Here is a 142,369-nt window from a genome sequence, read left to right on the forward strand (position 1 = left end):
AAAACCTAGCCTGGTCTTCAGAGACATGTGTCCACCTCTCTGTCTGTGGTGTTCCTACCCCACCCCGGAATTTGGTAATCTGAGCCAAGAGAGGGTAGGAGGATTCTGCACTGTGGATTTCCAGGGGAGAGTTCCATTCACTTTGATCCTGTGTCCCCTCAGGTATCACAGTTGGGCTGTAACTCATAAGGGACCAGACACTCTCTATACATCACAGTCTGCTCTTTGTGGATTAGACTAAGCCAGTGATAAAATGATCTCTGGTCCAGAAAGGTTAGAAGCTACAGAAAGAAAAGGAAAAGGGAGGGAGGGAGGGAGGGAGGGAGAGAGGGAGGGAGGGAGGGAGGGAGGGAGGGAGGGAGGGAGGGAGAGAGGGAGGGAAAGAGGGAGGGAGAGAGGGAGGGAGGGAAGGAGGAGGCAAACCTTACTCTGCTCCCAATTCACCAACTGGATTCAGAAACAAACTGCAGAGAGACTCCATCTGTTGTGGGCTTCAACTTGGAGCCACTCTCACTCAAGTGTGGACTGTTACTATTGCTAGGCTTCTCTTCTCCTTCTTTACTGATCTCTCTCTCTCTCTCTCTCTCTCTCTCTCTCTGTGTGTGTGTGTGTGTGTGTGTGTTGTGTCTGTCTGTAGCACAAATAATAAAAACCCAGAGTCAGAAATTTGGGTTCAACCCGAAAACCAGAAAAGCAAAGCAAACAAGACACTAGCAAGTCTTACCTCTACCAAGGCTGGGCCACTGCAAAACAAAGCAGACTAAGTCCCTCTCTCCTCCCATTTTATATTCCCTCTAGCAATGGGATTAAAGGCATGACTCCCTATTATAGAGATTAAAAGTGTGAGCTATTACCACCTGAATTTGTTTTTTTTTTTTTTTTTTTGATTTTCGAGACAGGGTTTCTCCGTAGCTTTTGGTTCCTGTCCTGGAACTAGCTTTTCTAGACCAGGCTGGCCTTGAACTCGCAGAGATCCACCTGCCTCTGCCTCCCGAGTGCTGGGATTAAAGGCATGTGCCACCACCACCCGGCTACCACCTGGATTTGTTTCTGTATCAATCTTGTGTAGCCCGGGGTAGCCTTGAACTCACAGAGAGCCATCTGCCTCTGTTACCCCAATTAAAGTGTGTGTCACTATTGCCTGACCTCTAGTGGCTTTAGCTTTGCCTCTGGTCTTCAGGAAAGACTTATTTATCAAAATACAAATAATATACCACTATATCTGTCTTTCTGTCTCCCTTCTATCTCTACTCCTCTCTCTACCTCCCTTTCCCACTCCCTCTTTTTTTCCTTCCCCCCCTCTTTCTCGCTCTCTTTTTTCTCCTGCCCCCTTCGCATTCCCATCTCTCTCTCCTTTTTTGTCTTTGTCTCCTCCCTCTCTCCCCCTCCTTTCTTGTCCTCTCTGCCTCTTTCCCTTTTCTCCCCTTCTCCTTCCTCCTGCTCTTTATCGTCTTCCCCCCTCTATTCCTCTTTCCTCTTCTCTTCTCTTTCTCTGTTCTCTTTTTGGTGTGACTCTCCTGTTTTTTTTTCTCTTCTTACTCCCTCCTTATCCCTTTCCCCTCCCTGTGTACATCTTTTTGCCTCCCCTCCTCCTTTACCCCTTGTCAGCTTCCACGTTCCCATCTCTCCAGTATTTCTTCTTAGTTTCCTGTCTCTTCCTCCATTCCATCAGGTATTTAAATTGTACCAAATGTAATCAGCCAAGTACACACTTGACCTGTATTACTGTGAGAAGTACAATCTCCCTCTGATAAGGGAATCGTGCTTCTTTCTATCGGTCATGGCATCTTAAAAATACACTTACACTGAACTGAATGTAAATCGATTTTTTTAAAGGAGCACAAAGCAAGAGCCCACCAGAGATGAAAGGCCTCACTTCCTGCCAGTGGTGCATAGGACCGCTTCCATTTTTTCTGCAGGAACAAGAGAAACCAGTATCTCAGCAGAAGTGACTTCAAAGCATGCCCGGTAGACAGATCTGACAAATGTCTTTCAATAGCCTTTGCTGAACTCGGCATCGCTGCCTGGAAACCAAGCACCAGGTGAAGAAGAGTTGGTTAGGAAAACAGAATGACTGTTCAGAAATCAGGGGCGGTAATTCGCAGACCAGGGCTTGCTTTCACTCCCAAATCCAAAGGCAACCTGTGAACAAACTGCCCAGGGATTGTTTTTCCATCCAAGAACAAGCTTTGATTCAGGACTCCTGTGACTCCCTCCAATACTGCCCATTTTTTCCATAAAGGAATATGAGCAAGGCTCCTGTCGTCAGTTTGCTGGGGGCATTTCCCAGGCCCTGCACAGAGCTGGACAGATCCAAGTGTCCTCTCCTTCATTCCCCTGCCCTCTGAACCTTTATGTGAGTGAACGTACATCAAGCAACGGGGCCCTAGAAAGAAAATCATGACAAAGTCAGGAGATGGAGCACGCCCAATCTGATCAGAAACCTAAGGAAGCGAGACTCAGCCAAGTCTGTATCTAAAAAACGTCAGGACTAGGGAAATGACTCATTGGTGGAGTGTGTGCTTAGCACGTTCCCCACCCTGGTCTTGATCCTCAGCCCCACCCAAACAATATAAATAAATAAACAAATAAGTAATAGTTCATTAGAGAGCATAAGGTAGGAAAGACCTGCTGAACACAGAACACCTTTAAGCTTTAATCCTAGAACTAAGGAAGCAGAGGCAGAGGGATCTCTGTGAGTCTGAGGCCAGTCTGGTCTACACATTGAGTTTCCAGCCAGCTACAGTTACAGTTATCCATTAGGAGTCCTACAGAAATCCTCAGGACGTGGGTTTGTTTTTTTTTCTAATAAACACTGGGGCTTGAAGCTGGGGTCTTATGGATGCTAGGCACCAGACTGTAACACCAGCCCATTTTTTGTAGAGGGGGCACTTAAAAAAAATTTTTTTTGACACAGAGTGCTCATGCTGGCCTTGAATCCAGGCCTGCCTTAAACTTGAGATCCACCTGCCTCTGTCTCTCCAGGGGCTAGGATCACTGCCTCACATCACCAGGTCTGGCTAGGAGATGGGGATTTTGTTACGAAACTGTTAAAGAGCTATGGGGTGAAGAGAGTCATGAGCTGTTGGGGGGCTTCATTCTGTTTTGTCTTTACATTTATTTACTTATTTATTTCTCGGGGGTTGTATGGTGTGCATGTGAGGTCAAAGGACAACTTGCAGGAGCCTGTTCTCTCCTTCCTCCACGCGGGTCCTGGGGAGCAGATCCTGGTTATCGAGTTTGGCAGCAGGTGTTTGTCCACAGAGTCACACTGGACATGCTAGACCCATGTGGGTTTTGCTGTTTGTTTGTTTGTTTGTTTGTTTGTTTGTTTGTTTGTTTGGGACACTTGTGATCACTGTTGTCAGGGGTGGGGGGGTGTGAGATTAGAATCTCACAGGAGTGGAAGCTAGGAGACTAGTTAGTTGGGCAGCAACTGCAGCCTAGGTGAGAAGAGCTGGAGGTTCTGGTTAGGCCACCGATCTTGAGGGTAGAGAGGGGACAGCCAACTACGGGTATATTTCTAAAGCAACAAGATGTACTAAGTTCATAAGATCAAAACTGGTCAAGGATGACATCAGGGATTTGGGCCTGAGCCTCTGGTGAAGCTGGCGGTGCCAGTTACAGACTAAGGAGGACTTGGAGGGGAGGCCAGTACTTACTTGGTAGAGAAAAGGCTGGAAAACCTGACATTACAGACATTAAAATAAAAATGTGTGAGGAAGGGGCTGGAGAGATGGCTTGGAGGTTAAAAGCATTGACTGTTCTTCCAAAGGTCCAGAGTTCAATTCCCAGCAACCACATGGTGGCTCACAACCATCTAGAGTGAGATCTGGTGCCCCTTCTGGCCTGCAGGCATGCATGCAGGCAGAACACTGTATACATAATAAATAAAGTCTTTTTAAAAAATGTGTGAGAAAGGTAGGAAGAAGGCAGAAGATGCACTAGAGTGGCTCAATGGGAGGTGGGAACCAGTGGAAGGTGGGAACCAGTGTGGTGGGGGTGAGAACCAGTGGAAGGTGGGAACCAGTGAGGGTGGGAACTAGTGGGGGGGGGTGAGAACCAGTGGAAGGTGAGAACCAGTGGGGGTGGGAACTAGTAGGAGATGGGAACCAGTGTGGGGGGTGAGAACCAGTGGGAGGTGGGAATCAGTGGGAGGTGGGAACCAGTGGGGAGTGGGAACTAACTGGAGGTGGGAACCAGTGGGAGGTAGGAACAAAAGGACCATTCAGTCAAGCAGGCTGGGAGAGACTCAAAAAAGAGCCAGTCCAATAACAATAAGACAACATAAGGGTATCAAGGGGATTCGTATTGGAAAGGAAGAAGTTAAGCTTTCGTTATTTGCAGATGATATGATAGTATACATAAGCGACCCCAAAAACTCTACCAAAGAACTCCTACAGCTGATAAACACCTTTAGTAATGTGGCAGGATACAAGATCAACTCCAAAAAATCAGTTGCCCTCCTATACACTGATGATAAGGATGCAGAGAGGGAAATCAGAGAAGCATTACCTTTCACGATAGCCACAAATAGCATAAAATATCTTGGGGTAATTCTGACCAAGGAAGTGAAAGATCTATTTGACAAGAACTTTAAGTCTTTGAAGAAAGAAATTGAAGAGGACACCAGAAAATGGAAGGATCTCCCTTGCTCTTGGATTGGGAGGATCAACATAGTAAAAATGGCAATTCTACCAAAAGCAATCTATAGATTCAATGCAACCCCCATCAAAATCCCATCAAAATTCTTCACAGATCTGGAGAAGACAATAATCAACTTTATATGGAAAAACAAAAAACCCAGGATAGCCAAAACAATCTTATACAATAAAGGATCATCTGGAGGCATTACCATCCCTGACTTCAAACTCTATTACAGAGCTACAGTATTGAAAACAGCTTGGTATTGGCATAAAAACAGAGAAGTCAACCAATGGAATCGAAAAGAAGACCTGTACTTTAACCCACAAACCTATGAACACCTGATTTTCGATAAAGGACCTAAAAGTATACAATGGAAAAAAGAGAGCATCTTCAACAAATTGTGCTGGCAAAACTGGATGTCAATCTGTAGAAGGATGAAAATAGATCCATATCTATCACCATGCACAAAACTCAAGTCCAAATGGATTAAAGACCTCAATATCAGTCCAAACACACTGAACCTGATAGAAGAGAAAGTGGGAAGTACTCTACAACACATGGGCACAGGAGAACACTTCCTACGTATAACCCCAGCAGCACAGATATTAAGGGCATCATTGAATAAATGGGACCTCCTGAAACTGAGAAGCTTCTGTAAAGCAAAGGACACTGTCACTAAGACAAAAAGGGAACCCACTGACTGGGAGAAGATCTTCACCAACCCCGCAACTGACAAAGGTCTGATCTCCAAAATATATAAAGAACTCAAGAAACTAGACCATAAAAGGCTAATCAACCCAATTATAAAATGGGGCACTGAGATGAACAGAGAATTCTCAACAGAAGAAGTTCAAATGGCCAAAAGACACTTAAGGTCATGCTCAACTTCCTTAGCGATCAGGGAAATGCAAATCAAGACAACTTTAAGATACCATCTTACACCTGTCAGAATGGCTAAAATCAAAAACACCAATGATAGCCTTTGCTGGAGAGGTTGTGGAGAAAGGGGTACACTCATCCATTGCTGGTGGGAATGCAAACTTGTGCAACCACTTTGGAAAGCAGTGTGGCGGTTTCTCAGGAAATTCGGGATCAACCTACCTCTGGACCCAGCAATACCACTCTTGGGAATATACCCAAGAGATGCCTTATCATACAACAAAAGTATATGCTCAACTATGTTCATAGCAGCATTGTTTGTAATAGCCAGAACCTGGAAACAACCGAGATGCCCTTCAATGGAAGAATGGATGAAGAAAGTATGGAATATATACATATTAGAGTACTACTCAGCAGTAAAAAACAATGACTTCTTGAATTTTGCATGCAAATGGACACAAATAGAAAACACTATCCTGAGTGAGGTAAGCCAGACCCAAAAAGAGGAACATGGGATGTACTCACTCATATTTGGATTCTAGCCATAAATAAAGGACATTGAGCATATAATTCGTGATTCTAGAGAAGCTAAATAAGAAGGTGAACCCAAAGAAAAACATATAGGCATCCTCCTGAATATTAAACTTCATCAGGCGATGAAAGGAGACAGAGACAGAGACCCACATTGGAGCACCGGACTGAAATCTCAAGGTCCAAATCAGGAGCAGAAGGAGAGAGAGCACGAGCAAGAAAACTCAGGACCGCGAGGGGTGCACCCACACACTGAGACAATGGGGATGTTCTATCGGGAACTCACCAAGGCCAGCTGGCCTGGGTCTGAAAAAGCATGGGATAAAACCGGACTTGCTGAACATAGCGGACAATGAGGACTACTGAGAACTCAAGAACAATGGCAATGGGTTTTTGATCCTACTGCACGTACTGGCTTTGTGGGAGCCTAGGCAGTTTGGATGCTCACCTTACTAGACCTGGATGGAGGTGGGTGGTCCTTGGACTTCCCACAGGGCAGGGAACCCTGATTGCTCTTTGGGCTGACGAGGGAGGGGGACTTGATTGGGGGAGGGGGAGGGAAATGGGAGGTGGTGGTGGGGAGGAGGCAGAAATCTTTAATAAATAAATAAATAAATAAATTTTAAAAAAAAGAAAAATAAAATTAAAAAAAAAAAAGAGCCAGTCCCTGTGATTAAGGAAAACACACATGGTACCCCTCAATATCCATGAGGGATGGCTCTGGGCACCGTCATGGACACCCAGGTCCTTGAATGTGTAAGTTCCTTACATAAAATGTCATAGAAAAAAATAATAAAAGTTTTAAGTTAAAAATGTTTAAGCAGATAGAGAGATGACTCAACGGGTAAACTGTTTTCTGTACACGCATGAGGGCCTAAGCTCAGATTCCCAGGACTGTGTAAAGGCAGACACATGCCTGTAACCCCAGTACTGAGAGGGAAGAGACAAGGAGATCCGGGAACTTACCCTTTTGGCTAGAGTTAGTTGGCCAGTGAGGGCCCAGTGAAAGACCCTGCCTCAAGAAATAGTCGGGCTAGATCGAGGAAGACTTCCATCAAACTGTGAGCCTCCACATGCATAAGCACAGGTGAGCACACCCCATCACTTGCATGTGTATATGCACACATGCACAAATAATAAATAAAATGATAAAAGGCATAGTGATAGCATATATATATGTATATATATATGTGTGTGTATGTATATATATACATATATATATGTGTGTGTATATATATATACACACACACATACACACACACACACAAGTCCTCCTGTGTGCTTTCAAAATCTTTCAGATCACTTGCTGGTACAACATAAGATACATTGTATTGTTTAGGTCATAAACAAGTCTGTACATAATCAATGTAGATGCAATGTTTTTCAGATATTTTTAGGTACACTTGGTTCAGTCATCTACTGCAGAAGCTGAGGATAGAGGCTGAGTATACCTTAGATCTGAGAATGCACAGCTGAATTTGAACCAGTTATAACACAAAGCTGCCATACAGCTCTGCCAGCCAAATGCCACTGCGTCCATTTTAACAGATAGCGCCAGGGACACACACCTATGAGTGTTGGGAGAACGATTAGATTGTAGGTGTTTGAGGCCCCATTTTCATCAAAACACCACACCCAGGCCATGGAGGGTGTGAGTTTACAGTACGATCAAGTAGGAAATATGGACCTGCAGCCCTCAGAAGAGCTTGATCCAGCTCAAAGCAAAACTCAGTACTTCTCTCTAGTCGAGTTTACTCCTAATGTCATCAGTCTTGGGATCATAACTACATGAGGTGGGGTCACTCATCCTCAATAAGCCGAGTTAAAAAGCCAAATTAAAAGTAGAAAGCGGAAAAGAAGGTTTATTTAATGTGGCCACATTGGGAGGAAGGACAAAGAGATCCAGCAAAGCCCTGCAGGTCAGTCTGAGGGGTTCAGAAGTAAGACCAGGGTTTAAACAGAGACCTAAGGGTAGCGCATCTCAGCAGTGTCAAGGTGTGGTCCTGCCCACCACTGACCCATCAGCATCTGGGTTTTAGTCTCATTCTATAAAGTGCCTGCCAAATTCTTAGAAATGTATAGAATCCCTTTCAGGGAGACAGACTCCCCCGCTCTGACTAGTTATGGTGTCCTTTGCTTCTCAGGGCATGAGATTCCTGGGGAAGTTCCCGTTTATTTGTGGGTCCATTGTTTCAATTGAGGGACACATTTCTCTTTAGAATATCTTTGTTCCTGGCAGGTCACAATACACTATCACTTGGTCGATTTTGCCGCCTACATAGAGAAACAAGTTTGGAGAACCAGTTTCACAAGCCAGGAACACCAAGGAGCAGGCAATTAGTTGCCTTCCACTCCTCTGTGCTTGAGGATCCACTGGCTGCCTCCTCCCTCAGATCCTGCCAAGACTCCTGACCTCTGGCCCACCCCCACCCCCCACCACTCATAATCCTCCTTGCCTACCATCCCCCTTCACCTTCAGCAATCTCCTTAACTGCTTTCCCTCCTCAGAGTTTTAGTCACCCATGAGGAACAGCAGTTTGGAGACATTAATATGACCAAATTCATGTCATTTTTAGTACGGCATGTCGTTGCACATGCTGTATTTTATTAGCATTTGTGATTCTCTGTGCTGATATATAACTTAAACTCAATCATAGGTGTGTGTATAGAGAGGGAGAGCATAGTGTACATAGATAGGGTTTGGAACTATTTCTGGTGTCAGGCATACACTGAGGGACTTCGGGCTTGTCCACTAAGGATAAGGGGAGCCACTGTAATATCAAGAACAAGTGGCCAGATATAGTGGCACAGGCCTAAATTATCAACACTTGAAAGACAAGCAGAACGCCAGGGATAGAGAGCAAGTTCTAGGCTAACCTGGGCTAAGAGGGAATCGGTGAGTCAAAAATTAAAAAAAAAAAAAAACTAAAAAAAAGAGTTATCTTCTACCCATATATCTCTGTGTTGTCTTATAAGTACAGTGAAGTTTAGCTACTTTTGAAACGCTTCTTTTGTAGTTTACTGTGTTTCATTTTTTTTTCAGCACTTTATTATGAAAATGTGCAAACCCAGGACAAAGTTGGAAGGCACTGTGCAGGGAGCCACTCTCCACCCCCCACCTCTAGTTTATAGGGACAGCTCACTCCACCTTGCTTGTCACACAACTACCCATACAGTCCTCCCTCTGCCACCACCAATCCGTGCTTTCTTTAAGCCACTGTGCAATTTGCCCTAAGCACTCCAGTGTGCGTCTCATCAACCCCAGTCCAGTGTCTGCTCAAAGAGTTTATTTTTGGTGACATAGTTTGCAAACAGAGAAATCAGCAACTCTGAGGCATGCAGATACTAATGTATTAACAAATACACACACACACACACACACACACAGAGAGAGAGAGAGAGAGAGAGAGAGAGAGAGAGAGAGAGAGAGAGATAACAACCCCTCCCTCATGACCTCTCCCAGTCAGTCCTCACTCATCCCGGAGGAACTGCTGAGGGGGTGCGGGATGCGGCTTCAGCAGCAAAGTCTTTGTCTCATAAACAGCCTCCCTTCCCTGTTCCCCTCCTTCCCAGCATGGCTCCCTATTGAGGATGCTAGGCACTTCCTTTCCTCTTGTTTCTGTCAGCACGCAGTATGACTGTTCTGACAGCAACAGTTAGTTAATAAAGAAAAGTGCTATTCATTAGCAAACTTCCTCTTAGTGCTAAGGGTCAGAGAGACAGTTCAGCTGGGAAAAGCGCCTGCTCCACAAACCTGACACCCGAGTTTGATTCCCAGAACTCCTGGAGGGAGGTGGGGACCAACTCCTGAGATTTGTCCTCTGACCTCCACCTGTGTGCTGTGGCATTCTCAAACCTGCATGTAATAACAAATATGTGAATTGAAAAATAATTCTGTTAAGAATTCTCTTATCATCTAAAACTAGCAGGAGGCTGGCAAGACAGCTCAGCGGTAAAAGCGCTTACCTCCAAGCCTGAGGACCAGAGTTCAATCCCAGGAACCACATGGTAAAAGCAGAAAACTGAAACCCACAAGTTATCCTCTGACCTCCATGTATGCATGTACACATGCCCACACCTGCATGCATGCACACACACACATGCATGTACACACACCCACATGCATGTACATACACATGCATGTACACACGCCCATACCCGTATGCATGCACATACACACACATGCATGTACACACACATGCATACATGCATGTACAGACAAGCAAGTGCAAATAAAATATATTAAAATATAAAGCTAACACAGCCATCAACTGAGAATAAAACATCTGAAAGCTAAAAAAAAAAAAATCTGAAAGCTGCCGCACAACAACCGTGATATAGGACATGAGGGCAGGCCTAGGCCACGGTTGCCTGTTAATATGATGCCTTAGTTTACTCCGTATTTTGCTCTGGTCATTTAATATGTAACCAAGCCTTATATTTTTTTTGTCAGAAAAAGTATTTTTTCTAGGTAATTGTTTCCATGAGTGTCAAGGAGTCACTTTGAATTCATCTACGCTCTAAAAAGATGAAAAGCATGGCAGGTGTTTATCAGAATGGTTCCTGAACCTGAGGCTCATTCCTGTCAATGCTAATAAGCACCAGCTCTGTGCTAAGTGGGAAAGCAATAGGAAGAAAAAAAATAGATGCAGATATTGTCCTCATGGGGTTTGCAGTCTGGTAAGCTACACAAACACCAAGCAACTGATTGTGTCATTGCCGGTGTGATCAATACTACCAAAGCCAAAAGCAGATGCTGAGGGTATGGCTGGATTGCTCCAGGAGACTAAGTGCAAACAGGGGTGGGAGTTAAGTAGGCAAAGGGAAAGGAACCATGCAGAGCCCATGTGTGCAGGAAAGAGAGCTGCATGGTAGCAGGCCTGTGTTACCACAGGGCTGTGAGCACACGAAGCCGTGTGAAGTGGTGGGGAAAGGAGGGCAGAGGGCAGCAGGCTCGGGCAGCAGGCTCAGCCTGCCATCTCCAGCTTTGCAGGGCATTGCAGATTGCTCAAACCCTTGGTCCTTGACTTTGGAGTTTCCCAGGTGAGGATTAGCTGAGGTTGTCTGATCTGCTCACTCTGATGATGCCCAGAGCAGTGCCCTGCATCAATCTGAAGGAGGAGCAAAGGGAAGGAGGAAGAAAGGATGAAAGAGGTAGAGAAGGAAGGAGGGGTGGTTTGTTGTAGAAGTTTTGAGATTTGTGTCTTGTAGAGATTACTGGTTGCAATGTGGGTGAGAGCAAGCTCAGAACATGGGTCTTCTTTGGCTTGACTATGCTCACAGGTACTACATGGGGCGGGCGGCTTAAACAACAGACAGTTATTGTCATGGTTACTGGAAGCTGTGAGTTCTCAATGCCATCAGGGCTGCCGACTAGAGAGTGCTTTCTCTGGGCACTCTCAGGAGGAGAGAAAGATGTGTAGATTTTTGTATTGAATCCTCTCTCCGTAAAACACTAATCCTATAGATTAGGGTCCCGATCTAGCGACCTCACTTAACTATTTCCTTAAAAGCCCTGTCTGCATATAGCCAGCATATGGATTTGGGGGAACTCAACACAGTCCACAATAAGAGAGAAACCAGCCTGGAGGTCACTGGGGTCTAGGAGGGCACATAAGCAGCTTTTTGGGGGTGTAGCAGTGAAGATGGGGTGACGCTGCAGAAAGGTCTACCAGAATCACAGGTGGGCTGCTTGAGGAAGGAGGAGGGAGCGACTGATAGTTTTCTACAGTTAACATGCTGGACGGTAGCTCCCCGAAGATATGTCCACCCTCAACCCTAGAAGTCTGTGCACATGACCTTATTTGAAGAACGAAAAGAAAAAGAAAAGAATCATTGAAAATATGATCAACTTGATAATTAGAAATTAGATCAGTCTGGATTCTCCAGGTGGGCCTTGAGTCCCATGATTGGTCTACCTAGAAGACAGAGAGGAGGGGGACAGCAAGGTGACTGGTGAGTAAAGGTGCTTGCTGCCAAGCCTGATGTGACCTGAGTTTAATCCCTGAGCGTGGCATGGTGGAAGGGGAGAGCTGACTCCAGCAAGCACACCTTAGCACACACACATACACTTTAAAAGGATGAAGGCAGAGAGAAGGTGCCTACACAGAGAAGACTAGGCGAAGACAGAGTCTACAAGACAGCTGGCCAGAAGGAGCCTCCAAAACCTGGAAAGAACAAGAAGATGTTTCCCCTAAGTGCTTTCTGGGGAATGTGGCCCCGCTGACACCTTCAGTTTGGACTTCCAGACTCCAGAACTGTGAGATAATCCTTTCTCTGCTTTCATGGTAATTTGCTAAGGCACCCTTATACCACTAACAAAAAGAGCAACTGTGTACATGATCGTGATGGTGTCATCCGTGAAGAGAGGGACACCGGAGAAGCTCAGGTCTCCTGGGAGTAGTTTAGATTTACAAAGGCAGAATCTGAGGTGGCGTTAAGATACCCAAAGCTACCTCGGTCTTGCATAAAGACTCAGCAGTCGACAGTTGTTCTCATCTTTGTTTGCTTCGGGAATCGCGCTTTACAATCTCTTCTGATTTTCCTGGAATCTCGGGGTAGCAAATGGGTTTAAGCTCTGCCAATAGCACAGCAAAAGTTAGCTCGTTCCTCGCGGCGCCTCAGCTTGAAAGTTAAAGGTTCTGGTACAAAATTCTATTTGTATTTCTTCACCTAGGGCTGACTCCCAAGTTCATATCCACCCTGGAAATCTACATCACACCTCTCCAGGGAGATTCAAGGGAAGGCATATCCTCCGCTCGCAGGACTCGGTTCCCAGCGAAAGTCCGCCATCTTGTGGACACTCATGGTTCCAACAGCCTAATCTTTAAACTCCAAAGTCAAGATGAGTTTTTATCTCCTGCCTACCCCGATCCTTTATCTTATTAGTGCAAAAGGACAAGACCGTGGGTGGAAAATTCTTCTGGTCTTCAAAACATCTAAGAGGTGATCAAAGTAGTGTCAATAAGGTCCTAAGGAATCCCTCTTTCAGCCCTTGGATAAATGAGACCACACCTTACAGAAGACCCCTTAAGCCTTCCTAGGTCATGGAGGGAGGGAAAACAGTATTTCCTGGAAATCTTTACTGCGTATCTCAAAACCCTGAAGGACAGCAAAGACAGAGACCGCGCTGTTGTTTCCCGGCCACCCGTATACAGAAGGGCATCCCACATCAGGACAGTATTTCTCAACCTCTGAGTTCTGACCCCTTTCACAGGGGTGGCCTAAGGCCATCAGAAAACACAGGTATTTACATTATGGTTCATAATAGTAGCAAAATTACAGTTATGAAGTAGCAATGAAAATAATTTTATGGTTGGGGGTCAACACAACATGAGGAACAGGATAAAAGGGTCACAGCATTAGGAAGGTTGAGAAGCACTGCTCCAGAGAAATCCCTTATTTCAGGAGGTCATCTGTTGGGTCCAGTTGGTTGTGAAACTGTGGAATTCCAAAAATGTGAGTCTATTTCCACTTGTCTGAAGGTCAGAGAATTTGAGGTTGCTAAGAATTGTTGCCAACAACCAGGGCTACACGTCCTGACCTAGGATGTGGTTACTTGGTGCTTTTGACATTAAGATGGCCCATACACGTAGATCCATTCCAATCTGACAGATGACAGGATAGTCAAGCATATTTCTGCTACTTCTTTTGTAACAGGAGGTTTGACCCAGCGAATGGCTACCCTCAGGATATTTGATCTAGGGTGGGTTCACTGCCTAAACAACAGAATGCTGATGACTTGATGTCTCAAAGTATTGAGGCAGCTAAGTGTTCCAATTGTCCTTTGTGTCATGTTAAAGAAGTCTTTTGTTGCCTTATTCCTGCCCCCCCCTCCACTTATATTGGGGTATAAAAGCATATGGCAAGTTAAAATGCAGGCAGGCAATTTCAGTATTCACTGGAACTCCGTCCTGATACTATCCTATGTTTCTGTTTTATTATTTTACTCAGATCTCCGTACTCTTTACTAACATATCTGATCCCTGTGCCCCTACCCTGGTAAGTGGTATTTTTGTCTAAGCTGGTCTCCGACACGGAACCCTGGTCTAAAGAATGAAGGAGAAGGGAAAACCCTTCTGAGTAGTTTAAAGAAATTTAGTCAAAAGGAAAGGCGGACAGTCAAACCCTAAGTGCAGGATCTGAGGTGACAAAGACTCTTTAGAATAAAAACTGATGAGGCATGTGTGGGTGTGTAAATGAACCCAGAGAAGGACTGTCAGAAGGGAAGCTTACACAACAGAGTAGGCTGAAGCAGGTGAGCAGAGAGCTGTGAATACTGTCCTACCTTTCTCTCTAAGAAGTGGATGAGCAAATGAGTGTTGGAAATGTTGGTTTTGCTGGTGGGAGGGAAATGTAAATGTGTATAATATGGAAATATCTTTTATGGTAAGAGAGCTTGCATGAAGGTGAAAGAGGCTAGCTGCTGAACAGCTGTGTCTGTCACTCACTTCAGAAATTGTCACAGCCCTTTTCTGGCTCTGAAAGTACAGGAGCTTTGGAAAGGAGCACATACATATGAATCCAAAAGGCCAGGCATGGTGGTGCAGGCCTTTAATCCCAAGCACTGGAGGCTGGCAGATCTCTGAGTTCAAGGCCAGTCTGTCTATCATAGTAAATTCCAGGTCAGTCAGGGGTATGTAGTGAGGCCTTGATTCAAACAAAACAAACAAAAAAACCAAAAATCAAAAAAGGAAAGGAATGCAAAAGAAAGAAAGAAAGAAAGAAAGAAAGAAAGAAAGAAAGAAAGAAAGAAAGAAAGAAAGGAAACTTAACTGGTTAACTGGAATATTGTCTGTCTCTCTCTCTGTCTCTCTTTCTCTCTCTGTCTCTCTCACACACACACACTTCTTTTCCTTTTTTTCTATTCTTCACTTCCATTTCTGGCTTGTGCTTATTTTTTTTTCTCTTTTGCTTTTTTTTTTTTTTTAGTATAAGAAAGCACAGCCTTAGCTTAGGGGACAAGGCTTTGGAACTACATCTCTCTACAAGAGTTCAAATCCGATTTCCTTCTATCTCTCCACCAACTGGGCGACCTTAGCAAGGTCCAGCAAGTCACCTGGACACTGTAGGAGTCACTTTCCAACAGTAAAATGGGGACAGCGTCAACCCTGCCTCCAGGGCACCCCAAGGAAGACAGCACAGCAAGGCCGATGCCACACTTCTCCGCTAGGGGGCACCAAGAGACCGTCCTAGGACTAGGGAGTGCGGAGGGGCCCGTCCGCCATCTGAGTCCTGCCCCTCTAGCCCCGCCCCCGCCATCTGAGTCCTGCCCCACTAGCCCCGCCCCTCCATCTGAGTCCTGCCCTCTAGCCCCGCCCCGCCATCTGAGTCCTGCCCCGCTAGCCCCGCCCCGCCATCTGAGTCCTACCCTGCTAGCCCCACCTCTCCATCTGAGTCCAGCCCCTCTAGCTCTGCCCCACCTCGCCATCTAAGTCCTACCCTGCTAGTCCCACCTCGCCATCTGAGTTCGGCCTCTTTAGCCCCGCCCCCGCCATTCGAGTCCTGCCCCTCTAGCCCGTCCCCGCCTTTTGAGTTCAGCCCTCGCTGCGCCCAGCCTCCGCCCTCTGCACCCCGCCCTTCCTTCTGGGTCCTGCCCCACTAACCGTGCTCCTGCCTCTGGCCGCGCCTGCTCCTCCCGCTTCCAGGCAATGGCGCCCACAGGGGCTCCCTGGGCTCCCGGCTTGTGGCGGGCCTGCAACTTGCTCATGTCAGCCTTCTTCGCCCTGGCCGCCGTGGTGCAGGTCAGACAGGCTGAGGAGGGCGGGCAGGGGCAGCGGCACCGCGGAGACGCCCGGGCAGCCAGTTCGCAGGGTGAAGCAGAACGGGGGTTTCCCTTTCCCGAAACTGCTGAACCCTCTCTACCAGAACACGGATAAGTTCGTGTGATTAAGCAATACACTGAGAGCCTGACCTGGCGGCTGATTTCTCAGAAAGGGACCCAGCACTGCCACTCGGGTACCTTTCCGAATCTTCAGTTCCCGTGAGATTGAATGGGTTTCTGTGCCTGTGCAGACCCCTAGAGTAGTCGGCAGGTGTTCAGTACCCTGAGCTCACTGCAGCGCCTGGCTCTTCGCAACGAATACTAAATATGAGGTCAGACCAGACATAGGGCGCTTCGGGTCTAATGTCAGCTAACATCTTGATGTTTTGACATTCTAGGTGAATGATCCAGATGCAGAGTTCTGGGTGGTGAGTATGAGCTACTATGTTCCTCCATTTGACACAACTGTGCCTCTGATCCCAGCGCCATTTGCCTGAAACCTGAAAAGTCAACATTTGTGAGCTTATTTTCCAAATTTTTCTCCTTGAAGGGGAAAATCACTGTGATAATTAAACTTGCTCCGGGTGGGGTAAATTCTGAACTTTCTGGAGACATGGAAGTCTTTCCAGCAACTCTCATCCCCTTGACAATCACGTCACCAGTCATGACAATACAACGTCACGATGAATCTCCAGAAGACTGCAGCAAACAGCCACCTGTGCCACCATACCACTCCTCAAAACCCCTTTCCTTCCCCAGCCCAGTCCTCCTGCTGAGCCAGCCATTTCTGTTCTCAGCAGAACTACTCAAGCAGCTTTGCACAAAGTGCATCATCTTTAACATCACTGCCTTGAGATGCCATCCGAGGTAAAAGTAAAAAGGAATTCATCCAAACCCACTCCAGAGATAGTTATGTGCCCGGTGCCTGAGCGTTCCACCTCACCTGTGTATGGATAATGGCAAACAGGCCACACATTCTGACCATCCTCCCTCACTTCCACTCAGCCCTCCCTCACTTCCTCTGACAGCCTTCGAACTCTTGTGCCTGCCTCCTGTCGCCTGTTCCTAGGTCACCTGCATGTCACTGTCTGCTTCTAAACATTTGTTATTTCTCAAGCTAAGTTGGAGAGCCTCTATTTGGTCTTTAGGCTCATTGTAGCATGGCCCCGCCACATTTCCAGTATGGCCTTTGAAGTCCAGAAACGATGGCTATTGCACGCTGGAAGACATCACCTAACATTATTTCTGGACATGAGCCACTTCTAGCTGCCAAAGAAGTTGAAAACATAGTTTTGTAGTAGACAAGAATTAGAAATGAGTCCAGGGTACTCTACGATGCCATTGAATTAAGTTCTGTTAAGTGAGTACTATGATACCTTTAGTTTCTCCATTGTAAAATATCAACAAAGGTCTGGCAAGATGGCTCAGTGAGTAGAGGCACTCGCCCCAAAGCCTGAGAAACTGATTTTGGTCCTGGTCACCCACATAAAAGTAGAATGAGAGGACTAATCCCACAAAGTTGTCCTCTGACCACAACACATACATTGTACACACATAGATACATACAGATACACACTCATTTACTTGTAAAACAATAAACTAATTACATTTATTAAATCCCAACAGTAACAGAAAAGAACATTATAAGTGGATTGTACTGGGTTTATATCTTTGCTGAGCATTGTTTGAGCTTGTATATTAGAAGCAGTTCTTTTCATTCTCTCTGCCCCCAGTTTTTTCATCTTCTTCCATTATAGATAGGGAAAAGCATTTTAATGCCATAAGAGACTTACTTAAAGGATAAATTTGTTCATATAAGACACTGTAATAAGGCTGTGTAATTTGTTAAGACAGATATGCAGGCACTTGGATGCACATTTTAAAAATCTATGCCAAACATTTCTCATAGAGCACAATTGAATATTGTATGGTGTGTGCTTGCCTATCGTCTTCTGTCTCTAATTCTCTCTATTCCTGTCTGTCTCACTCCTGGGAGCAGAGTCATAGTTTTTTATGCAGACTGACCCAAGTGTCCTCAGAAGAGCAGCAGTGGCCCCTCCAGGGACTTGTCAGAAAGGCAGAATGCTGAAACTTCCTGGAGACCTCCCCAGTCAGCACCTGCATTTAAACAAGACCCCAGGTGGTTCCTTCATGCTAAAGCCTGGCAAGTGGAGGGCTGCCCGTAAAGAGCGTGACTGCCCATCTGTCAGGGACAATCTGACTTGCAGCTGCCAACTGGCTGATATTCCAGTCGTGAGCTGGGATGGAGAAGGAAAGATGAATCCAAATGCTCGCTGGGGTCAAGGTGAAAACTGGTCACTTAAGACAGATGACTCTGATAACTTCCGAAAAGACTGCTCTTTGGAACTGAAGGTTCCTGCTCTAAACAGTGCAAGCAGCCACCTCATTTGAAAGTCTCCAGGTTTTATGAAACACACGCACACTCATGCATGCAACCAGAGTCTGTTATGATGAGGCTTGGGAATGGGACTTCTTTAGGGCCGATCTTCCAACTCCCTTTCCAAAAAGAAGAGCCTGGTCTCAGTACTGGGCACATCAGACCCACACATATTTGGATGCTTTCCTGTGACTTTACTTGCAGAGGTGGAATACCGAATCACGTGGTCTGTGAGGTCCAGCCCAGCAGGGCCATCTGATCATTTGTGACTGTTCCCACTCTGTTTTGCAGAGAATGCTCTTTTATGCAGGTGGGGAAGGTCATTCTGGGTGTGGAAGTTGCTTGGGAGAGACTGGGAGGCCAACAGTGACTAAACACTCTTCTCAGACCTACATCTTGGGGAAGAAAAGTGTTTCTTGGAAGAGCCAACCAAGGGAGGTAAAAAAATCACAGCCTGATGTGGTGATGAGGTCATAATAGCAGGCGTTATCACATCCCCGGTGACGACTAAAACAGGAAAATTGCACAGCTTGGTGACCACTGATCACACATTTATTTGCTAGATCTTCCGAATGTGCTACATGTTGGGCACACTCCCGTTTCAGTGCTGAGGATGAGGACACTCTACGACTGGGCTACACCCCCGGTTTGGGCACACTTCCTAACCCTCCCGTTTCCTTTTTGCTGACAGGTGGTGTATCTGATCCCTGCATTGCTTACCCTGCTTGTTGGGTTTGATCCTCTTGTCACAGGTATGAACAGTGGATTCTCCACGGAGGCTCAGCAAATCAGAGTTCTTAGAATGGTGAGAATCTACCTGGCCCACTCCCAAGAGAAAACCGGGATTCCAGGCATTTCCTCTCCCTTCTCATAAGGAGGAGCTCCTCTTTAGCTAGACCCTCCTAGGGAGACTTCCCAAGGTCTTGGCGTACTAGCCGTTCTCAACTGTGACTTGAGACCTCTTGGGCTGATTGTTGTGTATGAGATTTAGCTCATAAGGGAGATGGGTTTGGTCACTGCACTGACTTCCTAAGCCTCTGGCTAGTGTCCAGTGAACATCAATCGTAGTGGTGATCTTATCTTCTCAGACTCCAGCAATCATTGCCTCTTAGGTGTTTTTTTATCTTCTACTCCAGATCAACTCCTTTACTTTGCACATTCTTAGAACACCACCACTCCTGATAACTACTTTCTTATTTGGAATTTATTCAAAATCTATGTCTACAAACTGCCATTTGTGTATGGAAAGAGCTTGTCATGTCTGTAACACACCTCTGCCTTTTTCACTAGTATATGTTGCTCCTTCCAATCGGCCGACGCATGGTACTTACAGCAACATACGGAATGCTTTTATGTGTACCCCAGGAGGGGCAAGCTCCTTACAAGCAAGAGCATGCTTTATGCCTCCTTGTGTAAGCTTACATGTTTTATTCCACTAAGCTAAGCAACAGAGAGTGATGAGGCCAGGTGCTGGTGATGGGCAAGTGGTGTGGGAAGGGTGGCTCTCCCAAGAAAATTAGTAAATTCTCATAAAGCAAGTAAAAGCCTGCTTCTGGATTCAACCTGATTAACAGCTGCAGGATGTGTACTTGTAGGTAATTTCATCTGGAAGAGCGTGTCTGTGATACACATGCTGTTCTGCGTGCTGTGGGCCAGCGGCTTGGCATACCACTTCTTGCGCCATGCACAGCAGAGCATCCTAAACGAGGAAGAAGGCAGGTGAGCAGTGACTTTTGCTCTTTGCAGGGGTGGGGCAGACCTGAGTAATCCTTTACAACAGCAACTTGCCTGTGCACAATGATGGTTTCACTCCCCCAAAAATGTACCTGGAGGAGCAGGGACATTAATAGCCATTATAGGATAAAGAAAATGTGGAAATGGTGGAGCCAGGATTCAAACCCAGCATTGTCTCTTGAACTCCTCTATCGCAGCTCTCACAGCCATTACCAATTCCACATTACTGCCGGGCGGGCAGACCTTGACACACACCCTTTACCCCATAACTAGTAAGGGCACAGTGCAAGTGCAATAATGTTCCAGTCTGATGAGCTGGTGACATCCTGAATCACTCGTAGGTCAGAGTCTAATGTGCAAGTGCAATCAGCCACCTCAGAAGTCAGAAGTCTGAGTCAACCTCTGCCAGCCTTGTTTGGTGTATTGCATATCCATCCCCTTGGTCAGAACCACTTATTCTGACCTTCCTTTGCTTGGCTCCCAGTCTTACTAAGAGACCTTCACTCACTTTCTTCCCACTGCTGGTGTCTGCTGGCACCGTGCTCCAGAGCCTTGTATGTTAGGTGTCTCTGACAAGGTGTGGTTTGCTCTGGACCCTAGCCTATGTAAACTGGAGAGGTGGCCAGGCTGGGTCTGCAGATGGGGATTTATACTAAGTGGATTGTCATCTCCAGTGTGAAGCCTGGGAATCAGGGTAGACTCAAAGTGGGGCCTCCAGTGGCAGTGACAATATGCTTATTCAGCCAATGCAAGAGGCACACCCACCTGACACACAACTCCATGAACACAGTCCCCTCAAGTTAGTCTGATTAACACTACAAGCCCTTATTCTCCCTGCAATCTTCCCCAGCTAGTTCAATCTGCTTAGAATTTGTATTGGTTTGAGTCCCTGCAAAGCACTGGCATCTTTAAAAGCTCAAAACTAATGACAAATGACCCCCAGGCTGTTTTCAGGGCTGTACCACTCCTAGTGACATGCAGCAGGGGGAGTGGCAGTCACTTCATAATGTAAAACATGGTGTTTTTCAGAGAGCTGTCTGGCCTGGTGATCATCACAGCCTGGATGGCACTTTGTCACAGTTCAGCAAAGTAAGTTCAACCCATCAGTTAAAAATCAAGGGCTCAGGGACGGGAGAGACAGCTCAGGGGTTAAGATCACTGGCTGCTTTTACAGAAGACCTGTGTTCAATTTCCAGCACCCACAGCATAAGCTCATACCTGGCTATCTGTTAGCCCAGTCCCAGGGGATCAGATGCCATCTTCGGGCCTCCACAATAAGGTTGCCAGTTAAAAAAAAAATTCACAATTACTTTGTGAGACATTAGCATACTTCTCCTATCCATTAGTACAAACAAACAAAGGCAGTGTAGATACAGGTTTTACTTACACAGTAAGAAACTAGACCTCATGAACACTCTAGGACTCATAATTATGGATGAAAAAATCTGGGGCTGGAGGAAGATGGCTTGGTTGTTGTTAAAGTACTTTGTTGAGGATCAGCCTCGACAAAAATACCTCTCGCCAGGGTAAGGCGTGGATTTAGAAATATAGTAAAGAATATGAAGGTGCGAATTAAAATACTGAAAATATTGGAAAAAACAAAATGGAGAAACATATTGGATAGTAGCGGGAAGGAATTTTGACTGGTCCTCAACAAATAGCAGCCCAACATGGTGCCAACCAATCAGCCGACAGCACTTGCAGTGAAAGTCTAAGGACCTAAGTTCAGATTCCCAGCACCCATGTAAAACCAAGTAGATCTGTGCACACATGTAACCCCAGTGCTTAAGAGACTGGAGACTGATGGGTCCTAGAGGCTTGCTGGCCAGCCAGCCTAGCCAATCTGTGAGCTCTAAGTTCTGTAAGATGCTCTGCCTCCAAAAAAGGTGGACTGTGAGGCTGGCGCGATGCCTCAGTAGCTAGGAGCACCTGTTGCTCTTGGAGTAGCCCTGCGTTCAGTTCCCAGCACCCACATGATGTCTCACAACAGTCCCATAGCTCCAGTCCTGGGGGATCCAATACCCTTTGGCCTCCAGGGGCACCAGGTAGGTACACATGTGATGCTCTTACATACATGTAGGCAAATACTTATACACACAAAGTAAAAAATAAATCTTAGAACAGCTGTAGACAGTGAGTGATAAGACAGTGTCAACCTCTGGCACACACACACACACACGCACGCACACACACGCTCACATGCACATGGCTGGCAGAATCCACTTCCTTTTCACATGCACATTATTTCAAAACCACTATAGGCTCAGCCATAAATTACCCCCTACATAGTTCAAAGAACTTATATCCTACAAAGTATATTCTCTGAGCATAGTGTAATTGACATAGAAACCATTAACAATATAATTAGGCAATTGCTGTACATTTGGAAATTAGGATATTTGCTTCCAAATATGTGGGCAAAAAAGAAAGCACAGTAGAAATCAGAAACACCTGGAACTGAAAGGGTAATTCTAACATTTATGAAATGCAGTTTAGAACCACTCTCAGACGTAAGTTCTGGACTTAAGAACATATTTGATATGAAGGGGTGAAGAGCCTGGGATAAATGAGCTAGGCTTTAAGGTTAGAGGAACATCGAATTAAACGCCCCCTGAAACAAGAAATAAGCATTAAAGCAAAAACGAATTAAATGAAAAACTAACACACAAAGATAAGAAAACCAATAAGGCCAAATAAGGACTCTCTAAAATCATCACCTGAATAAGCCCTAGCAAGACCTAAAATAAATACATATTTATTTTACATATACATACAAGAGCAGGATCCTGAGGAGGCATGGATAAAAGAAACGTTAGGGGTAAATGAGAACACACAACACAGCTAATGAATCAAGTCCTCAAATAGCATTGCATACAACTGTGCATTGTACTTAAAATCCTAGATGAAGTCAACAAATCCACGAAAACATTCAGTTGACTTAAAGAGGTTATCAACAATATTGTAAGGCATTTAAGGGCATTCCTATCCTAGACTTGATTTATAAAATGTATTCATTTATCGTTCAGGTACTGGAGACTGAATATAGGGCTTGTGCATGCTAAGGCAATTGTTCAACCAGTGAGCTATATCCCGACTTCTTTATTTTTTATGTTGAGGCAAGGTCTCAGTTGCCCAGTCTGGCCTTGAACTCACTTATCAGGCTGGTCTTATATTTCCAATCCTCCTGCCTCAGTCTCCTGAGTAGCTGAGATCACAGAACGGCATCACCAGGACTGTGGCTATCCACTGGGGCATGGCCAACCTACCAGGGACCACACCCTTAAAGAAAGCTGACTCTTCCTCCCAGAACAACCGTAAATTCCCTAGTTTGTTGTGGGGGTAGGGGACCATGAGCCCCTACTCACTCAGCTGGATCCTCCTTATGTCTTGGAAGTTTACTTCATCACTTTTCAGTCTTTTTGTTAAGTAGGACTTTTTATTTATTTTTTTAAAATTTTCCCTACAACACAACTCTAGACCTGGCTGGCACAGCTGACGAAGACTGACATACAGGAGGGACAGTGCTGACCATTAGCAAATGCCTCCTAAGCAGGAGGGAGGGGCCACTTTCCAACGCATGTGGTGAGGGCAGAACCTCTACAACAAAATTACCAAAAACATTTTAAAAATAGAATTATAGTAATTTCACTCATAAGCACAGAGGGCAAAATCTTTATTTTTAAAGATCGTATTGTTATGAGAAAAAAAAGAACTGCAAAAATCACTTCCAGGTGGATTATCGGTCTAATTTAAAATTACAAAACAACAAAATTTCTAGAGAAAGCAATAGTGTCTTCAAGACCCTGGAAAAGTTGGGCAGGGTGCTAGCTACATCTTACACTAATACTCCGGGAGCAAGGCAGGAAGATTGCTATGAGTTCAAGGCCAGCCTGAGCTACATAACAAATATAAGGCTAGCAAGGGCTCTACAGTAAGACCCTGCCTCAAGCAAGCAAAAAGTCTCAGGGAGGGAAAGATTTCTTACAAGGGGATGAAAATAAAAAGGGAAAGACTCATTTCAATAAAGGGAAACTAATAAGATGTAATGTTTTACCAATTCAAACTTCATGCATATTTCCAAGGCAATTTGTTATCTTGGACTTTATAATACTTTTTGTTTCTATAGGAATCCAGCTGGTGGAAGAATGCACTTGGCTATTGCTCTTGCAATCGCGCTTTTCCCACTCATTTCATGGGTCTACGTATACAGAAACAAGGAGATGCGGTCCTCTTGGCCAGCGCACTGCAAGACAGTCCTCTAGATGAATTCAATAGCATTTAAATTAGTATTTTCAATATTTTATATACATTAGGTATAAATAAGCCAGGAAATAGGACAGTTTCCCGGTTTATTTCAAGAAATCTGAGTGAATACTAGAGATGATTCAAAGTCTTGAGAATTTAACAGGACCGCCTGCAACGTGAAGACTGGACAGATAAGAAGTGGGCCCTGATTCTCCAGAGGCCTCTTTGCGCACAGCAGTGGAACAGGCACTGAGCAGAAATTTGAGCTTGAATTCAGCCTTTGTGCTATGTGACTGGGGCAAAACCAGGAATGTCCTGGTGGATAGATATTTCCTCGTGTGTAAAGTAGGATGTCAGAGCTCCTTAGTTACTGCAACCGAACAGATGTGAAGGCACCCCGAGAAGATAGAGTGTGCAGATTACAAAGCACTGTCTGTGATTACAGAGAGAGGGGGCAGAGGTTGGGAAATATGTGGACACAGCAGTCAATTCAGGAAAAAACTGTAATCCCGACTCAGTGACATGAACTACAGAAAACTCTAGGACATGTGAGTCAAATGATAGGCTTGTCCTGCAATGAAAGTAGAAAACCATAGAAATTAAAGTATAGAAAAGATGAATTTGGAATATAGAAAAGATGGATAGGGAATGGTAATCCTAATTTCTTATTCTCAGTGAAAAATAAGATGGAAATCTACATTCTTTTAACGGGTATTGGTGTGACCGCACTGAGAGCACTGTAGGGCGACAGCACCCAGAGCGGTCACACGTTACTGAGCACTTGGCTTGTGGGCAGGGTGACCAAAGAAGTAAATTCATAACTTTGTACTTTTAGAGGCAGGTACTCAATTGCCAGAAAAAGTTGTGTGCTTAGAATGACGTGCGTATGTGCCATGCACGAAGTATTTGAAACAGTTTAATCAGGAGACTGTGCTCCAGTACAAAACAATAATAAAGTTTAGAGATATAAACACAAATTGTATTTTATACTGATTATATGATGAAAAATAATTTTGAGATAAATTAAGCTAAATAAAATATATTGTATTTACTTCTTATTTATTTTAAATATTTATTATGTATACAACATTCTGCCTCCATGAATGCTGACACACCAGAAGAGGGCGCCAGATCTCATTACAGATGGTTGTGACCCACCATGTGGTTGCTGGGAATTGAACTCACGACCCGTGGAAGAATTTCTTAACCACTGAGCCATCTCTCCAGCCCTGTATTTACTTTTTAAAGTGTGACTGCCTGAGTAGGTTAGATTATTTAATTAGCCTAGTTTATCTAGGCTGGACTGAAATTCCATAACCAGATGAGTGGTTTGGATGAGAAAGGCCCCCATATGCCTGGATGGCCCCCAGGTGGCATCCCTATTTGGGTAGGCTAGAACGTGTGGCATGGCTGGAGGAAGAAGTCACTGGGGATGAGATGTGAGGTTTCGAAAGACTCAGGCCATTCCCAGCATCTACGCCTCCTACTTTTGGTCTGTACTTGTCTTTGGTCCTTACCCATGGAATAGTTTTGATTTATTTTTAGGCAGGTCATTGTAGTTAAGGCTAGCCAACATGGAGGCTAAACTTCCTCTTCCTTGAGTATTTATGGTTTTATTTCAGTATAAATAAGATGTGTATGGGAAACATCAGTCCATTTTCTGTGCTGTGCATCCTGCTTTGGGCTTGGGTGGCCTTGCTGGCCTGTTACACTGCTCTCTCCATGAGGGTTTTTGCAGTTCTTGGAGGTAAGACCGAATGATCTCAGCACAGGGAGACTTGCTGTTTATCAGGGGCACTTCCAGACCGGGACTTCCAAAAACCACTGGGCAGTGCTGTTTTCTTGTCCTTCCCATAACCAATAGTGGGCATCAAACTTTGGCCTGGAATCTTCTCTGTACCTCGATATTTCTGGATTTCTGCTAGTTATACTTAGTTTTGACCTATCATCGGTCTGAATGGCACAGGAAGAACTTTCTGGCTTCAGAAATGATACTGAGATGGCAGCCACTGGTACACGCAGTGCTTTGAAGGGGTAAAGACTACACTCTATTTTTCTACTGCGTTTAAGAATCGACAGCAGATTTAACATTCCAGTTCTCAGAATGTTTCCCCAGAGCCCCACAGTCTTCTCCCTTTTCCTATGCTTGCCCATCACAGTTTGCTCTCTAGACACACCCACAGCTCAGGAACTAAAGAGTTCCACCTAGGCCTTAGCTCTCTACCCCTCACTCACTCATCTTCCCCACCCATCCAAACCATTTTTCTTTCCTTTTCCCCCCCATGTCATCCCTAATCTCTTTAAATTAAATTCAAGTTTCTCTTCCACATTTTTCGTCCTTTTATATGTGGTGGGCAATTTCTCAATTTGTACTTGTGTTTGTATGTCTCTTTGCATCCTGGTGACATCAGTGTACACAGAACACACGAGTCATGCTGTGGCCGGCTGGGTAGAGTCAAGATTCCTGTGGCCTTACGCTCTGAGATGAACTTTGCACATGAGATCAAGAATCCTGACACGGAGCCGGGTGGTGGTGGCACACACCTTTAATCTTAGCACTCAGGAGGCAAAGACAGGCAGATCTCTGTGAGTTGGAGGCCAGCCTGGTCTACAAGAGCTAGTTCCAGGACAGGCTCCAAAGCTACAGAGAAACCCTGTCTCAAAAAAAAAAAAAAAAAAAAAAACCACAACAAAACAACAACAACAAAAAACCCAACAAAAAGAAAGAAAAAAGAAAAAAAGAATCCTGACATGGACAGGTGCTTAGACTACCCAGAGGGTCAAGCAATGCCCAAGTGCACCTGGAGAGGCTGGAAGAGGTAAGAAATGTGACTCTGCCCAGAGCTTCCCACTGAAATGTGGCTATAACAACAAACACTTTGTTTGCAGCCTGATGAAATGGTTCAGAATCCTGACCTTTAGAATAACCTGAGAACAAATGCACGTGGTGGCTCACCACCTATGCCAAGAATTCCCTGGAGCAGCCACAGAAAATGGACCTGTTCTGGTAAGCACTTCACGGTCCTTACATTGACCTGTTTTCTGGTAAGCACTTCACGGTCCTTACATTGACTAGTATTTCTATTTTTCAGCCTTGAATCAAACTCTACTCATCAATGGTCGGTTTGCTGTCAAGACTTTCTGCAGATAAGCTTTGAAACAAGCAAAAGTACAGTTAAATGGGCTCCATCTGTCTAGAGAAGAAGTAAAAAATAAACCATTTTATATAGTGTGGTCCCACAGAGTACTGGGTATTTCAAACAGAGCAGGCTAGCCAGCACTCAGCACTTGGTCCTGGTGTTACTTAGCACTTCCCTGAAGGCTCTTCTGAGATGGAAGCACCATGTTTTCACCTGAAATAACTTCTCAGTTTTTCTTCACAGAATAGGAATGTCATCTTTATCTAAGTATAGGTGCTCTGAACCAAAACGGTCCACACAGCGGGGAAGCAAGGCAGACTTGCCTGGGCTTTCATATATGAAGCTCTAGAGTTAACACAAGTGCACACACTCCTTGCACAAAAAAGAACAAATTCAAATTAGGCTGTATACAGTCCCTTATCAGACTATATACATATATATGCCCATGAGTCTCCTTCCTGGTTTACTTTATGTCTAGCTGTTGGGGCTTGGATATATTATCTAGAAACACTTCTGAATTTCATCTTCACTCACACATACTGAAAGCCACAAATCCACTTTGTACACAAACAGAATACTTAAGAAAGAAACTGAGAATCTAGCTTTGTTTGTTTGCTTGTTTTCAAGACAGGGTTTCTCTGTGTTAATAGCCCTGGCTATCCTGGAACTCACTCTGTAGACCAGGCTGGCCTCAAACTCAGAGATCTTCCTGCCTCTGCCTCCCAAGTGCTGGGATTAAAGGTATGTGTCACCACCCCCAGTGAGAATTTAACTTTTTATGCAACGAAGTAAATACAAAACAGCAGCATTCTCTTTCTACAAAGACAGACAAGATAATAGACTACAAACACACAGCCTGCTCCCTTCTGTAGTTCATAACTCTGTCTGGAACTCTGCCTCTCCCTTTCAGTAGCATTTTGTCAGGGTAGACGTGAACTGTGCCGAAGGCCTGGCTATCTGGAGCTGTTTCAATAACTCCTTCAAGGTTGACGTGGTGCACACCAAAAGGATCCTCAGAGTAACCACCGTCATGTGTGTGACCAGCAAGGAAACACACCACACACTTGTGAGACCATATGATTGACAGGGCATCCATGTAGTTCCAAGCCAGGCACACGCTATCAGAGGCCTCTGGATAAATGGGAAGATGGCCTGTTAAAGAAAAATTAGAAGCCAATTAAATCAAGAAAAAAAGACTGAAAGCTACTATTCAGGAAAACCAAACCTAAGTATGATCCTTCTTCACCCACATGAAGACCAAGGTGGCAATGTGCTCTATAATTTCAGCACTTAGGAAGCTGCAGGAGGAGGATCATGAGTTCAAAGCCAGACTGAGCTACAAAGCGGGCAACCTATAGCCACATCTCCGGCACACAGAACAGACAGATGGGTAGCTGGTTCAGATATAAGGTGGAAGACATTTGTATAAAAAACGATGTCCGAAGCCCACAGAATCCCCAGGCCATCCTGTGCTGGGCATCTGTAAAGACAGCCAGATTTTGTGCTGGAATCCAATCTCACTGATATCAGTAAATAGGAATGTTACATATAAAGAATGATGTAGCTTAAAACAAAAACAAAACAAACAAACAAACAAAAACCAAACCAAACCAAACAAAAATGGTTAGGAGCTGCCCAGGGGTTGTGACATAAAAACATCACTGAACAAAACAGTGCAGGGGACTTTAAAGAACCTATGGGGATCAAGGCTGCCAGGTCCAATTTGCTGCTGAGAAAACTGATTAACATCCGGAATATTACTATTCTTTCATGGATAACTTCCCAGTTTCTAAAATGCCACTGTAACCAAAGAAACAATTTACATACTTACTCACGATCACCACCTTTTCCTCGTTCAGGTCAGAGAATGTAAGAACTTCATTCAACCAGTTCAGCTGTTCTTGGCTGAATCCTCCATTAAACTGGACATACTGGGGCTCAGAAAGTCCTGAATGAATTCAGCAAATTAGACCTATCACATGTCATTTCCTCCCTCATTTGGACATTCAAGTTTGAGTAACATAAAGAACATGTTCTTCTGATCACCATCTTCAGAATGTAGAGCAATACATAAAGACAGCGATGTGCGTTCTAGTCTTGGCCTCCGCTGCTTACTTCACTGCCTTTCCACAACTCTGAAAATACAACCCTTTCTCTCTGTGTCTACTGGGCCTACTACACAGTCTTGTACTTGTCCCCTTCACCCCAGTGGATCCCGTGCTTCTTAATAATGTCAAAGTCTTATGCAACCCAGTGCCCCTGCACTTGTGTCTCCCTGTGCCTGCCAGTTTCTACCAGTTTCCTGCCCAACTCTTTCCCAGTGTAAATCCCGTCATCTAGACAACAGTTTGAATACCTTCTGCTCACTTATCTACAACAGCATCCCTAGTTCTCTGCTGTAACAAACTGTTTTCTCAGCATAGTTACCACTGGGGAGACAACCTTGCTTTTGTTTCATTTACTGCTACAGTTTGGATCTGAAATGTTCAATATGGCTCCTGTGTTGAAGACTTGGTCACCAACTGTGGTGCTATTAGGAGGTGGTAGCATCTTTTAGAGGCAGTAGCTAGTGAGGGAAGTGAAGTCACGAGGGAGACTATGAGCTCAGGCCCTCTTTTCCCACTTTGCTTCCTGGCTATGAGTAAGCAGCTTGCTCTAGTTTGTATTCCCTGTCCTAACATGCTGCTTCAGCACAGCCCATATGCAACCATGTCAAGAGACTATGGACTAACCCCCGCCCCAAACCTATAAGCCAAGACAAACCTTTCCTCCTTGTAAGTTGATTATTTTAGGTATACATTTATTTTCTGTCTTACCTACCTACTGCTATGGTTCTCTATCTATCTATCTATCTATCTATCTATCTATCTATCTATCTATCTATCTTAGTCCAGAATGGGCACTCAAATATCTGCTCAATGTCTGAGGTTTGTGTTACTTATAATCAATTTATGTGACATCAAGCTTGTAAGAATCCTGACCCTGAACAATGGCGACAATAAACTTTTACCTTAATCATCCATCTTCCTGCTGAATAAAAGGTAGCTGAAGAATTTAAAGACAATGTATTAGATTCTCAGTTCAAAGCAATAATTCACCTTGGGGACTATTTAACTCCACATTTGGGTTGTGTTCCCTCAGCATCTTCATACACTGCTCATATTTTGGAGAAGACTGATCTATGCCCAGGACACTCAGGTCATAAGCATCAAGTAAAATGAACCGGAATTTAGGGAATGGTACGAAGTGATAAGCATAATAGTTCTCTGATGGCATGGTCTCAGGATGCTGCACAATTCGGTCTTCTAGAAACTTGCTGTTAAGTTTAGAGTTCGTTAAGAAGTCTCTACTGAAGTTATAGAATTCATGGTTTCCCCATGTGTGGTGAACTGGGGCTTTAAGTAATTTGAATGTGTTCATGACAACTTCTAGAGACTTTTCCGATACTTTATACTGTGCGTTGTAGCCATCGATGATGTCTCCGAGCTGCAGGACACAGCACGGCATGCTGCTTTCTTTATTCCAGTCTTCAATGGCACCCTCTAAGTGAACAAGACTGTGTCTGTAGTACCTCCGCCTGCTTCTTTGATAATTGAATCCATCTTCTAAATCAGCATATTGAATATCTGCTATAACTCCAAAGGAAAAAAGTGGCTCTGAACCATCGGACAGGGCATCAGGGTCCAGCTTCTCAGCCATTACCTCCAAGCAGGCTTCTAAGTAAGCTATCAAGAGGGAGAAGATATTCAAGTTAAAATACTGCAGCTTTCCAATGGACAGAAGAAAACGACAAAACAGGTTAACTGACTAGACAGCAAGATAGACAAGTGTGCAGGCTCTAGAGGCCAAAGTCTTAGCTCTAAAATGCTTCAGTTCTCATCTGTAAAAAGACGATAACCTCTGTTGCTCAGAAGACTAACAACTTACAAAAGGGCACTATCATATTGACCATCAGGAATTCCAACTACAACAGCCAAATTCAAATCTGGAACCATTTCTCACCTCCCACCCATTTAAAATACGATGACACACCCTCTCCCAAGTCAAACAATTCCCTGGAACCCAGCCGTGGCACTGTCCCATGACACGCACACTCATCCCCTCCATTTCCAGAGCAGACCTCCACTCTGGGACACTCGAGCAGGCCGAGTCTTTTCTCTTTGTTGATGAGCAGCCTGAGAATCAGTCTCTTCCTTTTCTGTGTCTGGAGTATAAGGAAAGACAGTGATATGAAAAGAGAAGGAGGTGGTTTAAAAAGGAATGTCCCCAGAGGCTTGGGAATTTGGTGTACCGCCCCCAGTTGGAGGCGTTACGGGGAGGTGCAGCCTTGTTGGCATAAGTAAGCCACCGAGGATGGGCTTTCAGAGTTTAAAGTTAAATCTCTGGTTCACGCTGCCTTTGAATATGTAATCTTTCATTGTTCTGCTGTGCCACCATGCCTGCTGCCTGCTACAACATGCTCATGGGGTGGAGGAAGGAGGTGTTGGAGATAGGGTCTCTATGTAGCCCTGGCTACCCTGGAACTCCTTGTGCAGATCAGGCTAGCCTAAAACTCATACAGATTCATCTGCCTCTACTTTCAGAGTACTAGCACTAAAGGCTGTGCTACCTTGCCCGGATAAAAAAGATTTTTATCCCTCTAAACTATAAGCCAAAATAAACTCTTCCTTAGGTTATTATTTGACCACTTTTTAAAAAGTCACAACAGAAAAGTAACTAGTACCAAGAAGAATAATTTTGAGTTTAAAAAAGCCAGGGTAGGTGCACCCCTCGCGGTCCTGAGTTCCTTGCTCGTGCTCACTCTCCTTCTGCTCTTCCTTTGGATCGTGAGACTTCAATCCAGTGCTCCAATGTTGGTCTCTGTCTCTGTCTTCTTTTGTCGCCTGATGAAGGTTAATATTCAGGAGGATGCTTATATGTTTTTCTTTGGGTTCACCTTCTTATTTAGCTTCTCTAGAATCACGAATTATAGTCTCAATGTCCTTTATTTATGGCTAGAAACCAAATATGAGTGAGTACATCCCATGTTCCTCTTTTTGGGTCTGGCTTACCTCACTCAGGATAGTGTTTTCTATTTCCGTCCATTTGCACCCACACACTGAGGCAAAGGGGATGTTCTATCGGGAACTCACCAAGGCCAGCTGGCAGGGGTCTGATAAAGCATGGGACAAAACCGGTCTCGCTGAACATAACGGACAATGAGGACTACTGAGAACTGAAGAACAATGGCAATGGGTTCTTGATCCTATTGCACGTAATGGCTTTGTGGGAGCCCAGGTAGTTTAGATGCTCACCTTAATAGACCTGGATGGAGGTGGGTGGTCCTTGGACCTCCCACAGGGCAGAGAAACCTGCTTGCTCTTTGGGCTGAGGAGGGAGGAAGACTTGATTGGGGGAGGGGGAGGGAATGGGAGGTGGTGGCGGGGAAGAGGCAGAAATCTTTAATAATTAAATAAATTAATTAATAATAAAAAAAAAGCCAGGGTAGGGGCTGGAGAGATAGATACCCAGTGGTTTAGAGAGCTTCCTGCAGGTACCAGAATTGCAAGGACCCATGTCAGAAAGCTCACACAACCTGTAACTCCAGTCACAAGGGAGCTGATATCCTCTTCTGGTCGCTCAAATATATGTGCGTGTAAATATATAGAAAGAAATAAGTAAAAATACAAACACTACGAAATCAGTGTAAGCACTCGTCCTTTCCATGAGCAGCAGGCCCCACTTCAACAGCTGAGTTCTAATTTGAACCAGTTTTCCTAATCTTAGCATCAACCCCCATCCCTGAATGAGAACAGGAAACAAATCTTTTCATTCCACACATAGTCTCCATTTAAACTTGGGAAAAGAATCTCATTAGGTTATTTATAAGCAGAATATGTAACTCTAAAAGAACCAAGAATACTAAGGATTATGACAAACATAGAAGGTCAAGGTGCTAAGTTATCAACTGTTCTTACTATAAAAGATAAACCACTGCAGTTCTATCTGAACTGATTAAGACCTTCTAAAAACTCTCTGACTAAAACCCTTCTGAATCCTGGTCGCTAGCCACCTGTTCCACCTAGTTCTGGAGTTCCTATCTAATCCCAGTTAAGTGTACTCCTACCAGAGGCTCCTGCTCCATTCTCAGCGCAGGGGCCAGACGCAGCCAGGAGGAGCACGAGGGGCTCTCCTACTCTGAGACTGCTGGCACTGGATGGCTCATTGGGTAAAGGTACTGCTAAATGCCAAGGCTAATGAGCGTCTCTGCTCTATCTGTGACCCCTTAAGGGAAAGCTGAGAGTCCAGGTGGAAGGGCCAGGCTACATTCATGGACAGACGGTTAGGATCACAGTGAGTAAGGGTGGGCAAAGAGAACCACGCATGGAGAGAAATTATTCGGCTAGTTCTGGGCTGTGCTTCATGATTCAGGGAAATAGATGCAAGAGGGCTTGTGGAGAGAGACCAGAAATTCAAATCCATCTCCAGTGGGGAAATGGAGAATAAGGAACAAATTGAACTTTTCACAATCTCCATCTACACAAAACACCCACACAACACTCAAAGAAAAGTATTTCACAATGTTAGTGCCAATAAGATAAAGTGTGAGGCAGGACATGCTTGTGACTGAAAAGGCTGGAAGGGGAGAGGGCAGCCGACCACAGTCCTGACGGAGACCAGACCTTAGTTTCACTTCACTAGAGTGGGACAGAGCTGAGCAAGCAGGTCTCATGAAACCATAACTTATGGGTGACCATCAGCAAGCCCTCCCACAAGCCCTTGTGCTGGCTCAGCAGGCCCCCAAAGCCCTTGTGCTGGCTCAGCAGGCCCCCAAAGCCCTTGTGCTGGCTCAGGAGATGCTCCCAGACTTCTGCACGCTAGCGATAGATTTCCCAACTCTGCTGCATCATACTGATTCATCCTGAAACTCCTTTCTGCAGCTGAGAACCCTAGCCTCACCCAAGCACAGGTTTCTAAAGAGAGTAATTGAGACGGCTAGAGGTAGCAGCAGGAAGGCTTCCTGCTCCTGCTCCATTGGGGCTGCCGCCTTTCCTGGTAGCTGCAAAGGGACAGTCCATAATGTAAGTGTCGCTTCAAGAGCACCCCACGATAAGATCTCTTGTATCTGCAAAGCATGCGAAGACATGAAAGCTCTTTTCAGACAAGAGAGAAAAATGCTTACCTTCTTAAAAACAAAGCTAAGCCCCATTTTAAAGATCTATCAGTAACTGAAACCTTACTTTGTGTCTCAATTTGCATCACCGTTTTTCTTTTGGGTGCTGCTGGTATAATACATAATCAATAACTACAACTTTACATTATTGCCCTTTTATCTAAGTAATCATCTTAACCATTAAAATCTTTCTTAGGGGCTGGAGAGATGGCTCAGTAGCTGAGTTTGTTTGCTGGTCATTCCTGGGAAACAGTTCAGATCCCGGCAACCATACTGAGTGACTCACAGCTTGCTGCAACTCTATCTCCAAGGGATCCAAAGTCCTCTTCTGGTATTTGAGGGCACCACACAGATAGGCACATTCACATAAAATAAGTCTTTAAAAAAATTAAGAATCCATAGATAGAAGCAATGGCTCAAAAATTAAAGAGTGAAGACTGTCCTTGCAGAGGATATGAGTTCAGTTCCCAGCACCCATGACAGGTGGCTCACAACCACCTGGAGCTCCAACTCTGGCCTCTTTGGGCACCCACACTCATATGCACACACACATTTTCAAAACTTTTCTAGCATTGTTCTTTGTATTTTCCCATACTCTCAGTAGATAATCAGGTGTATACTTCTGCCAATTCTTAACCCAAAAGTGATGAGGACAGTCACGCTGATGGCCCCTGGTAGTCTGTCAATAGCACAAGGAGAACCTGCGCCACCATTAAAGTGCTGGGTATATATACCAACAACCAGGACATGTATCTCAATCCTCCAAGATTTATACACCACAATTAAATCACTGTAGGGGTTTGTGGCAAGTTTTAATGATTCATTAGCATCACAGGTCTCAGGTACCACATGGTTAAAGGCCTGGTTACTTCAGTGCTAATCTTAGGACCAGGTGTAACAATCTTTATTGTTTCCGCGGTTAGGTGTGGTGAGTAATGGCATCCTCTCATTGACATCCCCGTGGAATGATTATCTTGCATGCTCAGATTCCCTCTCATACTATACAGATGAGACAGCTTGAGACAGCTGATGGCTGGATAGGCAGGGTATATATCCCTGTCCAGCAAATAAGTTATACAACCAACACCAACTACAACTACCATTAACTCTTAAAATTAAGGGATCAAAGTCTCAGAGGGGAAGTGAGGTAGGACACATGGAAAGGGATTGGGTTGGAGTCCCTTGTCAGTTGAGAGTCAGGATTTTCCCACTATTAGTAGTGTTTGCTGTGAAGGTCGCCTACAAAGGAACAATATTCCCTTTATATAGAAATTTCAAATGTTAAGACAGCAATGAACTATGCTTAAGGCCTAAGCACATATCGCCTTGGAGTATGGTCCTGCTCCTTTCCCAGACACAAAGCTACAGTGTCTGGAAACTTTACAAACAAGACTATAAACTTTATTTGCACTAAACACGTCTCACGGCCTTTGTATAATTCTATGTAGTGCACCCCTAGAGCCAGTCTATAATCTCATTTCCCAGGAAAAGAAAAAATATGTTCGACAGTCTTTTGAGATATACCTTCAGAAGCCATCCAAATCATACACACACACACACACACACACACACACACACACACACTTATATGTTATAAAGACAAGTGTGACTCTCCTAAGAGGCCCGCATCCATGCTTTTGGCTGTGTACTCTCCTCCTAACCATCTTTCTATTAACCGCTGTTCTTTAAATTTGAAAAACCTCTCCATAAACTTCAACAATGATTTCTTAACTAAAAAAAAAATCTACTAGCTTTGAGCATAAATTTCAGAAGATTCCAGATCAACTCAACTAGAGAAGAAACAAATCCCATTAAACTACAACAGTAATTGCGCGTTGGAGAGCAGCACAATAGGTCAGACGGTCCAAACATTGAGATAAACAGGATCACGTTAATGCAACAACAACCAAAGCAATGATGGGATCTCACTGGGGTTGAAAAAAAAAAAAAAGCTTTTATTAAAGGGTAGGGGCTGTTGTTTTACAAACCCCAAGCAACCACGGAGGCAGGGTGGGAAGGGAGGGGCAAAGGTTGCTGACACTGAGACAGAAAGAAGAGCCGGTAACTGCCCAGACCAGGCACAGCAAATAATAACAAGCAAATGAGCGGAACACGAGTTAAAATTTTTCAAGAAACGAAAAATAAGTATGTAGCTGTAGCCAACTAACTAAGCAGTCCCAAATGAGGAAACCTTCAACAAACTTTAAAATCGGGGGTGGGGGGAAGTGGGAGTGGCGAGACCTTTACGAGAAACGACGAAACTGAAACGATCCGGTGGATAAATGAAGGATGTGGTATGTATGACGCAGCACACACTTTTGCAGTGCCTTGCTCTCAGGCGACTTGTACGGTAGTTACAAGTGCGGGCACTTTGGTCTTAAGCCTTCTCATCACCCTAGGCACCCAAAGTCTTATTAGTATTTTTTTTCCCCTAAGTCATGGATTACTTCAAATGCCATGAGACGACTTCTAATTGTGGGGTCCGAGACTTTGCTGTTCTACTTGGCCCGTTTTTTACTGAGCAAGAGGAGGGGGTCCCCAGTCTCTTACAGCTGGGAGGAGCGAACCCCGCTAGGAGACCCGGGGCCACCTTGTCCCATCGTCCTGTCCAAGGATGTTTGGTTGTTCCAGCAGCCGCCAGGCTCAGTTCAGGACCCAGAAGCACTCCCGCCCAGGGTACGCCGCCTACAGCCCGCACCACCCGTTCCCTGCCAGAGAAGTACCTACCGCTGGCAGCTGTGCAACCATGGACTCCTTGACAACCCGCGGGTAAACTGCATCACCACCGAGCCAAGAGGAAAGAGCGGCCTCACCCGGCTTCCTGCGGAAGCGGAAGCTCTTGAGGAAATAGAGGGGCGGCCCAAAGGAGGCGTGGTCTCCTAAACTCATGGCGGCGCTGGTGCGGGCTTGCTGTATGGGGATGCGACCGCAGTGTCGCCAGCTCTGGCGTCTCTTCCCTCACGGCCATGGGCTTGGGGGTCCAGTGGGGAGTCCGTGGCCCCGAGAGGCGCGCTGCTGCCTGGGGATCCGGGCTTTCAGCGCCGCGCCGCCACCACCGGGGGCCAAAGGGCCAGAGCCCAAGGGCGGCCAAGCCGGGTCGCGCCGCATGAAGCCCGGGGTGAGTGTTTACGTGGAGCCTTCCGGACTCACCGCTCTCTGCAGCCCGGTATCTCTGCATCCGGCTGGGTCACAACCTCAGAACTCCCTGGCGTGCCCTGAAAGGGCCATGGAGTCACTTTGCTTCCTGGTCCGCCGGTAGTCCTAGCCTTGGCAGAACTGGTTGCTAGTCAGCCCGTAGTCCCTGCCTCGACAGAATTTGAGAAATTTACTCACCCTCCGCGCCGTCACAACCCGGGATTTTGCTCCAGAAAAAAAAAATCAGTTCTAGGTTTTAAGGATCTCAACTTTATCATGATTCAAAATTCAGAGCACTTTTATAATCTCACCGAATTGAATTCCCCTTCAATGCTTCATTGTGTAAGTTGAAATTGAAGCAAAAATGTGGGCATCTGTTGCGTTTGGGTATTCCTCCTCTTCCTTTTTTCCTCCCTTCCTCTCCTGTTCCTTCCTTTTTATCTTCCTCTCGTTCTAGTTGTGTCTCAAATTCAGAGCCTCTGCCTTACTTGCTCGTACTAGTAAGAAATGTGGACTTGGGGAGCGGGGCAAATCTTAGGCAAAGGTAGCAAACATTTTAGGTTTTAAAGCGTACAGTAGCAGCTTGAGCCAGTAGTAATCAGTTACCGGCTTTGCGCTATTTGTTGAGACCAGGTCTCTCATATCTCAGGTTGGCCTAGAACTTGATATTTCGCCAAGAATGCCTTTGAGCTTGATCCTCCTGCATTCCCCTCCCAGCGTGCTAAGATTACAGGTGTGCATCACCACACCCGGTTTTATGCAGTGCCTCGCATGGAACCCAGGGCTTTGGTACTTGCCAAACAAGCACTCACTCCACCAGTTAATTGAGCTCCATCTTCCACCCTTACTTTGTTTTTAAATTGTCTTGGGTAACTAACTTTGCCCTGGAAATGAGTGCTTTTTAGTAGATATAACTGTATTCACAGAAATTTTCAGGATGTATCCCAAAGTAGCCTAACACATTCAACGTGTGTGATAATGGTTTGTGTGTATATATGTGCTATAAAAACTTTGTGATAGGTAAAACATGGTTAAAGGTTTGCATCTTACTCATTTATTTGGTTGAACTCTCTGCCCCAGTAGCCCGTTTCTTGGAAGTCTTTAGCGTTGACTTTTGCCATTGGAGGATCTTTATTGGCTGGAATGAAGTACTTCAAGAAAGAAAAGATAGAACGTAAGTAGTCATTCTTTTGGAGCATTTTTTTGTTGTTGTTTTTGAACTTTTTATTTTGTTTATTTATACCTGTGTGTATGTGAGTTCAGGTGCAAGCATGCCATGGCAGAAGCCAGAAGACAGCTTTTGGGAGTTGGTTCTAGTGTATTTTTTTTTTTCTTTCCAAGATAAGGTTTCTCTGTGTAACAGCCCTAGCTGTCCTGGAACTAGTTCTGTAGACCAGGCTGACCTCAAACTCAGAGATCTGCTTGTCTCTGCCTCCTGAGTGCCGGGATTAAAGGCGTGCATCACCACTGCCTGGCTAGTGTCTTCTTTACTTCATGGTGGGTTCCTGAAGTCAGGTTTTTATATCAAACACTTTTATCTACTGAGCTGTTGCCCTGCCCTGTTTTTTAATTTTTTTAATTTAAAAATGATTTTAGATTTACTAATTTAGAATGTTGTGAAGATGGCAAAGAAAAGTCTCCATATACTTTTCATCCAACCCCTCTCCCATTGTTGACATTTTATATGGTCATGGACAGCTAAGAAATTAAAATTGATATAATTAACTGGACTGCAGCATTTAATTAGTTTTGCATATTTTTCCATCGTTGTCTTTAACTTTTCAAGGATGGAATCCAAAATGACGCTGCTTTGTCGTTGAAAAGACAGCTGTAAATAGGTTGGATGTGGGCAGTTGGAAGTCCCGAGGGTACAAAGATGACTGAGATGCTAGCGGTTGGAATGCAGTTGACAAGGAGACAGACACAGAAACTAAAGCTTTCACTGGATGGCGTTCTTCCAGGCTGGAGGGCAGGGCAGGGTATGTGAGGGCCTTTGACACTGGGATCTGAGAAGACGTCCTAGAGGTCAGGCATGGAGAGTAGGTACTGCAGACCAGTTAGGGCGGCAGCAGTGGACAGGAACAGGCTGCCTGTGATGGAGGGAAAGCCGGGAACTACTAGGAAATGCCATCTCGAAATGTTGACAGGATTAAAAGAAAACAAACTTTATATTTTACTGGATATTCTAAGACTTTAAGATTTGGTTTAAAAATTTGGATAAATATTGTTTAAATGAGTTATTTAGAGTTTCTTGATGCTTGTTAATAAAGAGAAATGTTAGACTACGGGAGTGAGAATGCACAGGCATTAGAATTTTAGCAGTTGGCCTGTGAACATACATCACCGTGGGAATTTTCCTGGTTTCCCTATTTGACTTTGGGAAAACCCAGCCTGAAAGTGGCAGGCAGCCCCATTTCCTGGTTTGGGGCCCTGTACTTTGTAAGAATAGAGAAAGCTAGCTAAACTAGCATGCACAGTTTCTGTCTCCTCTAGAACGTGGGTGGGTTATGACTAGTTGCTGCGCGGGCCTCCCACTCGGACTTCCCCACACGTGGGTTATTATCAGGAATTGTTAGATAAACCCTTTCTCATCCGAGTTTCTTTTGTTTTGTATTTTTGTTTTTGAGTCAGGGTCCCACTGTGTAGCCCTGACTATTCTGGAACTCGCTCTTATAGACGAGGATGGCCTCCATCTCACAGAGACCCTGTGCCTCTGAGTGCTGTGATTAAAGGCGGGCACCACCACCTCCCAGCTCTGAGTTTGTTTTTGACAGACTATTTTATCACAGTATCAGAAATGAAACCGGAAACAAGAGCTTGCTGTTCACACAGGATCCTGTTTTCAGTCATCCTTGGGTTTTCCTTCTGCCACCGGCTCTCCTTGAACTTTATTTGTTTCAGCTTATTTCAGCATTTCTCAACAAAAATAGCTTTTTCTTTTCGTTGGAGAATTCCTATATATGGAAACTGTCAAGTTATACCAGTACCTCTGATTGTCTTAATACTACAGAGATCATTCCAGTTTTTTCCCGCCCATTGTTCCGGCTTTCCATTAGTAACACTTATTCCTGTTTATTTGCTTTGTTATTTAATTTTCTATATAAAACTAAGGTCCCATAAACATTCCCTTTCCGTTGAGGCTGCCTCTAGCACACCCAGCCCTCACCCCCACACTGAACAGCTTAGTGCTGGGTTGTTCTAGAACACTTTTTAACCACTCATTCCAGTGCTTACCATGTGTTACAGCATTTACTTTTCTTATTTTATGCTTGTTTTTCGGACAGTATTTTTGTTAGTGTCTTGAAAGCTAATATATTTATTTTCTACCTCCCAGTCCACCCACATACTGTTACTAGTATTATGCTAACTCTGTCAGATGCTTCAGTGACTCTGGTTACAGTGACTTGTTTGGTGTATCTCTTTAAGAGCTGGAGAAGCAGCGGCATCGCAGCATTGGAAAGCCTTTACTAGGGGGACCATTTTCCCTCATAACTCATGATGGCGAGCCCAAGACTGACAAGGACTACCTGGGCCAGTGGGTATTGATTTATTTTGGCTTCACTCATTGCCCTGATATCTGTCCAGAAGAACTAGAAAAAATGATTCAAGTTGTAGATGAAATAGGTAAGAGCACAGCCCTAACTCACTATTGAACGGTACTGTTTCTCACCTTCTGTAGTGTGTCAGACAGGGTGTTGTAACTATTTGGTCTGTAAGAACATAAAGTTTCCATGTTCAGCTAGATGCTGTGATTCCAGGACCCTACTCTACCTAAGGAGGCTTGTTTGGGTGCCAAGTGTTAGGTCACTTCAATATGTCTTTGTGCCTCTCTCTCCTTTTACTGAAGCATTCTCATTGTGCTTCCCCAGTGACATTGATAGTTATTAGATTAGGAAATCAGGAGTGGCAGGTTATGTTTTATTTGTGTCAATTAAAAGCAATTAGAAGGAAGCATACCTCTTTAAATTGTTTGGTGTATTCGGTCTTTATTGATAACCTCGTCCCTGAGCTACTGTAGGAAAAACTGCAGGGATTGGATTACATTAGGAAGTGAGATAGCCAAGACGTAATCTGGGGTAGCAGCAGTTATGTGTCAGTAGAGGTGTTTGGTGGAACGGCTGGCTGGCTCCATCACAGACAGAAACTCCTCCTCCTCCACTCCAGATAGTCTAATCTGTCCCGTGCTCCCCTGACATTTTACTGCTGCACCACTGTCTCTAGTGTTGCTGGGTCTCTCTCTCTCTCTCTCTCTCTCTCTCTCTCTCTCTCTCTCTCTGTCTTTTCCCTAATGGTGACTATTGGACTAATTGAAACTTTCTTTCAGACAGTATTCCGTCCCTGCCGAATTTAACTCCACTTTTCATCACCATTGACCCAGAAAGGGACACAAAAGAAGCCATCTCAACTTATGTGAAAGGTGTGTTTTGCTGATCATTTACACAAACTTATTTAACAGTTTGCAGTAGCAAACCATCTAAATAGACAGGTAGTGTTAGCAACCATTTTGCAGTGCTACATAGGGATAGCCTGTCTCAAAAGTCTCCAAAAACAACAAAAAAGGTTTGCATACAGTTTGTTTTGATCATGTTCCCCACTCAACTACTCCCAGGTTTTCCCACCCATCCAACAGGTGAAAAAACAAGAAGACAAAGAGTGCTCATACAATGAGACAAAAGCTCACAAAAAGAGCATGGAGTCCATTTTGTGTTGGGCACCAACTAGTCCTGAGCATGGGGCCTGTCCTGGAGCAGTTGATATTCCCATTAACACCTCACTGGAGAAACCTGAGTTTCCTTTTCCCAACCATCATCAGTTGCAGGTAGCTTCTTGACTTGGGCTAGAACTTGTGTCCACTTTCCCTTCTCAGCTCACATTTTGTCCAGTTTGAGCATGTGCAGGACTTGTGCAGGCTGTCACGGTCTCTGAGTTCATATGTGCATCAGGCCTGTTTCCTTGGAGTCCTCCATCCCTTCTGCCTCCTACAGTCTTTCCACCTCTTCCATGTGGATTCTGAGCCTTGAGGGGAGTGGGTTTGATGAAGACATCCCGTTTCAGACTGAGTCCTCCCCAGCTGTCTCCTATTGCTGTGAAGACACCATGACCACAGCAACTCTTATAAAGGAAAACGCTTAATTGGGTGGCTTACATTTTCAGAGATATAGTCCATTGTCATCATGATGTGACAGGACAACATGCAGACAGGTGGGGTGCTGCAGCAGGAGCTGAGGGTCACAGGCAGCAGGAGACACTGGGTGGTATCATGAATGTATGTGAGACCTCAAAGCCCACCTCCATAGTGACATACTTTCTCCAATAAGATCATACTGCTCCATCAAGGCCACACCTAATAGTGCCACTCTCTTGGGGACCAAAATCTTTCAGACCACTGCACAAGCCTCTCACACCCACTGAGCCATCTTACCAGCCTCTTGAACTAAGTATCTTTCCATCTGATGCAGTGAAAAGCCTGAAGTACTTCAGGAATCCTCACTTACATGTGTTTGTAACTAAATTAATTTAAAACATAATCTAAGTAACTAGAATATGTTTCCTCTAGATCTTTTTTGTAGTCACTGAAGATCCAACATCTATCATGGGAGAATTTTCATTTCTTCTCTGGGTCTGTTTTTCTTTAAATCATACAGAAATGTTTGGTGACTGAGGAACAAAGTGGCACCAAAGCTGCTTTACAGTATTTTTATTCATTAGGGTTTTTATTTATGTATCTTTATTTTAAATAAAGATGGTTATATTTCTTGTCTTTCATTTTCACTGTCTTTCTTATTTTTATATCTAGAATTTTCTCCCAAATTGGTTGGTTTGACTGGCACAAAAGAAGAGATTGATGGAGTGGCCAGAGCATACAGGGTCTATTACAGCCCTGGCCCTAAGGATGAAGACGAGGACTACATAGTAAGTAAATGCTCAGCTTTCAGCTCCTCACCTGGCCTCAAGTCCCAAGTTCTCACACACTTTACATGCTGACTGGCTTCTGAGATAAAGGAAAACCTGAAGGGCGGAAGAGATGGCTCAGTGATTAAGAGCACTTCCAAAGAGCCTGCTTCAGTTCCCAGTACCGACATTGTGGCTCGTAGTTGACTGTCAGTCCAGTTCCAAGGGATCCAATGTCTGGACTCCACAGGCACTAGGCACACACATGCTTACACATACATACATGTAGGCAAACACTCAAATACATAAAACAAAAATCACTTTTAAAAATGAAGCAGAGGCTACCGTAAATTATTTGAAAATCTAGTAGCACATGTTTTTGAAAGGTGGGTGTTTATTGCTTAATTTATATTCATTCCATAGCTTGTCTGACTTCCCTAGTTACATACAATTATAAAAGCAAATACTCGGGCACCATGTTGGATTCAGAAGAGCGTCACTGGCATCAGTGCTCTTCAGTTTTAGTTCGGCATCTGCGTTGGTTCGCCCTGGGTCCTTGATGAAGTGGAAGACAAGTGCTCCTTTTTAGAAGCAGTGTAATCCTCAAGGAGTCTTTTATTACATTGAAAAGCAAGAGGAAAAATAAAGTCTTCAAATAACAGACTATCTACAAATTTTAATGTCTCCAACAGTTTAGTTCAGCTTGGGGTTCAATAATGAGAGATGGGACATCTGCCCAGTTTACCTTTGTGGTTCTTTAAGGACCTGTTTCCTTGTTATCAGTGTTGTCTGGGAAGTCCTGAGCGACTGAGCCCATTTCCGATTGGTTGTTTCATGGTGTGCAAAGGACTGACTCTTCTTGTCTATTAGGTTCTTGTTTCTCAGCGCATTCAGAGTCGACATGGTGCTATAGTATTGTTACTGATTTTTTCCCCACTTGTCTCTGGGTTTTCTGTAATGTTAGTTGAGTAAAGTGATTAATTATAAATTTCATTTTATGTGTAAAACTGATAGGGAGGCTGACCCTGAGTCACTGATTTACCAGTATCCTGAGGCTGTCCCTACAGCAATATGCATAGTGTCTCCACAATAGTTTGTGCCTTTTCTCGCGTGAATGTGTGTGTGAGAGAGTGTGTGTACATGCTGACTATGATGCTGATAAACAAGCTTCCAGAGTCTGCCAGTCTCTGCTCCCCTGTACTGCACATGCAGATGTCTGTGGCCATAGCTGACTTTTACTCTTGCTCTTCTTGCTGGCACACGCGGCCATCCCTCAGCCCCTCTCTGGCCCTTTTGAGCCTGTACCATCTTTCACGGTAAGCGCTGGCACACGCAGCCATCCTTCAGCCCCTCTCTGGCCCTTATGAGCCTGTACCATCTTTTGTGCCCATATAGCCTATGGCCAAAATAAAACAGACTTTTGACCACAATGCCTTAGTTAAGCCCAACATGCCACCATATTTTTCAAGCCTGAGGCCTTATAGCATTGAGGAAACTTGGGATTCGTGGGGGAAAAGGACAAGAAAAAAAGTGAGTTTTTCCTGAAGCCCTACGTTTGCAGAAAGCGTAGTCAGGCTCCTCTGCGGCTTTGTCTTGTTGCCCCTGCAGTGTGAGGAATGGAAAAGTGTGCAAGTGTCAAAAGCGGAAGCTCCACAGGGGTGAAGGACTTGTCAGACTTTACCCTTTCACACAGTTAGAGTGACTGGTTTGGTTCACATGAGAGGGCTAATCTTCCAGCCATAAACAAATTTTGTTAATTTAGACCTGAAGTTAAAAAACTTCACTTAAACACAATGGCTGGTTTTATTTGTAGCATTTGAGTTCAACCAGACCTGGTGAGTTTGAGGTCAGTCTGATCTACATAGCAAGTTTCAGGCCAACTAGGGCTACATAAGTGAGACCCTGTCTCAAAAATAAAAGCAAGTGAAACATTCCATTTAAATGGCAAGTATTTCACTGAAGCCAAAGCTGTTCTTAACTGCAGGAATGGGGTTAGGCAGCTAGCCTGTGTGGTCCCACAATGCTGTCAACTACCCCTTCACAATTTTCTGATTTTTTTCCCCTTGATTGCATAGTCTACCTCCATCGGGTGCCCTTTACATAGTAAAAATTACCATTCCTTGTTAACTGTGGGTCTGCAGCAGTGCACCGCCTGGACCCAGTAAGTTCATCACAAACAAGCACATTTTAGGCCTTGAAATTTGTACTTGTGATTCAGGTAATCTGAAGTATAGTTGTTATTTTTGTCTTAAAGGATAAAGTACACATACATAGATTTTATGGAGACTTCCTTGACCTTCTAGGATGTATCCTAGACTGCATACTGGCCTGCTGGTCTGACAGAGCTCAGGGACTTTATTGCTGTGCATTTATTTGCTGAATCAGCCAACAGGGGGAGCTGGAGACACTTCCAAGGTTCTTAGAGTTTTTCTTTAGTGTGACTCCGTGTCTTAAGGCTGTAGATAGATGGAAATATGTTAGGGTTTAAGGACCAGTTGGGGCAGTGCTTAAAGATTATCCTTGGTGTAACAGGATGATATTTTCATGATTTCCGACAGTGGGGAGAGAAGTAGAATCTGTAGACAGTGGATATAAATTGAGCATGCCAAATAGGATTCACCACAAAGCCAAATTTGCACAATACTATATGCGTAATTATTATAGACGTAATGCCACATTTTTGTATATAAATGTTAGAAATAGTTCAGGACGAGTACAAATGGCTTTTTAAATTTAAGCTAAGACAAATTCATAAGAAAAAAGTGGGATTGTTTAGTGGTACATCTTTTTAAAATCCTGTTTGGCTGTGATTGGGAAGTTTGAACACCTGTTGTTAGAGTTGTTGGAGTGAGTTCCAAATAAGAGGTGTTTCCGTGCACTGTAGATAGGATGCATCTGGTGGGCCCTCTTCAGGGCAGTACGGGAGGGTGTAAAAGCTGCTTTCACCAACGTGGGTGCTACTTGGAAATTAGCTCACAGGTGAATCTTACAGCATTGTTGGGAAAGACCAAGGACTGAAACCCAAGTCAACTATTTTTGAAGAGTTACTTTATCTGTCCTGATGTAGAAGAGTGGTTTCTGTGTTACCTGACAGGAGGCTGTCATGAAGTGTCAGCTGTGTGGCAGTGGTAGATGGTGCTGGGTATGGACATAGCAAATGGAGAGAATTTCTCTGCGAATATAGCAGTGACTAGTGACAGCGGTTCCCTGCTGGAAGAGCCAGAGGACATGGGGAATCCAGAATGGAAGACTAGTGTGCATGCACTACTCTTTTAGGCGATAAAAATGTATATTAAAAGATACAACTTGCCGCCCCTGCAGTTGAATTGGAAATAGTGGCAGCATAATGATAAGAAAATGGTGTAGACTTTGAAACTGGACAGGTGCTAGGTCTTAAGGTTAAATTTGGCACCTAGTAGTTTCTGTAACTTCCCCTCTCTAGCCTGTGCTACTTTATAGAGGATAAGCATCCTGATAGCTGTTGAAATGACAGCGAGGGGTGGGGCGGTAGCTCAGGGGGTAACAGTGCCTGTTGTGTAAGCACGGGATGAAATCACAGCCCCAGAAGCCACATTAAAAACCAGGCATGGTCATGCCCTCCTGAAACTCCAGCATTATTGGGGCGGTAACATTGTAGTGGCTCGATGCTATAGGTTTAGTGAGAGCCCTTGTTCCAAGCGAATGAGACTGAGAATGACAAAGGAAGCCACCCAACATGGCCCCCCTGGCCTCTGCATCTTTGTGGGTGTACATACTGACCCCACATGTACATAAGTACCACACACACACTGAGGAGGTAAGGATAGGAAATTGCTGGGTTTGTATTTCTGTACTACAGACTGCTAAAAGAAGTCCAACATGCTGAATTCTGTTCTTTAAGGAGAAAAGTGCATAGAGAAAAAGGAAAGTGTATGTGGAGTGTGTGTGTGTGTGTATGAACTTTTCTAAAATTAATTCTCTAAAAAAGGAAACAGTGAAGGAAAGAGGAGTGTAAGCTTCAGAGAAAGGCTTGAGGGGACAGCCAGAGTTTTAGTACTGAATCCTCTGTCGGGCCTTGCCTGGCTCCTACTGTAAATTCTCCACATGAAGTCACCAGCTGTCTCGGCTCTTGATGGCATTCTTTCCTGATGGCAGACAAGTGGCTCTTTCCATTTGCTATCTCCTTATGAATGTGTGTGTATAAAAAAGTAATAGCCTCGTGGCCAGATAATGTGGGTTGGGGTATATTCTGGGGAGTTTCCATTTGGTATGTGTGATGGCATTCCTATCTTTTCCTGTCTTGCCAAACAAGCCTGCAACAAATTCCAAGGACTTAGGATGCCATATCTACTCTTAAAATATTGTGGAAATGAATAGTAAAAGGAATGACTAGTCTCAACTTGAATTGGAACTGAGGCATTCGAAGAGCATAGTCAGGAGAATTGATGATGGATTGAAGAGGCTCCTAGAGCAGCATTTGTGGCCAGTGGGGTTTCCAAGCAGTCTGCTTCAGCTGCAAGCTCAGAATAGCAAATGCAGATTTCCCAGGGAAGAAAAACATCTTCCAGTTTTTGTTTGAATCACCAATATCTTGACTAAATCACTATTAGGATTTGCAAATTACATGCTTCAGCTAGTGGTTGATTTTCTGGCTTCTCATAAACCATGGCAAGTGGAGATTAGGCAGTAATGAGAGCCAGTTTTTCTTAAACATGAGGTTGGACACCCAGACTGTTCTGAACTACTCAGAGTAGTTCTGAGCCCTGCTCTGGCTTCCATGAATGAATGGAGAATGGGTTAGATGAGATACCCTCAGAAGTGGAAGGTGTTTCAAAACAGCATCGCTGTTTTACCACATAGGGTATTTATGAAGGCTGATAGAAGGTGAATTCTCCCAGAGAATGTTCGGGTGAGTATATGAAAAATTGTACCAAAATATTCCTAAGCTGACTCACAGCAGTGGCCATTGCTTATTTCTGGGACGTGAGGTTTCAGGTAGTCCCTGGCTGTGAGTGTGCTGCAGTCAGCACAGGCCCATTCGGTAGACAGTGCTTCTCTGAGCAGATGCTACAGTGATTAGTTAAGCACCGATGTTAATGTCTCTTACCCTGCAGCCTCTTTCTCTTCAGTAACATGTCTCTTCCCCCTCCTCTTTACAGGTTGATCATACAATAATAATGTATTTGGTGGGACCAGATGGAGAGTTTCTTGATTACTTTGGCCAAAACAAGAAGGCGGCAGAAATAGCTGGTTCAATTGCTGCACACATGAGGTCACACAAGAAGAGGTAGCTAGAGTGGTGTCACCAGACACAGGACTGCCTTGTTGAAGACTTGGTCTCCCAGAGGAGCCTCTACAACATGGCTTTCATATCCTGAGATCATCTTTCTACTTAAGATGTTACCCTTGGGCTCACCAACTGAAGTCTGCCCCTTAGCTACCATAAGTCCAAAGGGCCGTGGTAAGCAGAACAGGCCTCCCAGGGCCGTAGGAATGGCCCTTGCAGCAGCACTGATACCCCGACAGCATCTGGGACCTCGCTTGGACAAATTGTGGGGCCAGATTGTACAGCAGCGTATAATTTTCACAGTGCTCTTGGTTTTTCAACTTGTGTGCTCAATGGTTGATAGTCAAGATACTTTCAAGTCATCTTTATACTTGAGTGTTGAGTTCAGTCTTCCTTGGAGAGGAGTGTAACTGTCAGGTTTGCATTTCATTCCCTCAGCAACTGCTGCCTGGACGACTGAAGGAGAAAACTTCTGTGTGGACATAACTGTTGGCTCAATTCTTGCTTTTGTTATTTTTTGAAAAGCTAAATGATTTGGCTGGTTTTCAGTGATAGACCAAATGGAAATGAGGATATTAATTATGACTGGTCTGGTTTTTTTTTTTCATATACCAGATTATACAGCATATAAAATAAAGATGTAATCAGTTTAGCAGCTTGGAAAAGTGTCACTTGGCTTCTGTGGAGAGTGGGTGCCTAGTGCACCCATGTTCGGGGCAGAGGGTGCAGGCTTAAATGGGTGGGTAGGTTGGTGCTTGTTAAATGCAGGCTCCCAGACTTGGAGCTCACCTCTTGTCTGGGTGACATACAGACACCTGGGTTTCCTGGGGACAGACGACTGACAGGCTAATGATACGAGTCCACACCTGGACCAGGTGCCTCATGGAGAAACAGCATAACCAGGGGTTGTCAGCAGCTATTCCAGAAAATGCTGTTGACCTGGGCATGGTGTCAAACACCTTTAGTCCCAGCACTCAGAGCTGAGGCAGAGGCAGGTGGTTCTCTATGAGTTTGAGGCCAGCCAGGATACCCAGTGAAACTTTGTGTCCAGAAAAAAGAAGAAAGACCATGCTAGTTGAGTAATGGTGCATCTTGACTTTGTTTCTGAATTAAACTGCCCTAATACCTGGGTTTGGCTCGCACATTTTCAACTTGAGCCTTTCCAGTAAATCCAAAAATGCTACAAATAAGCCTTGTTGGAAAGCATTCTTTCCATACACCTGTCAGCTTTTATATGCACATGATGCGGGCTTATCTCCTGCTTAACGTCTCAGTACATACATTAAGCCTAATGTGAGTACTTACATCACTGTGAAAGAACACCTTGTATCTATTACAGGCCAAATCATGTCATTCACAATTCATGTGTCCACATCCTAGAATCAGTCACTTCAGAATGTGACTGTATTTGGAGATTAAGTCTTTAAGGAGGTCATTTAGTTAAAATGAGGCTGTTAGGTTAGGTCCTCCCTAAAGTAATATTGGTGTCCTAAAAACGTAGGAGATGAGGACCCAGGAGAACAGGTGGAAACTGGTGTCCATCCACTAACCACAGAAAGAGGTGTGTAGAAAAAACTAACTTCTGACATCTCCATAGACTGCTGATCTCCAGAACCTTAAGAAAACAGATGTCTCCTGTTTAAACCACTTCGTGATAGGCAACTGGAAGATTTGTTCCTCTCCCATTTAGTTGGTTTAGAATGTCTTTCTTGGGAGCATCTGAAAGACTTGATCTTACAAGAAGATACTGAGCATCAGAAATAGCAAATGTTTTGCCCCAGAATACTGTGGCATGCTTGCTCATTCCCAGCTTTTGCAGGTTAGCCCTCCTGTGATATCCCAGAAAGGAAAACTGTTGCAGGTTAGCCCTCCTGTGATGCTCCAGAAAGGAAAACTGTTGCAGGTTAGCCCTCCTGTGATATCCCAGAAAGGAAAATTGTTGCAGGTTAGCCCTCCTGTGGTGCTCCAGAAAGAAGAGCTTTTGCAGAAACCTTTCATATGCTCTTCATCCAAAGTACCCAGGCTGACCTTGAACTGCAGTCCTTGTCAGTATAATTCGTCAGTACAGTAAATAGCCAAACAGCTGCTGGCTTTGACAACTGCTCCATCAGATTGCAACCATTCCTGTCAAGCATTTCTAGATATGAAGTGTCGTTCCCACTGTAAGATAAGAAAGGGTCCCTATATCATCTCTTTCCCAAGAGTTCCTGGGGCCTAGTTCTGTTCTGGCTCTAGCTGATTTAATTCTGTCTCAGTCTATACACAGCTTCTGCTAAAGACTTTGAGAGCAGAGGTCCTATGAGCTGGTTTTTTTTTCCTTCTGCGGGATAGTTAACTGGAGATGAGCTTTACTCAGAAGCTGGCATGTTCAGTCTATGAATACCTATATGCATGTACTACGTGGCAGTCGCTGTCCTTAGCGTTAGGACTTTGGGAATGAGCAAGTCACCAGGAACTTTTTTTTTTTACAGATTAGTTGATCTGTTTAGAGTCTAATTAGTACTGAAAAGAAACTCAAAGAAGGCAAGAGTGAAAAGATGGAGATGAATGTGTATGGAAAGATTCAATGACCACTTAATGCCATCAAATATCCAGTTAGTGATAACTCATGGTTATACTTTGGTCCTTTGATTCTCAGAAGCCATGGTACTCCACATTATACTGTAATTGTGTGCAGATTGCACTGAGATCAAGGAGGGTACAAGTATAGTAGTGTGCAAGATTGTCCAGAAAAAAAGCAACAACCTACCTGTTGGTATTTTTATTTGTAAAACCAGGATCACATTAGGACAATATCAGATGCTGGGACCACAAGCCAGAATGGTGCTCAGCTCCAGCAGGACTTGGAATGGTTGGTTGTGGTTGAAGCAGACACAAGGCCTCTTCCAGAGTGATGGAAGTATTCTGTGGCCTGAACTAAGTGGTGGCTTACACACCTGGAAGTTTGACCTATCTGTGCTCCTCTACAATCTGTACCTTCAAAACACAGAGGAAGAAGAATCCCTATGAATGACCTAGAAAGAAAGCGTGTCTGGGACATGAGAAAGGTTCAACTCTTAGCAACTTGTTCTAGCTTAGCAGAGTAGCATTGAAGGACCTTGTTGGCTGCTAAAGAGAACAGCAGCTGGTCAGGGTTCCACTCCAGTGATCCTTGTGCCCCGTTCAGTCCCTTTTCTATGGAATGAGCCAGAGGCGCTACCCTTACAGTCCAGCCATCTGAAGTATTCCTGGGTGAGTCTGCAGTTGTCAGCCCATTATCCGTTTTCCATCCAAGGATGCTGTGAAGGTAAGTGCCCAGGCTGAGCTTGAGAAAGACAGCCTTATCCTTGCATCTGTTGGGCACTGAGGTCTTGTGATGGCCTTGAGGTCTGATTCCTGCCATCATGGAATCAGTTGTGTCATCGTGATGGTGTTGGAAGAAAGGGCCTGGAACCCTCTGAGTTTGTAGGAAAGCTAATAAAACTTTGGTGGACATTGTAAATTCAAACTGTAATGTGCTTTCAGTTTATAAATAGAATGTGCATACCTTGCATAGTATTACATATGTTCACTCCGTCTAGAAAAATTTAAATGTATAGATGGCCTAATATTTTTCTCCCATGTTGCTGTGCTGTGATCCTCACATTGTGGGGGCAATGCTCTGGAGTTCCCGAGCATCCAGTTTTAGGTCCAATCTACACGATATTTTCACTTCCTTCTTGCTCTTTGTCTGGAGATTCTGAGTGAGCCTTTTTCTTACAACCAGAAAACCAAGAAATGCAGTTGTGACATGGCTGCAAAGGCAGAACGTATAAAGTTGGTCATTGTTAGGCTTGTTCAAAACATACATCAATAACTACTGACCCCAATGCATAAGAAATGCATGTGGTCCGTAATGAAATTACATATGAATAACTTCAAAAATCTAGGCAAAGGACACTTGAAATACATAATTCCCAAGAGAGGAATAGCAGGGAAATGATAGATGAAGAAGGTGGCATTGCTAGTGATCAGTACTGGAAGTTTTTTTTTTTAATTTATTTATTTATTTATTAAAGATTTCTGCCTTCTCCCCGCCACCACCTCCCATTTCCCTCCCCCTCCCCCATCAAGTCCCCCTCCCTCATCATCCCTAAGAGTAATCCGGGTTCCCTGCCCTGTGGGAAGTCCAAGGACCACCCACCTCCATCCAGGTCTAGTAAGGTGAGCATCCAAACTGCCTAGGCTCCCACAAAGCCAGTACGTGCAGTAGGATCAAAAACCCATTGCCATTGTTCTTGAGTTCTCAGTAGTCCTCATTGTCCGCTATGTTCAGCAAGTCCGGTTTTATCCCATGCTTTTTCAGACCCAGGCCAGCTGGCCTTGGTGAGTTCCTGATAGAACATCCCCATTGTCTCAGTGTGTGGGTGCACCCCTCAAGGTCCTGAGTTCCTTGCTTGTACTGGAAGTTAAAACAGTGGAATTTCCTCTCAGGTTCACGAGGCACTACAAAGAATGGTACCCATTAATAATGACTCCTGCATAGAACCGGCAGAGAAACCATGGCAACCATTTTGGATGGTGATTTTATGGCAGACTACAAACCTGCTATCCTACTATTTCCAGAAATAACTGGAGTGAATGCAAACATTTACTTACTGCAGCACTTTTGTATTAAATACTGTATATTAGTGTGAGATGCAGAACTACCTGTGTACTCAGTGTCAGCAGGTAAACAGTGGTACATTCATAAATGGAAAGACACAGGATCTAAAGGAGCTGTAGGGCTGTGAGGATAACTCAGCGATAGAGCACTTGCCTAGCATATGTGAAGCCCTGGTTTTGATCTCCAGGACCGCATAATAGTTACATTGGAGTAAGTTTAAAAGAGGGGCTGTTGATTAATATTTAAGGGTCTGAAAAGATATTAAGTACATAATTTGAATTAGGTAGTCCACAAAAGTTTGATCTCATTTTTGGGTAAACACAAAAAATATACACCAAATGTCAACAGTTGTTCAACAATGGAAGTACATTTATGGTATGGGAAGTCCTGAATAAGTGTTGCTTTTATTGGTTAATGAATTAAGAAACTGTTTTGGCCTGTGATAGGGCAGAATAGAGCTAGGTGGGGAAAACTAAACTGAATGTTGGGAGGAAGAAGGCAGAGTCAGGGAGAAGCCATAGGAGACAGATGCCTCCGCTGAAGCCTGTTGAAACTTTGCTGGCAGGCTATGACCTCGTGGTGATACACAGATTAATGGAGATGGGTTAGTTTAGAATATAAGAGCTAGCTAGAAATATGCTTAAACTATTGGCCAAACAGTATTACAAATAATATGGTTTCTATGTGATTATTTCATGGTCTGGGCAGCTGGGAACGAACTAACAGCTTCCCCCTAAACATTCATAAATTTTCTTATTTTTTTATTTTCAGTTAATCTCTTTTCTTAGCCTTTTCAAGTGAATATACATTATGTTTATAAGAATGATAATATTATATAATAAGAATGAGTCATTGGGACTGAAGAAATGACTGCCTGGATAGAAGAACTGGTTGTAAATCATAGGACCTGAATTCAAAGCCCCAGGATACACATAAAAGAAAGCCAGGCATGAGGGTAGCTGGGGCTTGCTCCTTGCCAGCCTTCCTCTAGATTTGGGCAAAGACTATGTCTCAATAAAGTAAGGCAGAAAGAGACAGAGCAGGCCACCAGTACCCTCCTCTGGTTTTTACATGTGTGCACAGGAATATGCATCTACACACACACAAACATGTACACCATACACACATGCAAAAAGAAAAAAATGCAAGTTTTTATTTAAAATTTTTTATTATTTATATTTTTTTGTATGAGTGCCCTGCTTGAATGCCTGCACGGAAGAAGACATCAGATCCTATAAGAGGTGGTTATGAGCCACCACGTGGTTGCTAGGAATTGAATCAGTACTTCTAGAAGAATAGCCAGTGCTCTTAACCACTGAACCATCTCTTCAGCCCTAGTGCATTTTTTAATATATAAAAGAGTCATTATTAGGAAAAATGATTAAGTGTCGGGGGCTGTGGACCCCCAGACCCTGAATTTCCTGTAAACAACTTGTTTTTCCTATGTTTCAGCTGCTCTGAGCAAAACAACTTGTTTTCCTGTATTTGCAGCTGCTCTGAGCACGAGACCCTCAGGAGTTCCTGATGGCAGGGGAGTGGTTTCTGGTGGGTTTGGCTGGGGTGTGACTATCAGTTAAGGATCACTAACTGCCCTGGAACACAATTAAGGGGGTAATCTTGTTTCAATGATGACTTGTGGTCCTCTCTCTCTCTCTCTCTCTCTCTCTCTCTCTCTCTCTCTCTCTCTCTCTCGCAAACCTGTCCCATAGTGCAGGCGCTACAGTCAAATCTAAGGAAGACTCTGTGTTGATTTCAATCATGGTTTGCTGCTTCCAACATTATGGTGCTAGGAGAAATTGCAACATTAAGAGCAGGATCAGATACTATGTGCTGTGATCCACTAATGATGTCTGCAGGGGTTGTAGGAAGCAGTAGTAGCCCTCTTGATCTAAATCCCATCAGCCGTGAAAGTGAGGCACTAGGTTTACTGTTGCCCTGTGTGCTTAGTTGCTTTAACTGGAGAAGGGCATAGCATGACTTGGGCTTCCCATGCAAAGCCTCATGGAAACCCCAGGGAGAAATGCCTTTAATGGCAGGCTGTTTGTCAGCCAGAGAATGCCATATATTAGACAGACAACCCTTCACCTCAACACACATACAGACTTGTGTCTCTCTGGTACCTTAAGTGACAGTCAGAAGGTACTAGAGATGAGGATTTATAATTATTTAGGTCCCCCCCATCTTTTTTATTTTATGTAGAAAGAAACTAAGGTAAATACATTTCTCAAGTTTAAATTTTACAGGGGAAATTTGTTTCTTCCATAATTCAAGACTATTGTATCAGTGCTGAGGCACTGAGGTAGCTCCATGCAACATGCTCAGAGCAGGGACCAGCACCCTCCACAGTCTATCCCCTGCACAACACACACGTCCTGCTGAGTCATAGCTTCCCCACCAATTAAACAGGGATATGGCCACCTGCTCTGCCTATTCCCTGGGATTGTAGCAAGGCTCAAATAAGATCAGGGACAAATGAGGAAAGCATTGGCAACACATACAAGATCACTAAAACCTTTGACATATGAAAGTTCCTAAAATAGAAAAACATACTTGAGAGAAAAAGGGCAAGGGGTATGAAGATGAGGACTGTGAGTGACCAGAAGGACATCCAGTTTCACAGGGAAGCTACAGCCAGGATGCATGAATAATACAGCTGCCCGAACGAAACCTGAACAATGACAATAAACATGCTGACGCGGCAGGGGGACATCTCACAGTGTCCCACCCCTAGACAAAGAATTACAGGCAACTAGTGGCTGTTGAGAGTGGGAAAATTAGTTTGAAAAAAGTACAAAAAAATAAAAAAGAAAGAAAGACTGCAGATAAAAAGACTTCACAGAGACCGAGTCTCTTCCAGATCTTCCTTGGTGTGGTCATATAATCTTGGATACTGCCTTTTGCTCCTCCTACGCCTCAATCCTGCTCTGCTTTCGGGCTGGGAGGCCCCTCATGTCCCATCTTGGGAGGAAGGAAGAAAGAGCCTGTCTACAGTTGGCTCCTCTGCCGGGTAGCCTGTCTCTGCCCACTGACACCTATTGAAGGCCATGCTCTGTGGCCTCCAGATTGGAGCTACTGTGTGAATCCCTGCCCCCACCTGAGAAAGTACCCCACCGTGTGCTCATGCTTATACCAGACAGAGAGAACCAAGAGGTGACAGTGTTAATTGTAACTTGTGTAATTCACGTATAAATTATATGCCTTTGTGATCTGTACAAGGGGAGAAAGGAATTCGGCATAGTTCCAGGAGGCCTTGCTACTGCTGGCCCAGCAGTGCCACAAATACAAAATGGAAGTCCATCACTGCTTTCTGTTAGAAACCCCAGTGCACAGCTGCCTCTTATTATAGATGGGGGCAGGGGAGGAGACATCACCTTTCTCCATCCTTCCCTCCTTTTTTTGTGTTCTGCTCTACCTGAAACCAGGAAGTATAAATCTCCTCCCATTGGTATCTCAGTGCCCCAAGACTACATGGAGACCTAACCTGGCCTGGGTTCTACTCAGCAGTGTTCCTAAGTCAATTTCCAAGACAACAGCTCTAAGACAGGCTCACATTAGATCCATCACCAAGCAGAAATAGTGTCATTCCAGAGTACTCTGCCCCCACACCCACCCACTTGAGGTAGACCCAAAAGGTCATTGCCTTTTTCTCTGTCAACAGGTGGCACTGGGGCCTATAGGTTGCTCTTGTCCCTTGCCGTGACCATTTTGTTGCCATGTCACTAATCGGTTTGCCCACAACCTCACTGGTTCCTATGCACCTGTTTTCATATTCTTGCGAGCATCAAATGCCAACAGTTACCATTTACTATGATCTAATACTATAATGGACACCTTTTGAGACCATTCCTACAGAGACTCATGTTCTAAAGACTTGGTCCCTGGTGGAGTTATGTTAGGAGATCATGAAACCTTTAAGAGATTGGGCTTCATGGAAGGTAAGTAGGTTTGGGGGATTATGGAGTTCTTACAAGTCCCCACTCAGTTCCCATAAGGATACATTATAAAAGAGAGGTCTTGCTTATGGGATACGGTTTCTAATACAACCTGGCATTACAGCCAAAAGAACCACTTAGCAAACATCCCAGTTTCTTTACAGTTCTTCATGTTCTGTTTTGTTGAGGCGTCATCTCACTGTCTAGCCAAGACTGGCTTTAAATGTAAGATCCTTAGCCTCCAAGTGCTGGGGTTATAGGCTTTTCTACCATGCCCAGCTACTTAACCTTATTTTTGAATGTATAAACCAGGTCCAGTTCCTAGCACCCACATGTTTACATTTAAAAGCCCATGAAAAGGCACCATTCCCATTGCTCTCTGCACATAGCTGTTGTCATTAATTTCTGGGTCAGCGCTTGGTGGTTGTTTGAATGAGAATGGCCCCTATAGGCTCACATGTCTGAAATACTTGATCCCCAGAAGATGGAACTACTTGTGAAGGATTAAGAGGTATGACCTTGTTGAAGGAATTAGTCACCGGGGGGGGGGGGGGGGGGGGCTCTCTTTGAGGCTTTAAAAGGCTCAGGTCATTCCCATTGTTTCTTTCTTTCTTTCTGCATCTGACTTCCAGGTCAACAGATGCGAGTTCTCAGCTGTTCCAGCCATCGTGCCTTTGCTTGGCCGTCATGGACTCTAGCCCTCCGAAACCATAATCCTCAAATTAAATGCTTTCTTTTGTAACTCACAGAGTTCTGCCTGCCTCTGTCTCCTGGGTGTTGGGGTTAAAGATGTGCACCACCATGTTTGGCCTTGCTTTCACCACCCAAGGTAACTGCTAGCAAGCTGCCGGAGGGAGACGCCTGAGCTAGACAAAGAATCGAAGAATTCGGGGGGCTTCTGTGGGAGGTCACATGAGCAGGTGATTTTTTAAAAAGTAGCCTTCCCTCCTAGATTTTTATCTGAGTCCCTCACCTTGCCTCCTCACCATCATGAGATTTTCTGAACTCCAGTGATCCAGCAGACTGAATGAAGGCATGTGGGAAATCACCCAGGGTCTGGCTGCTAACCTGTAACATTTGGCTCCTGTCCAAGATGACAGGAAGGGAGTGAAAGAGGGGAGAGAAGGGAGAAGGTAGTAGCTTGAGCTAGCCCTGGGAAGCCAAGGAAGGTCTCAGCACTGATGGAGTTCACACCATTCCTGTCTCTGTTTCAGGACAGACAGGTGAGGCCCAAATCTGCTACCCTGGACATGATAGCAGCTCTGTTAGATTATATGTATCCTGAATCTCTCTGCTCTGAACGTCAAAAGGACAGGGATTATAAAAGAATTCACCCATGTTTTCCTTAGTGCTTATTCCTTTCTTTACATTTGGACCTGACACGTTGTTTAATTTGATGTGCAGTGTGGGGTATACTTCTGTACTAGTCTCTTTTTTGTACAGTATTCTGTCTGCATGTATGCCTGTATACCAGAAGAGGGCACCAGATCTCATTACAGATGGTTGTAAGCTACCATGTGTTTGCTGAGAATTGAACTCAGGACCCCTGGAAGAACACTCAGTGCTCTTAACCATTGAGCCATCTCCCCAGCCCCTATACCATTCTCTTTTTTACAGATGACCATAGGGTGTCCACACACTGCTTATTAAGAGTAGTGTATCCTGGTCTCAAGATGCTGCTGTCTATCACTATCAGCTTTGCATAGAGATCTCCAGAGCTTCTGTCTAGACTGTCTGTCATGTCCCTTTGTCTATCTTCATGCACAGTGTGACTCTATTTGAGTGTGGACTGTGACATGTTTTGCTTGCTTTATTTTTATTTTTTATTATTGACTGATTATCTACCGTGTCTCACTATGTAGACCGTATGGCTTGGAACTCACTACTCAGTACGAAGAGCAGGCTGACCTCAAACTCAGAGACTCAGATCCTACCTCTGCCTCTTGAGTGCTGGGATTGAAGGGAATGCTGCCACGCCAGAGTGTGCTCTAATCAGTGTGGTGGCATCCCTGTGACTTGTCTCTTCTTTGTTGGTTTTGTTGTTTATCATTCACATCTGAAATTTGGGACTGATTTTCAAGCGCCAGGGGAGAGAGCTGGTGTTTTTTTGGTATTGTCATATTAGCCTGCGGGTGACCAATATCTTTATGGTGTGGAGTCATTCTCTCCTGTAGCAGCACTCGGAGGTTTTGGCACACGCCTGTTCAGTTTTTCTTTAAGTCTTTCCCATTGTTCTGGGTTTCCTGTCATCAAACTGCTCATGCAAACTTTGTCCTCTCAACAATTCTTGGGTACTTCTGAGATCTCAGCAGGTAAAAAGGGTTTTCTAAGTGAAACCTAGATTACCCTTCAAGTTAAAGACTTAGTTAGGATTACTATAGCTGTGATGAAGTACCATGACACCATGACCAAGGCAACTTACAAAAAAAGCATTGAGGGCTGGAGGGATGGTTCAGTGGTTAAGAGCACTGGCTGCTCTTCCAGAGGTCATGAGTTCAATTCCCAGCAACCACATGGTGGTTCACAACCATCTGTAATGAGATCTGGTGCCCTCTTCTAGCATGTGGGCATATATGGAGGCAGAAAGTTGTATACATAATAAATAAATAACTTTAAAAAAATGAATGTGGGGCTTGCTTATCATTTCAGAGGGAAAGTCCATGGTGGGAAGCATGGCAGCAGGCAGATATGCATGGTGCTGCATCAGTAAGGGAGAGCTTACTTCCTGATCTGCAGGCAGGATGCAGAGTGTGAGACTAGGCACCACCCACAGTGACACACCTCCTCCATCAAGGCCACACCTCCTAATCCTTCTCAAACAGTTCCACTAAGCGGGAGCTGAGCATTCTGACATAAGAGCCAATGCGGGCCATTCTCATTCAAACCAGCACAAGGGCTATGATTTAAATCTTAACTGCCACTCTCTTCCGTTGACTACCTTTCTTCCTGAGTCCTGTGTCACCATGCCGTTTGTTTTCCATCACGCTTTGCTAACCTGATGACACCTTGGATCTCTTTCCTCTTTGCCTGCCTATTACCAATGGGTTGTTATCTTCCTCCTTCTGGGTGGCACTGCCTGTACCTTTTATTGTAATTGCCAAATCTCCTGGCAGGGCCTTACCTCTTGGTAAGCTGCTTTTCTTAGAATCTCTTCTCCTGTCCTGTTAGAGCATCCTCATCCACGTCCATCAGGGTACTCAACCCTCCCAACCATATGAGCCCCATCAATCACTGCCGTCCAGCACAGACTTGGGACAGTAGCTGTCATCTCCTCTGAGCCAGCTGAATGTCACAAACCCGACAAACACCTTCCCCTCCCGTCTTTTCCTTCTATTTTACCACGGTGTGACATCACGTCCCAATGTGGTCACTTTTCAGCACCAGCTTTGTCTCTGACAGATTAAGGGTTGACATTTCCCAGAAGCTTCTCCTGATCCATTTTACGGGTACCCCAGCTTGTGCATAATCTCTGAATCAACTGTCTCCGATCTCTTCCCACTGAGTTAATGAGGTGCTTCATGGCCTGGCTTTGACATTCTAACTCCAAGCTGGTATCTGCTGGCTTCATATTCCAAGCTGGTTTCTTTTCAGTTTCCTGCTCAACAATCAAAGTTCCTACTTATGCCTCCTGCATAGTACTTATATAATAATGCATGAACTGGGCTTGCAAAAATCTCCAAAGCAGTGCCCCAAAGTGACTGAAAGTACTGGCCATTTTTACCCTTGCACTCATAGTGAGCACTTATAATAGGTTACATGATGGAAGGCAGACAGATTAACTTTTATTACATTGGCAGAATAAGGAGGCTTTTAAAAACTTTGTTTTGAATGTGTTAATTTTTAGAATAGGCCAGAATAAGAGTTATAAAAAGTCAAGCCATATCCCTCCTCCATCTCTTCAGCCGTGTGCTTCTCCTTCCAAAGGAAAGAGAATTCCGATGCTTCAGTAGCTGTCTGTCGCCCAGTGGTGACTTTCCCTGGACTACAGTTTTATGGGGTCTGCTCTTTTCTCATTCCCTGAACGTTTCCTCTTTCTATCCTTTTTTCTTCCTGCGGTTACCCTCAACAGAACACCTCCCTGCAAACATCCTCTTCACTAATTCTAGGCCTACTGCCCCTGGTGCATGTGGAATACGTTCTAGGACCCCAGGGCCAGCCTGCAGCCACAGAGGGCCCCCAATCTGACACGAGATGCACTTTCCACCATGTGTAGCTGTCTGTGATCAGTTGAAATTACAAACTGGGCACAAGCAGACCTTAACAGCAGTACAAATAAAGACAGATTCTACCAAAAACCTGCAATAATGGATTGTGTGGATGTGGTCTCTGTCTCCTGAGAATCCAGACAAGATCAGGTATGATGGCACAGGCCTTAATCACAGGAGGCTGAGGCAGGAGGACAGAGAGTTGGAAGGCAGCTTTCACCACGCAGAGAGATTCTGCTTCAAAAAGAAAAGATCCCAGCCAAACACTATAGCAGTATTTTCAGACAGTGGTCTACCTAGAGAAACAGAAAGCATGGGCAATGATGGCGAAGAGGGAGGGCGCGGACTTTTGGACCTGCCCTGCTCCAGGTCTGAGCATGCCTCTTCACCAAATACCCTTTCACTGCCTTCTCGGTCCCCGTCTACTTTGTCCAGCTGAAAGACGCTGCTATCTCACTTGAATTCAAAGTCACAAGTGCCTTTTGATGAACTCACTATCTTGCCCTACACAATTAGGGTTATTGCCTTATCCTCTGCCCACCCCATGAGACAGAGACTTCCTTGAAGATAGAGACATTTCTCTCCATGGGTCTTCCCCCTTGCACTCTTTGGTTCTAAGCCTTGTGTGTAAAACATACTCAATGTAGGCTTCCATCACTCAAAATGGATTCAAAAATCAAATGGAAGAAAGCTCTATAAAACAAAAAGTACTTCAGCCAGACGGTGGTGGCGCACACCTTTAATCCCAGCACTCAGGAGGCAGAGGCAGGCGGATCTCTGGGAGTTCGAGGCCAGCCTGGTCTACAAGAGCTAGTTCCAGGACAGGAACCAAAAGCTACGGAGAAACCCTGTCTCGAAAATCAGAAAAAAAAAAAGTACTTCAAAGTAGACCCATTCCTTATGTCAGGGAGAAGAGATCTACAAAGGGATGAATTTATGGACTATGAGAGTGGAAAACATGGACTAAAAGAAACGATACAGAAATTATCATTCACTTTTTAGATGGAGAAATGCATTGTGGAGATTGTCCTTCTCTTTAAAAGATGCATGATGCAAAGGGAAGGTCCCTGTCTGCTGCTATTTATTTGCAAACACACAGCAAAATGAGAGAAAGGGAGAAAGAAGATGAAGAGAAGGAAAAGATGAGGAGGAAAAAGAGAAGAAAGAGAAGGAGGAAAAAGAAGAGAGAAGAAGGAGAGGGGAGAAGAGGCAGAGTAGGAGGGACCAGGCAGAGGAGGAAGAGAGACAGAAGAACAGAGAAAACTGGCTAAGCATCCACTGCCTATGGGAAATCTTTTGTGATGCTTTGAAGTTACCTATACATCAAAAAACGTTTCAATAATAGTAACAAAACAGAGCACAGAAAGCCTACATTGTCTACTTGAACTGAAGGAAGAGCTTTGACCTCTCTTTACTTGAATTCCTTCCTGGCTCAGGGCCCCTAACTTTCACCTCAGAACCAGGGAACAGTTTTGGACCAGAATAATGGAGTTGGTATTTCTAGTGACACCCAATCCTCCTCACAGTGGGACTTGGGGAATGCACTTGATCCAGGAGACATGTGCTCACCGAAGCTGACTTCATGCTCTGGCAAACAGTGGTCCTGGGAATGCTGCTACATGGCCGGGAGCCCCAGCATCCATACTGTGGGTTCAGACATCAAACAGAAGGCAGAGAGCCAGGGAGGAAGCAGCTAGGCATCCCAGGGCGGGTGGTGAGCACCTGACCTCCTGAGCCTGCCTGCATTCCTGAGACATAGTTCATTTTTTTCCAGCTCCTAAGGGATAAATGAAGCCCTGGGCTCCGGCTGTGGGGATTAGTTCTGCCTGTGTGATGGCTCCAAGAACAAGAGTTTCTCTGTTCCCCAGGGATGGCTAATAATATACTATATGTCATCTGTCCCCTGTTTATCAGAGAATGAATTCCCTGCCAAGAGAGCATCAAGTTTGCCCCCAGAAAGCTCCTCTTCTGATAGCAAAGATTTTCTCTTTAGATAGACACCTTAAAATATATTATCTGATCTTGTTCCCTCTCTACAACTCAGTAAACACATATTCAGAATAATCTACTCAACTTACCACTTAGAAATTCCGTAATGCATTCAAGTAGAGAAGACAGCTTACATTTGACAAACACTGGTGTGTCGAATACTTGAATAGCCTATGGAATGCGTCTAACTGGTCTGTGAGATGCAGTTTACACCCATTTCACAGAGAGGAGAACAGGTCCTGGAAACACAATGTCCCATCCTGTGGTTTAGGAGTGGGCGACTGTGGTGTAGCTAATCCTCAGCCCCACGTTCTTTGTTTCTGTAGCAAGCCATGCCCACCACTTCTCTGAGCACTTCTGTCTCTTGGTTCCTTCCCATTCTCTTTGTTCTGCTTTCTGGGCCATGGTTGCTGTTGTCATCCATGTCCCTCAGAACTTCTAGAGAGCTGTTCTCTGTCCCCAATGTTGCTCTCTTCACAACCCCTAGAACCTTCCTTTCTCCCCTGCCTCCAATTCCTTACATGTAAGGAGGGGTGTTTAGCAAGTGACTTTGTAGATCTCTTGATGTGGCATTTTTGACTCTGTTGTGTTTTCTGCTAGGCTCAGGATCTGCTTGGTGACAGTAAATGAGTCTGACGGGAAGAGGAAAGGATCTCTGACTTTAGAACAGCAGTAGGTAAAAGTAACCTAAGCAGAATATTTCTCTTCCGAATCCTGGAGAATTGATGGCTATCCAGGACAAGTTTTTTCCCACCAAGGACTACAGATGATAAAGAAGAACCTGGAGGCATCCATCTCTCTGCCCGTGTCTACCAATGTCTAAGACATAGCCCTGGCCTCTTGCGTTATTTTTGGGAGCCTGCTACCATCTGTTCCCTAGGCGATGTCTTGCCCATCTCTTCCCAGGATCTGGACAGAAGAAAACATGGTGGCTCGGGACAATGTGTCACTGGACAGGAAATTCAGAGCCAATAGCCCATGCTCTTTCAGGTGATAGATGAACGCTTCAGGACTGATGGGGCTAGAAAGAAGATGGACATTTCAGTCCAAACTGGAGCCATGAGAAGCTGTGGGTGGCTTCGCAGTGGGCTGCTGGGTAGCACGGAGGTTAGCGAGCCTCAGCATACTCTCCAACCACTTCCCTTGCCTGGCCTCACTGAACATATAAATGTGTGTGGCTCTGCTCTGAAATTGCCTGGATCTTGGAAGTGAATCTCTGAAGTCTTCATGACTCATCATTCTTAATGTGATTTCTGTTGGGGAAAGACTATCTTCCGATTCCAGCGTATTTTCTTGAAGTGTCTTAGATAGGAAAGAACATACAGAGGGTGTTTATTAAATACTCCTTATAAAAACTTTGGTCCTGGGCTGGAGAGATGGCTCAGCAGTTAAGAGCATTGCCTGCTCTTCCAAAGGTCCTGAGTTCAATTCCCAGCAACATGGTGGTGGTTCAACAACCATTTGTAATGAGGTCTAGTACCATATTTTGGCATGCAGGCATACACACAGACAGAATACTGTATACATAATAATAAATAAATATTAAAAAAACTTTGGTCCTGTTTTCTCCCTTTTCCACCTGGCTTCAATTTCTGGGCTGTGTGTGGGTAGGCTGGGAGGGGACAGTCCTCATTCTTAAGTGGGATATATTAGCGCACAATTTTCTAGTAAAATAAGCAACTAAGGGGTGACTCTTCAACCACTCCCCCCCCCAAAGAACAGGTTAGGAAACAAACAGTGGAATGGAAATGAATGAAAATCTCAAATATACCTTAATTCTTTTCTGAATATTCCAGTCCTGATTTAGAAATGACCACATCTGTTAGACAATACCCACCCTCTCTTTCTCTGCACTGCCCCCCTTACCCGCCCATCCCGGCTGGCAGCTGGTCTTTCCTAATTGGTAATATGTCTTGATAACCACAGGGCCCTAAGCAGCTGTCACTGTGAACACAGGCTGGTGGCATAGCTCCCTGTCATTAACTTGCTTGTTGGTCCTACTAGTGCTTAAGGAAGGATTAAGTTAATAATGACCATAATGAGACGGAAAGCAAAGAAAGAAAGGAGAGAGAAGGAAAAGGAGAAAAAACCCTATAATTCCATGGCACAAGCTTTACAGTCGAAGTGCCCTGACACGTGCTTGCTTGGGGTGAGTCTGGCTCGTCATCCTAAGGGATCGCAACAGGTTCAGTCTTATTTACTCGTTTTCTCACGTAATGAGATTTCTAAGCAAATAGCACAATGGCGTGTGTCCTGTTCCCAACTAGTCATGGCTCCCTCTGATTTCCAGGGTCGGAGGGCCTGCAGGGTGGAGTCAGGCAGGACTCCTAAAGCAAAGGCGATCCCCCTGTACCAGGTGAAGAAACACCTAGCCCGAGTTCAGAGAAAGGCATCTCAAATTCCCGGCTTTCTACAGTTGGGAGAATGGTTTTGGACCCTGCTCATTTCTATATATACTTTTCCCTTGGCAACGGCAAAAAATACGTGTGGAAGGGGCCAGTTCTCAGCCTGTGGTGTCACTCATTCACTTTCCAAATATAGAGAAAGAATGAGTCCAGGGGGTTAGTGGTGGCCTATAAAAGCCCAGGGGGGTGGCTGCTTCTCCGTGGCTCACTCTGCCGTGGTCAGAGGTAAGTGGCAGGACTTTCCTTTTATCCCTTCTGGCCTTTGCTGCCTCCACACCTGGTTCAGCCACAGCTCTGGGCTGTGGCCCTGCCTGGCTCTCACACCAGGCGGCCCTCGTTTTCCTTCTCAATGCATTCAATAAGAACATGCGTGGAGTGAGATGCGAGGCTCAGCACCCAGCTGTCAGCTGCTCCCTTCGCCTCTTACTCTTTCTTTGTTCTGCTCAGGTAGGATTCTGTTGGACACGCATGTGCCTGTCCACCATGGCTTGATGGCCTCCTATTGCCTCGCTGACCCACGGAGTGGGCAGAGGACTCTGCATTCCCTACCTGGACTCTATACCTGTTGGGTGTTTAGTCGCCTCCAGACCACATGCTGCGGTCACCAATTTAAATGAGCCAATCTCAGCATTGTCTCTGATTGCAGACACCCAGGAGGCCTGACCTCACCTGCTAACAGCTTTTATTGCCAGGGACTCAGTCCCTTTAGAATCCTCACCCTTTTCAAGTCGGATGATCTTGCAGTTTGAAGAAACTGTCAGACTGGGCTGGGAGAGCCTGCCTGCCAGGCAGTTTTGCCTAGCTAGAGGCATGACTTGTCTGCTCCTCTGGCTTGCTTTGGGGCTAAGGCTCTTTATAGCCATCTGGGCCTCAGGGTGTGTGAGTTGAGTCTCTTTAAGGTCTGGTTGAACACAGAAGCAGAGCGTGCGCCTAAGCCTCCGTGTTGTGCTGTTGCAGGTCCCATAGCACCACAGCTGCTGCTGCTCTCTGCTGTCCTGTGGGTGTGACTCAGGTGAGGATCAAGTTGTGTCCCTGGGCTGCAGGAAATCTTCCGGGAAACCCCGATCACCCAGCTCCCTTGTCCCATGGAGAGCTTAAACACAAACTAGACTTCAAGGAGTGGGAGAAAGGGCCCTTCCTCCCCCGGGCCGCAGCCAGAGGCTCCCATCTCTTCCTTGTGGTTTTGTTTTTTTAAGACAGGGTCTCACTATGTAGCCCTGGATGACTTAGAACTCACTAGGTAGACCAGGTTGACTTCAAACTCAAAGAGATCCACCTACCTCTGCCTCCTGAGGGCTGGGATTAAAGACATGTGCCGCCATGCCTGGCCTTCTGTCTATTCTTAGTGTGGAAGGAAGAAGCCATCTTGATTCAAAACAGTTCATAACTGCCTCTTCCATTTGCTGTTCGGTATTCTCTCTATGAGGAATGCCTCTATTTATTCTATTTTTTCATGGTATTTATTTTTGAATGTTCTGTCTGCCATATGTGCATCTCAGAAGGGGAAAATGGAATGTCAGGAGTGACATTAAAGGTCCCTTTACCAGATTGAAAGAATCAAGACATTGGAATTAAATGGACTCTATTTAAGACCACAGCATACAGTAGCAACTCAACAAATATGAGTGATTCCATTTTCCCAGGGCTGACTTCTTGTGTGGAGCCCCACTAGGCATGGATGGACCAGTCCAAACCTCCTTGACCCAGTCTGAGAGACTTCCATCGAAGGCGGGGGTGACGGGAAGGAGGGTGGGCAGGTTGATATATTAGGGTAGGCAGGAGACTGCCTGTTGTCTGGCCAGGGAGCAGCTGCTCTGACTGCTGGGTTTGTTCTGCAGCTGACGCCATGAGTAGCGACTCTGAGATGGAAGTGTTTGGCATAGCCGCGCCTTTCCTCCGCAAGTCGGAGAAGGAGAGAATCGAAGCCCAGAACCAGCCCTTTGATGCCAAAACCTACTGCTTTGTGGTTGACTCAAAGGAAGAATATGTCAAGGGGAAAATTAAGAGTAGCCAGGATGGGAAGGTCACCGTGGAGACAGAAGACAACAGGGTAAGGTGTTTGCTCTGTTTCTTCCTCAGCACTGACCCTGCTCCTCATATGGCTGTGCAGAAGCATCCCCACCTCCTCCACCCACTTCTGCAGCCAGAGCCTGGGTCTGGAATTCAGCTGCTGAATCAGCCTTAGGTATCCAGACACTGGGAGAAAGCAGAATGCCCCGACCTCTATAGCCAGACGGGAGATGGGCCCACTGGTGGCATTTAGTTTTGGGTGTCTTTTGTCATTGTTTGCATTGTCCTGGGCCAGAGAACCAGCTTCACTGTCTCAAGGGATGAGTACTTCTGGAATACCCACTGCATGTAGGTTCCCCCCAGTTCTGTCAATGGTCATCTAACCAAAGAAGGTAAGGGAACCTAGAGGACCACAAGGTCAACGCCAAAACCAGATTCTCTGTATCTGAAATGGGATGGGCAGTTGAGCCCACTATATTCTGTGGGAGGCAGGGAGACAATTGGGACTTGAGAAAATCCTGTATCCAGAAATGTTACAAAGAAGTAAATAAAAGAGCCGCGGGTAAGGCTCAATGCTAGAACACCGGCCCATCACGTGCAGGGTCCTGAATTCATGTGGTGTGTGTGATGGAGGCAGAAGTTGAGTCAGGGACAGAGAAGATGCAAGAGATGAAAGAAATGGTGTCATACAGGAGAACAGGGGGAAAAGGGGCAGGACAAATATGGACGCTCCCGGAATGAACCTCTACATATTCCAGATGAAGATGCCGAGAATAGGCTTCCAGAGTAGGGTGCGAGGCAGAAGCTAGACTCCATCAAGAATTATCACTGGGTCTAGGGAGAACATGCCTGAGAGGGCACAGGGGAGCCCATGGCCCAGGGTGGCTTAAGGGAGGCAGGGAAGAAGGCAGCTTTCTGGCCCATACTGGCTATTTCCAGAGTCACTCCAAAGAGAAAGAAGGGCAGGGGCTGAGAAGCCCATTTACAGGCTCTCCACAGAGGAAAGCAAGCCCAGCCCTTTGTGGTGGAAGTCTCTCTCTCAAAGCAGAGATGGAGCCATGCTGCAGAAAGGGAAGGATGGGCCAGCAGCTCTTCCCAGGAGCAGGGAAGGAAGAAGGATGGGGGTCTCAAGGCTGGGCAGCGGCTTCTACATCTACAGAGCAGCGAAGTTGGCAGACCCTGTGGGCACCAGCCCAGGGATACAGGGATGCTCCTCTCATTTTCTGTTGTCCCTACTGCAGACACGCCCTTTTCTCTGTGCAGGTAGGAGAACTAGGGACAGCCAGTGCCACGGCCAAGCAGCTCTCTTTGGCTCCCATGCTGTGCCATGGGTTCCCACAGTCCTTAGACATCCTCTTCCATCACCTCTCTCTCTATCCCCCAACTCCAGGCCCATCCGATAGAGAAAATCCAAAGTCCTGAGTGGTGGGAGCAGAACACATGCTGTCCCACACCACATGCCACGGTCCCCTTGTTTTCCCTTACTGCTACCCAGGCATTTTTTCTGCTCACCTGGCTTGCGGTCTCTACCAGGGTGGCCAGACACACACAGCTGTCCAATGACTGGGCAAGGTTAGATAAACCTCATGACTCTTCCCTTTCAGACCCTGGTGGTTAAACCAGAGGATGTGTACGCCATGAATCCCCCCAAGTTCGACAAGATCGAGGACATGGCCATGCTCACGCACCTGAACGAGCCCGCCGTGCTGTACAACCTCAAGGACCGCTACACGTCCTGGATGATCTACGTGAGTGGCTACTCGCCAATAGGCTTTCCTGGGGTGTCAGAGATGTGATGAGGTCGGGGGAGGGGAGTCTTCCGAAGAGTACTCTTTGGCCCAAAGAGAAGAGATGGAGTAGGGAAGAGAAGGACAGGAAAGATGGAAAGGCAAAAGATGTATGAGATGGGGGGGGGGGGGAGCTGGAGGAAGGAAAGTAGGGAGAAGGGAAATTAGGGTGGAGGAGCCCAAAGAGCAAGAAAGCTGAGGTCACAGTGGGGGTCAGCATGGTACTAACAGTGGGAGGACTGGCTGCTTTCCTCTTTGAATTTCAGTTGCTTCATCCATCAATAGAAATCTCTTCCTTATGAGTTATGGAAAGAAGCCTGGGATAATAGTAAAGGCAGTATCTATATATACCTATATATGTATATGCATATAACACATATGATATACATATATACATGTACTATATGTATATGCATATAATACATATAATATGTATGTATGCATGTATGATTTTTTTCCTCCCACAGACCTACTCAGGCCTCTTCTGCGTCACCGTCAACCCCTACAAGTGGCTGCCGGTGTACAACCCTGAGGTGGTGGATGGTTACCGAGGCAAAAAGCGCCAGGAGGCCCCGCCCCACATCTTCTCCATCTCTGACAACGCCTACCAGTTCATGCTGACAGGTGTGCTTTTGAGGGGAAAGCATGGGGACGGGGAGTGGGAACTAGACAGGATCAGATCCCTAGCAAGGATCTAGGGAAGGAGGGGCAAGGAGGAAAAGAGGCTTTAGACCCTTGGGGCGGGGGGACGCAGGGTGAGAAGTTTGCATTTAGTGTAGATATTGATTAGACTATCGGGAATGAATCCTCTTAGGGATCAGAAACAAAGACTGACCGTCTCAGATGGTTCAACCTCAGAGGATGAGAAGCTTCAGTTTTCCTCAGCGGCTTCACTTCTCTGAGTCTCATTATAAGGACAGAAGCTCTTTATCCCCACTTATGACTAAACTGACAAACAAAAAATAAATAAGTAAATAAATAAAGGGGAAATGAACGGAGTAGTGCGGCCTGCTGCCTTCGTGACAGATACAACCTCTTTATATGTAGCCATCAGCTCTGTGTTCTCCTTTGACAGATCGTGAAAACCAGTCCATCCTGATCACGTGAGTAGCCCTGCTTAGAGAGGTTTGGCAGCTGGGGCCAAGGATGGTAATCTCTCAGTTCTGCTCATTAGCTAGATTTTGGAGCAAAGCCCTTGGTGAAAAGACAAGTTGGGGATGGGTGGAAAAGCCTCAAAAACTGGGATTGCCCGTGCTTGGATCAACTAAGGCGGTAGCCCAGGTTCTTTTCCCCTCGGTGTGTCGAAAGTGTAGAAGACCACTGGGTGACATCTTTGGGTGCTGGTTTACCAACAGGACTAATTTCTTTGCCTTTCTATCCTTCTAAACAGCGGAGAATCCGGGGCCGGGAAGACTGTGAACACCAAGCGTGTCATCCAGTACTTTGCAACAATTGCAGCCACTGGGGACCTTGCTAAGAAGAAGGACTCCAAAATGAAGGTGGGGAAGGGTGCAAGAGCCTGGGGGACAGCGTGCGGTTGACCATGGGTCTAGATCCTGTGATCTTAGCTGATGAGACACCAATACTTTATAAGAGGGTGGATCTGGGGGCAAGTCTGGGAGTTTGTTCCTTCAGGGTAGCCTCACAGACGGCAGCCTGAGAGCGGTGGGAGGCACACACACCCCTGACTCAGGGTCCCGTGTGGCTGTGAGAGGGGTGAGAACAATCTAACTCACTGGAAGGTCAAATTAAAGCCTGTCGCTCGGGAGATGGAGATCCGACTGCTGACAAGTCCAAGAGCGCTGCCGAAGTGTCTCGAGGAGGCCAGGCTGCTGATGCGGTTGGTCTTTCGGTCGTCAAGTCAGGGAGGGAAAGCCTGGCATTGCTGAAGCAGCCAGGAAGCCAGGCAGGCCGGGAAAGCAGAGCAGGGGACGATGTTTTGAAACCCTGATTTTGGGGCTTACAAACACAGGCTCCCTTCCTCTATGGTTTTCTTGCTTAGGGGACTCTGGAAGATCAGATCATCAGCGCCAACCCCCTGCTGGAGGCCTTCGGCAATGCCAAGACCGTGAGGAACGACAACTCTTCCCGCTTTGTGAGTCTACCCTTGAGTATGACGGGGTGTTCGGTCTGCAGGACAGTCAGGTTAAAAAACTCGATGCTGTAACTGAGAAACTGGGGACCAGGTCCCCAGCAGACAGGGCTGGATGGTAAAGGCTTTCTGGGGTTTGGGTACACGAGCCAAAAGCTGCTGGGTAAGGAAGGGTGGAGAGAAAGAGTGGCTACACGTTCCCCAAGGTGGAAATGGTGTGTGGAACACTCACTCCTACAGAGGACCCATGTGACAAGAGGGGAAACAGAGGGAGAAGAGACCTGTCACTCATAAGGGCGTTAGCCCTGAGAAAGGCTGCGGGTATTGCCTTAAGCATTTATGAGATGTGGGGAGCGTGGGAAGAGGCAGACACACCAAATGGAAGTGAGGGGAGAGGGATAGGACACTTCAGTTCATACTACCGTGGACAGGGCTTAGGCATGTAGAGGAAGCTTGTCAACCACGGAAAGGATCCAGTCTCCCCCTTCCTCCCCGCAGGGTAAATTCATCCGCATCCATTTTGGCACCACTGGGAAGCTGGCCTCTGCAGATATTGAAACTTGTAAGTAGGCTCAGTGGGGCAAGTGAGCTCTCACGGTCGTGGGGAGCAGCGTGGACCACAGGCCTGTGCTTCCGTTCCAGATCTGCTGGAGAAATCCAGAGTCACCTTCCAGTTGAAGGCTGAGAGGAGCTACCACATCTTCTACCAGATTCTTTCCAACAAGAAGCCTGAGCTGATTGGTGAGGTCACAGGGGTAGGGGGCGGGACTTGGGGAGGGTGCTGGGTGGGGCAGGAAATTCGGCTTTGGGCTTTTGGACCATTAGAGCCAGGAGAGTTAGCTACACCTATAAGTGACTCTACAGTCAATGGAGGTTTATATCCGTCACGGGATATGGCTTTTTAGGCAGCAAATGTACCGTTTTTCAAAATTATTATGTAGTATTCATTGAGTATGTGTGTGGAAGGCGGATGTCCGTGCACATTTGTGCATAGGGAGGCCCGAGGCTGACTCTGGGTATTTTTCTCAATTTCTCTCAACCTTAATATTAAGGCAAGGTCCTCACCAGGGCCGGAGCTGCTCGAGCCAGCCAGTATGATGCTAGGACTTCCGTCTCTGGCTCCTCGGCACTGGGATTACAGGCGGACCCCAACACCTGCCTAGTTTTAGGGGAATTCGAACTCCAGTCTTTATGCTTACATGGCAAGCACTTTACATGCTGAGCCATCTCCCAAGCCCAACTGTACCAGCTTGAAAAATCTGATCACATGGGTAAAACGATTTTTTGTTTCTGTGGTAGGCTTTGAATAGTTAAGTGCTAATGGTCCTTGAGCGCCCCCTTGTGTTTTCACAGGGAACCACCTTAACCACGTAAGGCCAGCGTTCATCAGGCAACAGCTCAGCTAGAGAGGGTCATTCTGCTTCTAGATTTGTAGCTGATAGAGACCTCTATGCTCACTTCCTTCTTGATTTTCTGTCTGCCCCAGCTAAGCCTTCTGGGATCCAGCCTACAAGCAGGCTTCCAGTTTCCAGGCAACTTTAGAAAAGGCTATCTGAATCAGCCTATGCTTTCCCCAGCCCGGGCTCCTGTCCCAGCACACACTTGTCCAGTTTTCCTTATTCACTGTTCTCAACCTATGCTGGCATGCAGTGCTCATTTGCAATGCAAAAAGACAGACATTTTTCTTTCTAGAGTTCTCCACTTACATGGTATGGGGGATCGCAAAGGTTCCCATAGGTTATGTTTTCTGTTGTGACCTGAGCAACGTGAAACTGTCTCGACCTTAAAGTGTTCTACTTGGACATTCAGCTTCAATCCCAGTGGTTGATGTCCCGGGTCAAGGCTCAGGAGCACAGTTCCACCGGATGAATTTTTCACTACACGTGTGTGAATCCTCAAACATTCATCGTTTCAGAGTTGCTGCTGATTACGACCAACCCTTACGACTACCCGTTCATCAGCCAGGGTGAGATTCTGGTGGCCAGCATCGATGATGCTGAGGAGCTGTTGGCTACAGACGTAAGAAGGAGCACAGGAAGGTGGGAGAGCCGCCCCCCGGTGAGGGTAATGAATAGACAGGCTGTTCTTTCCCTCGCAGAGTGCCATTGACATCTTGGGCTTCACCCCAGAGGAGAAATCTGGACTTTACAAGCTAACAGGGGCTGTGATGCATTATGGGAACATGAAGTTCAAGCAGAAGCAGCGAGAGGAGCAAGCTGAGCCAGATGGCACCGAAGGTACATTGTCACCCCAGCAGGCTAGAGAGCCCGAGCAGAGGGGTCAGTCTCCTGGGGCCATCCGGGGCCTCTTTTGAAAATGATTAATCTTTCTTCCCCTCTGGAAGGTGGATGAGCTTTTTCTGGGCCTGCAATGAGTATAAGGAAGTAGCAGAACAAAGCAAACTTGTTTGCACCCCCTCTTTGTGTGTGTGTGTGTCCCCTATATATAGCTCATGTGTGGAGGTCAATGTACAGGTTTCAGGTGTCTCTTCTCTCCTTTCACGATATGTGTCCCTGGGGTCAAACTCAGATGCCAGGAGTGGTGGCCTCTGCATCTACCTGCTGAGCCATCTCTCTGGCCCCTCCACCCATTTGTTCTGGAGTTTTAGAAAGGTCTTATTCCAGATACAATGTGAAATGGCTGGAGTTTTTTGGAACCAAATCTTGCCACTTCATGAAGTCTCCTCCACTCTCTGAGTGATGTAGAGTCACTGGCCCACGTAGTTATTTTAGGGATGGGAAATATGGAAATGCTGAGATGGAACACCTGGATGGCTTTTCTCCTACCTCGCTGAACATGGTCTTTTCTCTCTGACCAGTGGCCGACAAGACAGCCTACCTGATGGGCCTGAACTCTTCAGACCTCCTCAAAGCCCTGTGCTTTCCCAGAGTGAAAGTCGGGAATGAGTACGTTACAAAGGGCCAAACCGTGGACCAGGTAAGGGGCTGCCTGGAGGCCAGGGGGGCCCTGGGGCTCTGATGCTCACTGCCGACTTACTCGCGTTTGCTGCCTTTCCCCCCGCAGGTTCACCACGCCGTGAATGCTCTCTCCAAGTCCGTTTATGAGAAGCTCTTCTTGTGGATGGTCACTCGGATCAACCAGCAACTGGATACAAAGCTCCCAAGACAACACTTCATTGGGGTTTTGGACATTGCGGGTTTTGAAATTTTTGAGGTTGGTGTTATTTATGTTTTCTTATATTTTTCCATTGAGAGTTTTCATAACCCTAAAGCGGGTCAGCAAGATGGTTTTCTTGCAGGAAGGATAGAAAGAGAGTCAGGTAGGAGGGAAATAGCAGAGCATGACAGTTTACATTGTTTTCAGACAGTGAAGAGGCTGGGGAGAAGGTTTAAGTCAGTAAAGTGCCTGCCTCGAAAGCAGGGAGACCTGAGTGTGATGCCCAGAATACATGCATTAAAAAAAATAAATAAATAAAAAAGCTGGGCATGGTGGTGGGTCTTAGCAGTGGAGATGCCGAGAAGAGTGGACCCCTGGGGCTCACTGGTCATTCAGCTACTAGAAATTTCCAGGTCAATAAGAGATCTTGTCTCAAAAATAATAATTAAAAGATAAAGGTGGGTGGTGGATGTTGCTTGGGGAATGACATGCTCAAAACTGTCTTCTGGTCTCTGCAGACACACACACACACACACACACACACACACACGGCTGTAGACTTCCTTCAGGTGGAATATTCAAGTATATCACCAAATAGGTAAAACTGAGAAAAATCCAATGCAGAGGCAGAGAAGTGAAAACTTGCCGCTGTCAATCATGAACTAGCTGATCAACTTATCTGGCAGGTTCCGAGTTAGAAGCAAATGTGCAATCAGTGTTTACCAGGTGGGAAGAAGGGAGGCTTGTAGGTTAGTTGAAAAGGAACAGAAGCCCACAGGGCATGCAGAAGCATAAACTCAAAATAAGTGCCAAGAGATGCTCAGAGGCAGGAGAAACATCTAGACAGAAAGCTCTCCAGAGGAGATGTGGCCTGAGCCAGGTCTCGAAGAATCATGACTGGTTCTGAAAACAGGGATGAGCAGGTGGGACTTGATCCCAGAAGGAGGAATGCTGACGGAGTTTCATTTTGAAAGAGGTCGAATTTTTCATGTGAACATTGTATTTCGGTATCAGTACAACAGCCTGGAGCAGCTGTGCATCAACTTCACCAACGAGAAACTGCAGCAGTTCTTCAACCACCACATGTTCGTGCTGGAGCAGGAGGAGTACAAGAAGGAAGGCATCGAGTGGACATTCATCGACTTCGGGATGGACCTGGCCGCCTGCATCGAGCTCATCGAGAAGGTAAACCCCCTTCGTCTGCTCTGAGCCCCCTTCCCAGGTATCCTGCTGCTCATGTATACATACTCAGATGCCCTTGCCTCACCTTCACTCCAGCCGATGGGCATCTTCTCCATCCTGGAAGAGGAGTGCATGTTCCCCAAGGCGACAGACACCTCCTTCAAGAACAAGCTGTACGACCAGCACCTAGGAAAATCCAACAACTTCCAGAAGCCTAAGGTGGTCAAAGGCAAAGCCGAGGCTCACTTCTCCCTGATTCACTATGCGGGCACCGTGGACTACAGTGTCTCAGGCTGGCTGGAGAAGAACAAGGACCCCCTGAATGAGACTGTAGTAGGGCTGTACCAGAAGTCCTCCAACAGACTCCTAGCGCATCTCTATGCCACCTTTGCTACAACGGATGGTAACTAACAGACTCCAGACCTGGGGGTGGGGCTTTGTCCTCACATGATCATCTCGCCTCTCCCACACACCTAAAAGACTCGGTAGAGTTAGTCACAGTGTCTGGCCCCCTTTGTGTCTTACAGCTGATGGTGGGAAGAAGAAAGTCGCTAAGAAAAAAGGCTCTTCCTTCCAAACGGTCTCTGCGCTTTTCAGGGTAGGAAACTTTTGAGTTCATCCAGTCACAGTTCACTTGAGTCACAGCAAGAGGAGCAGTTGCTGAGATGCTAGACTTGATTTATTCAAGGGTGGTGATGCTGCCTCAGCAGCAATGAGGGCCGACAGCGAGGAAGGCCAGTTTACAGCCTGACAGCCTACAGATGAGGGCTACACACATGGGACCCAGATTTCTTTCCACTTGGTACTATAACGAGCAGGGGCGTCCAGCTGTGGAAGCGAGTTCTCAGTTCTAACTATCTAGTGGCCTTCAGGACACCTGGGATAGTACTCCAGGCCCCCGGTAGAGACAGACACACTTTTCTGCATTGATTTGGGAAACCACTTCGTGGTTGGTGAGCATCTTGAAACCTGGGAGAAAGATGACTGAGGGGGGTCACATTTCCCTGTCCTTAGGACCAGAATGGTTTAGACTTCAGATTTTTTTTTATTTTGCTAATTCATATATAATGAGATTTCAAGTATGGGGCCCAACTCTAAATACAAAATCCATCTGTATTCCATATATGCCTTATACAGGTAGGATGAAGGTAATTTTGATATCTGAAACCTACTGCTGTTTTGTCTCCATAAGGTGAGACTTTTTTTGTCTGTCATGTTGGTCCTCAAACAATTTCAGACTTATAAAAAGAGAAAAATTTTTTAGGTTTTAGCGCATTTTAGATTTTTCAAGCTAGGAATGTCCAAGTTGTGCCCGTGGTCTCTATGTCCGGCCTTTGGGACTATTTAAGGACAGAATCAATATCACAGTTCTCAAGTTGAAGCCATGGGTTTGCATTTTCTCCACTGTGTATGTGTTTGTCTCTGTGGAGGTTTACAGCAGGCTGCCAAAGGACATCTTTTCTTCTTTTAGGAAAACCTGAACAAGCTGATGTCCAACTTAAGAACCACGCATCCTCACTTTGTGCGCTGTATAATACCCAATGAGACCAAGACCCCAGGTGAGACACCCGCCAGCCCTCCAGCGGCTGCTTAGTCTGTAAGCGCTTCCAAGGGATGCTCAGGCATCTTGTCTGTGTTTCCAGGGGCCATGGAACACAGCCTGGTCCTGCACCAGCTGCGGTGCAATGGGGTACTGGAAGGCATCCGCATCTGCCGGAAGGGCTTCCCCAACCGGATCCTGTACGGGGACTTTAAACAAAGGTACAGTTGTCCTTTGGCATGGATAAGAGCTGGAGTTTGAAGTAAGACATATCCCAAGAACAGACCTATTTTCAAAGAGCATTTCTGGTTGGTCTTCCATGTGAAATGACCTACTGCTTGGTGAAGGTTCACATTCTTGCATCTTCTGCATTTCTTTGGAACGTGTCCGATCTCTAACAGTAGAGGGAAAGAAAGCCCTGGCCCCAAGACCTCTGCTCCAGGTTACTCTCTAGAGATGTATCTGTGGGCAGGTTTCTTTAATTTCCTGGGAATGAAGCTTCCGGGTCTATAGAAAGAGAGGCCTGTGATCAGCAGTCTTTGCCAACAGCCTGTGATCATTTCTGTGTCCACAAACGGCAGATACCGAGTACTGAATGCCAGTGCCATCCCCGAGGGCCAGTTCATTGACAGTAAGAAAGCCTGCGAGAAGCTCCTGGCTTCCATCGACATCGACCACACACAGTACAAATTTGGACACACGAAGGTAACACACCAATTCTACCTCATGCTGTTGGCCTCTGTGTCCTCTTAACACAATGAGCCAGACAACCCGTTCTTCTTACCTATCCTTTCTCCCGAAGGTGTTCTTTAAGGCTGGCTTGCTTGGAACCCTGGAAGAGATGCGGGATGACCGCTTGGCCAAACTGATCACTCGGACGCAAGCTGTGTGCAGAGGGTTTCTCATGCGTGTGGAGTTCCAGAAGATGATGCAAAGAAGGTAGAGTCGGGACTTCAAGTATGAGCTCTTTGGGAGAAGGGGAACGAGAGAATCCCTTGTAGGGATGAGCAATAATTTTTTTCTTCTCAAATTAATTTTATTTATTTATTTATTTTTATGTTTATGTGTGTGGACATGTATGCCAAGGCAAACTTGTAGGGGCCAGAGGGCTACTTACTAGAGTCAGTTCTTGCCCCCACCATGTGGGGCCTAGGAATCCAAATCAGGTTGTCAGGCTTAGCATCAGCCACCTTTACCTGCTGAGCTATCTTGCTGATCTGTAATTGGTTGATTTACTCTTTACTTTGACTTTTTGGGGGAGCCTGCCACCACCCAGCTCCCAAATTAATAAAAATGGAGTCTTAATCTTTCTTATGAATGCCCAACCTTAGCTTGGCTTGTTTCCAGCCAGTTTTTCTTACCTTAAATCATCCCACCTATCTTTTGCCTTTGGGCTTCTTCCTTCCTCTATTTCTACATGCCTTTTCTTCTTTCTCTGTGGCTTGCTGTGTAGTTGGGTGGCTGACCCTGATGTCCTCCTCTCCTTGTTCTCTTGTTCCTTCTTCTCTTCCACATTTCTCCTTCTATTTATTCTCTCTGCCTGCCAACCTCAGCTGTCCTTTCTCCTGCCTTGCAATTGGTCATTCAGCTCTTTATTAGATCATCAGGTGTTTTAGACAGGCAAAGAATCACAGCTTCCCAGAGTTAAACAAATGCAACATAAAAAGAACAGCACACCTTAAAATGATGTTCTACCACACTGATCCAGTCTTTGTTTTCAGGGAGTCCATCTTCTGCATCCAGTACAACATCCGCGCCTTCATGAATGTCAAACACTGGCCCTGGATGAAGCTCTTCTTCAAGATCAAACCCCTGCTGAAGAGCGCAGAGACCGAGAAGGAGATGGCCACCATGAAGGAGGAGTTCCAGAAAACCAAAGATGAGCTCGCCAAGTCGGAGGCAAAGAGGAAGGAGCTGGAGGAAAAGCTGGTCACTCTGGTGCAAGAGAAGAATGACCTGCAACTTCAAGTACAGGCCGTAGGTCTTGAGGAATTTTGCTTTTTTATGTTCCAGATTTGATTATGGTTCTGGAGAAGCTGGATTAATGAGGGTGGGTCTTGGGCGGGTGCTGGGTTTTACTTGGAGTGCCTCATAGAGGACTTTTATAGAATGAAAGACAGCAATCTTTCAACCCTTCACTCCTTAAAGGGCATTGCTATTTCTTTTTAAAGGAAAGTGAAAATTTGCTGGATGCTGAGGAACGATGTGACCAACTTATCAAAGCCAAATTCCAGCTGGAGGCCAAAATCAAAGAGGTGACCGAGAGAGCCGAGGATGAGGAGGAGATCAACGCCGAGCTGACAGCCAAGAAGAGGAAGCTGGAGGACGAGTGCTCAGAGCTGAAGAAAGACATCGACGACCTTGAGCTGACCCTGGCCAAGGTGGAGAAGGAGAAGCACGCCACAGAGAACAAGGTTATCATTCTTCTGTTGTTTCTCTCGATGGACTCACTTTGAACTAAGTTCCATCTGCCCTGCTAACTGCTTGTGGCTTCTTTTAGGTAAAAAACCTTACTGAGGAACTGGCTGGGTTAGACGAGACCATTGCCAAGCTAACAAGGGAGAAGAAGGCCCTCCAAGAGGCCCACCAGCAGACCCTGGATGACCTCCAGGCTGAAGAAGACAAGGTCAATTCTCTGAGCAAACTCAAGAGCAAGCTGGAGCAGCAAGTGGATGACGTGAGCACCGGGCATCAGTCTCAGGAGTCTTGAACCTTAGGGTGGAAGAGCCCTGGGCAGGGGCAGGGATGGGGCTGCCCCCTTAAAAATCATTTGATTCTAAAGGGGAAATGATGCCTTCTGCAGTTGGAGAGTTCCCTAGAACAAGAAAAGAAGCTACGTGTGGACCTGGAAAGAAACAAAAGGAAGCTGGAGGGAGACCTGAAGCTTGCCCAAGAGTCCATACTAGATCTGGAGAATGACAAGCAGCAGCTGGACGAGAGGCTCAAGAAGTATGTTCTCCCAAACGTGGCTTCCGTTCTGTGAGTGGCTGGGGATCCCATCCTCACGCATTCTCTGTGTCCCACCGCAGGAAGGACTTTGAATATTGTCAGCTGCAAAGCAAAGTGGAAGACGAGCAGACACTGAGCCTCCAGCTTCAGAAGAAAATCAAAGAGTTGCAGGTAGGAGGCTTGCAGCTCTTGCTTGGCCTTGCCGATCGCTCAGACCCATGGGTGGTGTCTGTTCAAAGCCGTCTAGAGCAGGGTGCGACAGGACTGTGTGGCTGCCAGCCTCATGGGATCTAACTCTGCCAGGCTGGCGTGGTAGTGGGGACAATGATGGTCATGTTCCCCAAACTTGCAATAAAATGCAAGGAAATGAGTGGGGAAGTTTCCAGGGTAGAGATCATATTGAGGAAGGGAAGATTCATTTGGAGGAAAATGAGCAGCATTTATGTTCCTCTGGGGGGTGGTATCCATGAGCAGATTTATCTGGTGGGAATAAAACCTCGTATGCTCTATCATCATCATCATCGTTATCATCATCATCATCATCAGCAGCAGCAGCAGCAGCAGCATTTTGAACTACTTTTCTAAAGTAATGGGCTTCCGTGTGCTAGTTCATCACGCGCATACAGTGTGTCCTAACTCAGCTAGCTCCCTCTTCATCACTTTCCCCACCTTCCTAACCTTCAACAATCACTGTTTCATATGCAGATTGACTTAAATTCTTCACATGAAATGTGTACTATGTGTTTTTCTGTATCTAGTGCCCTCCATTTTGTAGAAAATGGTAGGGTATATATATATATATATATATATATATATATATATATATATATATATATATATATAGTTGAGAAATATGCCAGCATTTAAGTGAAGGACATTTTCTTCATGCATTCGTGGGTTGATGGCACCTACTCGGATGCCGTGTTAGCTGTTGTGAATAGCGATTCTGAGAGTCTCTTGTGGGAACTGGCTGCCCCCTATAGGCTCGCATCGAGGAACTGGAGGAAGAGATAGAGGCAGAGAGAGCCACCCGGGCCAAGACAGAGAAGCAGCGCAGTGACTATGCCCGTGAGCTGGAGGAGCTGAGTGAGCGGCTGGAGGAGGCGGGAGGGGTCACCTCCACTCAGATAGAACTGAATAAGAAGCGCGAGGCCGAGTTCCTGAAGCTGCGCAGAGACCTGGAGGAGGCCACCCTGCAGCACGAGGCCACCGTGGCCACCCTGCGGAAGAAGCACGCGGACAGCACCGCGGAGCTGGCAGAGCAGATCGACAACCTGCAGCGCGTCAAGCAGAAGCTGGAGAAGGAGAAGAGCGAGTTCAAGCTGGAGATTGACGACCTCTCCAGCAGCGTGGAGAGTGTGTCGAAATCCAAGGTGAGGGGCCGGCAGGGCAGATCCAAAGAGGACACCGGCCGTGGGTCAGCCTAAGGCCACCTGCAGACCTCCCTCCCCTTCCAATCCCCAGGCCAATCTGGAGAAGATATGCCGAACTCTGGAGGACCAGTTAAGTGAGGCCAGGGGCAAGAATGAGGAGACCCAGAGGAGCCTGAGTGAGCTGACAACCCAGAAGTCTCGGCTGCAGACAGAGGCCGGTGAGCCACGTGCTAGGATACTGCACCCCGAGACCAGAAGACTCTCCTAGCTGGGGCAGTTCCTTTGGGGGGGGGGAGAGAACGTTTTGTTTTGTTTTAGCTTTGCTTTGTTTTCTTTTAAAGACAGTGCCCCACTCAATAACATTGGCCTGGAACTCCTTCTGTAGAGCAGGCTGGCCTGGGACTTATAGAGATCTGCCTGCCTCTGCCTGCCCAGATCTGGTGTTAAAGGTCTTTGCTAGGACACCTGGGGAAGGAGGATTTCTAAAAATACATCTCAGGAAAAAGGGGATGGAAGCAATCTATATAATAGGCTGTTGCAAACATCCAGGAGAATACCAGGTAAAAATAAAAAAATGAAGCAGACGGAACTTGCATCTGACAAAACCTGGGTAGGACAAGGAGGAGGACCAGTAGCCTTCCTACTTCCTCCCCAGTGGCTACATTTAGGAATCACAGAGAGTGAAGACAGAAGTGGGCTGAACACAGCAGGCTCATGGTGTAGGAACAGTTAAGAGGACAATGTGGGCATTCACTCAGGAAATGCAGCTCCAACCAGCCTGGCATCTCGCCACAGAACAATTGAGTCTTTACTGCAGCCATAGGCCTGCAGAAGGGGAAAAGAAGCAAGTTTCATGGTACCCTTGGAACTGCCTTCTAGGGTCATAAGCTCCCCACTTTCCTTCTAACTTCTGTATACACCCCAACTGATCATATTCACCCAGGAATCTAACTTCGAATTTCTAGCAATGAAGTCCTAAGTGTTTTTCTTCATGACATACCTGAAATCCTTAGCCACTGGGATGGTGAAGAGATGCCCCTGGCAATGTTCAAATTCATAAAGGTTCTCTTATCTGTCACTGGCGGGGTCACGCCTAGCTTTCTATAGTTTACAACAGCATTTTATTAGGATGGCATTTCCTTTTCATGGATACACCCATACCCCCTCAAGAGGAGGTCGTCACCTCTTTACTGGTCCTCTACCCCATTACCACGACGTCTTACCCTTGGTGAGTAAGTGAATGAATGAACGAATGAATGAATGAGCTATTTCCTTCCTGACATAGGTGAGCTGAGCCGTCAACTGGAAGAAAAGGAGAGCATCGTATCTCAGCTTTCCAGGAGCAAGCAAGCCTTTACTCAACAGATAGAGGAGCTCAAGAGGCAGCTGGAGGAGGAGAGCAAGGTGCTGAAGGATGCTTTCTTGGTCTCATTTTCAAATGGCGCCTGCAAACTAAAAGCAAGATTGAAAAAGAAAAAGAAAAGAAAGCAACTTCAGTCGGTGGTGATAGCAGGTCATACCTGGTTTGGGTGGCACATACAGTCCTAATCTATTGGGGTATCTTTTGAATTTTTTTCAGGCCAAGAATGCACTGGCCCACGCCCTGCAGTCCTCCCGCCATGACTGTGACCTGCTGCGGGAACAGTACGAGGAGGAGCAGGAAGGCAAAGCTGAGCTGCAGAGGGCGCTGTCCAAGGCCAACAGCGAGGTGGCCCAGTGGAGGACCAAATATGAGACGGACGCCATCCAGCGCACGGAGGAGCTGGAGGAGGCCAAGTAGGCGACTCTAAAACTTTTAAGTGAACCCGTGGCTCAATACATTGGCTTTAGAGTGACTCGGGATGAACTTAATGAACTTGTTTTGTTCCTAGACATTTCCCCATCATGTGCACATTGTCATAATTCTTTAAGACATCAGCTTTAATCCTGGTTAGACCTGAGATGGGCCATTGATCACAGACTTTGAGTGGATTGCGGTTTATGTACAGAGGCACGGGAGCCATGCAGATCGATGACTCCATCTTCATGAGCAGTGATGCTCCAGAAAATTGAAACTTACCAGTGCCTGCTTCCTTCTCATTTTCTTGAAGAAAAAAGCTCGCCCAGCGTCTTCAGGATTCGGAGGAGCAAGTTGAGGCCGTGAATGCAAAATGTGCTTCCTTGGAAAAGACCAAGCAGAGGCTGCAGGGGGAGGTGGAGGACCTGATGGTGGATGTAGAAAGAGCCAACTCCATGGCTGCTGCTCTGGACAAGAAGCAGAGGAACTTTGACAAGGTGTGGGGCAGCTCCATGTTGGCTGAACTCCATGGCATAGAGGTGTTGGGGGCTGTGGGAGGAAGAGATCAGCCCCCTATTCTGCTATACTCTAGCGCTGTGGTCTTAGAAAGATCCCTGAATTTCACCAGGATGTTGTTTCTCCATCTGTGATGGGGACTGGGAAGAGGGTGGAGCAGAAATTCCTTTGGGCAATTGTTAGCAGTGAGCCAATTTCCATGGCACTCTTAAGGCCAAGATCTTTTCCATCTTCTTATATTACCCATGTCTGTAGTTGACTGGCTGAGACTCGGACTTGGGTTCCTCCCTGTGGCAGACATGTGTGATTTGAACCAACATTTTAATGAAATACTCCTGGAAGTTCAGGGTCATTTTTTTTTTTAAATTAGGAAATGAATGATTATGTCTGGCTAATTTCTTCTCTTAAGAATTTATTTGCTTTTTGGATATGACAATAATTACTGATTGATTATCTTGAGTAAGTTCACAGAACAAAACCTTGGCTTGTCCAGCAATCTGGAGCAGGCAGAGAGTCGAAAGCCCCTAACTCTGAGAACAGTCACCTCACTGGCGACATTCTGTTAGAAGCTTAGCAAAGGGCTCACTAACAGAGCCTTTTTTGACAATGTTGCAGGTGCTGGCTGAGTGGAAGACAAAGTGTGAGGAGAGCCAAGCGGAGCTGGAGGCGGCTCTCAAGGAGTCTCGATCCTTGAGCACCGAGCTCTTCAAACTGAAAAATGCCTATGAGGAAGTCTTGGATCAGCTCGAAACTGTGAAACGGGAGAATAAGAACTTAGAACGTAAGCAAGGCAAATGGTCTGAGACTGTGGGAAACCCATCATGGCCAGTGTGTGGGGGGAGGGGATGGGCGAAACTCTCTCACAGGCCCCTCCACACGGGTCCACCTGTAGAAAATGTTCATTGTCAAAAAGCTGTTGTTTCGAGTCTCTCTATACAGTGTCTTATCTCTGGGAAGCAGAGGTCTCTGGAGTTATAGAGGACTGGCAAAAGGCATTGAGTGGGTGCTTTACAACCCCGGGAACCTGTGCAGAGGCAGCCTAATGCAATGGGAACTTACTGCATTGCAGAGGAGATAGCGGATCTCACTGAACAAATTGCCGAGAATGGTAAAAGCATCCACGAGCTAGAGAAATCCAGAAAGCAGATGGAGCTGGAAAAGGCTGATATCCAGATGGCGCTGGAGGAAGCAGAGGTGAGCATGAGTGTGAGGGGAGGCAAAAACCAGAACAGAGGAATGGTGTGGGCCTGGGAGAGAGATAGTCACGCTTTACCTTCATGGAATCATGGTTCTAATGCTTGCCCCTTCTGCATGACTACAAGGCCAAGGGAGAAAATCATTGCATTAAAATAGGTCTACCCCGGAAATTTTACAAATTTAACTGAAGTTAAAATAGCTGCTCTTCCTGATCCTAATAAATAGGAGAGTATAAATACTTTTTGTGTCCGAGTGTATAATCATAAATGAGTAACAGTGGACTGTTTTACTTCTGCACTGAAGCTAAGTTAGAGATTTTATTTAAAGTAGTTTTTGATTATTATGGGATTTGATTTAGGAATATCTCAGTGGAGCTTTGCTGACCCAAGGCTGTGTGGTTGGCTCTAGAGCAGCGCAGCAAACTCTTCCTTTTGGGTTTGTCTTTTAAAGGCAGCTCTTGAGCATGAAGAAGCCAAGATCCTCCGAATTCAGCTAGAACTGACCCAGGTGAAGTCAGAGATCGACAGGAAGATTGCAGAGAAGGATGAAGAGATTGAGCAGCTGAAGAGGAACTACCAGAGGACAGTGGAGACCATGCAAGGTGCCCTGGACGCCGAGGTGCGCAGCAGGAATGAGGCCATCCGGCTCAAGAAGAAGATGGAAGGTGACCTCAATGAGATTGAGATCCAGCTGGGCCATGCCAACCGCCAGGCTGCAGAGAACCTCAAGCACCTCCGGAGTGTCCAGGGGCAGCTGAAGGTAGAGGGAGCTCCCTGGGGTAGGGGCGGGGGGGACTTCTCCAGCGTCCAGATACGCAAAGACTGGGCAAGGCTTATGGTCTTTGGACCCTCCACTTTAGACACTCTGTCTTCTGGCTAGGACACCCAGCTGCATCTGGATGACGCTCTCCGGGGCCAAGAGGACCTGAAGGAGCAGCTGGCAATCGTGGAGCGCAGAGCCAACCTGCTGCAGGCTGAGGTGGAGGAGCTGCGGGCCACGCTGGAGCAGACAGAGAGGGCCCGGAAGCTGGCAGAGCAGGAGCTGCTGGATTCCAACGAGAGGGTGCAGCTGTTGCACACCCAGGTGAGGGCAGGAGCACAGTGTACAGTACCAGGGTCCACCCCAGACACACCTATATGACACCCCTTTCTCCTCCCCAGAACACCAGCCTCATCCATACCAAGAAGAAGTTGGAGACGGACCTCACACAGCTCCAGAGTGAGGTGGAAGATGCCAGCAGGGATGCGAGGAACGCAGAGGAGAAGGCCAAAAAGGCCATCACGGATGTGAGGCTTTTGCTTCCTCCCCCTCCCCCAGTGTGAACACCAAGACTGTTCCTTTTTTCCCTTAACCCTAGACATGACCACTAGAAGTTTATCCTCTTAGGATACTCATGGTGTACCTGCTGCCCCCAGACCATTCCCATCTCCGGTCAAACTCACCTTTCCCCTCCTGTCTTGTTAAAGCTGGCAGGGGTGGGGAAGGATGGGAGTATCCTTTCTTCTGCCCTTAGAGAGGTGTGCTCTTTCATTTGGCGTCTGGAAATGAGACCTTCTGAGGGTACTGTCCCATCACGTTTCTAACCTTCCTGGGTCTCCAGGCTTTCTTTCCGGGTCTGTCGCTGCAATGGCGCCACCTGCTGCCTTCTGAGGGAACACCACCCCAATGCCGTTTTTCTTTCAAAGGAAAGAAGGAATACAGACCCTTCTTGTGTCCCCTCCTCCTGTAATTCTAGGTAGCATGTTAATCTCCTCCAAGCTTCAGCATCCTTTGAAACTGTGTGGTGGTGATGGCAAAAGAGACTCCCTGGGGTGTGGACAGGTCCCAAGGAGACAGTTTCCAAACATGGCTTCTTACCCAGTCCTTGCATATTTTATGTATATCTGTCTGTCTATATCTGTCTATCTATCTATCTATCTATCTATCTATCTATCTATCTATCTATCTATCTATCTATCTATCTATCTATCTATCTATCTATCTATCTATCTATCTATCTATCTATCTATCTTATATCCCAGGTGTAGTTTTTGTCTTGTGGAACAGGACACTTCCTGTGGGAAGTGGACTTCCTCATGGTCTTACCCTTTGTCCTTTCTGCAAGCATGCTCTCTGGTCAGCCCGGCATGCCGGTTTCCACAGTCTTTGAGCCTTCCCCCGCACACTTTGCTTTTCAGGCGGCTATGATGGCGGAGGAGCTGAAGAAGGAGCAGGACACCAGCGCCCACCTGGAGAGGATGAAGAAGAACCTGGAGCAGACGGTGAAGGACCTGCAGCACCGTCTAGACGAGGCTGAGCAGCTGGCACTGAAGGGCGGCAAGAAGCAGATCCAGAAACTGGAGACACGGGTACTTGCAGTGGGAAGCCCGCCGAGCCTAGCTTCCCAGCCTACTCCACTCAGGGAACAGCTCTAGAATAATGCCCCAAACATCTCCCTAGATCAGAGAGCTGGAGTTTGAGTTGGAAGGAGAGCAGAAAAGGAACACAGAGTCTGTGAAGGGCCTGAGGAAGTATGAGCGCCGGGTCAAGGAGCTCACGTACCAGGTAGGTGGAAAGAACGCCTGATGGGAGCTTTCTTTCCAAGGTGCAAATGGCGCTCAAAGTCTGGAATAGGATGGACCACTTGCGCCGCCCCCTCCCCCGACTGGCTAGCCCATGGTACGACAGGGTCCTTCTCTAGTGACACCTCCACATTCTCATTTGCAGAGTGAGGAGGACAGGAAGAATGTACTGAGATTGCAGGACCTGGTGGATAAACTTCAAGTGAAAGTCAAGTCCTACAAGAGGCAGGCTGAGGAGGCTGTGAGTTAGATGTTTGTGTGGCCTGCCCGTTTCCACAGGGAACCCTGATAGAGGGGCGTGCGAATTTCACCGGCCGGACTCTTTGCTTTTAGGATGAACAAGCCAACGTTCATCTCACCAAGTTCCGGAAAGCCCAGCATGAGCTGGAGGAGGCCGAGGAACGTGCCGATATCGCAGAATCGCAAGTCAATAAACTGCGGGCTAAGACCCGGGACTTCACCTCCAGCCGGGTAAGCTGAGCTGGCAAGTGCTCACAGAGACACAGGCCCTTCTGAGCTGGAAGTTGCTGTAGCGAATCCTTTACTTCCCTGCCGGAGAATCCCAAGCCCAGAGAGAGAACTTTGTTTATAGTCACTAGCCTGGGTGGAGCGCCACTAGAAATCCCGGTCTGTAGCTCACAATAAAAAACCCTCTTTCCAGAAAATAGTGACTTCTAGTCCACCGAGCTGTCTTTCAGCGCCCTCTACCGGTATGAGAGAGGCCGTTCAGGAGCACCTTCTAGGGGTGGCTGAAGGTGTCTGCAATTACTGTAACCACAGGCTCCTCGCTGCTCCCAGAGGGTACTTATTCTCTCTGTGGACCAGTCTCTCAGGCTATGGTGTGATTTCATGTGGGCTTCCATACGTCCTCCCAAGGACCCCCCAATTCCCTGCCTCCCACTGAAATATACAAACAACTCCTTAATGCTTGCGGGAAGAGGGCTTCAGGAAATGTCTTTGCTGCTTGACCTGACTGAGAGCATCCACATTCTCTCCAGATGGTGGTCCATGAGAGCGAGGAGTAAGTGAGCCCCTCTGACGCAGGGCAGAAGATATGCAGAATGTGTATTTTCATGGCTCCTGACAGTCGTAATTTCCATGTGACTCTTTTCCACATGCAATAAAATTTGCTTTGTTTTCAAGCTGGGCTGTTTGGTCTTGTGTGTCTCCTTCTTCCCCACATGGAAACAGTTCCCCTTTTGGATGTTCCCCTTTTGGATTTTTTTTTTTTAAATGCTGAATACTGAAATATCAGTAAACAGATGGTTTGGTAATTTTTGTGTGTATGTGTGTGTGGGTGGCTTTTGGTTTACATTTGAGATTAGAAATGTTAACAAACTTCTGGGTTAAGTATTATAGCTTTAGTGGAGTAGGGAGGGAGAGTCTTACAAAGCTTATTTATTAATATTACATAAGAGAAACACAAAGGTTCAGTTCAGGAACACCTTGTTTCAAATTGGGTAGGGTTCCTCTCCAACACTTTTTACTAGGGAAATAGATCTTGAATCTATAATGGTTGGGCTCCATACATGGTTTAAACGAATGTCTTGCTGTCTGGTCCTTTTAAGAGCTCAGAGGCTGGGGATGTAGCTCAGCAGCGGAGCGCTTACCTCACATATTCAAGGCTCTGGGTTCAACACTAAGCCACAGTTAGAAAAATGCATTTAAAAAATGAGAGAAAAAGAATTCGGTCTATATCTCCCACTAAGTCCCGTTATCTTGGGTGCAGTCTGCCTTATTTCAGAGCTGAATAAACAAACTGCTTATACATCATCCAAGTGGACTCAACTTTTACCCAAAGAGGACAGATGTTGGGAAAGCCAGGATAATCATCATGCTGGTCTGCCAGCAGAGCAGAATGCTCTAACCAGAGGTCAGCTCAACAAGTAGGTTGTCACGAGCATGCTCCTCAGAGTGCGGGGCCAAGTCCCTTTCCTTACCGAGGACAAGGAGATTCTGGGATGACCTGGTTTGACTTGGGTGGGAAGTAAAGGTCAAAGGGTTTCTGACAGTGGTTGGGGTCAAGTCAACACTTGGGTTTGAGGCTACAGAAGTCAGGGGGGCATGACTCTGCCTGGGCTTGTCTTTTTGGTGATTCCCAATCATTTTGTCTCTGAAAACACGTGGCACTGATTTGCCTTCAATATTTCCTGGTGACACCAGGGCTGGAAAGTGGCGTGCCTTCTTAGGCAGCTGTGACTAAGAAAATCACTGCACTGAGAAAAGACCTTTTTCATGGCCTAACCTGAGGCGGGGCCAGAAGAACAATGGTCCCTCTGCTCCTCCCAGAAGTTAGGAAGGGCTGCTGCGTGCTGTCTTCCGTGGGAAGCAGCAGTGGAGAAGGCAAAGGAAGCCCTGTTCCCAGGTATTCCAGGTAGTGATTGCGGAAAGAAAAAAATGAGAGACCTGGGCTGTCACAGTTTTCATACAAAGTAGGAGCCCTTCATGAATTGCTACCGGAAGTAGGAAGAGATGAGGCTGCCAGACATCTGCTGCCTCCCCAGACAAGGGTGTGCACACTGTTGCTCTCAAAGATTCCACAGCCACAGTCTCCACTGGGTCTGATCAGACCTCTAGATGGGATCGCTACCAGTTCAGGGAATTCAAGGATAAAAGACGCAACCAGTAAGTCCACAATATGGGGAGCTCATCTGAGCAAATAATAGATAGGGCTTAAAAAATAAATACAGTGCGTATAAAATTACAGAATAGTAAGGGGTCCTGTGCATAAGTAAGATTTAACAGGCCTATAAGCCAATTGCACTGTAAGGATGTTTTTTAAAAAATTGACATTAATTATGCTCTATTAAATTTTTTTTGTGTGTATGTGTGCATGTACGTATGCACATACATGCATATGTATGTGACTGTGTGTACCTAAAGCCTCTATGTGGAGGTCAGAAGACAACCTGTGGGAGTTGGTTCTCTTCCACTATGTGGGCCTTGGGGACTGAACTCAGGCCATCAAGGTCGGTAGTAAGTGCCTTTATCTACTGAGCCATCTGGCTCACCCAAGAAGCTGTTATGACTGGAATAGTATGCAAATGAGTTAAAACAGAGAGACACACCCTGAATAATAACTATTCCCCTGCATTTTTAGGGGAGGGTGTGCCACTGTGATTCTGTTTCAGAACCAGTCCTTATTTTTTACAGGTTCATGTTGCAACATTTGTAGATGAGAAAGGAAGGGAGAGTGAGCAAGCTTTGCTCGAAATCAACGTGCTGACAGTACTTAAGGATTCACAGGAGACGCTCCTGATGTGTCGGATGCAGGATGGAGCCACATGCGCATGTGCGCGCACGTACACACACACACACACACACACACACACACATCACACTTCTGATAGTCTCTGAGGTTGTGGGATCTTCCTTGTCCACTCACCAGTGAAATGTGGCATTTCATACAAAAGCACAGTTTGCTTCTGGAAGCCACCCTGGTGCTGGACAGTGATTTTGTGAAGGATATAGATAGAAAAAAAGATTATTTTCTGAGAGTTACGACTATCATGAATTTGATCAGTTTCCTTATTCCGCGAAGCAAAGGGTGCCCTCGGTTACAGAAGACATCATCCCTGTTAGTGAACAGAGAAACACGGGAGAAGTCTCTTTACAAAGGAAGAGCAGCCATGCCACACGAGGCTGACGGGGCGGCCTGCCCTGGCAAGGGAGACCAGGTTGAGCTCAGCCACCATGACCGAATTCCCACCGCACAAACTGCAGACACTTTCTCACATCACAGTGGAAAGATTAAACGGTGACGAGATGGGCCTTGTTATTCCTGCTTACTTCAGGAGAAGAAGAGAAGACGCTTGGTAACCAAGGTCAAAATAGCAGAGCTGCAATCATCTTTAGATTCCAAGGCCACTTTTATCCCCTGCAGAGCCTGCCCGGGGAGCAGCAGCCCCACCCTCAGGTGAAGCACCGCAAGGAGGAGGGGCTGACAGACCAGAAATGTGCTGGCTTTTTTCGGATTCCAGTTTCTGCATCGTCAACCTTCTGCAGGTCAGCGGCATGCTGCACCCCATCTTTGGGACTCTCCCTCACTCAGACCATTGGGTCACTCCTTGGGACATGATGGCCACTAGCTTCTGTGTGGCATCTGAGCTGCCTCTGCAAGAGCCCCGGATCATGACGAAGAGGTTGAGGGCACTGCCCCTGCCAGCTTTTTGTCTCAGGTGGAATCCCATTTTCTCCAAACTGTAAGGGCTGTCCCTAATTACTTTCCATTTCTTGAACAACTCCACTTTTCTCTTTATTATTGTTTCCTGGTAGCTAGGTAAAGAATTGATTGATTTTTTTTCTCCCTGGAATCCTCAAATGATTCAGAAACTTCTGACTTGCTGAGTTCTTTATTGAGTGGCAAATCTCTGAGCAGTACATTTCTTCTATTTTTTATTACCTTTTGTATTTTCTTTAATGAGAAAAGAAATATCTGTTCAAGAATAGGATTTTTAAAAGGAGTGTCAAGTCTAAAGGGATTGCCAGCTGGGACGGCAGACTTCTTTATTTGGAGTGGCCATAAGCTTGATTTATGATTGACAGATGGCCCCCTCTTAAGGAACCAAGGGACCAGTTTCTAATAGGAGTAACATGTCCTTATGTGGGGAGACGGGGGTCGCTTGCAGCCGCTGGCAGCTGGTGAGGGTAGCTTTTCACTTTTCCATGCCTGGGTCACTCCAACAGCTGAGTTTTAATTAAGTAAATGTAGTTCAGACTATGAGGGGGGTGGGAGCAAGTCTCCCAGAACACCCAGGCCTATCTGCATCCCTCCCTCTAATCCCACTGCTAAAAACAGCTGAGGCCCAGAGGCTCTGAGAGTGCTTGCTGGATTGGAGCAGAGATCTGGTTACCCCAGCCCTGCTGAGACATTCCAAAGGCTCTTGTGTTCTCTGCTGCAGGCCGCTGGGGCCAGAAGCCCAGGATGGTACTGGCTATTTTTAATCAAGATGGTCAGACTATCTATGACCCGGAGGAGCAAGGAGCCCCCACTGAAGGGCATGTTCTAATAACGGAGACAAGGTCCTCTTTGGGGAAACTTTGGGGTGAGGTGAGCAAGGGTTAGACCCCCTCAGGGTCCTATCAGAGAAGATCCCGACACCAGACTTGCTAAGAGAAGATCCAACTTGCATGAAGACAATGAAGCAATTCTATCTTCTAGGGTGTAGCTTTTCACTGAATTCAGTAACTGCCCCTTCAGCCACAGCTCTCATAACCGGCAGTTGCAACTTGGCAGCTACCAGCAGGGTTCGGCCGGCCACACTGACTGTAGCCAGGAGGGAATTCTGTACCCTCAGGAAGCAGCTCTATCATGGCTGCTAAAGGGAACTCTATCTAGATCTCTAACCCTCCATAGAACTCAGGAGGATTCAAAGGTTGAGGTGAAATTCTGCTCGCTCAGAGAGGCTGGATACCAAGTAGCTCACCTCCTCTCCCAGCTTGCGTCTTCTCCCACCCCAAACCTGGGTGTCTTCTGCTCAGCCCCCACTTAGGAACCCTAGCTACACATGGTTCCTCCCTACCACTTCCTGTCAGCTAGTTGCTGACTCAGCCTCCTGACCCCGGGTTAATTTTATTTAATCAACAAACGTAACACGTTTTAAATGAATATTTCACAGCACGAGGGTTTTCCGGTGTATAACCCTGTGGTACAAAGGCAAATAAGACAGAACCTTGACAGGCCACAGAAAATAAGTACCCAAGTAAAGACAAAGACAAGAAGAAATCCACCCCCCCAACACACGCACACCTACAGAATTTTATAAGGACCGAAAGGAAGGCTTTAGCCGCAAGCAAGAGGCTTTCTACACAGCAGGTGCACAATGCCCTTGGCAAATCCCATTCTTAGTAGGAAAAGTCAAAGGGAATGGTGGCGAGAATGTGTTGGCCTCTGGGAAAACCCGTTCTCTCTACTCCCACTTTCTGCCTCTCTCTTCCGACTTCCTCATCAGTAAGGAAGAGACAACACCGTTCAGAAGCGAATCTTTACAGGTTTTGAGACAGTCTTAACCATGAAGTCCATTTTGTTGGCTTCTCAAACAAGGGGCCCCTGAAGCCGAGCTCAAGTATCAGAGAGGAGGCCTGGGGCGAGAACCTCAGATAGGGGACCAGCCCGACAAGCTCAGCTACCAGGCATTTCGGGTCTGTGCTTTCACACATTCGCCATTTACCAAGTGCCCACTGTTGCCCAGAATTGGGAAATCAGAGCCGGAATCCCTTGGGAAGCGAGCTAGAAGAAGGAGAGAAAGAACCCACAATTCAATCCTCAGAGCTGGGATGGCAGGAGAATGGGAAGAGAGACAAATGTGGCTCAGCCTCTGCCCTGGGTGAGACGACAGCAGCTGCACCTATTTTGGGCCTGGGATCTCTGTCCCGGGGCAACAGGTGGGAGGACCCAAGATTTCCTGGCACATTCCCAGCGGCTCAATCCAGTCTTTCGATGACCCATTTTAAGCTAGAAAGATACAGGTCTCCCTTTCCCGTTTTCCTAGGGTTCATTGGCCTTGAAGGCCTCATCATACAGGTAATGACTCATGGGTATCTGGGACTCTCATACACGGACCCTCCTCTGAGCTGATGAGGAGCGAAGTACTTGTCAATCACAGTCTATGCCCAGAAGCCCACAGGAAAGAGGGCAGACAGGGCGCAGAGGTGAATCAGTCACTTGGTCATCCAGTCCCAGGTTTAGCATCCCCACATTAACAGGATCTCCTATGTGATATGTGGTCCATAGCTGCAAAGAATTAGATCTGATGTTATTAATATTGGTCAGCAGGAGCATAAGCATACAGCCCCATGTCTTTACGAGACTACAGAATAAAGGCTAATCTCTTATGGAAAATCGCTGTGACCTCATCCCTGTGAGTGGAGGGAGCCTTTTTGTTAGGGTGCTTTGCAGAAACCTACCTCCTTTGTGCTCTTTAGGGAGGGATCAGAGGGCAGAGCCAGCCTAGCTACCCAGAAACTGGGATGGGTACTAGCAACAAGAGATATTGACTTCTGTAGGTCTCTTATAGCCTGTCTTGAGAATAGTTCTCTAAACTGAGCCTCCAAACCCTGACCCAGGCCTGAGTGCTTGGGACTGAGCAAGACATTAGTGTCCTTGCTTCCTCCTTTCAGGGTCTGTCTTGTCTCATAATCCTGAGTAATCTACTGTCTTTGCTTCATTGTCTGAAACATAGCTAAGAAATGCACATTTTTTGTGGTTCTTGACATTTTGTAAGAAAATATTAATAGTAATTCTGTGACATAAGCCGTCCTGAGCTAGCTCCGGAGATTAAAAAGACAGTTTTATTCTGAATCATTACTCTACATGATAAGAACAATTTTGACAAGCTTCTTAGTACATTTCATGACTTCATTGAAACCCTTAGGGTTTTAAAGGCTGGTGGAATGAGGGACCCATAATCTCTTGTAATATGAAAATAGGAGAGAGGAATACTGGGGATTAAAGGTTCAAGTAAGGATGAACTGTGGACAGGAGGAGAGGGTGTGGGTTGGTAAAATCTCAAGGATGGACTGGAGGGGTGGCTCCTCGGTTGAGATCACTGGCTGCTCTTCCAGAGGACCCATCCACATGGTAGCTCACAACTGTCTGTAACTCTTCTTCTTGGGGATCTGACATCCTCACACAGACCCATAGACATATATACAGGCAAATCGCCAGGGAACATGAAATAAAAACTTAAAAAAAAAACTAAGGATTTATGTAAAACCATTATGGAAACACACTACATGGTGGCAAAAAATAAATGAAAAAAAATAAAAAAAAAGGACTTTGAACACAAATACCCTGCCTGCATGGGTGGACAGAGCTTTCCCAAGAAAATACGGGTTATTAAATTAAAATCTGTGCCAGGCTTGCAATATTTCTCTAGGAGTTATTGGTCAGGAAGGCCACAGACACCACTAAAACAACAGAAGATTTTGGTTTCCACCGTTACTGTATGGCAAGACTCTATTGCTGAAGACACAATACACTATGGCTGTGGGACATAGAGAACTCAAACTGGACCTGCCCTGACAACTTCCTCCCTGCTGGCCAGGAGGTGCCATGCAGGCCCTTGGGGGAGAAAAGTTCCTAGTAGTATTGCCCATCAGGGAGCCCTGAATGCTGTCATACTGATCTTTTGGGCAAAAGCTCTATGCCCACTGGTGCAAGCAGTATGAAGGTTATGGGGCTAACCGATCACTTTCTGATCGGATTTGAGACCAGGCACTGTAAACTGAGTCAAATGCCCATAGCTCAGAGGGTTGTAGTGGGAGAAACCCCACTACTGGTGCTTTGCTGATTGGACATAATGTCGAACTGCTTCTTCAATGTGTATATTAGTGTTATTCTCAACCGTGGCCAGAGAGACTTCACCTGTAATGAGCAGCAGTTACTGTAGACTCGCTACTGATCAAAATGTTGAGAATAAATGATTTTTGAGTACTTAGCTCTAAATGGAGGCATCTACGTTAGCCCCCCGCACCCCCAGCCCCAAAGTCTAAGGAACCATCATGGAAGAGAGGGTGAGAAGAACGTAGGCCCGGAGAATGGAGAGGATCGTGGTGAAAGTCTGGCTTCTGAATATGGCATGGCAGTGTTGTCCCTGGGAACTCCTGGCTGCTGTAGTTACTCAAACCAATAGGGTCAGCCAGTATTCCACCAGACGGCACTAACTGGTCTCGGTGTGTTACAGAAAGAAGGAAGGACAGACAAGGAAAGGACGGAAGGTGGGAAGGAGACAAGCTATACCTGTTTCTGTTTTAATCTTTTAAAGGTCTCACTGAGTTACCCAGGTTAGCCTTGAACTCAGTGTCCCTGAACAGTCCCTGACTTTTCCATCCTTCTGCCTCAGGTTTGGTAAATACAAAACATTGTAAACATGTATAAAATCATCAATAAATAAATAAATAAAAGCTGGGGGGGGGTGTGGTACACACCATTAATCCTAGCACTTGGGGAGGCAAAGGCAGGTGAATCTCTGTGAGTTGAGGCCAACCTGGTCTACAGAGCAAGTCCCAGGACAGCCAAGGCTGCGCAAAGAAACCCTGTCTTGAAAAACAATAAAAAACAAACAAACAAATACATAGAAATATTGAAAACAAACATCCCATGCTATGAGACGCACATGGCTCACTAGCTGTTTGAGCACACAGACCACACCCGTTGTAAACTGAAAACAACAGAAGCTGAGCATGTGTTTAATAGCCCAATCCAGCAGATATTTTAGCTTGGTTGCCTCGGACACTGTAGGGCTAGTCACCTCCCTCATGGCAATGGAGCTCACTGGGAACTATGGCTCATTGCTGCCTCTCTGCCTGGAAAGGGTCATAGGTCATGTTGACAGTTCAGAAAAGGACCAGAATCTTCAAATATGATTTTTACTTAACACATTTTGTTTTCTCACTAGAATAAATTGAACCACAGTAAATTGGAAACTACATACAGTGTCCAGGGCAAATGGTGTCACAGCTGAGTCTATGCAGATCAACAGAGGCCTCCTCAGGCCTGTGTGACCTGCCACAGTTCTGCCAAAACACTCGGTGGCCTCTCTTCCTACTGGTCCAGCACCCTCGCCTCAGAAGGACACTCAACCTGGGTCCCACCTGGGTCTGAAGGCAATGCCAGCCTTTGCTTCCCCACAAATTGATTCACTTTCCACTTGCCGAAATTCAAATAGTGCCCAGGCTGTCTCCTCGCACCTGCCCAGCCACCAGTGGACATTCTGACATGTTTCTAGGAGCAACTCCTGCCTTCAATCATGAGGATCATATCCGGGGCCTCCCAGATGCCAGACAGGTACCTTACAGGTAGCGATATTCCCACCCTCTGTCTTCACTTTTATTTTTTGACAAGGATGCCCGGGCTGGCCTTGCATTCACTCTGTAGCTTACCAGGCCTTGTGTTTTCCATTCTCCTGCCTCAGCTGGGATTATAGAACTGTGATGCCAGGCCCAGCTTCTAGAACACCTTTAGCATGCCTACCCAGAGACCCCTACCCCACCCCCGGATTTTCCAAGACTCTAAGCACTTGATTTTTCAAATCTGTCCCAATGAGGTGGAGCAAAGATTGTGAAAGTTAGAGACATGGGCTCCATCGTCCCTCTCACTTCACTGATGGGGTGGCAAGACTGGGTCACAAGACTTTTCTACTTTGAGAACACCCTGCCTACCTACACCCTGACCCCCTGACCTGTGTGTCCACACGGTCTTCCATCCTCCCCTTATCAGCTGGCACCGTGTATGTCCCTAAGCACTGCCTCCCACACCTGCTCTGACGTGCTGGCCTCATCTTTGTCCGCTTGGTGCTAGATTCTCCCACTAGGTGGCGCCACTGATCCGCCAGGCACACAGTTCCCATGGGGAGGCCACATCAGAAGTGATAACAGTTCCTCAGGTGCCAAGGTCTGTGTAGATGGCTCCAGAAAGAGAAGGGTAGACAGTGAAAGGCTACCCACCACCTCAGCCTGCATTTATCAGAAGATGCCAGGACAGGCAGTACTCTTGGGTATTCGATTTGAGGTAAAAGGAAAAGCTGGCAATAGGGATTCTGTCTAAATTTTAATTTTGTTCATCATGGAGTTTTGAGTATTAAGTTTTTCTTTTTGACTCCACTGAAGGGTATGCCCAAGGAGGCTTGGGCCATGACAGTGGGCCTGTTCCTGATGTTTTGAGTTACTATGGCAACAGATGCCCTTGCTGTTGAGCATGTCCCTTTCTCTTTGTGAGGGCACTGGGCTAGGGAGGATTTCAGGGCAGCCACCATTTTGCTACATGAAGTTTTTGGGAAGAGTTGACCACTGGCAGTATCTAACATCTCTCAGGATATATGTCTACCTAGGAAGACCCCACTGTCCCTGGGAATCCACTTTTGCTGTCCCACTTCTTCCCTGTCACCCCTTGCCACTTCACTGCCTGGCCAGGTTCTCTCCCAATGCCCCCAAACCCACAGTGCCTCCACTAGAATACATTAAAGTGCTGGTTCATAGAAGAGGCATGTTTTCTTGCTTTCTGGAACACTCCTTCACCCTTCACACAGCTAAATTCTTTTCTTCAGGGAGTGAAATGCCTTTCACCACTGCACAGGCTCCCTTAGGGCTCCCTTGTCTCTCCGTCTGAGAAGAACCTCTCCCGCTCTCTCTCTTGTCTGAAGTGTATTCTCCATCCTCCACAGGCTACTTCAGCTCATGACTCTCTTTTTTTTCTGTGGACCCAGACTCCACTGCAGAGGTAGAGGTGAAAGGGTATCAAACAAGCCGTCCACCGAACTCACAGGAACTGAAGGCCCTGTGTGCACACTGCCACTCCCCATCTTAGTGGAGAGCCATCTAGGGAGCTTTGTAAGCTCTACTATTCAGGTTGGGCACCATGGCATCCACTCTTACCCCCAGCTGCCTGGGAGGCTGAGGCAGGATGATTGCTTGAATCCAGGATTTAGAGACTAGCAGAAGCACCCCAGCAAGTACCTGCTTCAGAAAGCAAGTAAGCAAACAAAGACCCAGTGACAACAATGAATTGCTCCAGTCACACACAGGATCAACTAAATTAGAGTCTCTGAGGCACAGTGCCCATGGGTTAGTAGGTTATAATACTCACAAATCTCCAGCTGAAAGCGATTCCCAGCAGGTGGGTACCAAAACCAAGCTGAGGTTCTATTGAGCCTAAGCTGCCACCTACAGGCTAGAGAGGGTACTGCCTTCAGCTGCAGGAAGAAGAGAGCAGGTTGATATGTAGGTGTTGAAGCTCTGGAGTCTGGAGTTCCAGCCACCCCTAACTCTCTTGTATGATCCTGCACTGAACCCCAGACCAAACCTCTCCTCAAATGTTCCGCATCTGTAGGCCATTGTATTCACCAGGCCACAAGAGCTCAAATCTACCCTCGGCACAAAACTGCCTTCCTGGCTCTTCCAAGCCCACCAGACAGCCGCTTCCTCCTCAGAGACTGTGTCCTTTTGAGGTAAGTGCGTTCTCACGCCTGTATCCTACTCCCTCTGCATGCCAGGCTAACAGCACATCTAGAATTTCGTCTCAGGTTTCAAAAACATACAGAGTAATGTGTTTATTTAAACACATAACTTTAAAACCTTTTTAAAAATCTTTTTTTGTCCATTCTGCTTGGGGTGGGAGTGGAGCACAAAGCTACGTCTCAACAGGTTTGTGGCACTGGGAACTGACTGTGATAGGTATTTCTTAAGGGTGAGGCATTTTCTACGTGCCTCTATTTCTTCATCTGTAACCTGAATACTTGCAGTATCCACCCTAGGATCCAGCCACAGTGCTGATAAAAAAAGGTCCCACACAATCCTGTCTGTTAGAAACAGACGTTCACAAGGGCTGACTGAATCATCTGACGATCAGACAAGACAGAAGCATGAAATATGCTGACTTCTGTTCATTTTACTTCCATCACAGCCTGACTTGGTTCATGCAGGTGAGTAAAATTGGTCCTGAAAGCTAAATACTAAGGGCATCTGCAGCCTTTAAAACTAAGTTGCACTTTTGGAGAGTGCCAGCAGAGGGCAGCGCAGGGCCACAGATGAAAAGATGCGCTCCTGGGCCAAGCACACTGGCTAAGGAGGTTGCTTTGGTTTTAAACACCTGGGTTTTCTTGAGCCTGGAGTGCCCTGTCTGCTAGTTTGCCAGTCTGAGTTTAAATGCTTTTCTGGTTCCCATCTACAACCGGGGATCACTGTGGCATCTTCAAGGTGGGTTCTGTTCTCAGGTCCCATAACGCCTCTTCCTTGTGCTCTCTTCTCACTTGCAAGCACCGTGAATGTCAAAACACACAGCACTTCTGCTGGGTCTGCCCTGATGACCCTTCCCTTTGTCTCCACCAATGGCTCGTGCTCAGTATGGGAGATCTTGTCCCTCAGGAAATGTTCCCATGAGCCTCCTGTGCCCTGTTCTACACAACATCCTTTTGCTAGTCCAAGGCATAACCTTCAAAGGGCTTGGTTTCTCTGAGAGACTGAAGCACTGTGACATCTCCAGGTTCATAATGACCCAAGTGTTTAGCAAGGGTGAACACGACCTCACATCTCTCTTGAGAACTGTTCCCAAATCTCAAATCCACATTGCCCAGTCCGTGCTCCCTTCCTAGAGCCCTCTCCCTGCCAAGGCGACTCAAACCACAAGGCTTCCTGTAGGAGCTGTGACAAGAACCCAGCACTGTGGTGATGGCCCCAATCCAACTCTTCTGTCTTCAACCCATCCCAAGAGACAAATAAAGCAACCACAGGGACTCACTTTCCAGGCAGTCAAGATATCAAACACCCCTTCTCCCTAGCAGGCACTCAGACGATCCTGGACTTGGCAACAGCATGCCCCATTGACTTTAGGGCTGCATGGACCACCTGACCTGCAGGTTCTCATTTAAGAGCGTTTTGATTATATGTGCCCTTTCGGGAGAATAGGCGAAAGGGTTCCTGCAGGACGGTGCAGCATCAGAGACAGGGAGGTCAATAGGATCCTTGACTTGAGTGCTACAGACTATTTTAAGAAATGGCAGAGGAGGGATATGGGGAATCAAAGGATTTAATGCCAATTAAATCAGAGCGATGGCAACATCCTTGGAGGGGGATGCACTGCTAAGGTGGAACTGAGATGAGCGAATGACACAGGTACTGAAGACAGCAGGAAGAAGAGGGCATCTCTGTCTGTGTATCACCCTAGGAGAAAGAGAGAAACAGGGAAGAAATCCATGGTGGAATCACATTGGGAGCCTCAGGTTTGATGTAGTTTATGCCCTAACAGGACAAGCATGCAAAAAAAAAAAAATGCAGTATGGGGGAAGAAACTCTGGTTAAAAAAAGATGTTAGGATCACAGGATTTATTCAAGAGGTCACTTGATGGCCTGTCAACAGATCCCAGGCAATGTGATGGGGATGCAGACAGTGGCCCATCTTTCTGAGGTTGTGGTGAGCAGAGTCGCCTCAACACCAAGCAGCTAAGGCACCCAAGGCAGGCAAGGACCCCTGACCACACTGTTTAGGAACAAAAGGCCACACGGCATATGATTCCACCCATGGAGAATGTCCAGACCAGGTAGAGCTCCACAAACAAAAGTCTGATGAATGGATGACAGAAGGGGAGGGGAGGGGAGCCTGGAAAGTGCCACCTAGCAGAGAGGGCTTTGTTGGAGGGTGTTAAATTGTTCTAAATTTAAGCAGCAATCGACGGTTGCACATTTCTGTGAATACGCTAACGTTACTGAACTTTTAATAGGTGCCCGTTAAGGTATGTGAACCCCATTGGAAATGTGTAGAGAGAGGCAGGGAGGTGTGTGATAGAATTTACAAATCCCCTACTAGAAACGACTCCACAATGCACAAGGGTTATAGTCATGGGCCTGGAGATTTCATAGTGTGGGAAATTCTATTCCATTATTCTATCCATGCTGCAAAGGGAAGGTTTCTAACTCACCAACAGGAGTGAAGGAAAAGCAAAGAATTAGAGAGAAAAAGAATAAGACATCCCCTTCCCCCCATTTAGTTAGACTTAATGGTTTTTAAAGAAGGGGCTCAACAGGTCATGTGACCATGACGGGATGCTGTCTTATTTTATGGATGAAGGAACAGTCTAAAATAGCACCAAAGGCTTGAAAATGAAGCCTATCTCCTTTGTACACCAGGTCATCAACCCCACTCTCTGATTTAACCACTGTGACTAGGTTTTGGTGTTGTTTTGTTTTGTCTATTGAGACAGGGTTTCTCTATGTAGCCTTGACTGTTCTGGAACTCACTCTGTAGACCAGGTTGGCCTCAAACTCATGCAGATCTTCCTGCACCTGCCTCCTGAGTGCTGGGCTTAAAGGCATGCGTCACAACTTCTTGTAGATCCTAAAAGTAGATTCCATATAGGCATGAGGTCCTGTAAAAACTGTTTCCCTGCCTCTAGTCTATGTCCCTTCATGGATGACCTGAAGTTTTCTCAGTAACTCCTCAGTCACACCGCTGGAGGCGGAAGGACCACATTAGCTGGGGGAGAGAGAAACCAACATTACAATCAGAAAGATGCATGGTGGCTGATATCTAGGAAGATGCTGTTTCCGCACATGGTGGCTAAGTAGTGAAAAAACTATCTGGAAAACCCCTATGGTTACCCTTTCTGGTGGAAGGAGACATAACCACAGAGCTTCCATCCGCCGTGAAATACTCCATCTCACTGGTGATGGGCTGCTCCGTAGCAGCTAGGGTGCTGCCTTGAAACATGGCACCAAAATAGGAGGAGGACAGTCCAGGCGCCAAGTCCCCCTTGAAGACTCTTCTCAGAAGTATTTTTAGTTGTGGTAATTGTAGGTGGGGAGCAGAGCGCTAGAGCCCTCAAAATAGGTGGCTCTTAAACACGCAAGGTCAGCAGGTGCCACCTCCGTAAGCAAGCCTGCAAGAAGGAAGGGCTTAGCTGTGCACCGGGCAGCTCTCCAGACAAGGCCGTCTTGCAGAGTGTTCTGGGGTGACCTTCCTCAGGGGATTAACGTGCTTCTCTCCTTGTGCCATTAGCAAGCAGCAAAATATCTGACACTTGGGATACTGTGTGTTGTGGAAACGGGGAGAGTAAACACAGAGGTCTGGTGGTCGCTCCAGTGAGTGTTGGGAAGAGGAATTGGGAAGGGGAACACTTCAATGTATCTCCAGAGGTCCAGCATGTTGTCCAGTCTCCTGACACATGATCTGGGTCCGAGATGTGGAAATGGCCAATGGAACTTCAGATCTTGATAAAAATGGTCACTAACACTATCTAACTTATGTTCAACTTATGTTCTGTGCACCCTCAGGGATACGGTTTGGAATGGCCCCCAAGGCCCATGGAGTAAAGACTTGCTGTCCAGCACAGTAGCCCCTGGGAGGTAGGAGAACCTTGGAAATGTGGGACCCAGTGGGAAGATTTCTAGTCCCTGGGGGTATGCCAGCCCCTTTCTCCTCCACTAGCTTTTTTTTTTTAACATCCCAGCCACATGGTGAGTTGTCTTGCTGTGCCACGTGCTCATGCCATGGGATACCCATCAGAGGCCCAAAAGCAATGGGTCTCCCCAGTCCTAGACTAAAACCTCTAAACCGTGAACTCACATAAGCTACTTTTCTTTACTTCAGGTTGGAGGCCTCGGGTCTGAGCTAACAGAAAACCGGTGACTGCGCCACGTGACATTATGACCTCATCTGCCAGGGAAAGGAGCTCTAGGACTGAGCTTGGATCTGCTTTCTGGACCCAGATATGCTTTCTTTTTAGATGAATAGCAAATTCTGGTAACAAAAATCAATCGCTTGTGAGTCTGGTGACCACCAACGAAATTTCGGTCACTCGATTAATGCTATGCGTCCCAGTGAAACACATTCTAAAATAGCAAGGAAGAACCGTTTCATTGAGTACTTACTCTATACCAATGGCATGGGAGGAGGTGGCAAAACGTAATCTTTGCTCCCAGGAAGCTTTCAGACCAGTGATGAGGCTGACCTGACCAACAGGCAAATATCAGTCTTGTTCTGACTGCACTTGAAAAGGTCACCCCTCCACTGTCACCGAGTCTTGTTTATAGTCTCTGTGAACAGGTCAGACCATCTTCCACCTGTGAGAATCCTCAGACACCATCTAGGCCAGTGACTTTCAGTTCCACCTGCACAGCAAAACCATTAAATGAACTTCGGAAAGGGGTCAAAACCCAGAGCATGGTCCCATCCCCGAGGGCCATTTGCAGGACTGGTTGGAAGAAGAGCCCGTGCGGCAGTGTTTTGAGAATCTACATAGGTTATTGAAAGGCAAAGGCAGGGCTCGTAATGCCTGAGCCAGCTCACATTTCTACTTTCTAGGAAGGCAAAGGAAGGACCCACAGAACCAAAGGGACACCACTACAGTTAGCGCGCACAGTGGTTTCTAGCAGTCTAAGCCAAGCTATGCTCCTACATCCCCTCTTCCACGTGGAATCCTCATGGTATTCCATGCCCACATGCACCGCTCTGCATCCCTAACGTGTTTTTAAAAATGACTCTTTGCGATACCGTTCAAGCTGTGTCCTCAGCTGGGATTCGCTGATGAAACTGATGTAGGAGGAAAGTGATGCTGCGCAGTGCTAGGAAAGCGACGCCAGAGGGCACAGTTTAAATTAAACGCCACCTTTAGCTCTTTGGGTTCTTAAGGATTCCGAATTTTCAATCCATCTCTCTGCTTAATGAGACTTTTTTTTTTTTGTATAAGACAATTAATCTTGCTCTCTTTATAAACACAGTCTAAATTGACATGTGATATTCTGAAACAACAGGGGGAAAAGATATATTCCCTTGTCTCCTCAGCTCAGTCTCAGGATGAGAAAGGTCCTTGGGATCTGACCAATAAATTACCCTTAATTAGAGTTTTGAGGAAGGGTTTCCTGGCTCTCAAATTTGGGAGAAGAGATGCGAAAGGCATTGCAGGGCTGATGAGATGGCTTGGTGGGTAGAAGCCCTCGGTACACAGGCCTGACGACCTCTGTCCAATCCTCAGGGCCCCATGACGGAAGTAGAGAATAGACTCCTGAGAGCTGGCTCATCTCTGATCGTCACACATACCGTGCCATGGCATTTCTGCCGAGACTCATGCATAACCATCACACACACACAAACACACACAAACACACACATACCACACACTCACACACACCACACACACACTCACAAAAACACACACACACATACTCACACAAACACACACCACACACACACATACACAAACACACACACACACCACACACCACACACACACACACTCACACAAATGCATACACATTAAATTTAAGAAAGAAGGGATTGAAGATTTCTTTGGTGAAATGAGAGGACCTGGGATCCTTCAAACCCTCCCTTCTGGACAAAACACAAGGCTGTGCATTCCCTTCTTCATTTATACATAGAATAAAGGAATGAAGGTAAAGCTTGAAGGTAAAGTTGCTGTCATTGGGAGGAAAGCAAGGGAGAATTGTAGTTTTTATTATTGTGATTCATCTTAAAAATTTGAAGTAAGTAAAAACATTTATTAAATCTGACTGGTATGTCATGAATACTTACTAAATTGTTTATTTACCTTTCCTGTCAAGTTGTCTTTCTAGAGGAAAGCAAAGGTTTCTTTAAGGGATTGTAATTCTAGTTTCAGTGTCTGATTTGTGGACATAAATCTGTTAGATATGCAGCCCCACTGTGATGGGAAAGGCTTGCATTGTTTATATAGGGAGACAGGTTCAGAACTCGGCTTTTGTTGTATGTAACATGTACATTTAGCAGGAAGGATTCGTTAAAGAGCTGATCGAGTAAGGGCTGGTGAGAAGGCTCTGGCTCTCAAACCTGACGACTTCCACGCATGAGCTGTGGGGTACATGCCCCCCCCCACACACATCATACACACAGCCCACAAATACACATCACATGACACACACATGATACAAAACTTTTAAAGAGTTAAGTAATAGGATGGAGAGATGGCTCAGCCGTTAAGAGCATTGCCTGCTCTTCCAAAGGTCTTGAGTTCAATTCCCAGCAACCACATGGTGGCTCACGACCATCTGAAATGAGATCTGATGCCCTCTTCTGGCCTGCAGGCAGACACACAGACAGAATATTTTATTCATAATAAATAAATAAATAAATAAATAAATAAATATTTTAAAAAGAAGAGTTAAGTAATATTCAGCTAAAATATTTGCATAAGTAGAATATGTTGATTGAAAAAGTGTTTAATTTAATATAACGTCCTTGTTTTTTCAAGATATGATGCTTTGCAAAAACGTTTTTTTCTTGAATTTGCTTAAACATGTGACGACGCACACAGTCATGTGAATTCATGGGACACGTAAGCAGTGTGAGAAAGGTTGACAGCCTCCCATCTCTCATTTCAATTCCGCACCCACCCTACAAGTTAGCCAAGGCGAGCCCCTTGACTTTATCCTTTGGTCTCTTTCTCTAATATAAATAAATAAATAAATAAATAAATAAATAAATAAATAAATAATGATGCACACAGTCATGTGAATTCATGGGACAAGTAAGCAGTGTGAGAAAGGTTGACAGCCTCCCGTCTCTCATTTCAATTCCGCACCCACCCTACAAGTTAGCCAAGGTGAGCCCCTTGACTTTATCCTTTGGTCTCTTTCTCTAAAATAAATAAATAAATAAATAAATAAATAAATAAATAAATAAATAAAATATAAGAAATTAAACCTTGTTCTTGAAATTTTTCAAACCAATTAAAAATTTGTGATTAAGAATAACTTTTAAAAACAGTACCACAGTCATTTTGGAAAAATGCACCAAGGAACAAAACCAAGATAAAATAAGAACAGTTAAGTGGGCATGCATTTCTAATTCAGCTTGAGCAGACTTGGTACGTTTTAAATTCTGCATCAAAGAATTTTAGGTTAGACTCTACTTTCTAGCATGTGTGTGCATGTCTTCCCTTCAAACAGTCCAGTCCCTTTCTGTGAGTGTCTTGATGATCTCAGGGGACTCAATAATTTCAGTTGATAAATCACCAAAACTCCCCCGAGACTCACAGTGGGAACCACCCTTGTTCCCCAGGGCATAACAGGGATATAGTCAGAGACCAGGGCATTCCACTGCCTTCTCCCTGATTTCTGGATGGTCACAGCTTATCACCCCCACCTCCCACCGCCCTGTCTCCTCTGTCCTTGCCTACAGCACCTCCCTTGCCTGACTTCGTCTCTGCCTCCAACTGGCAGAAGAACTGTCCGTGTCACTCACTTCGTGGGTAACGGGAGCTCCTCAGCTGTTCGGGTCTTGGTTTGGAAGGACATCTCAGTGTTGTCCTGGCTCCTACACCAGCCAGCCTCCCAGAGGGCTTCACCTGTCAAAGTTGGGGGTTGACTTCTGTTTTCTCATGAGAACTCTGTAGGAGAACTCAAAATAAAATAAATCATTATAAGCGCTAGAAAAAGGCTTAACAGAACAATTCCAGTTCTCTCTTGAGATTCCTATTTCAGAACCATACTTTCCCTTAAATCTGTGGGTTGGGGGGGCTCACCATGTGGTCCTGGAAAGTGTGCAGGGGAAAAGCCACACAAGAAAGAGCCAAAGGAAGGGTTATCGCTCTGGGATGAACAAAGTTCAGAGCCGGTGGCAGGATGGGAGCTGCCCATCTATGGAGAAGGGACATTTTAGTCAAGAATTGCCATGAACTTCCACAGAGCTTCAGAGACAGGAGTGGGGTTTGCCTGGGTGAATAATTGGTCCTTTCTCTCCTCTCTCCTTCATGTCTCTTTCTTTTGTGATTCTCCCCAATCTTAAATACCCTTTTATATTTGGTTATTTGGAACCAACTTAGCATCATAATCTTTACCCAGGCTGTGCCTGTGCTCCCTGGAGGACACTGACTGGTGGAACAAGCCAACAACTTCCATGGAGTATACACAGCTGACAGTGAACCCAGCGACAAAGCAGAGGCTTAGGGTACAGGATGGCTGTGGCAAATGATATTGGGGACGAATATTCGTGAGGAAGAATGGGTATGGGAGGGCATGTTAGTTTTGCTGTAAGCTAAAAACTGTCCTTAAAAGGTGCATTTAAACTTAAAACCATGTCAAACACTCCCATGAGGGAAAATTATCTACTCTGCCAGTTTATACAATACTGGCCTTAAACGAAAACAACAAGGAGAAAGAGACGAGGACTTTGAAGATTGTCCCCAGGGTCTAATACCAGCAAGCACCTAGTGATCTTGTAAGGGGACAAGGAGCCTTGGACAGGCCACATTCCTGTGCCTGGTGCCAAGGTCCTTTGGCATTATCATCTTACACAGGGAGACGCAAGAATGGTCTTATAATCCAAGGCCTGGGCTCCCCTTCCTTGATCCCTGTGGGGTAAGAAATCCGAGGACAGAACGAGCCTGCCAGGCATGGCCTCTTGACTCTGAATCTGGCTGAGAGACGAGACCCGAGCTACAGATCCTGCTGGGGGATATTCTCGGAAATGCTGTCAGGTCAAGCCACCTCAGTTGATCTGCCTGACCCTGGATTTCTCTGTTGACCCTGATCTAGGAAACTCTATTATCAATCACGCTATTCAGTAGACACTATTCTTCCTGGCTTATTATTCCAAACCCATTCCACATCTTCTGAGTACTCCCATGTGCCACGTAGTACCCAGTCTCTCACACACGGTCTCCCATTCCCCTCTTCAGACTTAGGAAGTAGGTGCTTGCCTCCTGCATTATGAATTAAGAGCTTTTAAAGGAAGGAAACAATTTGTTAAAGTCACAAACACATGAGGTTTGGAGGCTCTGAAAAACCCTCCAACCAGATATACACCAAAGTCCATGCCTGCCTCCTGATGCTGTCCTTCCCGGCTCAGGCTGTGGCTGATGGCAGGATGAGCAGGAGGGCACTGAGGTTGTTTGAGGACTGCATCTGCTTCGTCGCACCCCAAGATGGGTTAGTTAAAAGATTTTTGTCCCCTATCTCTCCTGGTCTTTCTAGCGCATCCCATGTTCCTTCTTCCCATGCTCTACTCAATGGTGACCCTGGAAAGCTGACTCTCCTCCAGACTCATGAGGTTTTCTTGGACCATGTGGTAAACATGGCTTTTGTGTTCCACCTGCTGGGATGACTCCCACTTCATTCTTCCAGAAAGACCTCTCTTTTAGGAATAAATTGCAGAAGCAGGAGAGATGGCTTGGCAGTTAAGGGCACTTGCTGCTCTTGCAGAAGACCAGAATTCATTTTTCAGTGCCTATGTCAGGCGGCTCACAACCAACAGTTACTCTAGCTTCAGAGGATGCTATGCCTTCTTCTGGCTTCTGTGGCCACTTACATACAGGTGTGTATACACATGTGCCCACATGCATCAATAAAAATTAATCTTTTAAAAAACAAACAAAAATTTTGTAATCATCTCTATCTAAGGGAAGCCTTTTCTGACTTCTCACGACTGTGATTGTGCCACCCGTGAGAGCCTCAAGCTTTGCCCCTTCCATGTTGGTGCTCCTCACTGAAGGTTCTTAGCCTTCAGTCGGCTCTGTAGAAGCCTAGCTGCTCACTTTTGCCTGGTCCCCTCCCCTTTATAGTAGGTAATAGCCTCAAGGTTCTAAGTGCATGTCGGGTGCTCAAAACACCTGTTGTATAGATTGAACTCAGGTTGAAAAGTAGAATTAGGATTTTGGAGATGATTAACAGAAATTTAGTCTACACTTGCCGACTCCACGGCTCATGGGTTATTGAACAGAAAACACACTAGTCAAGTCAAAATGAAAAGACAAATTGAGGTCAGACTCAGGGTGGGTCCATTGGCAAGTCCTCCACCTTATGTGAAACTTTCAAATTGTGAATTCTGTTTTCATGAGAAGCGGTTCAGGGGAAGTATGTCACAACACTGGGTTTGGTGACACATAAGACTACCAGGGGAAGACATTTATGCAAGGAGATGGAAGGGGACCTTTTGACTTCCAAGAGTCAAACTCAACTCTCTATGAGAACCTAAAATGGAGAAAAAGTCATTTTTTCAATAAAGAAGTAGAAACCAACTAGCAACTCATGCCGCTCCAGATAACTGGCAGATAAATAGCCCTTCTGGATGTGCCCCATGTGCTAAAAAGGGCCTTTCCAGTTAGTCGTAAACCAATTCCACCCAGCTATACCAAGCCAATGATAAGACTAATGCTTCAGGCTGATTGGTTAAAATAAGAAGGTTGTGGGACTGGAGAGATGGCTCAGTGGTTGAGAGTACTACTGGTTGCCTTTCCAGAGGACCTGGGTTCAATTCCCAGCACCTACAAGGCAGCTCACAATCATCTGTAATTCCTGTTCCAGGGGGATCTGATATCCTCACACGGACATGCATGCTAGTGCACATAAAGTGAAATAAATAGATTTAAAAAATTTGCAATTCTAAAATTACAGGGTTGTGCTGGCAAATATTACCATGCAAAGATCAAGTAGAGTTATGAGTTTAGGCTGGCGAAGGGGCAGGGAGTTACTCACGGGAACCCATTCACTCATTCTTCAGTATTAGTGTCTAATATGTGCCCCCCCCACTGTGCTAGTCACGAGAAGTCGACAGACACACCTCACGGGTCTTCTGACTAAGCAGCTGATCGCCTAGCTATGGATTCGGTGTTGCAGGACCGAGGGACATCTTTTAGAAAAGTTTTTGCTCGCTGAGAAACTCACGGTCACCCACATGCTAAGCTCCTACTCACAGGCTAAGCTTCTACCTTGCATTCGCCTGATGTTTTCTCCACTGGTATCTTCTACGGTACAGATTGCAGCTCAGTTCTTTTCTCATCAGAGACTTTTCTCAGCATCCCACAGGGTCACTCTTCTCCTTTGTTGCCCATCACATCTCTTTGCTTCATTCTCTTCACTTCTTGGAGGTCTTGCCTTTATTTGCGTACTCGGTTATCCCATCTCTCACAATTATAAACCTACGGGAAAACAACAGTTGGGCTTTTCATTTTCAGAATTTGGAATGCGACGCCTGGATTATAGTCAATATTCCCACGGATTTGTGGAGGGAAGGTACGATTCAGCTTTTGTGCGAGTGAGAGAGACAAGGCCCTGAGTTTGCTACTCCGAACTGCTAAAACAGTTCAAAGGCACTAAGAGCCAATGACGGGCATGAGCTGTGACTGCTTTATGGGAGAACCTGTAAAAACAAAATATTAAGCTGGAGCACAGTGAACCAAAATGCTGACCATGCCGAGTCAGGCCAGAGGGCATGGATAAAGATGCAGAAGCAGAAAACAGTTTGTCCAGGGAGATGGGCACCTGACTGGCCGGGAGCAAGAGTTTACAAAGGTAGATAGTGAGAGATGAGCCTGCAAAGGCCAGATAGCCCAGCTCAGGATAGGATCGCAATGCTAGCCACAGAAAGTATTCTCAAAGATGCAAAAGATGGAAAACTCAGCCAACTGAATAGCCATCGAACACAATTCATCATGTTTCAGGCCAGGGATATAAGTTTAGTGGCAGAGGGCTTGCCTAGCATGCACGAGATCCAAGGTTCGAACCCCAACGCAGAAAAAGAAATCATTTTGTTCTAAAAGGAATGAACCTCTGAAATTCTTAGGCAACACTATATAATATCCAGACTTCTCTTTTCTGAGTTAAATTTTTCAAATGTATTTTAATTATGTGTATTGGGAGCCATGAAGGCACCGGGGAGAAGAGCTCTTCCCTGGGGACCCTATATAGAGGGCACTCACGGCATAGGCAGGCACAGTGCACTTCACCAGATATAGTACAGACCGTGTGTGAACTGGCAGTGCTGGGACTTAATAAAAAAGTGTGTTACGGAGGAGGTCTGTTCTTAGAAAGACCGACTTCGCCTTTAAAACACTTTAAAGCAAACCCAAAGGGGGTGAAAACAAGCCTCCATCTTGCAAGCATTTTGGGAAAGTGCAAGGAATATTGATTGGTATTTTAGGAGAGGAAGTAGGCTCTTTTATGTCTCTTGCTTCTTTAAAAATGTATAAGCAAAGTCTCTAAACAACCATCCGCGTTAATGGCAAGGTGGAAACCAGGGCGGCTCTGTGTGAAGGAGGGTGACATTGCAGAACTTTTAAAAGGACCTGACGGAGTCTAAAAGCAGACATGAAACACTGGAAGCTTCCTCGGTACAGCTCAGCTTCTGTTTGTGGCTCCACAGCACATTTGCTACATCCACTCACTCCTCAAGGATCAGCTGCTCCTTTCCAAGTATTAAGATGTCAGCGAAAATCTACCTTCTGGGGAAACTCAATCTGGGGAAAAGAGCGGCTGACGCTTCATAAAAATAGCTCTCAGGCGTTCTAATTCCTCTGGTGGAAACAGGGTGAAAGAACAGAGCTGTGTGTGATGATCCCCAGGACCACGGGCTCAGATGCCCCCGACCTGGGGTCAGGAAGTCAGAGGGGGCCACGGCTGCGCTTCCGGGAACTCTTGAAATTCCCAGAAATTGAACAACAACAACAATTAAAAAAACCAAAAATAAACAAAAACTCAGGCCTTTACAGAGTTTTTAGGGAAAACCTTTCATCAGAATTTTAGATGTTCATCCCCCTCATTCCAAAATTAAGAACCATCACCTTAGTGAATAATGTCCACAGACTTTTTTTTCATTCTTAAAAATGATTTTTCACTGGTCAAGAAATTCTTAGGTACATATCATGGACGGGCATGTGTGTGTGTGTACGTGCGCGCGCGCGCGCGCACACACACACACACACACAGTCTTATGATGCTGCCCTGGTTGATCTGGAGCTCAATAGGTAGGCCAGACTGTTTTGAACTCACAGAGATCTGCCTGCATCTGCCTCTCAAGTGCTGAGATTAAAGGCATGGACTGTCACTTCTGGACCTTAAATGCAGAGTTTTAAGAAACCTCAGAATTAGCCAGGCGGTGGTGGCACACGCCTTTAATCCCAGCACTTGGGAGGCAGAGGCAGGCGGATCTCTGTGAGTTCGAGACCAGCCTGGTCTACAAGAGCTAGTTCCAGGACAGGCTCCAAAACCACAAAGAAACCCTGTCTCAAAAAACCAAAAAAAAAAAAAAAAAAGAAACCTCAGAATTATACACAGATGAGGCTCATTGCCCATCCTTCCATATTAGAGCTGTTCTTGCTCTTCTTGTCTTTACTCACATTCTCATAATTATACTCATATACAGAAACTACAGAGATTTAGGTATGTGCCATTAAATTTCCATGGTGCTGCGCATGTGTCTGCAACATGCAGTTGTACCCCACACAGTCTCGAGGCTACTTCCACAGTGCACATAAGATCTGCTCATCTCTTCACAGGCTGCGCATTACCCCTAGGCAGGCTGTGTTCAGTGTACATAGCCTCACCTCGACGGATGAACACTCAGTTGTTTCCAGTTTTCCTCCACCCAAGCAGCGACAGGAGATGACCATAATCACATAGGTCTCTGTGTGTGTTTCCCTAGCTAAGAGGGCTTGCTTGATCACGTGATATATATTGCATTTTTTAAAAATCAAAATTAAAATATAATTACTCCATTTTTCTCCTTCCCTGCCAACCCCTTCCATGTTCTCTCTCTCTCTCTCTCTCTCTCTCTCTCTCTCTCTCTCTCTCTCTCTCTTAAATTCACGGTCTCTGGCCTCTTTATTTACATATATAACGTATTTTTTATTTTTTATAACTAAATGTTTTCCATGCAATATATTTTGCTCATGTCTTTCCCCCTCTAAACTCCTTCTAGATCCTTCTCACCTCCCTACTCATGTAACTTTATGTTCTTTCTTTTTCTTTCAAAAAAAGAAAACCACAAAAGACAAAAAAAAACCCAAAACAATAAAAACAAATTAATACAAAAAAAAAGCCAAAACAAAACAAAAAATGCTTACAGAAAAACCATGGAGTTTGTTTCATGTTGGCCAACACTCCTGGGCATGGACCCTGCTGTGGAGTGAGGTTGATATACCCAGTGACATTTTATTGGAGATAACCGATTTTCTTTTTGCTAGGGTATCCATTGTAAATAGCTTCTTGGTTAAGGGTAGAACCCTGTGTCCACTTCCTCCTCTCGGTGTTGAGGCCCCACCTGGCTCGAACCTGTGCATGTCTTGTGTGTGCCACAATCTTCATGATTTCATATGTGCATCAGTCCTGATCTGCTCTAGGGATTTGGAAATACGTTATTAGGAGTCATTTTATTGCCATGTTCCTTTAGCAGAATAATAGTTGGTTTTCCCCTAGGCCAATGACCTCTCTAGTCTCAGGTTATTGGTCACTTTAAGGGTGCCAATTATGGGTTCAGTCTAGTGGAGTGGGCTTTAAATCCAATCAAAGAGTGATTGGTTACTTGCATAGCATTGGAGTCACGATTGATTGCACCAGTGCATCTTGCAGTTAGATGGCTGCTGTAGGTCACAGGGTTTATGACTGAGGGACAATGATGACTATCCTTCTCTTCTAGTAGTGTGCAAAGAACTTTCTAGCACCGTGAATGCTAGCCTGTAGGGGAGAAGCTTCTAGTTAGGCACCAGCTCAACTTCTCTATGCTCCGTGGCATAAGTAAGCACTGTCTTCAGCAGTCCGGCCTTATCATCAGGTCCTGGAGAAAAAGCAGTAGCCTTGCGAATGACCTTTGACGCTGGGGGATTCAATGAGCCCTTTGGCTAATGACTCAACAAGATGTAACCCTTTCCTGGCTCTGGAGGTTTCACTTGGTAGCATAAAATGTCCAGTTGGGACATTCATTGTCTCTCCTACTATTTGGTGATTCTATTTAGATTTTATATCTGTATATATTTTAGGACACTTCTATAGTTGCTTTCAATATGTTTTTCAAAATGGCTTTAGTGTTAGTTGTCTCTCTCCATATTCTCTCCTTTACCCTCCTTTCCAATCTCCCTATTTAACCCCCTTCCCTGGTCTCTATTTAATCTCTCCATAATACTATATCCCATTTCCCTTTCCTTGGGAGATATTGTCTTTTCCCATGATCCCTTACTGGGTATTTAACCTCTGAGGTTATAAGATGCTTTGTAGAAGTCCTCTCAAAACACTTCCTCACATTTTGCCTAGAAACACAGTCATCTGAGCTTATATCCAAGATGGAAAAACAGGAAGGAAGGAAAGAAGGAAGGGAGGGAGGGAGGAAGGAAAAAGGGGAAAAAGAAGAAGGTAGCAAGAAAGGTTCAGATTTGTCTAAAATTTTTATGCCATGTTCTATCTAAGCAACCCAATGTGACAGATATTCCGACTTGGGTTCTTAGCTTGATTCTACAGCTGCAGAATGCTTGGCCTTAGTGAACCAGGCTTCTATTTGTTCTTCTGTGAAATGAACTTTACTATCACTGTCTGACAGGTGTGCTTGCATACCTGTGTGTGTACATGTATATGTACATATGTGTGTGTGTGATATACATTAAGTGCTACAAGTCTAGTAGGACTAGTGAATTTACCCTCAGTCCTGAGATCCCTCCCACTCTGTGACTTGTTGGCAGCTCCTCCGGGCTCCACTGATGGACTGATTCTTCTTTCATTCATCCTGTAGGACAGCAAAGTCTTCCCCAGGCCTCTCAATCAAGTCTTCATATGCTCTTAAAAATTAAACTTCTCAAGCTGCTTTCACACCACTGGACAAGAATTTGCTTAGAAATGCTACCATAAAATAAAAAAGTCTTTTATAGAAAGCAATAAAGGATAATCAATAATCTATTGGTATTACCAGTGTCAGCCATGAGAGTGTTAGTGTTCAAGGACAGATTCCAATACTTTCCTCGAGAATGAGTGAGAAGAGACATGAAATACAAATGCAACCAACAAAAGCAGATGCTCCAAAGGTGAGTGATGGGGAACACTACAGTGTCCACTAATAAAGGGAGCTCTCTGAGTTGGAGAGTCAGGGAAATCTTTAAAGGAAAAAAAGACTGTTGCTAGGCAAAGGGGAGACAGTGCTTATGGCAAGAAACATGGGGTTGGTAAGAGTAAAGTGACAGAAGGCTCAGTGCTCTGTGGAGCTCTCTGGTGAACGTGTGACAACTGAGAAGAGCAGCGAAGGCCAGGGTGGGTGCACACGGTGCCACCCGATACGCTGGGGTTTGCTAGCAGCGGTTGCTTTCTGACCTCGGGACTGAACAGAAGCATACTTTACACTTTCCATTTTAGTAGTGTTTTGGGGCTATTAATTTAGTGTTTTCATGGGTAAAGTTGTATGGTACAAAGCTATTAAAAGGTTCCCTCTTATCCCTAGCCCAGTCTTGCCCTTTGTGTTATCAGCCTTTTGTGAATATTCCAGGGGCCTCTCCCACATAAGGACAATCCATTCGTGCCAATTGCTCGCCATAGTCATGCTCTGTAAAATCACTACCAGTGTTGAATCAGCAAATGCTGAACCACAGCTCTAAGGCAAATGCAGGGTTTGGTTCCCACAAGCTTCAGGTCATGGAACCACTGCTGACTAAGAGAGGACAGGTGTGTCCTCTCAAGTAACTTAGGGAGGAGAGAGGGTTGTTGGTGTTGTGTGGCAAGTGGTGGGACTTGTTGGATCCAGGTGGGTCTTGGGCTGATGGCAGAAAAAGACAGAGAGAGAGAGAGAGAGAGAGAGAGAGAGAGAGAGAGAGAGAGAGAGAGAGAGAACACCAGTGTCAGGTAGGTAGGAGAACAACAAACATCAATGAAACAAACTGAGGCCCATGGTAGAGTGAGGGGATGGGATGAGGACGGCAACTAATCAAGGAACACCTAAGAAGTTTTAAAATGTAGGGTTTCTCAATTTCTCAAAATAAGGTGAAGGCTAGACAGTAGCAGAATTGTCAGAACAGGAATATTCAGGATTTCCAGAGTCATGGCCCTTGTTTTAAGAAAGGTAACATTCTCAGGGGCTGTTTTAGGAGCTGATTGTTAAAAAGTCTCCCACCTACTCATTACAGGAACTTCATAGTGACATTTCTGTTCAGGTACCTCCTGTCCTCTGTCCCATCAGCTACATGGAGTGGATGATGTTTGGGTTGAAAGTGGAATCTCAGCCTTTAAGGATTTGAGAGCAATGATTGGGTTCATTCCTATCCCATCCCTGTTTCTCCATACAGTGTTTTGTTTCACCCCTCTCCACTAAAACAAACCTGGGAATAGGCTCTCTGACTCTATTTCCCAAGAAGGACCATAAAGAGTCTAGGGCTGTGTTCAAGGGTGACACTGAGTGTCACTGGTCTTGTAAAGCCCTGAAATCATCACTTCCTCTTTGAGAGCCTGCTTGTGGTTGTGCTTTCTAGGTTGTCTTAGACGGAGGCAGTAGTGACTCCTATCTCCTTCCTATTCTCCATAAGAAACGTGTGTATGAAGTGGTCATATATGTCAGAGAGAGCATTGAACACTTATGGACATCCACGATGTATCAAATGCCAAGTTTGTGTGCTGAGCGACTTATTCCTCCACATTCAACATTCTGGAATATCTTGTGGCCATGACCTTAGCAGGGATGTTGAGGAACAAAGGTTAACCTGAAATAATCTGCCCTCTCATAAGGCAGTGATTCTTAGTCAGGATATAGTTCCCTTCCCCATCTGACATTGACAGTGTCCGGAGATGTTTGTGGTTGTCACACCTCAGGTGAGTAGGCTCCTACTGGCTAGAAAGGCCGGAGCCACCTCTAAATGTTCTACAAGGCAGGTTTACCCCCCAACAGAATTTGTACATCAGCGGTTCAGAGGACAAGAGCCGGGGACTAGGTGTCTCTACTGTAGAATCTTGCTTAAAATGCAGTTAAAAAAATGTTGAAATGTATCTCAGTTGTTACCGCCTGTCAATCTGCTGGCAGCTCATCCTTGAGATGTCATGATTTACAGTGCAGGGCTTGGCATGGACAGTAATCAGATATCCATACATGGGAGTTCATTTTAGAGATTCATGCCTCCTGTTCCACTGTGTAGCCTTTCATTTTTCAGGCTTACACTGCTGACTCAATATATTTTCTTATTTTATAACTGTGTCTTCAAAGCTGTCCTTGACATTGACACTGAATGGAAGCCAACATGAACTCTTTTAATGTGTTCTGTAAGTTCAGGGGCTGTTGCTCTCTGCTCCACCCCTGCAGGAAGTGAGGTGAGACTGGTCCGCATGCACACGGGTGTTTACGGAAATAGCTGCAAGCATGAACAGAGGAAGCAAATACAGCAGGGCTGGTCACTTCCGTCAGCGGATGCACTGGTTATTGTCTATAGGAAACGGGCAGGCGTGATGGTGATGCATGCCTGGCAGCCCAGAGCTTGAGAGGCTGAGGCAGGAGGATCATGAGTGGAAGGCCAGCCTTGACCACAGAGTAAGAGTCTGTCTACAAAAGAAAGGAGGAAAGGAAGGGAAGACAAGGGGAAAAAAAAACATAACAGTAATTATGTATTGAGATATAAAAATTCCAGAAATGGATTTTTCTTCTATTTTTTTCTTTTATTTCCTTAGAAGATTAAGGAATTTTTCAACTGACTTTTTCTCTATTAAGTGTGCATTAAGACCAACAGGCTGGGGTGCAGGTTTTACTGTGACTCCAGTCCACCCAGGTTTCTTGTTAAATACAGATGCTGATCCAGAGTGGGGAAGAAGGACCACGGTCCCTAAGAAGCTGACGTTGCCCGCTAGAGGACCGCCATTGAGCACAGTAGACTTTAGAAGTCTCTCTAAGTAGTACCTGGGGAGAACTTGTTGCTATTTAAAATCTATAGGGTCACAATGACTTAATACCTAGAGGTTAGAGATTGCCTCCACTCCTGGAATGCAATGGGAGAGAAGTCACAGGTGTTTTTGCTTGTTTGGAGTTGCTTTGTTTTGTTTTTAGGAAATTGGCCAAAGGAAACATTTAGATCAGTGGGAAAGGACTAAAGAGTGGCCGTAGATGATCTTCGTTAGGATTTCTATTGCTGTGATAAAATGCCATGACCAGAAACAGCTCAGGGAGAGAAGGGCTTATTTCATTTGCAGATTGTGCTCCATGATCTTCATGACTCAGGGGAGTCAGGGCTAAGTGGTTCAAGCCAATGCTAACAGTTGCAAGTCCTCGAATGTTAGGTGATATGATGAAAGGGCGATACTTTGGAAAACTTCATCCCCCACAAACCACAGTGTTAGACATGAGGAGCCTCAGGTGATGGAGGCATGTCCTGTGAAATACAACAAGGAGAAACTCTCAAAAACGAGGAGGTCCACCAAAGCAAAAGACATCTGAGAGACTGCCACCGCCAAGAGGAGCCTGCAGACACCGAATAACTGAATACAGCATGGCATCCTAGAACAGAGAAGGAGAATTAGGCAAAAGTTAATGAACTTTAAACTCAAGGACTAGCAGGCATGAGCTATGGACTTCACTAGTAAACATGAACCATTTATTAATAAATATGGTATTTCCAATAAGAAATGTATAATCCTAATTGCTTATCAGCCTTTTGACTAAGATCAAGTGTAAAAAAATAGCATAGAAATATGGTCTTGATAATGGGGAAGTGATTATGCCCTTTTACATGAATCTAAAGCTTTTGAGGAATATAGTCTTTAATAATAAAATAATAAAAATGGTGTTAAATTTGAAAGCCTTAAGAAGCCAAACAAAATGGAGCTATATGAGAAACTGTCTTATGGTGCTTTGAGCCCTGCCTGTATGGAGGAGTCCAAATTTTAAAGTGGAGACTTCCTTCTTTTAGTCTGTTGAGAAGATGTGAATGGCAGCAGAGTTTGGCTAACATTAGGCCACGACGCACTAATCGCCTCCAATCCGTTCCCTCTCAGAAGTCAGTAGACAGCATCAATAGTGTGATCCCTGCAGCCCTTTGACTGTCAATCAGAAGTTGCACGCCCATCAGTTTTTAAGTGGGACTATGTCAGAGCTGTTCGTCATTTGGCCGCTGTGACGGACCTGCCAAGACTTGGCATGTGGACAGCGACAGAGGTGCTGAAGGAGTGTTCTGGGAGCCCAGCTCCCACATCTCAGCAAGTTTGCTGATGACGTCAGGTTTCCAGGTTTTCGGCAGCTTCTGTGAAACAAATCCTTAAATGATCTCGGGCGCAGGCAAGGAAAAGCAAGCAGCAGGCATGCTTCCTCTCTTTAACCAACAGATGCAGCTATGTTTATTAGACTTTATAATTCCTTCTATAAAGGATGTGGGGATGGAAGGCTATCAATTGCTAAAGAGTGTAACCTGCCCGGTTTTTTTCTATCAATGTACAGGATGGAAAATAAGATAAGCACGAGATGAAAGAGAGAAAGTAACCCACAGGGATGAAAGTGTACCTTCCAACATACTGAAACACGGGTGGGACTAGTGTTTAATCCTTTCCTTCTCATCGAGGGACTCAAAAGGAAACCACTTCTAAATGACGCTTTTCAAAGTGTCGGCTCACCCTCCTGAAATGAAAGGTATAATCCTCTCCTGATTCTTGCAGACATGGATCATCCAGAATGATTTCATCTCATTTAAGGAGTGGACTTTGCTGAGCTAAAGAGTTTATGCTCAAACTAGCAAGGAATCAGAGGAAAGAGATTTCTAATGAGGCAGCTGGCAGTTCTCCCATATTCACGCCTTAAGCACAGCCACAAGGGCCTGCATATCTGAGTGGCGTTTATGGAAAGCGGTGGCAGTGAATAGCCTAGCAGGAGCCTGTGGGGCTACTCTCCCCTCTTCACTCACCGTCACTCCAGGGGTGATGCTGGCCTCTGAGGCTAAGCGGCTCATAGTGCAAGGCATCCCCTCTTCGAGGACACGGAGGCTTCGGATATTTATGTTTCTCGCCGTTGTAACTGGGAAAGTCCAAAGATCCAGTTATGAAATGTCTTGGGAAACACAGTGTCCTTGGGGGGATTTAGGGCAGGTATCTTTAAGTGCATTTTCAATATCCACTCTTTATTCCTTTAAATATGTTGGGGGTTTTCACAGTGAATCTGAATCTCCCAGCAATGGAAGTAACAATGCTTTCCTATTTCAAACACCATCATAATGAATGCGTGTGTGTGTGTGTGTGTGTGTGTGTGTGTGTATTGTACACCTGTGGTAACTATCGGGCATACCTATGCAAAGTGACTAAATTCAACTTCTAAAAGCAGATCTGCTCCCCCAAATGATTTGTGCATTTTCCATGTTGGTAGACACTCTGGAGTAGTCAACAGATGTGGCCTTGGTTTTTGTCTCCACCAACACCACGTGAGAATCCCCTGCCATTGGTGTTTTTAAAAGTCCAGACACATGGGCCACAGAGGACAGATCTACCCCACACCTGGAAGGTCTCCCCCAACCCCCTCAGCAGCTGAAAAGCCTATTTCTGAGGCAGCAGCCACTCTGTTTAGTTCAAGGTCGCTATGCGGCAAATGTGTCCCCAGCTCAAGTTTACAAGTTCCAGATGAAGGTGGTTTGTCTTTCAACACAAACCATCTTTCACCAGGCTGCCCTCGAGCCTCCCAGGACAACGCTTAGCACTCTGTACTTAGGATGTGCCCACCCAAGTCGGGGGTAGGGACATTAGAAAGTGCAGGAGTAAAGAGAGTAAAGACATTTTCCTCTTGGTATTAGCAGATACCTGTCGATTAGGCTGACTCGCTTCTCTTTTATATGAACCAGGGTAACGCTGGGACAGTGTCCTTTTAGCTGCACTATTTTAAGCTCTTGGCTAAGACCTTCAGGTTTTAATGAATTTATTGGTAAAGAAGAAATAGGTTTATTTCTATCAAAACAATCATTTAATAGAATCATCACTAATTAAAAATACAATATGCAACACCAACATTCTTATGTGTTATTTCTGGGACACTTGACACAAGAGGATATTTCTTGAAATTGATCAAACATATGGACTCACTTTGGTGTTAGGCAGGGTTCTCCCTTCAGTTCTCAGACTCAGACTTAAGTGGATGAGGCAAGTGCCTTAATGTTCCTTGGGCAGAGTGACCTTTCTATTCACAAGTCAGGAACCGAGCTCTTGGATGCTCTGTGACTCAGTGAACTGATAGAAGATGCTCAGTATCCAGCCACCTCTTTCAGTTCCCATGGCAGCTATTTGATGGTCAAAATTCTACAGGCAAGACGAGGGCAGGTGGGTCCACTGGCAGCTACTTGCTTTGCCCCCTTCCCCCTTTCTGTCCACCTGCTTCCCTGGACCTCAGCACTCTTTCCATCCATTCACTGCATCCCAGGCTTCCTACCCCCAAAGACCACCTCTCATCAGACTCCCTCTCTGCTGACTTCCCAGCCCAGCCACCGGCATCCTCCCTCCTAAAGCCTGCACTGTTCTCCCTGCCCACTGGCCTCCTCCCTCTTACTCCTTCAGCCTTAACTCCTCCTCCAACCTTTACTCCAATCACCAGTCACCCTCACACTTTTCCACTAAGAGAAGCACATTTGCAACTTTCCCTGGCCTCCACCTGTCGGTAACCTCCAACGCGGAGCTTCCAGATCTCTGTGTCTCCCCAGTGCAGACTAACGATGTAATTTGACCATTGCTGTAGCCACAGGCTTTCCCTATTGAAAGACTTCATCTCCAACAATCCTTTTGGGCAGAGAGAAACAAAGGGTCAAAGGCCATCTGTAGCATTTCAGCTATCCAGAATAAAAATTGAAATGAAGACAAACATAACAGATCCAAGGTAGGGGTACAGAGCAGCTGCCTAGCAGGTGTAAGTAAGGTCTTGGATTTAGACTTCAATGCTGCAGGGAAAAAAGCAATAATTTAAAGTATTGAGTTTATATCCTATATAGGAAGGAAAGGGTATAATCAAACCATCTTTAACATAAAAAAAAAACCTTCATTTGAAGGCTTGAGATAAAGTTTAGTGGGAAAGTGCTTACCTAGCAGGTACAAGGCCCTGAATTTGAGTCTTTGTACAATAAGAAAAAAGAGAAATACCAATTTTTAAGAATCAAAAGCAAGACCATCTCTGTATTTAAACTGTTTCCTTGTGTAAGTTTTTTTCTATGAAAATTTAAAAGTGTAAGCTGTCATCGCTGCTGGCACAATCATTTCTTGGGGAATGTAGACACCATTCATGATGAAGAGGTTGCAAAGAGAAAGTTCCTTATTTACAACCGCTACAACCCAGTTAAGAAAAGGAGGTTTCTCAAGGCAATTCAAAGCAGAATGGCTGACAGCTGGAGGATAGCTTAGTCAGTAGAGCATTCGTTGACTTAGCACGCAGGGAGTCCTGGATTCAATTCCCAGCACCCCATAAACTGGGTGTGGCAGTCCACACCTGTAATCCCAGCGCTTGGGTGGTTAGAAGCAGGAGGATCAGAAGTTCCAGGCTCTCCTCCGCTACCTAGAGAATCAAAGGATAGCCTAGACTACATGAGACCTTGTCTCCACAACACAAACAGCAAGCCCCACAGGACTACTATTTGAATTCGCAGTCTCATTTCTAAGCATTGATTAAAGAGAATTGAAGTCAGGATCTTGAAGGGGCATTTGCATTCACCCGGTTTCACCGCAGCACTGTTCACAACAGCCAAGATGTGAACATGTGTGCATACAAACACACACACGCACACAAGCATCCTTCAGCACTAGCCAGAAGGTAGTCTGCCATGTGTGAAGGGTGAAGTGAGCTGGTTGCAAAAGGACACACAGTGCGCAATCTTACTTATATGTCAAAGCCATAGTGACACAGATAAGAAGGGCTGGAGTCACATGACAAGTAGACTTTAGGAGTGTGCTCTATTGCATTATATATCTGCAGTTTATGATGATGCACTGTGCAGTCAAATGTAGCTCTTATATGTTCTCGCCACATTCAAAGCCCACGGAAGTTGACCTCCAGCAGACTTCGTTGGCTGCTGGTGACACCCAAGAAAAGAGACACTGGTGTTTGCTATTTCTCATAAACACGTGGTGTAGAGAACATGGTCACTGATGGGGACACACGCTTGACCCCAGGAGACAACGCATGGTCACAGGTAGCAGGAAATGGAACAGGAAATGCTGGATCACCCGGAAGCCGTCAAGCCAATGGTAATCACTTTGGTAGTCGTTTCTCCCAGCAGAGGTTGGGAATAAGTCAGGGGTGCTGCAAGAGTGCCCCTCCTCCCTCAGGATGGACCCCTTGCGTCTTACGTAATAAGCAACACCAGCAGGAGCAACCACCATCACCATCTGTCAATCTCCCATCCTTTTGCCCTGCTACCCCTTCCCAGCCCTGTGCTCACTTACTCCCGTCTCCAGCTACTTCTTCCCTGATCCAGAAGAAAACAAAACAAAAACTGGAAAACCGTAGTTCCCCAATCATGTTTAAAAGTACACTTGCTATTCCCAGGGTGGCATGCCTCACTCTCAGTTCAAAGCCTGCTTCTATAAGCACGCATACCCTGTTTGAATCTATGTACATATATATGTAGGTAGATATTAGATCTACATTGCTGTGTAAATATAATTAGAATAGTGAACCAAGTCTATCAATGTGCTATAAAACATAGAGGACCTGGCACTATTAGAATAAATGAAGTTAAAATAAAAAAGAACAAACCCACTTCTTCTATGATGATCACCTTTACAGGGCAAACCCCCTAGGAAGCTGTTAACGGACAAGCACTGGCCAGGGTGTGTGCTTAGGATCCTGAATCAAATTACTGAGGGACGGCCCCACTTATTTGCTACATGATATTCAACTTCTCTGCTCACTCACGGCTGCTTAATAAAGATTCTTATCCTCCGCTTCTCACCAATTTGCCAGTTCATTTAACAGAATCTGCTCATGGACCAGAAGATGCAAATAATTTCAATGGGCAGTTCAGATTTTTGCTTAAGATTTGGTTTTTAGGAGCAAAAGGGAAAAAAGAAACCTGCCAATGGTGGAATACAGGGCCAAGCCAACAGCTCACTCTAAAATTACCATCATGTTATATCAGAGAAAGATTACAGTTTTTTTTTTTCTGGTAGCCTTATTCCTAAACTGTATTAAGCTTAAACATGATGAAGGGGTTGTTGGAGAACAGGTGGTGTTCTGGTTTTGATCTGGCTGCTGAATATTTTCAGCTGGGTGAAAATTCACCCTTATTATTTAACGTGTTTACTTTTGAGTATTCATGCATGTTTCAATAAATGTTTTTTTTAAATTCACGAGCTATCTTCACATATAGATAGAGAAGACCGGGGAATGGCTGCGAGTATACTTTAACAAGTGGTTAAAACCTTGGGATGCTTGCTGCATGAACCCCAAAAAGGTAAGTTCAGGAACGCAGTCTTGTGCCTTGGAAGTCCATTTTACTTGTGGGTAAATGTCTGAGCCCAGTCGACAACAGAATCTTTGTAGAAATGGTTTCAGATGGGTTTAGATTCAGGAGGTAGTGGGGGTTGGGCTGTGACTAGGCCTGATAGAAAAAAAAAACTGCTGTGACCATAGCAGTCCCCAGGAGACTCTGCTGAGGTCACCAGCTGTGCCTGTCTATCTCTCAGGCACTTCAGTTTGGGAGGTTAGAGCCACTTGTCACAACCTACTAACAAAGCCAAATAGTTACCTTCCATCTTTTTCTCTCCCCTCTGTCCCCACCAGTACACCTCAACTGGGGGGTCTATACCCCAGTTCACTCTGGGCCCCTCCCTCCTGCCCCCAAGTAGACACGCTATTCTAAACAAACACAGCTCTGCTTCCTGCTAGTGGGGTTCCTTTGAGTCTGTGGAGTGCTCACCCCTGCACCAGCCAGCCTCTCTTCCCTTTTCCAATAATTTGGGATTTCTATTTGGGCAGCCACCCGGGCTATGGAATGGTGACTTTCATATTCCTGGTTCCAGGGACACAGCCTTTGTCCTTTGCTTTTTCTCCCACACGTACATCTCCAATCCAGAATATAAGACACACAAGGCATGGCGGAAACACTGGAAGCTGTGAGCAGTCTGAGAGTCCCGGCAGTCTCCAGACGGAGCTTTGCCTCATGCTGATCTCTCTGCCTTCTCAGTAAAATAATATACAAGTTTATTGTTTCACCTTCCAGTTGAAATCGCTATTAACAATCTATTAACAACTTTCTGGTGGTGCTGGACCTTGAAGGCAAGGTCCGTGCATGCTAAGCAAGTGCTCCACCACTGAGCTACACCCCAGCCCTTGAAGGGATTTCTTATACCAGCTGTCAGTACTCACTAGCTCTGCCACCTTACCCATTCTTCTTGACATGCAAGGCATGAATCAATTGCTCCCCTCTCCCTCGTGTTCCCATTGTCCTTTGAACAAAAACATTTATTCTGTTTTGTCATATATTGTCTGGGTCCATCATCCCTTGTCAGCAATTCTAAAGTTCAGATGCATCAAAAGGACAAAACCTCTTTTTCCTTTTTAGAAACTTTGCATTTGGGTGACAATTTTGATTTTAAAATGAGGTAGAGGTATTTCTCTCTAGTATTTATGTAGTTATTTCACTGCGGGGTTATGAAGGTGTCTAACTTTGAGATGCCACACAACTTAAAGGGATGGTCAGTGATAAAGTCTGCAACCCCAGGCTCATAACCTCTGTGCCACGGATGGCACTAATCCAATATTTTTGTGGTTTGGAGAGAACATTTGTATCCTACGTAAAATACATTGCTTTGCTCTGCCTATTATACAGTATTCTTTAGAAAGAAACCATCTCCCAATCAAGACCACTCTAGCTCTTCAGTCCACCAGAGGATCCACTGACTGGCATGCAGGAGCTGGTGCCTTCAGAGTCGAAGAAAATGGCCTCATCACAGTCTTCATCTACGCTATCTCTGGGAAAGCAATCAATGCCTCTGGGATACCGTAATGATGGCTATATGACCTTTCTTGGTCGAAACCATACAACACAATGAGTGGTGCCTGACGTAAACTTTGGCTTTTAGCTAGTGATGACGTAATGCTTTGTGATGACGTAATGATGTGTGATGACGGACTCATGTTGACTCGCCAGCTGTCATAAGTGACCTCACTAAAGGGAGATGTTAACAGTAGGGAAATTGGGACAAGGAATGTGAGAGCTTACAAGGAATTTTTTTTTTGCTCAAACTTTCTATAGACATAAACTTTCCTTTAAAAGTCTACTAATACAAGCTTGTCATGATCGTGCACATCTGTGATCCCAGTGCTCAAGAGCCTGGGGCAGGAGAAGCTCAAGCTCAAGGCCATCTTACACTAGCAAGAACAATGGGGAGGTGAGTAGACCGGAGTATGTTACATGTGTACATACATGAAAGCCCCTATAATAAATCCCATGTCCTTGCACAATTAACTACTTTTGTACTAGTTTTTTTTATAAGTCCACACACACATTTTTTTCAGTCTAATGAAGAAATGAATGCATATTGGGGAAATCGGCTTACTTTTGATGAACCATTCAGTAAGAATAGCAGACCCTCTGTAACAGGAAATGTATTTGATGGGATGGAGTGGAGATGTGTCTACCTTTATCATGTAGTTAAAATCATCCCCACCTCCGCTACACACAAAATATCTGCCTGTTAGTGAGCACCCCTTCTTCTTCACTGGAGATCTGGATGAGAACCAAGCTCCCAAGACTCACTCTGGGGGCAATGTAAGGAAACAGGTAACAGATGTGTGGAGAGATGGCTCTTGTATTAGAGGCATATATAACTGCCCAAAGGAAAATGATGGACATTGGACATGAAGGAGCTTGCAAAGAAAAGAGCCAGGTCTTGAGGAGGGGAGAAAGTGGACTCTGCCTTGAGTGTCTACAAACACGTGGTCATTGGAGATGCAGACATTGAACCCACGTACTAGTTAGAGGGCATGTGAGGCTGGCGAAGTTATGGGATCTCTCCAAGACTGCATTACTTTCTTATAAACTGGAGGTCATGATAACACCAGCCCCATAGACCTATGCCAATTAAAACCAACCAAGTCAAGTACTCAGTCCCATGGTAAGAGTATAATGTTTAAATAGAGGTAGTTATTATTGGCCTTGTACGGACTATCATAGCCCTCTCTTAGAACTCTCCCATAAAGAAGTTTTCACAGACCAAGACCATTGTGTTGGTTTTGAAAAAACTGGGAGAAAGGCTGTGTCTAAAGGAAGAGTAAAATAGGGTGTTCTGCCCCACCCTACTCTGCTCCATCCTGAAGCTAGCAAGAGACTGTTGGCTAGCGAGGGACTCATAGCTCCAAGTTTTAAGTAGAAATGGTTGCCCAGGGTGAAGCTGGCAGGAAGATTTCATGATGCTGCCAAGGCACTGTTTGGAGGAAACAGATGCAAAGAGAAGCAATGAAATAAATTCTATGGTTGAGAGAGTGCTGTGCTCTTCTCAAATGGGAGCAGTGAGGCCCTGAGTAGCATAGGAACCATTCCAAGATGTGCTTAAATTTAGGTAGGTTGTATTTGATAGGCAGGGACAAACACATTCAAAAGACAGCACTCAGCCCGTCCATGCTCTCTGAGCAAGACTGTTTCAGAGTCAACTCAAATCACCTTGGCCTGCCTCCCATTGAGTCAGTGGCCTCTCTTGTCTCTGACTCCTTTACTCCCCATGCTGGTCTATACCACATCTCCAGACTGACTTCTCTATTACAGTGTGTGTATGGCCTTTCTCTTTCCTTCTAGACGATCCTGTTTCCTTGCTTTCTGACCCAAGGCCAAGGAGTTTTCTTGGGAACCTGTGGTCTTACTGAGAAGAACTCTCTTATGTATGCAAGCTTCTAGATCATTCTCCTCTTCAGGACCCCCTACTAAAGGAAAATACCTCAGCCAACACTTGCAGAAGGTTGACTGATTTGAAATACTTGCCTCGAGTTATTTTTGCTCTGAGTACGTCATCCATTTCTTGTGCATGAATCTGTTTTTAGTGCCTCTCAAAAGTTCCACCCCTTTTAAAACTTTTTTGTCCTAATCAAACACTTCTTCAACCATTAGTCTCCTTTTTTCACTACAGCTGACTGAGCTTTCAAACATGCCTTTCTGAAGCAGAGCCTTGATGAATCGTGGGTTTTTTTTTTTTTTTTTGAATATGTGATCTGTAGAGGAAGACTCTAAATTCGGATTCCACACATTTAAGATGTTGTATTATCAGATTAATCAGTAGGAAGAATTAATTAATTGTCCCACTGCTTTTAATGGAAGATCAGGGAGAGAAAGGATCATTTTCTTGATGCATGAAAGGGCTGTTCAATCATGAACAATTGAGTTAAGGAAAGAATTAGCTTGCATTTGAAATATGTCATTTTCTCCCATTCCTAGAACACAGACAAGGGGCTTGTTCCCTGAGCTCAGAACTTGATGTTGGTCTATTTTACCCTCCATCTTGTCACTAGTGTGTTTGGTTTGATTTTTTTTTTTTGTCAAAGCATATACTTATAAACTAATATGAAGCTTCAAGTTCCTTTATTTTAACTACCCTAAAAAGAAATCTAAGCCCTCAAAGGGACATGAAGGAAGCCAGTGCTGCCTTCTGCCTTGATTTTATTTATTTTAACTGCTGGAAGCAAGTCAGAGGAAAATGACTGGGAATTCCTTTTAATGGTAAACCAACTTTTTGAAGTACCTGCTCTCTGTCCCGAGGAACAGCCCCGGATCTACCCTGGCCATCAACTTCCGAAGACCCTCTGGCTTCCTGCTCCTGCCATGGCTTTGAGTTCCTTCTATCTTGACCTCTGCTGTCTCAGCACTCCCTACCCACACTCACTTCTCAGTTTGCTGTGGTGTCCTGGTCCTGCCCTTACAAATTGAGTGGCACTAAGTGACTTACTTAATCCCTTTTGAGCTCTAGCATTCTAGAAAAAACAAAACAAACAAAACATCAAAGAGCACAAAGCCCCACAGAAGGAGAGCTGGGGGAAATACAGAGACCACTGAACCTGGAATCTGATGATATTTCTTTATATAGATGCTTGTTTCTTGCAAAACGCACAGTTGACAAAAAGATCAGCCCTGAGCATGTGCAGAGTGCCTGCCGTTCAATGAGAAAGAGGGAAAGAACCAGCTTGCTTGCTTGCTGCTGCTGCTCCTCCTCTTTCTCCTCTTCCTCCTTTCCTTCCTCCTTCTCCTCCTCCTTCTCCTGCTTCCCCCTCCTTCTTTTCTGTCCAATAGATTAAAGCCAGGGCTTTGCAAATACATGTGCTATCACTAAGCCATGCTCTCAGCCCTAAACAGCCTAATTTTTAAAAGCAGAGAAAAACCTTAAGTGGGACCTTCTCAAGAGAAGCTATACAAATAGCCAACAACACACTGAAAGATTCTCAACATCATGTCATCGAGCAAAAGCAAATTAAAATCATAGCAAGATGTTTCTTTAAGTCTAGCCGATAAAGTTAAAGCTGAAATTAACAAGTGGACAGTACTCAGTGTTATGAAGGAAGGACACAGAGAAAGTGGAGTCTCACACCTTGCAGGTGGCAGTGCAAAATTGTAAAACCAGTTTGAAAAGCTACCTCGTAGCTTATTATAAAGCAAATATAAGATTGTTTTACAATATTTACCCAACGAAATTCCATGTGAGTCTTACACTTATGTTCCTAGAGTCTTTAGTATGACAGCAAAAAACTGAAATGACTCAAATGCCATTGGCAGTTGAATGAATGGACAAACATTCTTATGACAAACTGCTACTAGGGACTTTTCAAGAGGGGTTTAAGGTCCGAGGTACCATAAGGTGGGTACCTTTGAAGACATTATGTTGACTTAAAGAAGGACAAAGCAAATGACACCACTGCATAAAAACCTGAACAAAGCAATTTTGTTTATGGTGAAAAAGTTTGAGAATATGGTCTTTCCTGCAAAGCACTGGCTGGTGGTGTATATAGGCATACAATACAGTGCAATGATATAGATTAGATTAGAGGTCAATAAAACAACTTTTAAAAAGATCATTTCAGAGCATCCAAAAGATTCTTATGTAGTGGAATTAGAAAAATCCATTCCATCAATAGTAAGGCATATTCCTTGGCATTTTTAAGGTTTTGGAAGCAAAGATGTACCTTAGAATGAATGACCTGTTAAAGTCTAACGGGCAGATTTTATTTTATTCTTAGACTATGTTAAATTATAGAACAATAAAAGTTGGTGACTTCTTTCTAAGTATTTTCAAAATTTTACAAAGTTTTTGCTATATTTACCTTATCTAAGCACTTCTTTCGTAGTTCTTGTATTGTTAGGGCTTCTAACAACTACTAATAACTCAGGGAGTGGGCAATCTAGCATCGCTCTGATTTCATGCTCTACAAAATGACTTTCTCTAACAACTACGCCTTGGAGTCGTTGAAGACAAATTAACCTGACTGCCAGACTCCAGCCCCGCTCTCTACAGCTCCGCAGTTGGGCCTTCAGCTTCCAGTTAGAGGTTCAGCTAGGCCACAGCCTTAAGGCCTCGCTAAGCCAAAGGCGGGAGTAACTTGAGTGTTGCCATGGCTACAGCTGCCAATTCTGCTCAATGCCTGTCCAGTCCTAATGACTAGTTTCACAGAACAGTGGGAACTGTCTGCCAAGTCGTTTCCATTCCCTCAAATTAGTGTGAACAATAACTTTGTGTTGGTTCACTTAGCATCCATTCCCAACCTCACCATTCCATGCTGTCCTCAATTAGAGAGGCTGAAAAGCCAAGTACTCAATTTCTTAGCTCCCCTGCTTACGTGTGGTAGCCATGTGACCTGCCCTGGCCAATGGACATACTGCAATGGGAGAAGGAACAAGAGACACTTTCGAGCTCTTGATACCCCACCTCTCTGTGTCTTTCTTACCTTGAACTTGAATGTGATGCCTGAATACAGAGATTCCCTCTGGCAGCTGTTAAACAGTAAAGGGGAAGAGCTCCATGCCAAGAGGGTGGAGAAAGAAAACAGAAACAGCCTTGAAACAAACCATGGTTACAGTTTTAATGACACCATCAATGACTATTTCTCTAGAAGTCCTTAGCTACTAGTGACTCACACTGAAATATTTATGCGTGAGATACAGTGTCTAGAACTTGCTTCTGTGCTACCCAGTGGAAGCTGGTGGGAAGAATAAATGATGTAACACCAAGAGCTGTGGAAACTGGATAGACATCCAGCCAAGTCAACTCTATTTTCATGTATAGTTTACAACCTCCGTAATAAAAGGACTAAGACCTCTGGCTGAGAATATCTCAGTCATCAAGTTAAACACCACCAGCTGGATCCGGGTAATGTCTCTTTAACACAGTCAAATATCTAACAAGAAGCAAGCTAAAGGAGGAAGGAATTGCTTAAGCTTCAGTATAAGAGGGCAAGCAAGGCCTGGGAGTTGCTGGAGGCATGAATGTGTGACTGGGAAATCTCACATGTGAACAGTCCAGGAAGTGGGAAACAAGGACCATAGATCTTTTACTCAGTCCTGGCCCCTAGGCCCCAGAATGGTATCACCTGCATTCTTAGTGGCTCTTTTCTCTACAGCCTTGAAAATGCCTGAATCATACCAAGTCCACCAGGCTTGGCTGACTCTTCCTCCTCAGCTAGACCCCTCTGAAAACAACTCCACAGACATATCCAAAGGTTGTCTCCCAGGGGACTCCAAATTCAGTCAGTCGACACTGAAGATTAAACACCGCAGTAGTTAACTACTGAGGGAATAGTATCACTATGGTTCATCGTGTTGAAATCATGTGTCCCTTTACATGCTGTAGTGAGGAGAGTGGTGGTCCTCCCCAAATCATGTCAGTAGAGTTAGAAGAAATCATTAGGCAAATCAAATTGAGAACTATTCTGTAAAATAGCCCAACTAACATTCTTCCAGAAGTGCCAAAACCCTGAAAAACAAGTGAATACCTGAGACACTGACAGCTGAGAGAGGCCTAAGGAGACCTGGGGACCAGAGGCAATGAGGCATGGGCTGGATTCTGAACTGCACAAATACATGTGTGGACAAACTGACAAAGTGGCAATAAAAACTGTTTAATTAACAGTATCAATACAAAATTCTTACTTTTGATGGATGTGTTAAGTGACAGGAAGCTGGGTAAAATGCATTCAAAATCTTTGCATCTTCTTTATGGCTTTTTCATGACTAAAGTCATTCCAAACCAAAAAAGATTATTTAAAAAAAAATCTGAAAGAACAGGAGAGTTTGGCTTTCCAAGGGCATTACCGATGGCTGAGCTACCATCAGCAAGGACCCACCCCAGAGCCCTCATTACATAAGAAAAGAAGTTCTCAATAACAAAGTTAGCTAGTGTGTTATTTGTTGTCTGGTGCAGTTAGCTCTTAAAATGCATAGCTAAGAATAAGAACCCTTAGTACTGAGCAGCAATTTAGAGGCCATGCTCTAGGGAGCCAGTTCCCTCCCCACAGTGCTGGCCAGAGGCATCATTCCAGCAGGACTTACATGCCAACCTCACCCCACCCCCATCCCCAGTGCTCATAAGGGAACCAGGACATGAAGAGGAAGGGCTGGCTGTCTCTCCTGGAGTCTGCCTGAAGCAAATGATTAGTAGCTCTTGTGATGTAGAATTGAGAGAGAAGCAGTAACTTTCTTTTTTACTTTAATTCTTCATTGTCAATGCTTTGTCACTTTAGTTCTTTGGGCTCAATAAATCGGGAGGTACAAGGGAGAACAGATTTCTTGCAATAGCAATAAAAACATACAATTCCCACCAGTAAACTAGTACCACTGTGTCGGACACATAAGGATAAAAACATGAGACTTTACAGGAGATGAAAGATGAACCTGAATGAAAACAGTGTCATTGTGTTCTCTGACGGAAAGGTCCTGGATATAAAGTGGTCTTTATCCTAAATTAATCTTCAAGTCAAAATATTACCAATTGAGAGTTGAGTGTGAAAATCAAGTCTCCCAAATTGTGTAAGATGAAAAGCATGACTGTAACTCACTTACAAGATAACAGATGAGAAACCTTCCATGATCAAAGAGTTTCTTAAAATGACCCCCAAAGCACCAGTTATCAAAGAGAAAATTGATAAATTAGGTTTCATCAAAGCTTAAACTGTGCTCTGGGAAAGACTATGTTAAGAGAATAAAAAGACAAGCAATAGCTAGGCCAAAAGCAATTACATATCCCATCTAACAAACGTGAGCAGCAACCTGGTTCTGGGGCCAAGTAGGAAATGGATACAATGGGACCTTCATAGTGATATCATTAAGGACGGCAAAATGTAGAGAGAGGAAGCAGAGGTTAAAATACTTGCTGTATATTTGAGAGATTGTCATTTGTGTCTCCAGAACCCACCTAAGTGCCAGGTGGGCATGGAAATCTGTTCTGAATTTTACTGAGAGATTCTGACTCAAAAAAGCAGTGGTGGCGCGCGCCTTTAATCCCAGCACTTGGGAGGCAGAGGCAGGTGGATCTCTGTGAGTTTGAGACCAGCCTGGTCTACAAGAGCTAGCTCCAGGACAAGCTCCAAAACCACAGAGAAACCCTGTCTCGAAAAAACAAAAACAAAAACAAACAAACAAAAAAAAAGACAAAGGGGAAGAACCATTGAGGAAGATTCCTAACTTCAACTTTATGTCTCTATACACACATAGGTACATACATCCCTATGCATCTGCCCATACCTGTGTGCACACATGTGAACACACATACATGCACATGCACAGTGTACACACACACACAGAAAGAGAGAGAGAGAGAGAGAGAGAGAGAGAGAGAGAATATTTCAAAGATGCAACAGCCAAACATTAAAGAGCAAGGGGGCTTTAGCAGTATAGGGTCCTATGTGACCACATGGGACATACTCTCATGAGGAGGGCCTAGCCAAACAAAGAATCTGCATCCAAAATATATAAAGAATTTTAAAACTCACTAAGAATGGTAATGTCTTAAAAATAGATAAATGGGACTGAGCCAGAGACCTAGGCCAGAGCAGGCCGAGACAGTAAACTCTACAGGAGTAGGACTGAACTAGTGACCTGGGTTAGAGAAGGCAAGAGGACAGCAAACTCCACAGGAGCAGGTACAAGGGAGCAACTGCTGAGCAAGTGGGCCAGAGTCAGAGACCATTGTGGGTCTGGGCATGAATCTGGGACCTTTGAGGGAGTAGGCCTGAGCCAGGACCCCTGTGGGTCTGGGCATGAGTTTGGAACTTCTGAAGGAGTAGGCCTGAGCCAGGACCTCTGTGGTCCAGGTGTCAATCTGGGACCTCCAAGGGAGTAGGCGGGAACTCAAAACCTCTGTGGGTCCAGGCATGAGTCTGGGACTTCTGAGGGAGTAGGTCTGAGCCAGGTCCTCTGTGGGTTCAGGCACACCTGAGTCTGGGATCTCCAAGAGAGAAGATCAGATCCAGAGACCTTTGCAGGACCAACCCCAAGTCAGGGACCTCCACAGGAGCAGATCCAGATCAGGGACATTTATAGAAATAGGTCTGAGCTGTCAACCTAGGCCAGAGCAGGCATGAGACAGAAAACTCCTTGGGAGTGGAGCAAACCTTGGGAGCTCTGGATTATCTCCAGGAACACGGAGTGACCAAGTGGGTAACTAGAACCATGGCACTGACTGTAGCACAAGGAACAACCACCTGAGCCTTGGATCCACTGGCACCTAGAAGATTAGTCACCAGAGTCACAGACAACCCCAACTACACCAATTAGAAGAAAAGATGAATAGACAAGGTAAGAACACATGCAACACCACAAAGAGCAATATGACACCAGTAAAATCTAGAGACCCTACAACAGCAAGACTTGAACAACCAAATATAGATGAAGCATAAGAAAATGACCTAAAAATTAATTTCAGGAGAATGTTTGACTTCAGGAGAATGTTTGAGACTCTTAAGTAGGAAATGAGAAATTCCCTCAAAGAAATGGAGGAAAGACAAACAAAAAATTAGAAGATATCAACAAATCACTTAAAGAAAACCAAGAAAAGAACAATCAAGCATATAAAAGAAACTATCCAAGACTTGAAAACTGAAATAGAGACAATAAAAAAACACAAGTCAAGGGAATTATAGAAAGAGAAATAATCAGAAAATGATCAGGAACCACAAATGCAAACATAAACAGCAGATGGAAAAGACAATCTCAAGCACTGAAGATACAATAGAGGAAATAGACTCATCAGTCAAAGAAAACATTAAATCTAACAAAAGCTTAACACAAAATATCCAGGAAATATGAGACACTGTGAAAAGACCAAGCCTAAGAATAATAGGTATAGAAGAAGTTCAACTCAAAAGCACAGAAAATATATTTAACAAAAATCATTGAAGAAAACTTTCCCAACCTAAAGAAAGATATGCCTACAAAGATACAAGAAGCATACAGAACACCAAAGAGACTGGATCAAAAAAAAAAAAGTGCCCTCGCTACATAATATTCAAAACACTAAACATACAGAATAAAGAAAGAATATTAAGAGCTGCAGAGGAAAAAGGCCAGGTAACATATAAAGACAGACCTATCAGAATTATATCTGACTTCTCATTGGAGACAATAAAAGCCAGAAGGTCATGGTCAAGCGTTATGCAGACATTTAGAGACTATGGATGCCAGCCCAGACTACTATACCCAGCAAAACTTTCAATCACCATAGAAGGACAAAACAAGATATTCCATGAAAAAAACAGATTTAACTAATACCTAGCCATAAACCCCGCCCTACACAAAGTACTACACAAAGGAAGTTGGCTACATCAACAAAAATATAGACAAATGATCTCACAAAAAACCTAGACAACAATGAGGACTCTAAGAGACACATACATGGATCTAATCTACATGGGAAGCAGAAAGTAGAAAAAGACAAGACCTCCTGAGTAAATTGGGAGCATGGGAACCATGGGAGAGGGTTGAAGGGGAGGGGAGAGGCAGGGAGTGGAGCAGAGAAGAATGTAGAGCTCAATAAAAATCAATAAAAAAGGCAAATTGAATAGATGCTTCATGAATGAAAATATAAGAAAGGCTAATAAACAGATGAAAAGATGTTCAACCCTGTTGGTCATCAAAGAGACACCATGAAATCCTAATGAGATACCATTTCACACTTGCAAGAATGACTTCTATTAAAATCCGCATACAAGGTGCTGGAGAGATGCCTCTTCTTCTAAATGACCAGGTTCAATTCCCAGCACTCACACAGCAGTTCACAACTGTCTGTAACTCCAGTTCCAGGGGATCTGACACTCTCATACAGACATACATGCAGGCAAAAACCACAATGTATATTAAATAACTCTTAAAAAAATACTGCATATAATACCAGCAAGGCTAGGTAGCACATACCTTTAATCCCAGCACTCAGGAGACAGAGGCAGCTGAATCTCTGAGTTCCAGGCCAGCTTTGACTATTGCTTTAGTCCTGTGAAGAGACATCATGACCATAGCAACTCTTACAAATGAAAGCATTTTGTTGGAGCTTGTTTACAGTTTCAGAGGTTTAGTCCATTATCAGCATGGCAGGAAGCATGGCAGCATGCATGCAGACATGGTGCTGGAGGAACCGAGAACTCTGCATCCAGATCTGTAGGCAACTGGAAATAGAAAGAGAGAGAGAGACACTGGGCCTGCCTTGAGCATTTGAAACCCCAAAGTCCACCCCAGTGACACACTTCCTCCAACAAGGTCACACCTTGTAATAGTGCCACTCCCTGGTGACGAAGCATTCAGATCTATGAGCCTCTGGGGGCCATTCTTATTCAAACCACCACAGCTACACAGAGCTATAAAGAGAAACCCTGTCTCCAACAAACAAAATTGCAATTCCAACTACCAGAAATAATATGGAGAAGATAAAGCTCATACTGCATAGGCAGTTTCTTGCAAAGTTAAACTTACACTTGCTTGTCAACCCTTGATTTTAATTCCGGGAAAAAACATATGTGCACAAATTCCTGTACATGTGTACTTAAGACAATGCTAATCATAAAAGTCCCAAACTGCAAACACTGAATCCTGCTTGGTAGGGGAGGATGAGTAAATCATGGTACAGTTATGCAATAGTGCCTCTCAGCAATGAAGAACGATCAGATGGATGACTTGGTAAGGAACGTGGAGAATCTCAGGGGTGTGGAGTGAAGCAGCAGCCTCTGGGCTTGTGAAACTATATGGTTCCATTTATATACTGTTCTTAGGAAGACTAGAGATGCCATGGCAGGAAACACATAGGGATCATTAGGTCAAGTCTCACAGCTGGAGGAAAGCATGATGGTGTAGACATGGTGGACAGTATCATTGTTTTGATTGATGAAGTTGTTCTGTGTCTTGGCTGTGGCTGTGTTCACATGAATTTATGCAAAGTCACAGGCCTGAGCATCTCCATCCAAAGTTAGTTCTAAGTTCGCTCAAGTTGCTCACACACATTTGAAGTTGAAGTTGGGAGGGGAAGGACATACTGAAATTCATCTAGAAGAGAAAGCACATAAGAAGAATAAAGATGCTTCGACGAGCCAAAAGGTGAGCATGTCTGAAGACCCGTTCTTCCAGTTGCAACCGTTTATGGAATTACCCTGGCTGCGGTGTGGGACTGGTCCAAACCCAGAGCGGTGGGCAGAGAACCCAAATGGATGGGAGAAGGTGAAGCCAGAGTAGAAAGCTTTGATAAACTTAGTTCATGATAAACTTAGTACTTTCAACCATACACAGGTGAGCTGCAGTCAACTCACCCTATCTAGAAAGTTCCTTAGAGGCAGATTCAGTCAATCAGAGGGGGAAAATATTTTTCCTGTGTCTGTACTGGTGATGTGCAGACACTTGCCCCTTGTTATTTCCCAAATAGAGTCAAGCAAGTATTTTATGGCCTTTATATTGCATTAAGAATTATAAACAGGTTGAAGATGATTTAAAATTCATGAAAGAATGTGAGAAGGAACCCTCCTTCCCTTCCTCCCTCCCTCCCTCTTCCTTCTTTTCCTTTATTTCTTCTTTCTTTTTTCTTTGTATTTCTTGTTTTTTCCTTTACTCATTTTAAGACAGGGCCTCATGAAGCTCAGATTGGCCTTGAACTTGCTACTTAACTGACGGAGACCTCGAACTCCTGATCCTTCTGCCTCTGCCTCCCAACTGTTAGGATGACAAGCATGTACCACCATGCCCAGCCAGTATTATTTTTTTTAACTGAAAAACTTCATATGTACCCATTAAAAGTGCACACGAATTAGTCTAGAGGGCCGTGTGCTACACTGCTTACAGCGAGATGGAAGCGAGAAGGGAGCATGGCGAGCATTCATGTGTCACTTCATCTATGTAACGTTTTAAAGATCTCTGATGTATACAGAAGTGCATTATTGATTGTAAAATGTGAACTAGCATCACCACCACTCAGTCAGCCTGAGGAAAGGGACATGGAAGAAGTGTCTCGAGGGTCTGGAGAAACATGTCATCAAGGAAGTCCAGGAGAGCCTGTCATATGAGAAGGGATCCATGCTAGGCCATGCCAGATCTTTCTTGGCTAGAAGGGCTTTTCATTGAGGCCAGACCTGTTGCTTTGCTACCCTAAAGCCAGCTCACCAACAAGAAGCAGTTCTTGAGGAAAAGAGAGACCTTCTGACTGTGCTCCAGACCTAGTGTATTTGTGTGTGTGTGTGTGCGCGCGCGCATGTGTGTGTATAAAGCAAAACCAAAGCAAGAGTTAAAATGTGAGAAGAATACTATATCCTGGGACTGGAGAGATGGCTCAATGGTTAAGAACGCTGACTGTTCTTGCTCTGGACCTGGGTTCAGTTCCCAGCACCCACATGGTGGCTCAAAACCATTCACAACTTCTGTTCCAGGCATCCAATGCTCTCTTCTGATCTCCATGGATACCAGACATGCATGTGATGCACATACACACAGGCAGGTAAAACAGTTACACACATAAAGTAAACCAATATTAAAACAAAGACTGCTGTCCTGCGACTTTAAACTCTGATGAAATCCAATGCCTGAGTCCACCGAGTAACCAGTCCCTGTGGGACTTAGAGAAGCAAGTCATTCATGCATGTTGCCAAGAGATGGTGTTGGATAAGAAAGAGAGGGATGAGAGAGGGAGAAGGAGAAGGGAAAGGGAAGGGAGGGGGAGGAAATGGAGACTGTTTCCTTTGGAGAAGCCATCTATACACAAAAACCAGGACCGAGTATTCCCCTCTTGGCTTTAGGATGCTAGAGGCTTGGATAGTCACATGATCTTACCATAGCTGTTTTACCAGGTCTCATGATTGCCCAGGTCACCCCCACCAGACGGTGCTCCTCATGGGAGACACAAAAGACAAGATACATAGAAGAGTCCATCTCATTCGCAGAGGAAGAGTTTGATACACAGTTCTGAAAAATGTTTAGTGAGTCTATGAATATATCAGGTGTATTTATTTCCATATATAAAACTCCTTTTGTTAAATTTACTGATGCCTCTAGCAAGAAGAGCGGAATTTAAAATTACTTTAACAGAACAAATGGCGATTCCGTCAGGATAAATCAAGACCTGCGTCATGTATTAAAGTTATTTTCTGAGTTTATAATTTTATTTGTAAAATATACTGATGCAGGGAAGAAATTCCTCGACTTGCACTCCTAATTTGAAAAGTCCTTTAATACCACCTGGGTTAATTGGAGCTCTACAGAGCAGTTCTGCTGGGTCATTTACCACAAGATTGCTTTTAAAATTGTTCTTAGGACAAACAAGGCCTTGCTACTTTAGATAGACACAACTTGCCACCAACAAGAACAGTGTTTTAGAATGTAACATACATAATATATAGCATTGTTCATAGAGACATTTATAACTTCATGGTTATAAGTCATCAGTTCTTGGAACTATTGAAAGTCATTTTTCAACATTAAAGGAAATTGATTTGCTCATGTAACGAAAACTTTAAGACAGTGGTTCTCAATCTGTGGGTCACAGCCCCTTTGGAGGTCCCATAACAGATATCCTGCATATAAGATATTAATAACAGTGCTGTTATGAGGTAGCAACCGTCAATCCTGAGATTCATGAAAGAAGAACAAGTTGCACAATTTTGAGCCAAACTGAAACAAGTTTTGATTAAATGCTAACCAGGATGGACTTTGGTCAGGACTTCTCCCTGGAATTCCCAGCTTAGTGACAGTGAGACAGGTGTTGTAGGGACTTTTATGGACAAATTCATAAACCATTGTATTTTCCCATGTGGCTTGGCTGTTATTTTCCAAGAACTACAACTCCCAGCATTCCAGGAAGTTACCTGGTCCTTGGGCAGATGGGGCTTACAGGTTAACTTTTGGACCTTTCACAACTAAAGAACTTTATGGTTGAGGGGTCAGCACAACACAAGGAACTGTATTAGAGAGTCCCAGCCTCAGGAAGGTTGAGAGCTGCTGCTAAGGGTACCATGTGGGACATTGCAGGGCAACTGTTGATTATTCTAGCTTATGTCAATATCACTAATTTTTCTCTTACCTTCCAGGAGATATGAGGGCCAGATGAAGACCTCTCCAGCTCTCAAATGTGCCCAAGGAAATCTAACATCTACCCAAAGCGCCGTGAGTCCATCATGACTCTGTTCCAAGTTTTCCAGGACAGCCTGAAGCTTCCATCTTGAGTGATTATTTCTAACTAGAGTGATGGGGGCAGGGGGTTGAAGAAGATAAGGCTAAAATGTTCTAGCTTCACAACAGCTAATGGTAGCATAGGATGTCAAGTGTTGTGTTTCCTGTCCACCATGTCCTCTGGCCTCTGGCTACCACACTAGTATGATCAGGAGGGAGCAGAAGCTGTTAAAAGTTTTTTTTTTTTTTTTTTTTTTTTTCAGAAAGTGGTAAACACAGGGACTCATGGCTTGTCAAGGTGTTGAGAGCAAGTGATTTAATGGGATGTGCTTTAAAGAAGAGGTGATGTAAGAGCCACACCATAGGAAGGAGGGCTGGGAAATACGGTGACTCTCATGAACTCTCAGCAGCATGGCACAGGCCTTGTAGCAGGCATTTTCTTTGGGCTGCCAGTTCACAGCGAATGACACCCAGACTTGTTATTAACTGTGAAAGCTCAGCATTAGCTTCGGCTTGTTTCTGTCTAGCTCTTATAACTTAAATTAACCCACTCTTTTAAATCTACATTCTTCCGCATACTCGTTACCTTCTTCCC

At 45.3% G+C, this 142,369-nt stretch overlaps 4 protein-coding genes and 2 long non-coding RNA genes across 8 annotated transcripts; 4 read left to right on the top strand and 2 right to left on the bottom strand.

Annotated features, from left to right (window-relative positions):
* Positions 1-15,674: 15,674 nt before the first annotated feature.
* Tmem220 (transmembrane protein 220) lies at positions 15,675-25,243 on the top strand. 2 transcript variants are annotated; one of them, XM_057774482.1, is made up of 6 exons: positions 15,675-15,800; positions 16,219-16,248; positions 18,910-18,970; positions 19,814-19,937; positions 20,982-21,041; positions 24,079-25,243. In XM_057774482.1, exons 1-6 carry the CDS (start codon positions 15,708-15,710, stop codon positions 24,212-24,214), a joined length of 504 nt encoding a protein of 167 aa, XP_057630465.1. In that variant the 5' UTR covers positions 15,675-15,707; the 3' UTR covers positions 24,215-25,243. The 2 variants fall into 2 exon arrangements, with proteins under 2 accessions (XP_057630465.1, XP_057630466.1); XM_057774483.1 differs by lacking the exons at positions 16,219-16,248; positions 20,982-21,041.
* A 1,647-nt stretch (positions 25,244-26,890) lies between these two features.
* On the bottom strand, positions 26,891-37,276 carry Adprm (ADP-ribose/CDP-alcohol diphosphatase, manganese dependent). Of its 2 annotated transcripts, none has more exons than XM_057774480.1 (4): positions 37,218-37,276; positions 30,436-31,062; positions 29,169-29,285; positions 26,891-28,489 (listed from the first exon to the last, which is right to left on the bottom strand). In XM_057774480.1, exons 2-4 carry the CDS (start codon positions 31,034-31,036, stop codon positions 28,179-28,181), a joined length of 1,029 nt encoding a protein of 342 aa, XP_057630463.1. In that variant the 5' UTR covers positions 31,037-31,062; positions 37,218-37,276; the 3' UTR covers positions 26,891-28,178. The 2 variants fall into 2 exon arrangements, with proteins under 2 accessions (XP_057630463.1, XP_057630464.1); XM_057774481.1 differs by having other exon boundaries at positions 28,438-28,489; positions 29,165-29,285.
* A 98-nt stretch (positions 37,277-37,374) lies between these two features.
* Positions 37,375-49,464, top strand: LOC130877833 (protein SCO1 homolog, mitochondrial). Its single transcript, XM_057775447.1, has 6 exons — positions 37,375-37,608; positions 38,709-38,799; positions 41,052-41,249; positions 41,950-42,042; positions 43,423-43,538; positions 48,656-49,464. The coding sequence occupies exons 1-6, from the start codon at positions 37,378-37,380 to the stop codon at positions 48,785-48,787; spliced, it is 861 nt and encodes a 286-aa protein (XP_057631430.1). The 5' UTR covers positions 37,375-37,377; the 3' UTR covers positions 48,788-49,464.
* An 18,320-nt stretch (positions 49,465-67,784) lies between these two features.
* LOC130877311 (myosin-3) lies at positions 67,785-89,077 on the top strand. Its single transcript, XM_057774467.1, has 39 exons — positions 67,785-67,988; positions 69,553-69,696; positions 70,203-70,359; positions 70,811-70,838; positions 71,126-71,234; positions 71,738-71,830; positions 72,326-72,389; positions 72,470-72,568; positions 73,743-73,846; positions 73,926-74,064; positions 74,646-74,764; positions 74,852-75,001; positions 75,959-76,129; positions 76,223-76,529; positions 76,654-76,724; positions 77,598-77,685; positions 77,770-77,887; positions 78,248-78,371; positions 78,469-78,605; positions 79,388-79,643; positions 79,838-80,080; positions 80,167-80,343; positions 80,470-80,615; positions 80,696-80,786; positions 81,599-81,988; positions 82,080-82,206; positions 83,274-83,392; positions 83,568-83,764; positions 84,079-84,262; positions 84,897-85,062; positions 85,351-85,475; positions 85,929-86,237; positions 86,358-86,561; positions 86,639-86,764; positions 87,656-87,826; positions 87,918-88,022; positions 88,185-88,280; positions 88,373-88,510; positions 89,038-89,077. The coding sequence occupies exons 1-39, from the start codon at positions 67,785-67,787 to the stop codon at positions 89,062-89,064; spliced, it is 5,823 nt and encodes a 1,940-aa protein (XP_057630450.1). The 3' UTR covers positions 89,065-89,077.
* A 5,670-nt stretch (positions 89,078-94,747) lies between these two features.
* Positions 94,748-108,223, bottom strand: LOC130877312 (uncharacterized). The gene is made up of 4 exons (XR_009057397.1): positions 108,025-108,223; positions 107,745-107,889; positions 104,399-104,638; positions 94,748-94,772 (listed from the first exon to the last, which is right to left on the bottom strand). It is a non-coding gene; the product is annotated as an uncharacterized LOC130877312 (long non-coding RNA).
* Positions 108,224-125,139: 16,916 nt separating this feature from the next.
* LOC130878544 (uncharacterized) lies at positions 125,140-129,341 on the top strand. The gene is made up of 3 exons (XR_009057447.1): positions 125,140-125,625; positions 127,429-127,564; positions 128,968-129,341. It is a non-coding gene; the product is annotated as an uncharacterized LOC130878544 (long non-coding RNA).
* Positions 129,342-142,369: the final 13,028 nt, after the last annotated feature.

Source organism: Chionomys nivalis, chromosome 7, assembly GCF_950005125.1.
Source record: "Chionomys nivalis chromosome 7, mChiNiv1.1, whole genome shotgun sequence".
In the NCBI taxonomy this organism is placed as follows: Eukaryota; Metazoa; Chordata; class Mammalia; order Rodentia; family Cricetidae; genus Chionomys; species Chionomys nivalis.

Excerpts from the sequence above, each read along its gene's own strand:
- Adprm (XM_057774480.1), bottom strand. The coding sequence starts at position 31,036 with ATGGCTGAGAAGCTGGACCCTGATGCCCTGTCCGATGGTTCAGAGCCA. Across the intron at positions 29,286-30,435 it reads GGAGTTAAATAGTCCCCAAG|GACTTTCTGAGCCCCAGTAT; the intron begins GTGAATTATTGC and ends GAATTCATTCAG. Across the intron at positions 28,490-29,168 it reads GGAAAAGGTGGTGATCGTGA|GCCATCTTCCCATTTATCCA; the intron begins GTAAGTATGTAA and ends TTTCTTTAACAG.
- LOC130877311 (XM_057774467.1), top strand. The coding sequence starts at position 67,785 with ATGAGTAGCGACTCTGAGATGGAAGTGTTTGGCATAGCCGCGCCTTTC. Across the intron at positions 80,344-80,469 it reads TGGAGCAGCAAGTGGATGAC|TTGGAGAGTTCCCTAGAACA; the intron begins GTGAGCACCGGG and ends TGCCTTCTGCAG. Across the intron at positions 82,207-83,273 it reads TCGGCTGCAGACAGAGGCCG|GTGAGCTGAGCCGTCAACTG; the intron begins GTGAGCCACGTG and ends TTCCTGACATAG.
- Tmem220 (XM_057774482.1), top strand. The coding sequence starts at position 15,708 with ATGGCGCCCACAGGGGCTCCCTGGGCTCCCGGCTTGTGGCGGGCCTGC. Across the intron at positions 15,801-16,218 it reads CCCTGGCCGCCGTGGTGCAG|GTGAATGATCCAGATGCAGA; the intron begins GTCAGACAGGCT and ends TTGACATTCTAG. Across the intron at positions 19,938-20,981 it reads CTAAACGAGGAAGAAGGCAG|AGAGCTGTCTGGCCTGGTGA; the intron begins GTGAGCAGTGAC and ends GGTGTTTTTCAG.
- LOC130877833 (XM_057775447.1), top strand. The coding sequence starts at position 37,378 with ATGGCGGCGCTGGTGCGGGCTTGCTGTATGGGGATGCGACCGCAGTGT. Across the intron at positions 41,250-41,949 it reads TCAAGTTGTAGATGAAATAG|ACAGTATTCCGTCCCTGCCG; the intron begins GTAAGAGCACAG and ends ACTTTCTTTCAG. Across the intron at positions 43,539-48,655 it reads ATGAAGACGAGGACTACATA|GTTGATCATACAATAATAAT; the intron begins GTAAGTAAATGC and ends TCCTCTTTACAG.